This window comes from Hirundo rustica, chromosome 31 (genome assembly GCF_015227805.2).
Source record: "Hirundo rustica isolate bHirRus1 chromosome 31, bHirRus1.pri.v3, whole genome shotgun sequence".
In the NCBI taxonomy this organism is placed as follows: domain Eukaryota; kingdom Metazoa; phylum Chordata; class Aves; order Passeriformes; family Hirundinidae; genus Hirundo; species Hirundo rustica.
In genome coordinates, this window is record NC_053480.1 from 449392 (window position 1) to 560316 (window position 110925).

Consider the following 110925-nt stretch of genomic DNA (forward strand, 5'->3'; position numbering starts at 1 on the left):
GAATTCAGCACTCATTTACCCTGCCAGGACCCCGCATTTACCCCCCCAGGAACCCAATTTACCATTCCAGGCCCATAAATTATCCCCTTAGGACCCCATTGACCCTGTGATGGGTTGGTTTCCATGGAAATGGGGGGTGCTGGCAGAGTAAATGGGTCTCTGAGGGGCATTTCCCTTACCCCAAGTGTCCCCAGTGATGTCATCCCAGGAATTCCCATCTGGATTTGGGACAATTTTAATGAAAATTCCCAGAAAATTCCCCAAATTTGTCCCAAATCCTGTGTGGGGAGTGAGGAGGGGACAAGTGACACCAGCGGTGTCCACCGGTGACGTCACCACCCTCCATGACATCATGGCGGTGACATCACTGTCCCCCCAGCAGCCTTGGGATGTCCTCAATGGCTTTTTGGCACCGCTCGGCCACCATGCAGCCACCGGGGCCACCAGGGCGACTCGAGAGGAGCCTTTGGATGTCCCATAGTGTCCCCAGCAGGTGACATGTGGCCAGGCGGGCGCTGGCTTCCCACAGCCGCTCGAACTCGTTCACTGTGGTCACCGAGGCCTGGGAGACATCGGTGGATGCCTCCTTTGTCCCTTCCAAGGCAGCCTCGATGTCCCTGAGCTGGCGCTGCAGCTCCTGGGGAAACGCCTTGGCTTTGTCACACGCAGCCACCAAGCTCTTCAGTGGCCCCTGGGCCACCTCCACCTGCAGTTCCCTGCTGGTGGCTACCCCTGCCTGGTTGGTGGCCACCACGGCCTCTTCCTTGGCCTTGGTGGCCGCCACCAACTCATCAGAGGCCGCTGCCATCCGGGCTTCGTGTGCGGCCAGTGCCGACTCCACCTTGTCCTTGCTCAGGGCCAGCGGCACCTGCCAGGCCACAGCCACCAGGTTGTCCCCAGCTGTCTCCCAGCTGGCAGCCTGGTCCTGCTGGTCCCTGGCCCGGGCAGTGGCGGTGGCTGCAGCGGTGGCCTCGGTGGTGGCCACGTCCCTGCAGGCATCGCAGAGCTCAGTGGCCTCCTTGGCCAGCTGGGCCCAGCTGTCCCCAAGCGCGGCCACCGAATTCCGCCAGGCGCTGGCCGCGGCTGTCACACGGGCCCAGGTGGCCCCCAGGGTGGCCCCGAGGGCAGCCAGGGCCTGGCCCAGGGAGGTGACACCAGGGTGGCCCAGGGTGCAATGGAGGTGACTGATGAATATCTCCAGGGCTGTGTGCAGGGATCTTGGGGACGTGGACAGCAGCACGTCCCCATCTGGCCCGGCCACGGTGGCCACCAGCTGGCCCAGGGTGGCCACCACGGCCACCAGTGCCTCCAGCAGCTGGGGAGGGGACAGAGGAGATGGCAGAGACCTCGTGGCACCCTGGGGTCCCCTTTGTCCCCTCCGGGAGGGCGCAGCTTGTCCCCTCTGTCCCTTTGTCACCCCCTGTCCCCTCTGCCACCCCCCACTGTATCCCTCTGCCACCCCCTGTCCCTCTGCCACCCCCCGTCCCCTCCTGCCACCCCTCTGGTCCCTCTTTGTCACCCCCCGTGTCCCTTCTGCCACTCCTGTGTCCCCTGTGTCCCCTCCCGCCACCCCGCGCCGGGATTGTCGCACCTCGCGGGGCTCCATGGCCGCTGGGGACACTCCAGGGACACTCGGGGAACAGGCAGGGGACACGCGGGAATGTGGCACGGGAAACGCGGCGTGGTCGGATGGGGGTGTGGCGCAGGAAGATGTGACGTCACGGCCCCGGCGCCACCCCCCCGCCCTCGGGGCCACCGCGAGGTCCCCAATGTCCCCCGAGTGTCCCCAAAATCCCCCTGAGTGTCCCCAATGCCGCCCCCCATGTCCCCAACAAGTCCCAAGGGTCCCTCTGATGTCCTGTTGGGGACACGCTGGGGTCCTGTTAGGGACACTGCGTGGTGACCCAAAACGCGACAGGGGACGTCAGGGTGTCTGCGGTGTCCCCGAGGGAAGGACACGGGGCTGTCCCCAAGGTCCCAAACGCCCCCCGGGATGTCCCCATGCCCCGGCGGTGACAGTGCCACCCCCGTGTCCCCACCCTGTCCCTACCCCTGCCCCGCCAGCGCCTCCTGGGCCACCTCCAGCCTCCGCGCCACCTCCTCGTGCCCCTCCCCCGATGTCCCCAAGGCCACCACGATGTCCCGGAGCGCCCGGACAGCGTTGGGGAACCCCCGTCCCCGCGTCCCCAACAGCGTCACCTCCCTGTCGCGTGTGACAGCGGCCACCAAGGTCTTGAGCGCCCGCGTCACCTCCTCCAACCGCCCCAGCACGGCCGCGGTGGCCTCGTTGGTGGCCGCGGTGGCCTCGGCGCTGGCCCTGGCGGCCGCCACCCGCCGGGCGCGGTGGCGCAGGCGCTGGGCCATGTCCCGCTGGTGGCCCGCGGCGATGGCCAGGTGACGCCGCGACGTCCCCAAGCCCCGCCGGGCCACCTCGCAGGACAAGGCCACCGCGGCCAGGGCCAGCAGCAGGTGACCGTCCTCAGCCACCCCCAGGGCGGCGCGGGCCGAGTCCAGGGACACTGCGGGGGACACGGGGACACCGCACAGGTGGCACCGGGGACAAGGCAGTGTCACCAGTTCCAGCCCAGTGCCCCTGGCCCAATTCCAGCCCAGTGTCACCAGTTCTGTCCCAGTGTCACCAACCCAGTGCCACCAGCCCAGTGTCCCCCGTGTCAGCCCATTGTCACCATAGCAATGTCACCAACTCAGTATCCCCAGTCCCCTCCCAGTGTCCCCCTCCCAGGCCAGGGGAAGGTCTGAACTGGTCTGAACTGGTCTGAACTGGTTCATACTGATCAGGGCAGGGGAAAGTCCCTGTTGGTCTGTATAAACTCATACTGGTCTGAACTGGTCAGAACTGGTCCCCACTGCTCTTAACTGGTTCATACTGCTCCATACTGCTCTATAGTGGCTCATACTGGTCTAAACTAGTCTAAACTGGTCTAAACTGGTCTCTACTGGTCTAAACTGGTCTATACTGGTCAGGGCAGATATATATACTGGTCTATACTGGTCTGAATGGGTTTATACTGGCTCATACTGGTCTGTACTGATCCATACTGGTTTATACTGGTTTATACTGGTTTATACTCACGCACAGCCGCACACAGAACCATCAGCACCATGGCCAGCCCGTGCCCGGCCTGCAGCCAATGCTGGCACCGCCGTGCCCATCGCTCCTTGCGCTCCAGCATCTCCGCTCTTGCCTTGGCTAAAGACCCGACCTGCCGCAGATGCTCTGGGTCCTCGTCCCCGAGGGTCCCCAGGGCCATCGCTGGGGTCACCGCGGCCTCCCAAGCCATCTCCAGATCCCTCAGGGCCAGCTGGGCCTGGTCCAGCGCGGCCTCAGCCTGAGCCAGCAACACAGGAACGCTGCCCGGTGTCCCCAAGGCCTCGGCCAGGGCCACCAGGGCCACCAGGGCCTTGTGGCATGCGGCCTCTGCCGGGGCAACCTCAGCGGGGAGGGCAGGGGGGGGACACCTGGGGACAGGAAAGGGGGGTCAGGGTGGGTAGGGAATGGTTCGGGGGGTCCTAGGTGAGGTTTGGCTGTAGAGGCTTGAAGAAGGGAGGGCCCCATGGCCTGATCCTCCCCCAAGGGGCAGAATTCACCCTGCCAGGACCTCAGTGGCCCTTGTGGGGCTGGGTTTAACCCCTCGGGGCCCGGATTGCTCCCCCAGGGCTCCATTTCCCCTGCCAGGACCCCACTGACCCCCTCAGGGCCCATTCGTCCCACCCAGGGCTCTGATTTACTCACCCAGGGCCCTGATTTTCCCCTATTCATCCTTTCAGGACCACACTTAACCCTTCAGGACCCCACTGACCCCTCAGGAGCCGCATTTATCCTTCCAGGACCCCACTGACCCACCCAGGGCCCATTCACTCGCCTCAGGGCTCTGATTTATCCTGCCAGGACCATGATTTGAAATTTTTGGGGGGGATTGTTTTGGGGATCCAGCAGCATTTGGGGTCCAGGATTTAGGACTGTTTTCAGATCCAGGATTGAGATCTTTGGGGATTATGTTTGGGGCACCCAGCTGCATTTGGGATCTGTGGGTTTTTGGGATCCAGGATCTGGGATTTGAGGTCATTTGGGTTCATTTATTGGGATCCAGCAGGATTTGGGATCATTTGGGATCCAGGATCTGGGATTTGGGATCATTTAGGATTGGGATTTGGGTATCCAGAAGCATTTGAGATCTGGAATTTAGGATTTTTGGGGATCCAGGGTCTGGGATTTGAGGTCATTTCGGATCATTCCTTTGGATGCAGCAGGATTTGGGATCTGGAACTTAAGATTGCTTAGGATCCAGGATTTGGGACTGTTCCTTGGGATCCAGCAGGATTTGGGATCATTCGGGACCCCTGGTGTCCCCAAATGCACCCCCGATGTCCCCAAAGGGTTCTTTTGTCTCCCCTTTCCCATTCCTTGCCCGCCCATTCCCGCGCTCCCCTTCCTGCCACTTCCAAGCCACGGCCCCTTCTCTTCCCATTGGTTGCTTCTCCCAAGGCTCCGCCCCCCTTTCCCTGCCCCCATTCCCACGCCCTTCCCAATCCCCGCCCCCTCTCTGCTCCGCCACTCCCCATTGCTCCCTCTGGAGCGCCCCACATCAGTGTCACCATCCCAGTGCTCCCAGTGCCACCGCCCCATTGTCCCCATACCAGTGTCACCATCCCAGTGCTTCCAGTGCTCCCAGTGCCACCGCCCCATTGTCCCCATACCAGTGTCACCATCCCAGTGCTCCCAGTGCCACCGCCCCATTGTCCCCATACCAGTGTCACCATCCCAGTGCTCCCAGTGCCACCGCCCCATTGTCCCCAGAGGAATGTCACCATCCCAGTGCTTCCCAGTGCCACCACCCCATTGTCCCCATACCAGTGTCACCATCCCAGTGCCACCACCCCATTGTCCCCATACCAGTGTCACCATCCCAGTGCTTCCCAGTGCCACCACCCCATTGTCCCCATCCCAGTGTCACCATCCCAGTGCTCCCAGTGCTCCCAGTGCCACCACCCCATTGTCGCCAGAGGAATGTCACCATCCCAGTGCTTCCAGTGCTCCCAGTGCCACCGCCCCATTGTCCCCATACCAGTGTCACCATCCCAGTGCTCCCAGTGCCACCGCCCCATTGTCCCCATACCAGTGTCACCATCCCAGTGCTCCCAGTGCCACCGCCCCATTGTCCCCAGAGGAATGTCACCATCCCAGTGCTTCCCAGTGCCACCACCCCATTGTCCCCATACCAGTGTCACCGTCCCAGTGCCACCGCCCTATTGTCCCCATACCAGCGTCACCATCCCAGTGCTCCCAGTGCCACCGCCCCATTGTCCCCATACCAATGTCACCATCCCAGTGCCACTGCCCCATTGCTCCCATACAGTGTCACCATCCCAGTGTTCCCAGTGCCACCGCCCCATTGTCCCCAGAGGAATGTCACCATCCCAGTGCTCCCAGCGCCACCGCCCCATTGTCCCCATACCAATGTCACCATCCCAGTGTCCCCCCTCCTATCCCTATGTTCCCAGTTCCAGCCCAGTGTCCCTGGTCCCATGACAGTGTCACCAGCCCCCTCCCAGTGTCCCCAGTTCCATCCCAGTCTCCTCAGTCCTCTCCCAGAGCCACCAGCCCAACGTCCCCAGGGCTGCCTCAGTGTCACCACTGCAGTGCCACCAGTTCCATCCCCGTTTCTCCTCCCAGTGCCACCAGTTCCATTCCACTGTCACCAGTGTTTGGAGAGGTTCCAGGTGAGAATTCCCAAGGATTTGGGGGTTCCCAGCTGCCCAGGTGAGGATTTGGGGTTTCCCAGGTGTCCCATGTGAGGCCCCAGGGAGGTTTCAGGTTCCCAGGTACCCAGGTGAGATTTTGAGGAGTTCCACATGAATCTCCCCAGGAATCTCGGTGCTCCCATCCCCCGTTGTCCCCCTCCCCCCCCACCCTCCACAAACTTCATGGACTCCAGAACTTTCCACCTCCCTATTCCCTCCCAGATGCACCCACAGCCCTGGGGGTTCCCAAACTTCACCAAAACACCCAAAAATGCCACAAAAATACCGCCCCCCCCAGATCCCCTCGGGTGCCCACTGGGGGTGACCCCAGGGGTTTTGGGGTTCCCACCTTAGGTTCCATCCCTGTCCCCATCCTGGAACTCTGAGCACCAAGAGCGTCAAGGCTCGGAGGAGGGAGGGCCCCACGCCCTGATCCTCCCCCAAGGGGCAGAATTCACCCTGCCAGGACCTCAGTGACCCTTGCGAGGCTGGGTTTAACCCCTCGGGGCCTGGATTGATCCCCCAGGGCTCCATTTCCCCTGCCAGGACCCCACTGACCCCCTCAGGTACCTGATACCCCCTGCCAGGACCCTGATTTACCCCCATTCATCCTTTCAGGACCACATTTAACCCCTCGGGGCAATCATTTATCATACCAGGACCCATTTTACCCCATCAGGACCCCATTTAACCCATCAGGATCTCATTTATCCTTCTAGGGACCCATTCAGCTCTTTCAGGACTGTGTTTATTACCCCACAACCCTGATTTACCCCCAAGGGGCGGAATTTGCCCTGCCAGGACCTCAGGGACCCTTTTGGGGCCTGGATTGATCCTGTAGGGCTCCATTTCCCCTGCCAGGACCCCACTCCCCCCCTCAGAGGCCATTCACACCATCCAGGGCTCTGATCTCCCCTGCCAGGACCCTGATTTACCCACATGCATCTTTTCAGGACCTCATTCAACCCCTCAAAGTCTTCATTTGTCCTACCAGGACCCACTTAGTCCCTCAGGACCCCACTGACCCCTCAGGGCCCCATTTATCCTTCCAGGACCCCACAGACCACCCCAGGACCCATTCACCGCTCTGATTTACCCTGCCAGGACCCTGATTTGGAATTGGATTTTTGGGATTGTTTTTTGGGATCCAGCAGCATTTGAGGACGGGGATTTGGAATTGTTCGGGGATCCAGGATTGGAGATCTTTGAGGACTGGTTTTGGGGTACCCAGTAATATTTGGGATCTGGGGTTTTTTGGGATCCAGGATCTGGGGTTTGAGGTCATTTGGGATCATTTCTTGGGATCCGGCAGGATTTGGGATCATTCGGGATCCAGGATTTGGGGTCATTTTTGGGATTGTTCGGGATGCAGGATTTGAGGTCATTTGGGATCATTCCTCGTGATCCAGCAGGAGTTGTGATCTGGAATTTCAGATTGCTTGGGATCCAGGATTTGGGACCATTCCTCGGGATCCGGCAGGACTTGGGATCATTTGGAACCCCCGAAGTCCCCAAACCTCTCCCGAGGTCCCCAAAGCGTCCCTTCGTCCCCCCTCCCCACACCCCGTTGATGGCCCCGCCCCTTTCCCACGCCCCATTAATTCCCTGCCCATTCCCCTGCTCTCCCAGGCCCCGCCCCTTCCTGCGCCCCATTAATTCCCCGCCCCCCCACGCTGCCAGGTCGTGCCCCCTCCTCTTCCCATTGGCTGCTGCTCCTAAAGCTCCGCCCCCTGTGTGAATGGGTGGGGTCTGGGGGGTTCAATCAATTGGGGGGTGGTTTCGGGTGGGGGGGGTGGTAGGGGGGGTCCCATGGATTGGGGGGGTCCTGGTGAGTGGGGGGATCCCATGGATTGGGGGGATCCTGGTGAGTGTGGGGGGTCCCATGGATTGGGGTGCTGTGGTGAGTGTGGGGGTCCCATGGATTGGGGGGGTCCTGGTGAGTGTGGGGGTCCCGGGTGGGGGGGTCGTGGTGAGTAGGGGTCCCATGGATTGGGGGGGGGTTCCTGGTGAGTGTGGGGGTCCCATGGATTGGGGGCTGTGGTGAATGTGGGGGTCCCATGGATTGGGGGGGGGTCCCAGCGCTTTGGGGGGGTCGGTGAAGGGGGGGCAGTGAATGGGGTGGTCCCGGTGCTTAGCGGGGGCCCGGTCAATTGGGGAGGGGTCCTGGTGATAACGGGGGGGGGCAGACAGGACCGAGCCCCAAGGGATCCCCCCAGTGCCCCCCCAGTCCCGGCGCTGTTCCCGGGGATGACCCCACCTCACTGGGGTTTGGTTTGTTCTTCCCTACCCTGGGAAAAAACGACTTTGGGAGTTTTCTGTGGGAGTTCTCGCCTCTTCTCCACTCAGCCGAAGGGCGTTGGGGGTTTTCCCTTTCTGGGGACAATCAAAGCCATTGCACTGCTGCTCCTAATTCGGGGTAGGAGAACTGACGGCTTTCCTCTGAGCCGGAGGCAGCGAACACGCAGGGCTGGGAAAGGCGGGCCGGGAGCTGCGGAGAACTTTGTTTGTGTTTTCAGATCAATGCCGCCTCGGGCCCGGGCCCATCCCAGGGCTGTTCCTCATCTCCGCCTTTCCCCTCACGCAGCCCGGGGGGCCCGGAGAGCGCGGGCCGAGGCTGGGCCCTGTGCACAGCCCGCCCCTGGCTGCGATTGGGCGATTGTGCCGTCACTCGTGGTTCTGGCGCGCTGATTGGGCAGAGCGGGGCCAAGCCCGGCCCCGGGGCCGCCCCCTCCCCGGGCGCCGCTGGCGCAGCAGAGCCGCCCTTGGCGGAGCGTCTGTGCGGGCCCGGGAGCGGCGGCAGCGGCCGGAGCCCGGTGAGGCGGCGGCGGAGCTCGGAGGCGGCCCCGGCGCAGGTGGGAGCCGCGCTGGGTTCTGCCGGGGCTCGGGGCTGGCTGCGGGCCGAGGGGGCGTCCGGGGGCTCTGGCGGGTTCCTTGTGCCATGTCCGCCCCGTGTTGCCCGTGGCCTGAGGGCGCTGCGGGAGCGGCTGCCCGCGGTCTCCTTGCCGCTGGGGCCTCGGCAGGAGCCGGTGCCGGAGCAGCGCTGCCTCGTCCCGCTTCCTGTGGGGAGCACGGAGGTGGCTGCTCTGTCCCCGGGAGTGTGCAGGAAAATTGGCGTCTCCAGATGTTTCTGTCCCCAAAGGAGACAGAGGAGTTCTGTAAAAGTGACTTTCTTCCTGAACAAAGGGAGAGGCCATGCGGCATTTGCCATGGGGTCTCTTTGATCGTTGTAGTACGCTGCCTCCTTTTTATCCTAATAGATAATCTGATCCCATCCCGTGGTGAAACGTCTCGTTCTTCATTTGAGTGGATTGATCGGCCAAACTCAGGAGCTGGAACTGTCTGGTTGGTTATTATTTCGAGGATATCTTGTCATCTAATTGTGGCATTGAAATGATAAATGGGTTCTCTGGCTCGTGATATGAATTCATTAGGGTTTCCATGGGTTGCTCCTTGGTGTTGTAGGATTTGTTCTGGTGGCCGTTCATCTTTTCCCCATTTTTTGTTGCTCCCTCCAGCCAGGGCTGCATCAGTTGATCTCTTTTCTCTAATTAAATCATCACATACTTGGATTCCCAACTGAGTTCTCTGAACTTGTGGTAGCAGGAGCACCCCAGTGGTCTCATGCTCCCTGTGTGACACAGGCAGGGACAGCACATGTTGGAGTGGGGAGAGGGATGATTCCCCCCCAGTTCTTTTAGGGAAGTTTTCACAACATTCTCCATTTGCTGTTTTCCTTTGCAGCTGTACCAGTTTCTGTTGCAGAGTCAGATATCCTGAGTGTGGGCTCTGCCTTTGACTGTGCAAATTCCATCTGTGCAAGCGGGCAGAGCTTGGGGTGAGGGGCAGAGGGAATCAGCCCAATTCCTGCCCCAGGCAAGAAGACCCTGCTGCATTGTCCACACTTTTCGCCAGAAGTGTTAATTTACATTTCTAAAGCTCTTCCTGGATGCCTGGAGCTATGCTTCCCTTCCAGAGCAAGCCTTGAATGACTCACGGATGGTCCCCCCACAATCTGCTTTTTTTTAGTTTTTGTTGTTCTTTAACAATATTTAGTAAGTGTTTATTTCTTAAAGGGTCACTTTTAAAGCTCTTCTAGTTTTGCAAAATGCAACCTAAATGTGAACATCGAAAAACTCATATCAAAATTCTGCCATCACTAAAAGCCACGATTCTGGAGTGTTTCTCCCAAGATTCAGGTGGTTGTAAAGTCCTTTGCCTTCTGCAAAGCCCTGAGCCAGGCACAAGAAAGCGATGGAGTCTTCAGGTTCTGATTTCTCAAGATTGCACACTTTGTTTATTATTTCTTGTCTTACAATTCCTTCTGTGCCCAGCCAAGATCTCTGCAGGTGCTCTGGCATCTGATGACTCCCCCTGAGCTGGGAGGTCGTTGTCTCTTATATGAATTATTACTTGTTCTTTATTTACAGTTACTTGCCAACACCTACTACCTACACTAAACGGGTCATCTCTGCTCTGACCCAATCTCCTTAAATTACTTTGTGCCACCGTCACCACAGAAAGTGGAGTGCGTGAAGAAGAGAGAAGAAGCAAGAGACAATGCCCCAAATCCTCCATCTTGCTCCCTCTACTTCTGTACTCGAGAACCTAAAACTGTGATTTTTCACCCTGTGATAAGCTAAACTCCAGTCTTTCACACTCTTGTGGCCTGTAATTCATCTGTCAGTGTTGGAAGCCTTTCCCATGGACTGAGGTCAAAGCCAGTGTCTTCCTGGGCTCTGTGCCAGGGTCTCAGACCCCCCCTGTCCAGGTCCCTGACCTTCCAGGGCAACCAAAGGAATGCCCTGGACGCCAATGCGCACACAGACGTACACAGAAACACTCCAAAGCAATCAAGTTTCTTCTACTTCTTTTCCTAGGTGAAAAAATTGATTCTCACATCCCTGGCCCTGACCTAACTGACAATATAAAAGCCGAATTTTTACGAAAAACAAAAATTCTAATGTTGTATTCTTATCCCTGAAACTGTGGGAAAAACAAAAAATCCCCAAGCCATGTTTTTTTAGTGTTAGAGAGTCAAGGCATTACTTGATTCTGGCCAGGATGTGCAACAGAAATCATTTCATCCACACATAGCCCAGGTGTGAAGAGAAACTCATTCCATGACATGTGAGTTTTACTAGATTTTTCCTAAAATTTATGCAGTCTGAACCCAGAGAAATCTATTTGTTTAATGTCCGTTGCTTCCTAGTTGTGAAGTTCTTAGTATTTGGTTTCCAGTTGGGGTTGGATTTCTTTGCCTGTGATGTTAATTAGGTCTGCACTCCTGGATTTCCTTATCATCCTTTTCCAGACCAGGTGTCTCCAACTATTCCAGGGGCAGGGTCTGGGGCAGATGTTCCTTGGTGTTTGCTGATGGGCTTTGATGTTTTGTTGATGGTCGTTATCTTTGTGGGTATCTTTTGTGCTCTTCCCAGTCTGTTGAGATGTCAAACTCATCTCTGTAGAGTGGTGTAACATCCCTTAAAATGAAACCTTTAAAATTCCTTTTCCCAGGGCAAAGGCAAATCAAGCCTGAGTAGAGAAATAAAATAAAAAATACTTTTAAAGTTGGAATATTTTTCAGCAGTTTAATGGCAGCCAGCCCAGTGTGTGTGTGCTTGAGCCCCAGAGTGGAATTGTCACGTTGTCTTCCCCAGCAGCTGTGGCGAGTGCAGGCACAGAAAGCACTGAAGCTCCAGCAGTGGCAGCAAGGATTGGGCCGCAGTGGCTGGAGATGCCAAAGGAGGGTGCCCAGGCAGACTATTCCAGCAGAGGATGTGTGGGCAGGCACAGGGGCTTCCCCTGCTGTGGAGCCCTGGCTGCTGCTGCCTTGCCTTCAGTGCAGGGTCAGTCGTGGCCTCCCATCCTCCTCCTGCAGCCGGGATGTCCAAATCTCCGGGGCTTCAGAGACCTTGAGCCGAGGGTGAGGGGTCCCCCCGTGTTCAGCTGTGCTGGGGCTGTTTCTGTGCTCAGGGACACTTGGAATGGGCCACGCCACTTGGCCACCAGTGCTGCTTCTTCCCAGTCCTTAGGCAGGACCCGATGTCCTGGTTGGATGTTGTGAACAGCAAAGTCCCAAGGCAGGGGCTGTGCCAGCCGAGCTTCCTGTTGGAGAGATTTCACCAGAGACAGGATTCTGGCCACAGACTGCTTTAAATACACATCCCTTATGTCCGATGCCCCACTTGGTGGAGAATTAGCAAGGTAAGGAATTCCAAAGCTCAGTTACTGGGGGGTAATTGCATATCTGCCCTGGATCTGGCTCCTGTTCTTGCTAAAGTCAATGGCAAAAGCCATACCCATGGCATCTTGGTTTCTATCACCAGCTTCAGAAAGTGTTTCTTCATTTCCCCATTCATTCTTTCTACCTGGCCTGAGCTCCGGGGGTGCCAGCGGTTGTGGAGGTCCCATTGTATTCCTAAAGCTGCCATAACCCCCTAAAGGATCTTTCCTGGAAAATGGGTTCCCCTATCTGAATCTATTGCTTCCACAATCCCTTCTCTTGGAATGATTTATTTTAGAATTACCTTACTAAGTGATCCAGTGATTACTGAAGAAGTCAGAATTGCTTTTGGCACCCTGTTAGGTGACATGGTGTCAGCAGAAGATATTTGAGCCTTCCTGCTCAGGGCATTTCAGTCCCAGGCTCTCACAAGCACACACTGCTCTGCCGGTTGAGCTGACCATGTGGGCAGTAACCTGAGCTTTGTCTAATTCCCTTTCCTAAATAACAGCCTGTCTTGTAACTCTTTTCCCTTCTCCTGCCCTTGAAGACCCATCCATAACCATATTTTCTCCCTCAGGCCAGGGAATGTCTCATAAATCTCTCCTAGGCTGGGTCTGGAGCTCTGTCACTTGGATGCAGTCCTGGGTTTCTTGCCAGCCCCCTGTCCAGGCTGTTGAAACAGGAGGCTGGGTTCAACCCTTCCCCTGTCCTCAATTCTGCATCCTCCTGTGCCACTGAACAAGTTTCATACTGTAATAACCGAGCACAGCTCTTTTGGTTATCAAAGCTTGAACTTGATGCCAGACTTGAACAACAGGAGCTCCTTGTGCTGTCAGTGTTCAGGCCTCAGGTCCCCTTAGAGCTGTGGCTGCACAATTGTGCAGACAATGAGGGGGCCACTCTGGCCAGTGGGTTAAATATTGTAGCACAAGGATTCCTTTGGCATGGCCCTGTTTAACATTCACATACAATTCCAATTTCTTTTCTGAGTCTGGAAGAGCCATGGCTGGGGCATCAATCAGTTTGGGTTTTTTTAATTTTCTCAAGTTTAGTTCTCTTTCTCATGTCCATACCATAACATTGAGGCTGTCTGGGGTTAGAAAGTCATACAATGTTCTGTCTAGAAGAGACAATCCTCAATCCATGTCCTGCAATTTCCTATTGATCCTCAGAATTGTCTCAGCTCCTTCGTAGTCCTCGGTAATGTTACTTTTGAGATTCCCTCAGCCCTTTCTGGGTCAATACACCACAAACCTTCAGTCAAAATATGTTCCAAATATTTAACCTTTTTCTCCACCATTTGTGCTTTTTTTTTTCCCCAAATACTCCAAGATGCTTTTTAGTCTGAAAATAGAGCCATTTCACATGCTTCTCCTTCCTCTAATTGTCCTCCTGATTGAAGCAAGTCATCCACATCCTGCATTAACCCAATCCCTGGGGGTGAGGTGAATTCTTTTGATATTTTCTGCAAGGCTGGCCCGAATAAGGCTGGTGCTACTGTGCAACCCTGCAGTGGAACCATCCATGTCTTTATCATATTCTCCTTTTCCTCTTGTTCCCATTCAAAGGCCAACTCCTGTTCAGCATCCTGTGTAAGTGGGCATCCCCAGAAAGCATCTTTTCCATCAAGTACTGAATGGTAGCAGTGTGAGGAGGGAACCTGGTTGCAGCTGGTGTAAGGATCTGAGACTGTGGGGTGCCTCGGTTTAATAATCTCATTTCTTATTCTTAGGTCCTGCAGCATTCCATAGATTCCATCTGATTTCTTGATTGGCAGCACTGGAGCATTCCAGGGAGAGATGCCAGGCTCCAAAAGCCCTGCCTTTAAGAGGGGCTCAATGACAGGCTGTGAGCCCTTCCTTCCCTCCCTTGGAAGAGGGTATTGCTTTTAGACACCACTTGTCCTGGTTGCTTGAGAGTAATTTGGAGAGGCTGGGTGTCTGATTTTCCCGATTTCCCTGGGGCTGCCCACACTTCTGGGTTCACTTCAGCATCGGCCTTGTCAGACATTTGACACAAAGGTACCCCAGAACTAGCAGTGGCAATGCCTCTGCCAGGTGCTTGTGGCCGAGCCCGTCCCCTGGGTGCTGGGGCCCCCTTGGGCCCTGGGGTTCATCCCTCAGGGGCTGTAGAAACTCTGCCATGGCCTTTGGCTTCACCTTGGCCTTTTCCTCACCCCTTCTTGCATTCACCTGCTGTGCCTTTGTGACCAACTGCTCCAGGGGCTTCTTGTGCCACTGCTGCAGCCCCCCTGACTGCCTGTGGGTGCTCATCCTCTGACAGCTGCTGAGCTCTCTGCAAGGGCATTCCTTTCTGCAGTGACCCAAACAAAATCCTTCAAAGATGATCTTGATCCTTGCATGAATAACCCACATTTCCCAGCTGTTCCTTCCTGCTCCTGGTCCTTGTGCTCGCGCTGCCCTCCCCAGCCCGTATCCCAGAGGCGGTGCCTGTCCTGCCGCAGTGTCCCAAGGCGGCTCCCCCGGCGGGCAGGGCCGGCAGCTCCACGGGGCCGGGCAGCGGCCGGGGCGTCCCGCAGCCTCCTGGGGGCCGGGGGCCACTGCCGGCCTTGCCCGGGGGGTGGTGGGGTCAGGCAGCGCCCGGCGCTGAGCCCCGGCTGCCCCACAGCCCCGGCCCGGCCCCGCAGCTCCCCACAGGCCCCCAGCCCGTGCTCCCGGTGCCGCACCTCTGCGCCCGCTCCTGCTGCTGCCCAGCACAGAGAAACCCCCTGAAATCCTGACCTCCTTGTTTCCCTGTCCTGGAAACCGGGGATACAAAGGATCTGGGTCAGCTGACAAATTTAGAGGATAAGACCCTGATGAAAAACATCCCAGTCCCTAGTATTTTTCTCTTCCTCCTCTTTTCCATCATCCTTTTTCCTACCACAGAGATTCCTCCTGCTGCTTCTTGCTTTAACCGTATTCCTGTACACTTGCCTTCACCCTAACCCTTCCCAGCACACCAACACCATCCATCCCCAGTTGTCTAAATCCCTTCTTGACTTCCCTTATTGCCCCTCTGGTTGTCCATGTCCTTAAATTGCCTCTGGGAGAATGTGCAAACTGCCTCAAGATTCTCCCAAGGGACCCTTTAGAGATATTTTGGGATCATCATCCCTTTGGCCAGGACGCTTTCCTGGCTTTCCCTTTTCCACCCTGCATGGGTGTCCTGCCATGTTTGCTCCCTGAAGATGCCAGTGTCCTCACTGATGAGATTTTCAGTGCTCTCTCCCTGGTGACTTGCCGGGGGCTCCTTTGCAGGAGTTTAAATTCCCCAGCATTTAGGTGGTTCTGAAGTCCCGGCCTCTGCAAAGCTCTGTGCCAAACGGAGGAAAAGACGGAGTCTTCAAGGTTGCATGCTTCGTTTATTAGTTCTTATCTTACAATTTTCTCAGTGTCCGAAACATGTTTGCCATGGCTTGGACATCTGGCGACTCCCCCTGCCCCAGGGCTGCCCTTTATCTTTTATACTAATTGCTACGTATTTCATATTTTCTATTTCTTACCGGTGTTTATTCACTATTACTAAAAAGGTCATCTTTACTTTGACCCAATCCTCACTAACTACTTTGTGCCATGTCACTGCAGAAATGGAGTGAGGGAAGAAGAAAGAAGAAGAAGGAGACAACGCCCCAAATTCTCCATCTTGCCTCCATTCACTTCAATACAAGAAATCCAAACCCATTGTTTTTTCACCCTGTGATATACTAAACTTCTATTTTTCATACTCTTGTGGCCTGTAAACCTTCTTACAGTGCAAGAAGCCTTTCCCATGGACTGAAATCAAATCCAGTGTCTCTCTGAGCTCTGGGCTGGGGTCCCAGACCCCCCTGTCCAGGTCTCTGACCCTCCAGGGCAGCCAAAGGAATGCCCTGGACTCCAACAGTGACTCTTCACAGCCCTCCTGATCTCTCACTCGTCTGTCTCCTGGACACTCTCGGGTACCCAGTCAATCCCTGGTGCCGCTGCCACCCAAGGGAGCCGATCACCCAAACTGGGTGAGGCACCTTCAGCTCCACTCACTGCCTGCTGTCCCAGATGGTGGAAGGAATTCCAGCGGCGCCCCAAGGTGTGTGGAAAACTTGACATCACCAGAGGTTTGTGTCCACAAGTAAGAGAGGAGTCCTGTAAAAGTAATTTTATTCATAAAAAAATGGAGAGGCCATGGGACATTTCCCATGGGGTCTCTCCAATTGTTGGAGGATGCAGCCTCCTTCTCCTCCTGATTTTCCCAGCTACATCTCTCTCTCCCTTTCCCCATTGGCTGAAGTATTTGAGAGGTACAGACTTCCCAATCCCCCTACTACATACCCCCCTTATGATGCACCCCACTTCTGCACAGGTAACGATATTCACAGCTCTGTGAAGTCTTTATTTTTCTTCTTGAAGCTCATGAATTTATCAGGCCCTTGACTGAGCAGCAGTCTGTGTCGTCAGTTCATAGCATTTTCTGGAGCTGATGGCTTCTTCTGTGCCTTCCTTATGTACAAGTGCCTGGCCCTATCCCCAAGCAGATTAACAGCGTGTGTTTGTAAAGACACTTTGCTCTCCTTCCTTTCCTGGGGGTGCCCCGTTTGCGGGACATTGCTCCTAGAGCATGGGGCACCGCCGTGAGGGGAATTTGGGGAGGTGGGAGGGGGGAGCGCCAAGGCCGGGCCCCCCCGCGCTGTCCTGGCGGGAGCGGCTGCAGCGGGGACCGAGTGCGGGCGGGAGCGGCCGAGAGCCCAGCGCTGCCCCAGCCCGACCTGCCCCAGCTCCATCCCTGCCCCTGCGGTGGGATGCTGTGGGTTTGGGGGGAAGAGGGAGCCGGCAGTGGGTGCTGGGCCTGGGGGCAGGAGGAGAAGGGAAGGAGAAGCAGGGTTGAAGAACAAAATGTTGATGCACATGGGAGGAGAGGGTGGGATTGTGCAGGAGAAAGAGGAATAGTGGGAGGAAGAGGATTGTGAGGAAGAGTAGGGACACAGTAGGAGGAGGAGCAGGAAGAGGAGGCACCACAAGGTTCCAGCCCTCCCTGTATCTGCAGCCTCCCCCGAGCCCCAGGAGTGTTTCCCTCCCCACATGCAGCAGGTGACCCGGGAGGGGAATCCATGATTTTCATGGGAGTGAATCTTGGTGTTTCTGAGCTTGATTGAGCTAAATGTTGATGCTTTGGCATTTTGCAAGCGGCTGAATCTTTTAGAAGAGGTTTTGGCTGAGTCTTGATGTTTGGTGACTTTTGGGATGAATCTTCTTTTGAAGGTTCTTACAGACCAGTGTGGCAATTCTTACATAGCCAATGCCTTCCTGAGATAAATTTGTGCAAGGAGGAGCCTCCAGCCTAAGGCACTCTCCTCTTGTTTTGTCCCCATACCAGGATTTTTCATTCCCAAGGAGTGGCTGAATGGAGGAGGAGGAAAAGCCCCGGAGATGCCGCACGAGGAGAGGCTGCAAACCCAGCGCAGGGAGCTGTGAGGAGCAAAGACCCCCCCTGTGCCAGGAGGGCGGCCAGAGATCCAGCCAGAGCTCAGAGCTGGTGGAGAAGCCTCATGGAGGGGAGAAGCCCCACAAGTGCTTGGAATGTGGGAAGGGTTTCAGCTGGAGATGCAGTCTGATCCGGCACCAGGTGATCCACACTGGGGAACAGCCCTATGAGTGTGGGGAATGTGGCAAGAGCTTTGGAAGGAGCTCCCATCTGAGGGAGCACCAGAGGATCCACAGTGGGGAGAAGCCGTATGAGTGTGGGTAAATGTGGGAAGAGCTTCAGAGACAGCTACAGCCTGATCCAGCACCAGATGATCCACACTGGGGAAGGGCTCTACACCTGCTTGGAATGTGGGAAGAGCTTTGGGTATAGCTCCAACCTGAGGAATCATCAGCGCACACCGGGGAGAGGCCCTACGAGTGTCCCGAGTGTGGGAAGAGGTTTCACACCAGCTCCAATCTCCTCATACATCAGCGGAGTCACACAGCAGCAGAAGGGCCTCTCCTCTTCGACTGCGGGAAGGGCTTCAAGCAAAACTCAAACCTCACTGTCCACCAGCGCATCCACACTGGGGAGAGGCCCTACAAGTGTCCTGAGTGTGGGAAGGTGTTGAGGGTTAAGTCTCCTGTAGAATTTTTTCCCCCCTCCCAAGTTGCTAGGAGACTAAGTGCTGAGTGCTTAACCTGGACAAAAGAACTGATAACTTAGTTTTGGGGGAGGGAGAAAAGCTCCCGGAGAGAGATGAGGGTGGGCGGATCGCGCGGCTCTTTTCTTCCGGGGGGGAGCACCGATCGGGCCACGGCTGGCTGCTGGAGTCCACGGTTAACGAAGGAGTCTGGTCCTGGGAATTCTACCATCTGTTGGAGTACCCAGGAATTTGGAGTTTCTCCGCTGTCCTGCTGGATTTTGGGTGAGCCCGAGTCCCGCCGCTGCGGCTTCTCTGGCACTGCCACCTCTGCCTGCCGAGGACACCCACCCCCTGCCTGCGGAGGGCAGTCCACCGCGCCTGGCTTCCAGCCATCAGCGCCGGAGCTTCCACCGTGTGCCCTCGGGGTTCTTGGTTCTGTTCTACTATTGTTATAATTGCTGTTGGTTTTTTGTCTGTCCTGTTATATTTACTAGTAAAGGACTGTTATTCCTTTTCCCCATAGCTCTGACTGAAAAGTTTATTTTTAATCTTCCAAATTATAATAACACGGAGGGAAGGATTCAAATTCCTCATTTCCTAGAGAGGCCTGCCTCTCCATAGCAGACACCTGTCTTTTCAAAACAGAGACAGAAGGGCTTCTCCAGGGGCTCTCACTTGACCGTACACCAATGGAGACACCACTGAGGGAAGCCCTGCGAGTGCCCCAAGAGTGGGAAGAGCTTCGTGCGCTGCTCCAGCTCCATCCCCTGTGGGAGGATCGGCACTGGATGATTCCCAGTGATCCCCTTTGGGCAGAGCCCTGGTGATCCGTGATCCTGGTGATCAGTGTTGGGAAGACACCTGGCTGGGAGTGCTCCACATCTCCCTGGCTCCCCGTGGGCACCTGGATCAGTGCAGGGGCAGGAACATCCATGAGGACACAAGACTCACATTGGGAATTCCTTGGGCAGATCAGATTTGTTGACTTTCCACCCCAGAAAATCTTTTGTGTTCAATCCTATCATCTGGGGGCATCAAGGAATACTGGATGGTCTTGGAGATCTTTGTGAACCTCAGGGATTCCACGATTTTTATTTCCTATTGCCCAAGGGTGTCTTCCACAGCCAAATTATGATGGATTGGGGCCAAGACTAAGATTTTGGAGACAGTGGGGTGGAAACCCCTCCAAAAAAGGTTCTTCCCTCCCACCCAAGCACGTGGATCCTCAGCTGGCACTGACACAGCAATCCTTTTCTTTTGGTCTCGATTTGCTTTTCATTTCTCTTCATCCCTTCAAAATATCCAACACTGGGGTAACAATAAAGACATTGAACTGGGACATGGGTGAGGACATGGGGGACATAGACATGGTGGGACATAGACATGGAGAGTGACATGGGGACACATGGACATGGACAGGGATGTGGCCGTTCATGGGGACATGAGGGGAAATGGCCACAGGTGGAGATGTGGGGGACAATGACAGGGATGGATTTGTGGTGGGGAGACAGCCATGGGTGAGGACATGGTGGGACATGGCCAGTGACATGTGGGGACATGGCCGTGGCCGGTGCCATGGGGGGAACTTGCAGGGGCTGTGGGGGATGCTGGGTTTGAGGGAGTTGAGGGTTCCTGGGAGGGACTTGGGGCTTGCTGAGGGCTTTGGGAGACCCTGGCAGAGGTTGTGGGGCAGCTGCTCAATGACCCCTGAGCTGGACCCCCAGCTGGGCATTGGGCTCCTGGAAGGGAATGAAGGTCCTTGTCCCCAGGAGGGAAATCCCAGCAGCCCCAGGGTATTGGGGGCAGCTGAGAGGCCACAACAAGGAGGGGAAAGCCAGACAGAGCTGTCCCCCTGCAGAACTGCACCCCAAAAATCCCAAACTCAGGGATTCCTCTCAGGACAACACTGCGAGGAGGTGCCTGAACTATGGGAAAGGGGGAATGGGACCCCCAGACTGAGCAGGAGGGGTCTGGAACCCCCAAAACCAAGCATGGGGTGGAGTGGAGAAGAGGTGGAAGAGCAGGGGAAAAGAGGGACCCTGAAAGAGTAGTTGAGGGGGCTAGGACCCTCAAAGTGCATTGGGAGGGGTCCCACTCCTCCTTTCTAATCCCTGGGTTGGAGCTGGGGCTGGTTGGGCTGGGACAGCACTGGCCTGGGGTCCCCCCATGCGCCGTCTCCTCGAATTTCCCTGGTGGCTTTGAGGGGTCCTCATTCCTTTTGGGGTTTTTTGGGTGCTGTGCTGGGGTTCAGGTTCCACTTCAAGGAGTCCCCAGAGCGGGGTGACACAGGGGGGACACACGGGGGTCCCCATTCCCGATCCATCCTGGGGCCCGTTCTGTCCCCTCCCGAATCATGGTCCCCCCGCAGGGTCCCCCCAAGTCCCTCCCCACTGCCCCCAGTAAACAGGACTGGGGTGAACTGGGAAGCTTTATTGGGAACACTGGGAGCAGCCGGGCAGGGACAGAGTGACAGCAGGGCTGGGGGGCACGATCTCGCCCCAAAATCAGCGCAGGGATGGAGCAGGGGGTCCCGGCCAGGTCCAAGGCCACAGGGAGGGGCTGCAGCCGCCGGCGGCTCAGGAGCTCTGTGAGCAAAGTGTGGATGACACCGGGCTGGAGAGCCCCAGGGGGAGCACACGTGCTCTTGGGGAGGGGAGACATGACTACCTAGACCCCCTCCACCCACCATCTTGCACAGGTAGAAGCCGAGTCCCAGTGTCAGGGAGATGAAGCCCAACACGGAGCCACTGATCCCTCTCAACATCTTGCTGTGGGTGGTGTCTGGCGGCATCTCTGGGGGGTCCGCAGGGTTCAGGACCCCCAAAACCTCTCACAGACACCCCAAGCCCCTCCAAGCTCCCTCCCAGTCTCCCTCAGCCCACCCAGTACCCCCTGTAACCTCCTCCCAATCCCTTCCCAGCCTCCCCAGGACCCACCAAAGCCCCTCCTGTCCCTCTCAGTATCCCACAACCTCCTCAATTGCCCCCCACCTCCCCAGGACAACTATCCTTCTCTCAGTCCCTTCTCAGCACAACCCACCTTGTTCCAACCCCGGCGTTCCAATCCCCAACCTCTTTTCACACCCTCCAGGCTCACTCAAATCCTTCCCAGCTACTCCCAGCACACCCCAATTCCTCTCCCAGCTCTGCCAGTGCCTCCCCCGTGCCCCAGTGCCAGCTCAGGGGCTGTTCCAGGTTGACGTGCTCCACCTGGCAGCTGGAGGTGACCCCATGCCAGGGGGTTGGTTTCTAGTAGCAGCAGGAGCTGGTGGGTGCAGTCCCCATTGAGGACCATGCCAGTGGCTACCACGTGCCCTGAGGGCTCTTGCTGGCCCTGGAACTGAGACATGACTTTAAAGAGTTAAGATTTTAGCTAAGGGTTAGAAGCAATTTATATTGATCAAGATGTAAGTTAGATTAGGAAATGGTAGGTTAATGATTATTAGATGCCCAAGCTAGAGCTAACTGTTATGAGTTTGTTTATAGAAAAAGTGGAGTAAGTGAAGCGTCATAAGAACAGATTGAAACCAGTAAGAACAATGGCCAGCACCTGGACTTGGTATCAATCAGTCACGAAGCAGGGGACCTTGGACAGTGCCAGAGGGTCACAGAGACCTGATGAAGACTCTCCTGACTTCATCCTTGGAGACCACTGACCCAATTCGAGACCACCGACCCAATTCAAGAGTAGAACTGCGCACGCGTGAAGGACTAATAGCCTCATTTTAATAGAGAGCAGGGATGGGAGGTGCTGGGGTTATGCATATGTATTGTATGTAAGAACTTGGAAAATAAATAGAGAGCAAAGAGCCTTGTTCGGCGTGGCCATGCCTTTCGGAGATGACTCCCGTGCCGCCCGCCGGTGTATAAACATACCACTTTCTAACTTTAACTAGTTAGAGGGTCCTTGTCCGTGACTATATCAGTTTTCAGTGACTCAGTTTGGCAAGCCAGGCAGGAGAAGGTTCTGCTCGGCTGTGGGACCAGCTCAGGTGGAGGACCCCCTCAGGGCGCCCCCGCGATATTCCTGGAAGAGTGGGCTCCGCTGCCCTACCTGTTCATCCAGCAGCAGACAAGAACTCCTGACTACTAAAACTCCGGACAAAAAGGTATGTTTATACTTGAAAAATAGGTACCTTTTTGGTATAGGCAGTTGGTAAGGCACTGAGAGACGTCTCGTGCACAATGCATGCCTCGGTTGCTCTGCAGAGCCTGGTTTGGCTTGGTTTGGTTTGGTAACCCGTGTCCCATGGTGGGGAGCGGCAACCGGTTTTTGTTGTGCCTTGATAATCTGTGTCCCTTGGTGGGGGCAACAGTGGCAGTAGGACAACCGGTTTTGTTGTCAGTTTGTGGTTTAAAGGTACCTTGGTCATCCATAATTCGAGCGGCTAGCCTGAGTTTTAGGATGCAAAGGGTCCCGTCGTGGGTCGCAGAAAATCCTGATTGCGGCTCCGCGAGCGCTGGGTGTGTGTGTAGTGTGCACAGATTTGTGTTTTGTGGGTTTGCGTGTCTAGGCTGTGGAAGAATTATTGGTGCACCGTGTGTGTTGTGTTTTGTAAGAGTTTGTGTCGTAAGTGATTTGACCTGGAAGGCGTAGGCATGGTCAGGAAAGGCTGTTGGTAAGTCGTGGGAGATGTGCCACACACAACTTGTGCCTCTGTAGTGTGCTTGCAAGCTTGATTGGTATCTGGGCAGTTGTACTTGGTTGCCAGCAGAGAAAGCTGTTAAGCTGTTGTACCGGGCTGTGGAGAGCTCAGATTGTTGTTGCTGGCAGAAGGGGATTTTGCCATTTGCTGTGCCATAGAGGGCTCAGTTTGCTAGAATCTGGGACTAGCAATTGTAAGGGGAAATCCTGATTTGTGGTTGTTACACTGTGTGAATGCGTCCTGACTGTGAGAACAATTGTGAGAGAGTTTGTTGAGACGTGCTACCAGCACGAAGTGATTGAGGAGTTTGGACCCGCGGTTCCATTTTCGGGCAACTGAAATGGCCGGGGAAAAACGAAGCGAGTGAGGTGTATGAAAACCCTTAAAGCCCCCTCCCTGCTGTGACTGTGGTGTGTGTGTTTTGGTTATTCGCTGTAGCTGTATTTTTGAGGCAACATTCATCTTGGGTCAAAAGTTGTAAGTGCAGTAAGTGCTGAGGTTAAAGAGTTGAGTAGCCTCTGAGAGCTGAGACGTGAATGTTTTTGAAGTAGACTGAGGACAGACAAAGGACAGGACCAGTTTGGCAAGAAGGAATAGAAACCCTTGACAAGAGCTTAGTTGTGATTTTAGGTACGGAGGTTGTGTTTGTAGATTGTTGGAATTAAAATAAGGGTGGCTTTGGTCTGAGAACTCAGTCTGGCCAGATGAATAAAAGGAATTCCTTTACCTAAGTGGTTTAGGCTTGACTCGTAGGAGTTTGTGAATTCAGCAAACTGGTGAATAGACAGAGAAAATAAGAGAATGTATCTAGAAGGTTTATATCAGATGTCTGTTGGGAGACTAGTGGCTCTGGATTAGGAGCAATGGGCTGTGGAGAATTTAGAAAGTCAAAAAGAAGTGAATGGAATAGCTTGTATTTTTGGGAATTTTCCTGCAGCTTTTGGTATATCTAGAGGTTGTCACTGTGCCTGTGTGCTTTTGCAGTGTAAAATTTGTGCAGGATGTTACTATTATTCTTCTGCTAACCGGTACAGAGAATGTGTCCAGTGTAAACAACAGCTCCTTGATCAAGCTGATTTAGAGCAACAATTTCTGTTTCAACTCCAGCTCCACCTTTAACTCCAACTGCATCTTTAACCAAAGCAATTTCTACTTCAACTCTGTCTCTAGCTCTAAGCACAGCTGAATAAACTCTGATTTCTACTTCAAGTTCAGCTTCATCTTCTATTTTATCCCCTAGTCCGACTACTCCACTTACTCCTAAATCTCTCCCACTGCCCAGCAGTGACAGTGAGGAAGAGTAGTCCGCTCCAAGGGTTCCTACAGCATAACGGACTCAGAAACAAACCAAAGAAGAGAACATCACAACAGGGAGGCAGTGTTTGCTCATGTTAATAAAAACTGAGATGGACCGGAGGATCTCACCCTGGGAGACCCTCTGGTTATAATGAAACTAGGGAACAAAGAAAAAAAAAATGAAGTTTTGATAAACACAAGGGCAACATATTCAGTGTTAAATAAAGCTTTAATACCAATAACAGATGATTATGTTATGGTAAAAGGGGTAACTGGCCAATCTGAAAAAGCTTATTTTTGTAGACCATTGAAATATAAACTTGAGAAACAATTGGGAATTCACAGGTTTTTGTATATGCCCAATGCTCCATTAGCACTTTTGAGCAGGGATCTATTGGAACTATTAGAGGTTAAAAAAACCCAAAAAACCAAAAAAATACCCCAAAAAACAAACAAACCAAAAAAAAAAAAAAAAAAACAACAAAAAACAACAAAAAAAACAAAAACAAAAAACACAAAAAGAAAAATAACCAACACAAAAAAAACCCACCCCCCCCAAAAAAAAACAAAAACAAAAAAACCAAAAAAACCCACCAACCCAAAAACACACCCCTAGTTAGAGTTAAGTAATACCCCCTGAAGAAAACTTAAGGGATTAGCCTAGTGATTGAATTTTTTTTTCCTGTTAAAAAGCCTGATGGATCATAGCTGTTTATAGGATAACTGAGGATTTATACCCAGTGGTTCCCAACCCTTACACTTTGTTAACTTGTTTAACACCTGAACTAACATGGTTTATTGTTTTAGATTTAAAGGATGCTTTCTGTTGCCTTCCTCTCCATGAAGCCAGACAGAAATTTTTTGTATTAGAATAAAAAACTCAGCTCACATGGACAGTGCTTCTGCAGGAGTTCAAAAAAATTGCCCACCTTGTTTGGAGAACAACTAGCAAAAGATCTGGAATCCTGGGAAGCTCCATCAGGAAGACAACTGTTACAGTATGTGGACGACCTCCTGATAGCTACCAAAACTCAAGAGGCGTGTCTGGAGTGGATGGTAAGCCTCCTAAACTTTTTGGGCCTACAGGGGTATCGCATATCCCAGAAGAAAGCCCAGATGGTGAAGCAAACAGTTATTTACTTGGGCTACAAGGTTAGTACTGGATAAAGAACCTTCAGACAGGATCACAAGGAAGCAATATGCCAGACCCCAAAACTCCAGACAGTAAAAGAACTGAGAACTTTTCTAGTCATGACAGGGTGGTGCAGACTGTGGATTTCTAACTATGGGTTGTTTGTTAAACCTCTGTATGCCCTGATCACAGAAGGGAGCAGGGATCTCCAAAAGAAGCAACTCGAGCCTTTGACCAGCTAAAGAGGGCCCTCATGTCAGCTCCAGCCCTGGGACTTCCAGACGTGAGTAAATCATCCTTTTTGTTTTCACATGAGAAGCAGGGGATTGCCTTGGGAATACTAGCACAAAACCTGGGCCCGTATCGCAGGGCAGTTGCTTAAGCAGCTGCATGCAGCAGCTAAGGGATGGCCAGGGTGCCTCAGAGCCATTGCAGCAGTGGCAGTGAACATCCAAGAAGCACGCAAGTTCACCCTAGGCCAGAAGATGACCGTGGCAGTATCCCACACAGTGTCTGCAGGCCTAGAAGTGAAAGGGTGACATTAGCTCTCCCCACAGAGATTCCTGAAGTACCAAGATGTTGAGATTGTGGTAACTAACATTTTGAATCCATCTTCTTCCCTCAGCAGGAGTGTGGGAGAACCAGTGATCCATGAGTGCCTGGAGGCCATCGAAGCCACCTACTCCAGTTGCCCAGATTTGAAGAATACCCTGCTAGAGAATACTGAGACCTGGTCCACCGATGGAAGCAGCTGTGTCATCAGTGGAAGGCATGCTGGGTATGCAGTTACCATGAGCAGAGAGGTAATAGAATCTGGACCGTTACCAACCAACACCTCAGCACAGAAGGCTGAAATAACTGCCTTAACTTGGGCTTTAGAGCTGGCAAAAAGAAAGTTAATATCTACACAGACTTAAGGTATGCATTTGGGGTAGTTCATGCACTTGGAGCCGTCTGGAAAGAAAGAGGACTGTTGAATTGACAAGCAAAAAAGTATTAAACATGCACAAGAGATAATAAAACTTGGAGGCAGTCCAGCTACCTGAAAAGGTAGCCATCATGCATATCAAGGCACACCAAAAAGTGAGCTCTGAATTGGATGAAGAAAACAAGCTGGAGGGCAGAAAGGCAAAAGAAGCAGCTAAAGGTGAGATAGGCAGTCTTAATTCCAGACGGGCAAATTTCCGTTGAAGGTAAGCCAAAGCACAGTAAAAAGGACAAGAGGGGTGGGCTATTACAGATAAAAGGAAAGGAAGACTTATGTTCCCCCTCTTACATGCTATAGTCATTAGTGAAAGAGGAACATGAAAAAAACCACATTGGGGAATAAATTAATTATTTGAAAGATAGAATCATAGCTAGAAATTTGTAAAATATAGTAATTTAGGTGACTTGCCAAAGTAGCCTTTGCCTCCAAACTAATCCCAAAAATATTTTTAAACCAGAGCTTGGGCAAATTGGGAAAAGATATGTACTGGGCAGCAATAGCAAATTGATTTTTCAGAACTACCCAGGAAAGGAGGGTACCAAACCCTACTGGTATTAACAGATACCTTTTCAGGGTCCCAGAAGCTTTCCCTACCAGAACTGCCAAAGTGCAAGAGGGAACCAAAGCAGCATTATCAGAAATAATACCATGCTTTGGAGTCCCAGCCACAATGTTTTTAGATAGGAGGCCATATTTTATTTCAAAATTGTGTAGCAAATTAAGCAGCAAATTATAAAACTGGGGCTCAAACCAGAGAACTAGATGGACCAGTACATGATGTATAGCCTGGGGATTATGTATACATTAAGTCTTTTGCAGAAAAAGCTTTGGAACCACAGTGGGAGAGACCATTCCAAGTGCTCCTCATCATCTTTAATACAATCAAGATCAAGGAACAAAGCACCTGGATCCATCACTCACGAGTGAAGAAAGCTCCTGAGAAACTCTGGAAAGTTATATTGGGTGACAATGAACTAAAATGAAAACTTTCTTGGGAAAATAAATGATAAGTATAATATAATAACTTTTTGAAAAATAGGAAAGCTTGTAATTGTAATGGGTAATCAAATAGGTATAGCCTGGAGAGTTGTGGCATTTATGACCATCGCTATAGCCACAGCTAATGCAGCACCACTGCATTAGAATGTGACTGGTAAATAGAAGTGCCAAGGGAAAGCTTATGATTTTATCTCCTGTAAGTCTCTGATTCAGATGCTAAAAATTACAAATGCAACTGTGTAAGAAAACTTAATTTAACTTGTGCATTTGTAACTTTGTCAAAATTGAAGAATGTGATTTTTCCTATTAGGCACATGTTGTATCCCACCAACATACAAAGGCAAACTTGACTACTGTTCAAGAAATATTGTCTGTGCCTATAGAGATGAACTTAACTTTAATTGCACAATTATTGAAACACCATGGATTAAAGAAAAGAAGAAAAAATTAAAAAGAAAGAGAATTTTGATTGCAATGCATCATGACACAGAGACTATATGGAGAGTATTTAAAAGTTAGTAGAAGGCCCATCCCATCATTGGTGGGTTGTGCTTTCTGGGTAGTCACCAGCTGCAACTGGTTTGCTCAATACCTTGGTTTATTTGATTATTGTTTTGTTTAATTTTGTTGGTATAAGTTTGATTTTGTTTGTTATAGTATTTTTTTTAGAATTTGAGAATGCTGAAGCGACTAGCAGATTTAACTTTAATATTAAGAGCATAGTACAGTTTAAAGGACCCCCTATCACACAGTTTTGCTAGATGAAGAGTAATTTACGTATTAGTAAAAGAATTTACTAACTTTGAAGAAGGAGTGGGGAAATGAGACTTTAAAGAGTTAAGATTTTAGCTAAGGGTTAGAAGCAATTTATATTGATCAAGATGTAAGTTAGATTAGGAAATGGTAGGTTAATGATTATTAGATGCCCAAGCTAGAGCTAACTGTTATATTATGAGTTTGTTTATAGAAAAAGTGGAGTAAGTGAAGTGTCATAAGAACAGATTGAAACCAGTAAGAACAATGGCCAGCACCTGGACTTGGTATCAATCAATCACGAAGCAGGGGACCTTGGATTGTGCCAGAGGGTCGCAGAGACTTGATGAAGACTCTCCTGACTTCATCCTTGGAGACCACTGACCCAATTCGAGACCACCGACTCAATTCAAGAGAAGAACTGCGCACACATGAAGGACTAATAGCCTCATTTTAATAGAGAGCAGGGATGGGAGGTGCTGGGGTTATGCATATGTATTGTATGTAAGAACTTGGAAAATAAATAGAGAGCAAAGAGCCTTGTTTGGGGCGGCCACGCCTTTTGGAGATGACTCCCGTGCCACCCGCCTGTGAATAAACATACCACTTTCTAACTTTAACTAGTTAGAGCGTCTTTGTCCGTGACTATATCGGTTTTCAGTGACTCAGAACCACCTCAGCTGGATCTGGGCAGAAATCCATCATGGGACAGTGCAGGTGGCCTGAGCTGGGCTGGGAGTTTGAGGGCCTCAGCAAGATGGAAATGCTGAGCAGCACTAGGAGAGAGTGGGGACACTGGGATCAGCTGGGGTGAATTGGGAGAGACAGGAGAGGGTTGGTGTAGCATTGAGAGGTGTGGTGGGTTTTTAATAAGTTTTGATGAGTTCTTGTTAAGTTTTTGTTAAGGTATTATCCCAATGGTTTGTTCCTGTTGCCCCCCCTTGATGGTTTAGTTCTACTTCAAGTTTTCCCCTCCCTTGCCAAGCTGTCATTCACCTCAGACACACCTGTTGCTTTATCCACCCGATGTCAATACTCCCAAACCACTGCCCTTACTTCCAGAGGTTTCTCTGTCAATCCTAAACTCTGCCTGGGATTTCCCCTTTTCCATGACACTCTGTTGATGTTGTCCATTCCCCTTACCTTCCTGACTGGCTGTCAGACCGAGGGTCCCTCCTCTCACCCCTCCCCATTGTATCCCTGATTGATTGAAAAAATGTAACCTCCCCTTGAACCTCTTCCAGTTAAAAGAGACTGTAAAGGCAGGCTTTTTCAGGTTTTGGCCGTGGAACCCCTTGGGGAATAAACCTCTGAAAAGCACATGGAAAAATACTCTCTGTCCTTTGCTCCAATCCAAGACGTACCACACTGAGAGCCACAGGGAGTACGTAGTTCTGCTCAGCACCACTATCCAAGCTCAAGGAACAGCGAGCACAGAGGTGGCCACTCCAGGCACAAGGGGCCAGGGTGTGTGAGCTAGCCAGGCAAATCTGGCCCGTACTGCCAACTGGTGCCCAACATGAGGGATTTTTAAAGAGCCCAGCAGTCCAGGCTGTTTGTTCCAGCTTCTTTGGATGTCCTGGAATTTGTAGCTTTTGGCATGCCAGAGCTCTGGTTCGAGCCATCACTTTTTGGTTGGCGGAGCTCACCAGAGAGGAAAAGGTTGCTTCCTAGCACTGGGAGGTTTTTCCAGGATCGGGGACCTGCTTGTAGCTTTTTTTTTGCTTCAGGAGATGCCAGGAGCTGGTGAGTAGGAGCTGCCCAGTGCACGGGCTGGGGCAGTTTGGGTCAGAGTAGGTGCAGGCGGCATCAGAACTTGTTCTGGTGGTGTGCCAGCCTTGGTGAGTGCAGGCAGGACTCAGCGCAAGTTGCCGTCCTGGCGCATGGGCTTGGGTGGTTTAGGGTGCGCAGCGCAAGTGGTCAGGTATCCCCGCAGCAGTGCAGGCTCAGTGTGAGTGGCCACTGTCGCAGGATGAGCTGGCAGGAAGCTGCATGACCCGTCAGAGCGACTGCAGTTTGCAGTCTGCAGTTTTGTGTTGGGCTGTGGTGAGGAGCCGCATGGCGCAGCTCCAGTACCTCAGCAGATGTGGTGGGTGCAGTGGGACTTGGCAGGAAGCAGTGGGAGGGTTTCATGGTGGCAGGCGGTGCCTTGGCACAGGCAGTGGGAAGCCAGCCCGGCTCGGCGGGAGCCTGGCGCAATGTAGCAGCAGGCAGCGGGCTGTCCCTGGGAGCGCCTGGGTTGACAGTGACCATGTGGCAACGGCAGCAGCTGTGTGGCACGGTCATGTGGCAGGCAGCAAGACAGTGAAAAACCTGCAAGGATGCAGGCATAGTGAGGTGTCCCGGTATCCTGGGTGGTCTCTGGGCTTCCTTTTTCTCTTTTGATTCTCCTTTTTACTGTAAGGGTTGGACTCTTGCCATGGACAGGAATGGGTGCTCACGTGTCCTCATGGCAGAGAGACATATACCTCCAAGCTGGGGAAATCCTGGTGGGAAGATGGGGCTTTCAAGGGGTTTGATGAAGAGGTTTGTCTGGTGGTTGTTTCTCCATTTCCCAAGAATGGATTGCAAAGATATTAGAACTGTGATTTTTTTGGGATGCTTTGGGAACTATTTTAACAAATTTGACTCAGAAAGGGGATTCTTCTGGAGATGACTTCTATCCTTTGTTTCTGAAAATTCAATTGGTGATTAGAAACCAGGAAAGAGAGAAAGGGAGAGGGAAAGAAACAGCCATTGCGGCCATCCCCAGTTTTACCTGAAGCCCGTGTTCACCAAACTCTTTATCCTGGTCCCTCTTCCCCTACCCCGGGTGGATTGGAGAAAGCAACCAGCAGAGATATAAAAGTGCAAGATAGCTACCGTCTTCCTGGCTTCCTACAATCCTCTCGGGACCTTAGCTCTGCCAGCATGGTGGCAGCTGACAGTGACCCTTCTCTGAACCCTAATTCCAATCCTTTTTTCCTAGTTGAAAATCCTCATGTTGTTTCTTTGTTCCAAAATCTACAAAATGGCCCCCAGGGGGCACAAGATGGTGGAGGACACATGGCACGGTCTCAACCATGTGCTTCTTCCCACAATCCCTTTCTCCTTGTCTCCTTCCTTCCTTCCTTCCTCCCAACCTCTTCCTGTCACCTCACCCTTCCCTGCCCCCAGGTACCACCCCTTCCTTTGCATCAGTGCCTTTGGCTGCTCCCCGTATGCCAGTCAACCTGACTCCTCCCCATGGCTTCACCCATTGTTCTACCCTGATGATATAACTGGGAATCTCTGCCCCCTTTGGTAACTCCGCCCAGGTTTCCACCCCTTGTTTGTGTAGCCCAGCCCACCCTCTTCTGACTTAACGCTTCCCATGGCCCCACATCCATTTCCCATAGTCCAGAACTTGGAAGTGGCTGGCCTTGGGGCCAGAACCCAGAACTAAAGGTCATTCCTTTTGCTGCTCCTGTTTCCTATAATTGCAGGGGTACCTATCCTAAATGGGAACCCTTTTCTTATCAAAATAAAAAGGAGCTTTGCAGAGCTCAGAAAGAATTTGGTAGGAAAGGTGAATTTTTGAAGGCTTATTAAAGGCCACCTTCTCATCAAATGTGCTGGTCCCTAGTGACCTAAAGGATTTGTTTTCCTGTTTACTTACCCCCACAGAATATGTTCTGTGGGAAAGGACTTGGAAAAGGTTACTCGGAGATCTGTTTCCTGAACTTTTGCAAAGCCTTGACTGTGCAGTTGATGCACAAAATAATCCTATTACAATTGAACATATGAGTGGTGAAGGTGAATGGTCTGAGGCAGGCAAGCAGGCAGGGGAGATCCCTTGGCCCGTGCTTGATCATATGAAGGATGCTGCTGAAGAAGGCTTTTCAAATTATGCCTACTAAAGATCCTAGGCAAAGTTATATCCCTATTAAACAATCCCCTTGTTGAGGATTAGATTTGTTCCTTTTTGTCTTAAAGAATTTTTCCCCATAAGTTACTAGGAAACAAAGTGCTGATACTCAGAGAGTATTTGACTAACACAAAAAGATGTGGCCTGGAGAAAGAGGATCACACGAATTTTGGGGGAGGGAAAAAGGACAGGGCTGGGGAGAGCTGGGTTTCTTTTTTTTTCTGTTCGGGGCATCGGAGAGGCACAGTCGAATGGCTGCTTACTGTGTGAAGTGTCCACTGTTAACGGAGGGTCCGGTCCTGGGAATTCTACCACCATCCATCATCTGCTGGAGTGCCCAGGAATTCGGAGCCCCCTTCGCCTGCCCTGCTGGAGCTGGGCCAGCCTCATCCAGCCATCGCGGCTTCTTCGGCGCTGCTCACTTTGCCGGGACACCCCCTTTTTGCCCGCCAGGACACCCCCCATTGCCTGCTGGGGATAACCCACCGTTTCCAGCCATCAGCCTGGGAGTTGCCACCGTTCCAGCTTGGTGCTCTTGGGGAGGGACCCAAGAGATCAGACTGCCCTGGGCTTGTGAAACAAAGCCCCTTGATGTTCTTAGTTCTATTTATTATTATTATTGCTGTAGTTGTTGTTGTTTGTTTGCCTTGTTATACTTACTAGTAAAGAACAGTTATTCCTTTCCCCACAGCTCTGCCCGAAAAAACTCCTTTAATTTTCTAAATTATAGTAACTCGGAGGGAGGGGATTGGAATTCCCCATTCCTAGAGAGGCCTGCCTCTCCCTAGCAGATACCTTTCTTTCAAACCAAGACAGAATTTGGCACCCAAATCATGGGCACGAGGGCATTGAGAGAAAAAGGAATAACAGTTCTTAAGTGCCTACATTGTTGTGTACTGGATATCATGTGGTCTGGCTCAACCTGGTGCGGATGGCATGTGGTGGCCACCATATTCCTCCCATTTGCAGGCCCTTTTCTAAACATGGGCCCTGTAACTAAGGCTACTGTGGCTGTCATCCAGTTTGCTATATGGGTTAACAAGGTGTGGAATGTGTGGATTTTTAATTTCCTCTGGAAGGCAGGCACATGGATTCGGGGTTATCATACACTAACAGTGTGGTTTTGGGGTTACTTTAACAATGGTACCTACTGTGAAGAAATGACACCAGGGGAAATTTTTCCCAACCCTTCACCCAGCTCTTTGGGCCTACCCCACCAGTCTTTGACGGGTTCAAATCTCTGAATGTTAGTGATATCATACAGTGGCTGGTGTTGCTGGTATGCCTGTTCTGTTTAGCATTTAAAGATAAGGGGAGACTGACCTGGATAACCACCCTGATACCTACCCTAGAGAATAAGGATACTGCCCCACAGCCTGACCCTCAGAAATAAACTACCTAGATTAGGTGAAGGAGATCCATGAGATGGGCCAGATGCTGAGGGAGTACCTTCCCCCTGTAGTAGCCTCATTAGCCCCAGCTGCTGGGAAACCCTCCCCCTGCCCCGACAAAGGAGAGTCTGATGGTGCAGCAGTGGAACCCACAGATGTTACAAGCGTCCAGGTTCCAGCTGAACCACAGGGGCAGCCACAGCCAGCAGCAGTGGCCCCTGTGGAAACAAAGAAGTATAAGGTGAAATCAGAGCACCCAGGCAGCAAGGATAAGAAAGGAGGGCCCTCACAACCTGCTGGGGAGTCAGAAGTTGAGGTCATCACTGAGTCCCTGACATATGAAAGTCTCCGTAATCTGCAAAAAGGTCTTGCATGGCGGGGACATGAGGCTTATACAGCCTGGTTACTTCGGGTCTGGGACCTTATAGGTACAGGTGTGCAACTAGATAGTAGTGAGGCAAGGAATTTGGGACCCTTGACCCAGGACTCAGGTGTGAATCAGGTATTCGTAAGGGAGCCAGGGCCCCTTTCCCTTTGGGAGCGGCTTTTAATGAGTGTATGGGAGAGGTTTGTCCACAGAGACAGAATGCAGGAGCACCATCATAGAATGCGCTGGAAGACCCTTGAGGAGAGGATCCAAAAGCTGAGAGAAGTGGCAGTATTGGAAGTAGTCTGGGAGGTGTGGACAGCATGATAATGACCCCGACAAAGTCAGGTGCACAGGGCAAATGCTGTGGAATCTGGCAACTCTAGGACCATCTCAATACGCCACATTCATTGCAACCTTTAATGCCAATAACAACCGAGAGACGGTGGGTTCTGTAGCCAACAAGCTCAGAAATTATGAGAGTATGATCAGTGGCCCAATGCAGGCTCAGGTCTCTGCCCTGGCTAAGGAACTCAGAGAGGAGATAAGGGAAGTGTGGGAGGAGATGAGGAGGAACAGTTCGCATGTGGCACCGGTGCGAGTTACAGGCCCCAGAGTCAGAGCTCAACAGCCCCCAGCTAGGGAGAGAGGGTACACCCCACGAGCTGACCTGTGGTACTTTCTGAGTGACCATGGGGAAGACATGGGAAGGTGGGATGGGAAACCCACTTCTGCCCTGGCAGCATGGGTGCGTGAGCTCAAGGAGAGAAACACTAACCGAGGGGGTTCCACTAAGATGAAGGTAGCCTCAACATCGCATGACCAAGCTCCCAGGTATTTTAGAAGTGAGGATGATATGTCAGATCACTGTGAAGGAACCTCTACCATGTGTGGCCAGGAAAGGAATAATGACCAGTGCTAGAGGGATCCTGCCTCTAGCCAGGGAAAAGCACAGGAAAATCGAGTCTTTTGGATGGTGCGGATCCGATGGCCTGGCACATCAGAGCCACAGAAATATTGTAGTGGTGCAAGAGTTGTTTTATTGAGTTATTAAGTTATTTTTGTAAGATTTATAAGTTATTTTTGTAATGGTTCAGTCCACTGTATCCCCCTGTGTTCTGTAATAATTTCCCCCTTATGAGTTAGTTATGTAACCAGATGTTTTATGCCAATCATTCCTTCCCTGCACCTGTCCCTGTCAATCCCCCCCTCACTCCTCTTGGTCGCCCTGTCGGTCACTTCAAGACCCTTCCCTGGATTCTGGAGAGATCCAGGAGAGGCGTCGAGTGATAAGCTGGTGCCCCGGGAATCCCCTCCTCCCCTCTTGTGATTTGTTAATGGTTCAGGAGTTGACACCCCATGTTACACCCCTGTGTTCCCTGGTTGGCTGACCCATTGTCACCACCCCTGGATCCTACCCCATTTATAAGTGGCCGCAAGGCTTTGATTTGGGCTCTCTCTGGGCAGCAGTGGTCTGAGGCAGAGCTCCTTGCCGGACTCCCCTTGATAAACTACCTTCTACTCTGCTCAAGAGAGTTGACCCTTTTCCGTCGCCGCAGTCGTAACGCCATCAGGTCCACTCACCTTTGTGGGAACCAAGAACCCACCGGGAGGAGGTTACTCGCCCTGCCTGTAACTCCGACCGATCCATGTTGCCGCAGTGCAGAACTGAGCTAGCTTATGGTCAACGCCTGCTAGGCGTGAGGGACACAGTGACAAAATATGAAGCTTTGGTTGATGCAGGTTCGCAGTGTATACTGATACCATCAGGACATATGGGGACAGAACCTATTTCCATTGCTGGGGTGACGGGCGGATCACAGGAATTGACTCTGCTGGAAGCTGAGGTGAGCCTGACCGGGAAGGAGTGGCAGAAACATCCAATTGTGACTGGCTCAGGGGCACCGCGTATTTTAGGCATAGACTTCTTCCAGAACGGCTGTTACAAAGACTCTAAGGGACTCAGGTGGGCTTTTGGAATAGCAGCTGTGGAGGCAGAGGGCATTAAGAAATTGAATAGCTTGCCTGGACTGTCGGAGAACCCATCTGCAGTAGGACTCCTAAAGGTAGAAGAGCAACGAGTTCCAGTTGCCACCTCGACGGGGCACCGCCAACAGTATAGGATAAATCGAATTGCCGTGATTCCCATCCACAAGATAATCCGTGAGCTGAAAACCCAAGGTGTGGTCAGCAAAGCCCACTCACCCTTCAACAGCCCGCACTGGCCTGTGTGCAAGTCTGACGGAGAATGGAGATTGACTGTGGACTATCGTGCCTTGAACGAAGTGACTCCACCATTGAGTGCTGCTGTGCCGGACATGCTGGAACTCCAGTACGAGCTGGAGTCCAAGGCAGCAAAGTGGTACGCCACAATTGACATTGCTAACGCATTTTTCTCCATTCCTCTGGCTGCAGAATGCAGGCCTCAGTTTGCTTTCACCTGGAGGGGCGTGCAGTACACCTGGAACCGACTGCCCCAGGGGTGGAAACACAGCCCCACCATCTGCCATGGACTGATTCAGGCTGCACTGGAAAAGGGTGAGGCTCCGGAACATCTACAGTACATCAATGACATCATTGTGTGGGGAAACACAGCAATGGAAGCGTTTGAGAAAGGAGAGAAGATCAGCCAGATTCTCCTGAAAGCTGGTTTTGCCATCAAGCAGAGCAAGGTCAAGGGACCTGACCGAGAGATCCAGTTCCTGGGAGTAAAGTGGCAAGATGGACAGCGGCAGATTCACACTGAGGTCATCAATAAGATCACAGTGATGTCTCCACCGACCAGCAAGAAGGCAACACAAGCTTTTCTAGGCACTATAGGATTCTGGAGGATGCACATTCCTGAGTACAGCCAGATTGTGAGCCCTCTCTACCTGGTCACCTGCAAGAAGAATGATTTCTACTGGGGCCCTGAACAGCAACAAGCCTTTGCCCAGATCAAGCAGGAGATCGCTCATGCAGTAGCCTTTGGCCCAGTCAGGACGGGACCAGAGGTGAAGAACGTGCTCTACTCAGCAGCTGGGAACAATGGCCTGTCCTGGAGTCTTTGGCAGAAGGGGCCTGGGGAGACTCGGGGCCGACCACTGGGATTCTGGAGCTGAAGCTACAGAGGGTCCGAAGCCAACTACACTCCAACAGAGAAGGAAATCTTGGCTACTTATGAAGGAGTTCAAGCTGCTTCAGAGGTGACTGGCACAGAAGCACAACTCCTCCTGGCACCTCGACTACCGGTGCTGGGGTGGATGTTCAAAGGAAAGGTTCCCTCCACCCATCACGACACTGACGCCACATGGAGCAAATGGATTGCCCTCATCACTCAGCGCGCCCGCATTGGAAACCCAAATCACCCTGGGATTTTGGAGATAATTACAAACTGGCTGAAAAGTGAAAACTTTGGTCTCACAGATGGAGAGGAGCAGGAACAAGTGACACGTGCCGAAGAGGGTCCACCTTCCAACCAACTGCCAGCAGAAGAAACACGCTATGCTCTTTTCACTGATGGTTCCTGCCGCATCGTAGGGATGAATCAGAAGTGGAAAGCAGCTGTATGGAGCCCCACACGACAGGTTGCACAACCCACTGAAGGAGAAGGTGGGTCAAGCCAACTTGCTGAGCTCAAAGCTGTTCAACTGGCCCTGGACATTGCTGAAAGAGAGACCTGGCCAAAGCTCTGCCTCTACACTGATTCGTGGATGGTGGCCAATGCTCTGTGGGGTTGGCTGGGCAGGTGGAAAAAAGCCAATTAGCAGCGTAGGGGAAAGCCAATCTGGGCTGCAGATGAGTGGAAGGACATTGCCACTCGGGTAGAGAAGCTACCTGTCAAAGTCCGCCATGTAGATGCCCATGTCCCCAAGAGTCGGGCTAATGAGGAGCACCAAAACAACGAGCAGGTAGATCAAGCTGCAAAGATAGAGGTGTCAAAGATAGACTTAGATTGGCAACACAAGGGAGAGTTGTTCCTAGCTCGATGGGCCCATGATGCCTCAGGCCATCAGGGCAGAGATGCCACCTGTAAGTGGGCACGAGACTGAGAGGTGGATCTAACCATGGACAGTATTTCTTATGTTATCCATGACTGTGAGACGTGTGCTGCCATCAAACAGGCCAAGCGGGTGAAGCCCCTGTGGTATGGCGGGCGATGGTCCAAGTATAAGTACAGGGAAGCCTGGCAGATTGACTACATCACCCTTCCCCAAACCCGCCAAGGCAAGCGCTATGTGCTGACCATGGTGGAAGCCACCACTGGATGGTTGGAGACCTACCCTGTGCCCCATGCTACTGCCCGGAACACCATCCTGGGCCTTGAAAAGCAAATCCTGTGGAGACATGGTACCCCCGACAGAATTGAGTCTGACAACGGGACTCATTTCAAGAACAGCCTTATAAACACCTGTGTTATAAATAAGATATATTCAAATAATCTATGTTTTAATTACTTAATTGTTAAGTAATTCCATTAAGATTGGTAATGCTAGTTCTGTATAAAGAATTTGCCTTATTCCTGTTTTAATATTGATTAATCACCTTATTTACTTGTTTGTTAATTAAGAAGTCACCTTATTACCTGTATCTCTGCTCCCATTCGTTGGATAGAGTCTGAATATGCAAATAAAAAGAACACTGGAATTCTGGGAACAACTCAAGAACGAGAGACTCTGAAAAGCAGGGAACCAAAGTAAAATCCAGGACTGAAGTCGCACTTCAGACTAGTGCAAAAGGTACGGGGGTCCACCGAAGGAACTTTATTTAGTCGCCGTGACCTGAGAAGGAGTCCCCCATTGCTGGATGACCCCTGATCAGCAAAGCGGAACGGACTCCCCGGCAAGGGGAAAAAGCCCATGAGGGTTGTGGGAGTCCCCAGCTTTGCTGTGGAGCGAAGCTGTGTGTACCTCCTCCTCCGCGTTGCCAAGGGAGCAAGCAAGCTCTCCCGCAAGGCCATGCTTGATAATAAAGAAACATACAAAAGAGCAAGTCTCTGACTCTCTCTTTTTTTTTCCAGAACACCTGTGCTAGAGAACATGGCATTGAGTGGGTGTACCATATTCCTTATCATGCGCCAGCAGCCGGGAAAGTTGAACGATGCAATGGCCTGCTTAAACCACTTTGAAGGCAATGGATGGGGGGACTTTCAAGAACTGGGAGATTAATTTAGCAAAGGCCACCTGGTTAGTGAACACTCAAGGTTCTACCAACCGAGCAGGCCCCGCCCAATCTGAGCCCCTGAGAACAAGAGATGGAGATAAGGTTCCAGTGGTACACATGAGAGGAATGCTGGGAAAAACTGTTTGGATTAATTCTGCCTCCAGCAAAGACAATCCCGCTCCTGGGGTTGTTTTTGCTCAGGGACCTGGCTGCACATGGTGGGTGATGCCAAAGGATGGAGAGACCCGCTGCATACCTCAAGGGGACCTTGTTTTAGGGTGACCACTGTGACTGTGTCTGTATCCATGTCGGCATGTATATATGTAAATAATTTAAAGGTTTAAATTCAATATAATATGTTGGTATGGGAAAAAATTCAGGGTGGATAATCTTAGGAGTTAGGCTTGTTCCTTTTTTTTTTCCTTATAGAATTTTTCCCCATAAGTTGCTAAGAGACTAAGTGCTGGTGCTTAGATGGTGCTTGACCAACAGAAAGGAGGTGGCTGAAAGTCAGGAGGGGGAAGATCACACTAGTTTTTGGGGCAAGAATAGGACAGAGCTGGGGGAGCTGGAGGCTCTTCTCACTCTGAGCATTGGAGAGGACAGCCAGGGTGCTGCTTGCTGTGGGAGGAATCCACTGTCAACAGAAAGTCCGGTCCTGGGAAATCTACCATCATCTGCTCGTGTGCCCAGGAATTCTGAGCTCCTTTGCCTGCCCTGCTGGAGCTGGGCCAGCCCTGCCCCGGAGTCGTGGCTTCTCCAGCGCTGCTCTTTTTGCTACGCTGCAGCCCCGCACTGCCCTGCACTGCCGGGACACCCCCTGCCTGCCGGGACATCCTGCCCTTCCAGCCACCAGCCCCGGAGTTTCCACTGCTCCAGCTTGGTGCTCTCGGAGTCCCAAGGGATCAGACTGCCCCAGACTTTGTAAAACAAAGCCCCTCGAGGTTTCCGGTTCTGTTTATTATTAATGCTGTAGTTGTTGTTTGTTTGCCTTGTTATACATACTAGTTGTCCTGGGGTGACTGTGTATCCCCAATCGTCTGTTGGGTGCAGGGGGGAGGGCAAGTGCGGTTTGTTTTTGCCCAGGAAAACTCTGCTCATTGGAGTGACCTTGAAGCGGGGGAGTTGGAACACGGCAAGACGAAAGAAGCTCTGTTTTTTTTTTCCCCGGCTGTTAGTTAGTGCTAGCGTAGTTAGACGCTGTAGAATAGCTGAAGCTTTTTGCTTTTTTTTTTCTTTTTTTCTTTTTTTTCCTTTTTTCCCCTTTTTTTTTTCTCTTCCTTTTTCCTTTTTTTTGCCCTCTCCTCGGAACTGTTCCAACCTCTCCAGACTAAGGACCTGGAGGAAGCACCGGGGGCCTCCACAGGGGACCCACCCCACCAAGACCAGCCCTGCACATCTCCTTTTCTCCCAACGTCAGCGGAGACGGAGCGGTGGAGCACAGTGACAATCCTCAAGAGGAGACTTTCTTTAAGTTTGTTATCCCTCCGTAAGCGGCACGAAGCTCTTGTCATCGGGTATTGTGCTGGGAGTGCTTTGCCTGTTAATTAAACAGGTTTTTTCCACTTCTCCCTGAGGAATTCTTTTTTCCCGAACCGATTGGGGGAGGGGAGGGGGGCCCCTTGGGAGGATTTCTCCCAAAATCTGCCTGAAACCACCACACTAGTAAAGAACTGTTATTCCTTTCCCCATACCTCTGCCCGAAAAGACCCTTTAATTGTCTAAATTATAGTAACTTGGAGGGAGGGGATTGGAATTCCCTACTCCTAGAGAGGCCTCACCCCTCCCTAGCAGATACCTGTCTTTTAAACCAAGATACCTTGGAATCTGACGGGGCTGAGAGCAGGAGAATCCCTCCTCCGGCTGTGGGAGGGCAGAGAGCTCTGCCCCGGCTGCTGCTCTGGGGTGGTGTCATGTCCACACATGCTGCCTGTGCCCTGTGCCCTGTGCCCTGTGCCCTGTGCCCTGTGCCCTGTCCCTGTCCCTGTCCCTGTGCCCTGTGCCCCATGTCCTGGGCCCTGTCCCCTGTGCCCCGTGCCTTGTGCCCTGTGCCTGTCCCCTGTCCCCTGTCCCTTGTCCCTGTCCCCTGTCCCCTGTGTCCTGTCCTGTGTCCCCTGTGCCATGTGCCCTGAGCCTTGTCCCCTGTCCCTGTGCCCTGTGTCCTGTGCCTTGTGCCCTGTGCCCTGTGCCCTATGCCCTGTCCCTTGTTCTCTGTCCCCTGTCCGCTGTCCCTGTCCCCTGTCCCCTGTCTGCTGTCCCTGTGCCCTGTGCCCTGTGCCCTGTGCCCTGTTCCTGTGCCCTGTGCCGTGTCCCCTCCCTGGCTCTGGGGCATTGCTGTGCCTGCACACACTCTCTGTCCCCTGTCCCCTGTCCCTGCCAAGGGATGGGGCTGCCGGCACCAAGGGAACACGAGGGACACTGGGGCACTTCACAAGCATTTAGTGCAAAAGATAAAATCATGTGGAAGAAAAAAGCAACAGCAACTGTGGCACCATAGCACAGGGCCACACAAGGACATGTCCCACTGTAGTGGGGTGACACTGGCCCAAGGACAAGGCACCCACCAAAGCCGCTCTCACTGCCCTCCACAGCCACACAGGGGAGAGAAAATTTAACCAAGGGTTCCTGAGTTAAGGACCAGGAGAGATCCCTGATCAAACACCATCATGGGAACAACAAGTTCATGGAGATATGAATTGGATTTATTGCTAATAAACTCAGAGCAGGATAATGAGAAGAAAAAGAAAACCCTTCATAACACCTTTCCCCACCCCTCCCTCCTTCCACCTCTGCCTCCTACCCGGCATTTCAGGGAGACAGGGAATGGGGTCAGGGTCAGTTCATCCCCCGTGGGTTCTCCCTCTGCTCAGGGACAGGAGTCGTTCCCCTGCTGCACCCTGGGGTCTCTCCCACCAGAGAGTTCTCCAGGAACTTCTCTAACCTGAGTCCATCCCATGGGGAACAGCCCCCCTCAGACTGCTGCAGCGTGGGTCACTCTGCCATGGGGTCAGACCTTCAAGGACAGGCTGCTCCAGCGGGGGCCCCTCTGTCCATGGGGTCACAGCCTCCTCTCAGGCATCCCCGTGCTCCAGCGTGGCTCCTCCAGGGGTTGCGGGGGGATCTCTGCATCCTCATGGATCTCTGCAACCAATACCTCCATCTTTGGAGCCACCAGAGACTGGATCTGCCAGACAGAGGAAACTTGCAGAACCTTCTCTCAGAACCCAGCCCTGTAAAAAATCCAGCTACTAAAATGAGGTAATGCAAATCCAATACAGCTCCAAAAATGGGGTCCCAGATGCCTAGCAGCTCAGGTGCACCCCAAAATGGCCATCCAAGATGTCCAGGGGCTCAGGTGTACCCAAAAATGAGGCCCCAGCTGAGGGCATTCTCTGCTTGGCTGAGCGCTGCCTGAGGGCTGGGGCTGCAGCAAGGGGGGACACCCTCCTACAGCAGGGATGTCCCACAAACAGGGAATCCCCAGAAGCCCCCTGGAACCCTGGGGCTGGGCTGGCCCTGCCTGCATGCTGAGACACCAAAACTGCTCCTGTCCCTGCCCTCTGCAAGTGCACAGGGACAGGAAGTACAAAGAAAGGCCCAGGAGCTGAGAGAAGGATGGGGAGGGATCCTGGTCCCAGCACTGTCACGGGCACAACAGACCCAGCCTGGGCACAGGGAGTGAATTTATTCACAGCAGAACCAAAAGAGAAATCTCTCCAACACTTTCCTCCCACCCAGTGGGGATCTGGGGGATGAGGTCTGCAATGAGACAGCCACACTTTGGGATGAAGAACTTGGGGCAAGCCAGTTACTGAGGAGGTTTTGGGGCACCCTCCAGTCCTGAGGGATGAGTTGCTGGGAGGGGGAAGACACCTGCCTCTGACATTGGAGTGGGATCCATATTAGGAAGGATGTGGGAAGCCCCTATTAAGGAAGATCCTGCTGCTTTCCGCCAGTTTAGGGGGGTTATAAACGGCTTGGGGGGATTTCCTGGCCAGTTTATAGGTGAAGGTGACCCCATCTATTGGAGAATCTTGATGCTTTCTGCCAGTTTCGGGCATTCTACGTGGCTTGTGGTGGACTCGCATTCGTGGGTTCTGATGCCACTCGCCCACGCTTTGAACTGGTCCGGACTGGTGCTCCCAGCGCCGCCCGGGGCGGGGCCGCGGGGACCCCCCCAGCACAGCGCGGCTGCTTTGGGGCCGGCGGCACCGCCCGGCGCTGGGGATGGGGCGTGTCGGGGGAGCTGGGGCCGTACTGGTGGTGCTGGTGGTGCTGGGAGCTCACCTGTCTGGGGGCCAGCGGGACTCGGGTGAACGTGTGCGCTCCCCCTGGGGACCCCCAGCCCGGTGTCACCCCCTTTTGTCTGCCCACAGAGCTCCTGAGCCCGCAGCGGCCGCAGCCCCTCCCCGTGGCCTCGGGCCCGGCCAGGACCCCCCGCTCCATCCCCTGTGGAAGATCAGACAGCTGCAGAAGCTGAGCTGGGTAACACTGCCGACCTTTTGGCCCTGGGACAGCGGAAGCTGTGGGAGAGAGAAACTCAAGGCAAGAACAAAAGCAACGACTTCATGTCTGGTCACTCTGACCACTCTGACCAGAGAAGATGTAACAAGGACATTGCTGGCAAAAGAATACAACGAGGACTTGATATCTGAAAAGATTGTGTTAGTAAAGGAACAGAGGCAAAGGGGTCTGCGTGGAAAATTCTGTATGGAACTTAGAGAACTATAACTACGAGTGTTTAGTGTAATAAACTGGCTTTGCTTGTGCAGCACAGTGTGTCCTCTCAATTCCTGCAGTCCCTGCGCTGATTTTGGGAGGGGTCAGGTGCTCCCCCCAGCCCCACTGTCACTCTGCCCCCGCCCGCCTGCTCCCAGTGTTCCCAAAAAAGCTTCCCAGTTCACGCCGGTGCCGTTTATTGGGAGGGTCTTGGGGGCACCCCCGGGGGAGCCGCGATGGGGCGGGGAGAAGAGTCCAGGAGGGGAACACTGGGCACTGCGGGTCTGCCCGGCAACTGGTGAGTCATCAGATCTGCTGGCTCTAATTGGCTGAACCCTGTTCAACGCCTTCTCTGATTGGCTGAGGAGAGGTCCGGGAGTTGAGAGAAGGACCGAGAGATCCCGCCCTGAGCGCCAGCGCTGGCACAGACCCAGCCTGGGCACAGGGAGGGAATTTATTACCAACCACATCGCACCCGGAGAAGGAGAGAAAATAATTAGGAGCAGGAATGACGGTTGACACTAGAAAAACAATACTTTAATAACAGAAAGAAGAAAATAGGGACAGTACCCAAAAACTGTGCACAGTACCCAGGAGAACTCCGTGGGGGTAACCCAGGGAAGACACGGAACTGAGGAAAACATGACAATATACAGGGTAGGTCTGAGGGTAAGGGTCCAGTCAGACACTCACTCTGGGAAGATAACCATATTTGTACAAGATAACTGACCAATCATAAAAACGTAAATGGAACAACTTCATTGACATGTAAATTCCCAAGAACCTTTACTACTTGCCATCACTAGTAAGGGGTTTCCCTCGGCCTTAAGTTTATAGATGTTTCGGCTTGGCCAAGTCCCACAGGAGAAGGGAAAGAAATCTCTTCAACACCTTCCCCCCACCCAAAGGAGATCACCAGGATCACAGACCACCAGGGCTCTGCCCAACGGGGGTCACTGGGGATCATCCAAAGCCGATCCTCCCATGAGGGATGGAGCTGGAGCAGCGCACAAAGCTCTTCCCACTCTTGGGGCACTCGCAGGGCTTCCCTTAGTGGTGCCGCCGTCGGTGTTTACTCAAGATAGAACTGTTTGAGAAGCTCTTCCCACACTCAGGACACTTGTAGGGCCTCTCCCCGGTGTGGATGTGCCGGTGGACAGTGAGGTGTGAGTTGAGCTTGAAGCCCTTCCCGCAGTCGAGGCAGCGGAAGGGCCTCTCCTCTCTGTGAATCCGCTGATGCACGAGAAGAGTGGACCTGACCCGAAACCTCTTCCCACACTTGGGACACTCGTAGGGCTTCTCCCCAGTGTGGATGCGCTGGTGGTATTTCAGGCTGGAGCTCCATCCAAAGCTCTTCCCACATTCCAAGCAGGTGTAGAGCCCTTCCTCAGTATGGATCACCTGGTGCCGGATAAAGGCTGAGCTTCCTCTGAATCTCTTCCCACATTCCCCACACTTGTAGGGCTTTTCCCCAGTGTGGATCCTCTGGTGTTCCATCAGCTGGAATCTCTGGATGAAGCTCTTCCCACATTCCCCACACTCATAGGGCTTTTCCCCAGTGTGGACCACCTGGTGTTTCCTCAGGCCAGAGCTGTACCTGAAGCTCTTCCCACATTCCACACAGTCATAGGGCTTGTGCCCAGTGTGGATCCTCTGGTGTTGCGTAAGTGTGCTTTTCTGCCTGAAGCTCATCCCACATTCCTCACACTCATAGGGCCGTTCCCCAGTGTGGATCACCTGGTGTTGCATCAGGTTGCCCTTCCGGCTGAAGATTCTCCCACACTCCCCACACTCGTAGGGCTTTTCCCCACTATGGATCCTCTGGTGTAGCATCAGGTTGGAGCTGTGGCTGAAGCTGTTCCCACACTCCCCACACTTGTAGGGCCGTTCCCCGGTGTGGATCCTCTTGTGCCGGAGCAGACCAGAGCTGTGGTTGAAGCTCTTCCCACACTCCCCACACTCATAGGGCCGTTCCCCAGTGTGGATCACCTGGTGCTGGATCAGGTGCAGGCGCCGGCTGAAACCCTTCCCACATTCCAAGCACTTGTGGGGCTTCTCCCCTCCATGAGGCTTCTCCACCAGCTCGGAGCTCTGGCTGGATCTCCGGCCGCCCTCCTGGCACAGGACGGGTCTTTGCTCCTCGCAGCTCCCTGCGCTGGGTTTGCAGCCGCTCCTTGTGCGGCATCTCCGGGGCTTTTCCTCCTCCTCCATCCGGCCACTCCTTGGGAATGAAAAATCCTGGTTTGGGGAGAAAACAAGAGAGCGCCTTAGGCTGGGGGTTCTTCCTTGCACAAGTTCATATCAGTCATATCAGTCATTGGGCACCTTGTGCCTGTAAGAACCTCCAAAACATCAACATTCAGTCCAAAAGTCCTCCAAACATCAAGACACAGATCAAAATCTTCCCAAACATCAAGACTCAGCTAAAACCTCTTCTAAAATATTCAATCCCTTGCAAAAAAACCAAAGCAGTAACATTTAGCTCAATCAACATCAGAAACACCAAGATTCACCCCCGTGAAAATCGTGGATCACCCACCCTGATCACCTGCTGCATGGAGGGGGGGGAAACGCTCCTAGGCTGTGGGGAGGCTGCAGATACAGGGAGGGGTGGAACCGTGTGGTTCTGTTGGGGGTTAGGTTTGTTCCTTTTTGTCCTAAAGAATTTTTCCACATAAGTTACTAGGAAACAAAGTGCTGGTACTTAGAGGGTACTTGACTAACATAAAAGATGTGGCCAGGAGGGAGAAGATCAGACAAAGTTGGAGGGAGGAAAAAGGACAGGGATGGGTGGATGTTGAGGGTTAAGCTTCCTGTAGAATTCACCCCCCCCCCCCCGCTCCATAAGTTGATAGGAGACTAAATACTGATAGTTAAAGGGTGCTCACCCGAACAAAGGAAAGTTGATCACTTAGTTCTGGGGGAGGGAAAAAAGCTCCGGGGAGCTGAGGGTGGTGGGCTCACTGCTCTCGGTTTTCTGGGGAGGACGGTCAGGCGACTGAGAGCTGCGTGGAGTCCACGGTTAACGGAGGAGTCTGGTCCTGGGAATTCGATCATCTGTTGGAGCACCCAGGAATTCGGAGTTTCTTTGCTGCCCTGCTGGATTTTGGGTCAGCCTGGGTCCAGCCGCTGCGGCTTCTCTGGCACTGCCCACTTTGCCTGCCAGGACACACCCCTGCCTGCCAAGGACAATCCTCCACTTCCAGCTTCCAGCCATCAGCGCCGGAGCTTCCACCGTTTGCCCCTCGGGGTTCTTGGTTCTGTTTTACTATTATTATAATTGCTGTTGTTGTTTGTCTGTCCTGTTACATTTACTAGTAAAGGACTGTCATTCCTTTTCCCCATAGCTCTGACTGAAAAGTTGTTTTGTTTTTTTTTTTAATCTTCCAAATTATAATAACACGGAGGGAAGGATTTGCATCCCTCATTCCTAGAGAGGCCGGCCTCTCCCTAGCAGACACCTGTCTTTTTCAAACCAAGACAGAATTTGGTACCCAAATTGTGGGCACGAGGGCATTGAGAGAAAAAGGAATAACAGTTCTTAAGTGCCTACATTCTTGTGTACTGGATATCATGTGGTCTGGCTTAACCTGGTTCGGGTGGCATGTGGTGGCCACCATATTCCTCCCATTTGCAGGCCCTTTTCTAAACATGGGCCCTGTAACTAAGGCTACTGTGGCTGTCATCCAGTTTGCTATATGGGTTAACAAAGTGAGGAATTTGTGGATTTTTAATTTCCTCTGGAAGGCAGGCACATGGATTCAGGGCTATCATACACTAACTGTGTGTTTCTGTGGTTACTTTAACAACAGTACCTACTGTGAAGAAATGACACCGGGGGAAATTTTTCCACAACCCTTCACCCAGCTCTTCGGGTCTACCCCACCAGTCTTTGAAGGGTTCAAATCTCTGAATGTTACTGACATCATACAGTGGCTGGTGTTGCTGGTATGCCTGTTCTGTTTAGCATTTAGAGATAAGGGGAGACTGACCTGGATAACCACCCTGATACCTACCCTAGAGAATAAGGATACTGCCCCACAGCCTGACCCCGTCCCAAAGCTTGACCCTGCCCCACAGCCTGAACCTGCCCCACAGCCTGACCCCGTCCCACAGCCTGACACTGCCCCACAGCCTGACCCTGCCCCACAGCCTGCCTCAGAAATAAACCACCCAGATTGGTTGAAGGAGATCTGTGAGATGGGCCAGATGCTGAGGGAGTACCTTTCCCCTGTAGTAGCCTCATTAGCCCCAGCTGCTGGGAAACCCTCCCCCTGCCCCGACAAAGGAGAGTCTGATGGTGCAGCAGTGGAACCCACAGATGTTACAAGCGTCCAGGTTCCAGCTGAACCACAGGGGCAGCCACAGCCAGCAGCAGTTGCCCCTGTGGAAACAAAGAAGTATAAGGTGAAATCAGAGCACCCAGGCAACAAGGATAAGAAAGGAGGGCCCTCACAAACCGCAGGGGAGTCAGAGGTTGAGATCATCACTGAGTCCCTGACATATGAAAGTCTCCATAATCTGCAAAAAGACCTTGCACGGCGGGGACGTGAGGCTTATACAGCCTGGTTACTTCGGGTCTGGGACCTTATAGGTACAGGCGTGCAACTAGATAATAGTGAGGCAAGGAATTTGGGACCCTTGGCCCAGGACTCAGGTGTGAATCAGGTATTCGTAAGGGAGCCAGGGCCCCTTTCCCTTTGGGAGCGGCTTTTAATGAGTGTACGGGAGAGGTTTGTCCACAGAGACAGAATGCAGGAGCACCATCATAGAATGCGCTGGAAGACCCTTGAGGAAGGGATCCAACAGCTGAGAGAAGTGGCAGTATTGGAGGTACTCTTTGGGAGGGGTGGACAGCATGATAATGACCCTGACAAGGTCAGGGGCACAGGGCAAATGCTGTGGAATCTGGCAACTCTAGGACCATCTCAATACGCCACATACATTGCAACAATTCATCCTGATAACAACCGAGAGACAGTGGGTTCTGTAGCCAACAAGCTCAAAAATTACAAGAGTATGATCGGTGGCCCAATGCAGGCTCAGGTCTCTGCCATGACTAAGGAACTCAGAGAGGAGATAAGGGAGATGAGGGAGGAGGTGACAGAGAAGATGGAGGAGATGAGGAGGAACAGTTCCCATGTGGCACCGGTGCAAGTTACAGGCCCCAGAGTCAGAGCTCAACAGCCCCCAGCTAGAGAGAGAGGGTACACCCCACAAGCTGACCTGTGGTACTTTCTGCGTGACCATGGGGAAGACATGGGAAGGTGGTATGGGAAACCCACTTCTGCCCTGGCAGCATAGGTGCGTGAGCTCAAGGAGAGAAACACTAACCGAGGGAGTTCCACTAAGATGAAGGTAGCCTCGACATCGCATGACCAAGCTGCCAGGTATTATAGAAGTGAGGATATGTCAGATCCCTGTGAAGGAACCTCTATCATGTATGCCCAGGAAGGGAATAATGCCCGGTGCTAGAGGGGCCCTGCCTCTAGCCAGGGAGAGGCACGGGAAAACCGGGTCTATTGGACGGTGTGGATCCGATGGCCTGGCACATCAGAGCCACAGAAGTATGAAGCTTTAGTTGATACTGGTTCGCAGTGTACACTGATACCATCGAAATATGTGGGGACAGAACCTATTTCCATTGCCGGGGTGATGGGGGGATCACAGGAATTGACTGCTGGAAGCCGAGGTGAGCCTGACCGGGAAGGAGTGGCAGAAACATCCAATTGTGACTGGACCAGGGGAACCGTGTATTTTGGGCATAGACTTCCTCCGGAATGGCTATTACAAAGACTCTAACGGACTGATGTGGGCTTTTGGAATAGCAGCTGCGTAGGCAGAGGGCATTAAGAAATTGAATAGCTTGCCTGGACTGTCAGAGAATCCATCTGCAGTAGGACTCCTAAAGGTAGAAGAGCAACGAGTTCCAGTTGCCACCTCGATGATGCACCGCCAACAGTATCGGACAAATCAAATTGCCGTGATTCCCATCCACAAGATGATTCGTGAGCTGAAAACCCAAGGGGTGGTCAGCAAAACCCACTCACCCTTCAACAGCCCCATCTGGCCTGTGCGCAAGTCTGACAGAGAATGGAGATTGACTGTGGACTACCGTGCCTTGAACGAAGTGACTCCACCATTGAGCGCTGCTGTGCCGGACATGCTGGAACTCCAGTACGAGCTGGAGTCCAAGTCAGCAAAATGGTACGCCACAATTGACATTGCTGATGCATTTTTCTCCATTCCTCTGGCTGCAGAATGCAGGCCTCAGTTTGCTTTCACTTGGAGGGGCATGCAGTACACCTGGAACCGACTGCCCCAGGGGTGGAAACACAGCCCCACCATCTGCCATGGACTGATTCAGGCTGCACTGGAAAAGGGTGAGGCTCCGGAGCACCTACAGTATATCGATGACATCATTGTGTGGGGGAACATGGCAATGGAAGTGTTTGAGAAAGGAGAGAAGATCAGCCAGATTCTCCTGAAAGCTGGTTTTGCCATCAAGCAGAGCAAGGTCAAGGGACCTGACCGAGAGATCCAGTTCCTGGGAGTAAAGTGGCAAGATGGACAGCGGCAGATTCACACTGAGGTCATCAATAAGATCACAGCAATGCCTCCACCGACCAGCAAGAAGGAAACACAAGCTTTTCTAGGCGCTATAGGATTCTGGAGGATGCACATTCCTGAGTACAGCCAGATTGTGAGCCCTCTCTACCTGGTCACCCGCAAGAAGAATGATTTCTACTGGGGCCCTGAACAGCAACAAGCCTTTGCCCAGATCAAGCAGGAGATCGCTCATGCAGTAGCCTTTGGCCCAGTGAGGACGGGACCAGATGTGAAGAACGTGCTCTACTCAGCAGCCGGGAACAATGGCCTGTCCTGGAGCCTTTGGCAGAAGGGGCCTGGGGAGACTCGGGGCCGACCACTGGGATTCTGGAGCTGAAGCTACAGAGGGTCCGAAGCCAACTACACTCCAACAGAGAAGGAAATCTTAGCAGCCTATGAAGGAGTTCAAGCTGCTTCAGAGGTGATTGGCACAGAAGCACAACTCCTCCTGGCACCCCGACTACCGGTGCTGGGGTGGATGTTTAAAGGAAAGGTTCCCTCCACCCATCACGACACTGACACCACATGGAGCAAATGGATTGCCCTCATCACTCAGCATGCCTGCACTGGAAACCCAAATCACCCTGGGATTTTGGAGGTAATTACAAACTGGCTGGAAAGTGAAAACTTTGGTCTCACAGATGAAGACCAGCAGGAACAAGTGACGCGTGCCAAAGAGGGTCCACCACACAACCAACTGCCAGTAGAAGAAACACGCTATGCTCTTTTCACTGACACTTCCTGCCGCATCGTAAGGATGAACCGGAAGCGGAAAGCAGCCATATGGAGCCCCACAGGACAGGCTGCACAAGCCACTGAAGGAGAAGGTGGGTCAAGCCAACTTGCTGAAGTCAAAGCTGTTCAACTGGTCCTGGACATTGCTGAAAGAGAGACCTGGCCAAAGCTCTACCTCTACACTGATTCGTGGATGGTGGCCAATGCTCTGTGGGGTTGGCTGGGCAGGTGGAAAAAAGCCAATTAGCAGCGTAGGGGAAATCTGGGCTGCAGATGAGTGGAAGGACATTGCCACTCGGGTAGAGAAGCTACCTGTCAAAGTCCGTCATGTAGATGCCCATGTCCCCAAGAGTCAGGCTAATGAGGAGCACCAAAACAACGAGCAGGTAGATCAAGCTGCAAAGATAGAGGTGTCAAAGATAGACTTAGATTGGCAACACAAGGGAGTTGTTCCTAGCTCGATGGGCCCATGATGCCTCAGGCCATCAGGGCAGAGATGCCACCTATAAGTGGGCACAAGACTGAGGGGTGGATCTAACCATGGACAGTATTTCTCATGTTATCCATGACTGTGAGACGTGTGCTGCCATCAAACAGGCCAAGCGGGTGAAGCCCCTGTGGTATGGCGGGCAATGGTCCAAGTATAAGTACGGGGAAGCCTGGCAGATTGACTACATCACCCTTCCCCAAACCCGCCAAGGCAAGCGCTATGTGCTGACCATGGTGGAAGCCACCACTGGATGGTTGGAGACCTACCCTGTGCCCCATGCTACTGCCCGGAACACCATCCTGGGCCTTGAAAAGCAAATCCTGTGGAGGCATGGTACCCCTGAGAGGATTGAGTCTGACAATGGGACCCATTTCAAGAACAGCCTTATAAACACCTGGGCTAGAGAACATGGCATTGAGTGGGTATTCCTTATCCATATTCCTTATCATGCGCCAGCAGCCGGGAAGGTTGAACGATGCAATGGCCTGCTTAAAACCACTTTGAAGGCACTGGCTGGGGGGACTTTCAAGAACTGGGAGATTCATTTAGCAAAGGCCACCTGGTTAGTGAACACTCGAGGTTCCACCAACCGAGCAGGCCCTGCCCAATCTGAGCCCCCGAGAACAAGAGATGGAGATAAGGTTCCAGTGGTACACATGAGAGGAATGCTGGGAAAAACTGTTTGGATTAATTCTGCCTCCAGCAAAGACAATCCCGCTCCTGGGGTTGTTTTTGCTCAGGGACGTGGTTGCACGTGGTGGGTGATGCAAAAGGATGGAGAGACCCGCTGCATACCTCAAGGGGACCTTGTTTTTCGGTGAACACTGTGACTGTGTCTGTATTTATATTCACATGTATATATATGTATATTATTTAAAGGTTTAAATTCAATATAATATGTTGGTATGGGAAAAAATTTGGGATAATGTTGAGGGTTAAGTTTCCTGTAGAATTTCACCCCCCGCCCATAAGTTGCTAGGAGACTAAGTACTGATAGTTAAAGGGTGCTCACCCGAACAAAGGAAAGTTGATCACTTAGTTCTGGGGGAGGGAAAAAAGCTCCGGGGAGCTGAGGGTGGTGGGCTCACTGCTCTCGGTTTTCTGGGGAGGACGGTCAGGCGACTGAGAGCTGCGTGGAGTCCATGGTTAACAGAAGAGTCTGGTCCTGGGAATTCTATCATCTGTTGGAGCACCCAGGAATTCGGAGTTTTTTTGCTGCCCTGCTGGATTTTGGGTCAGCCCGGGTCCAGCCGCTGCGGCTTCTCTGGCACTGCCCACTTTGCCTGCCAGGACACACCCGTGCCTGCCAAGGACAATCCTCCACTTCCAGCCATCAGCGCCGGAGCTTCCACCATTTGCCCCTCGGGGTTCTTGGTTCTGTTTTACTATTATTATAATTGCTGTTGTTGTTTGTATGTCCTGTTCTAGTTACTAGTAAATGACTGTTATTCCTTTCCCCATAGCTCTGACTGAAAAGTTTTTTTTTTTAATCTTCCAAATTATAATAACATGGAGGGAAGGATTTGCATCCCTCATTCCTAGAGAGGCCTGCCTCTCCATAGCAGACACCTGTCTTTTTCAAACCAAGACAGTGGAGCTGAGGGTTCTTCCAGCTCTTGGCATAGGAGAAGACAGCCAGGCTGCTGCTTGGTGTGAGAAGAGTCCACTGTCAACAGAAAGTCCGGTCCTGGGAAATCTACCACCATCCATCATCTGCTGGAGTGCCCAGGAATTCGGAGCCCACTTCACCTGCCCTGCTGGAGCTGGGCCAGCCCCATCCAGCTGTCACGGCTTCTTCAGCACTGCTCACTTTGCCGGGACACCCCCTGCCTGCCGGGACATCCTGCCATTCCAGTCACCAGCCCCAGAGTTTCCACCATTCCAGCTTGGTGCTCTCAGGGTCCCAAGAGATCAGACTGCCCCGGGGTTTGTGAAACAAAACCCCTCGAGGTTCCTGGTTCTGTTTATTATTAATACTTTAGTTGTTGTTGGTTTGTCCTGTTATATTTATTAGCAAAGAACTGTTATTCCTTTCCCCATAGCTCTGCCTGAAAAGGCTCTTTAATCTTCTAAATTATAATAACTTGGAGGGAAGGGATTGGAATTCCCGCATTCCTAGAGAGGCCCCGCCTCTCCCTAGCAGATACCTGTCTTTCAAACTGAGACAGATTCCTTGGCTTCAAGTGAGGACACACTGCTTCAGGTGTGTCAGAGCTCCCATCACACCAGGGATCCACCACACTGGAGCTCTTGAGAACATTCAGGATGGGTCTGGATCGAGAGGAGGTCTTTCCTCATAGACACAGGGGCCTCTCCATCCATTCTCAATCTTAGAACCAAAGAGGGAAAATGCGAAAAATGTTGAATTGGGATAAGTGAGAAACAAGAGCGGCTGTATTTTATTCAACCACTATTAGCAGATGTGGAGATAGAAGTGAAATGCATGAATTTCTGCTTCCTCCTAATTGTGATTATAAATTACAGGGAAGGGATTTGATGGCTAAATTAGGAATACAAATAAATATTGTAAAAGGTGACACAGAGGCCAGCTCTGTGGTACCTTTGTGTCAAATGTCTGACAAGGCCGATGCTAAAGTGAACCCAGAAGTGTGGGCAGCCCCAGGGAAATAGTGAAAATCAGACACCCAGCCTCTCCAAATTACTCTCAAGCAACCAGGACAAGTGGTGTCTAAAAGCAATACCCTCTTCCAAGGGAGGGAAGGAAGGGCTCACAGCCTGTCATTGAGCCCCTCTTAAAGGCAGGGCTTTTGGAGCCTGGCATCTCTCCCTGGAATGCTCCAGTGCTGCCAATCAAGAAACCAGATGGAATCTATAGAATGCTGCAGGACCTAAGAATAAGAAATGAGATTATTAAACCGAGGCACCCCACAGTCTCAGATCCTTACACCATCTGTAACCAGGCTCCCTCCTCACACTGCTACCATTCAGCACTTGATGGAAAAGATGCTTTCTGGGGATGCCCACTTACACAGGATGCTGAACAGGAGTTGGCCTTTGACTGGGAACAAGGGTTAGAAGGGAAAATGGGAAAGACATGGACAGCCCTTCTTCAGGGAGGCACAGAAGCTCCAGCCTTATTCGGGCCAGCCTTGCAGAAAATATCCAAAGAATTCACCCCAGCCCCAGGGATTGGGTTAATGCAGGATGTGGATGACTTGCTTCAGTCAGGAGGACAAGAAGAAGTGGCAGAAGAAGCCTCTGTGAAATGGCTCAATTTTCAGGCTAAAAAGCATCTTGGAGTATTTGGGAAAAAAAAGCACAAATAGTGGAGAAAAAGGTTAAATACTTGAGACATATTTTGACTGAAGGTTTGTGGTGTATTGACCCAGAAAGGGTCCAGGGACTCTCAGAAGTAACATTACCGAGGACTAAAAAGGAGCTATGACAATTCTGAGGATCAATAGGGAATTGCAGGACCTGGATTGAGGATTCTCTGTTCTAGCCAGAATGCTCTATGACTTTCTAACCTCAGACAGCCTCAGTGTTATAGTATGGACATGAGAAAGGCAACAAAACTTGAGAAAATTAAAAAAACCCCAAACTGATTGACGCCCCAGCCATGGCTCTTCCAGACTCAGGAAAGGAATTGGAATTGTATGTGAATGTTAAAACACGGAAACGCCAAAGGAATCCTTGTGCTACAATATTTAACCCACTGGCCAGAGTGGCCCCCTCATTGTCTGCACAATTGTGCAGCCACAGCTCTAAGGGGACCTGAGGCCTGAACACTGACAGCACAAGGAGCTCCTGTTGTTCAAGTCTGGCATCAAGTTCAAGCTTTGATAACCAAAAGAGCCGTGCTCGGTTATTACAGTATGAAACTTGTTCACTGGCACAGGAGGATGCAGAATTGAGGACAGGGGAAGGGTTTAACCCAGCCTCCTGTTTCAACAGCCTGGACAGGGGCTGGCAAGAAACCCAGAACTGCATTCAAGTGACAGAGCTCCAGACCCAGCCTAGGAGAGATTTATGAGACATTCCCTGGCCTGAGGGAGAAAATCTGGTTATGGATGGGTCTTCAAGGGCAGGAGAAGGGAAAAGAGTTACAAGACAGGCTGTTATTTAGGAAAGGGAATTAGACAAAGCTCAGGTTACCGCCCACGTGTTCAGCTCAACCGGCAGAGTTGTGTGTGCTTGTGAGAGCCTGGGACTGAAATGCCCTGAGCAGGAAGGCTCAAATATCTTCTGCTAACACCATGTCACCTAACAGGGTGCCAAAAGCAATTCTGACTTCTTCAGTAATCACTGGATCACTTAGTAAGGTATTTCTAAAATAAATAATTCCAAGAGAAAGGATTGTGGAAGCAATAGACTCAGATGGGGAACTCATTTTACAGGAAAGATCCTTCAGGGCCTTTTGGCAGCTTTAGGAATACAATGGGACCTCCACAACCCCTGGCAACCCCAGAGCTCAGGTCAGGTAGAAAGAATGAATGGGGAAATGAAGAAACACCTTTGGAAGCTGGTGATAGAAACCAAGGTACCGTGGGTATGGCTTTTGCCATTGACTTTAGCAAGAACAGGAGCCAGATCCAGGGCAGATATGCAATTATCTCCTCAGTAATTGAGCTTTGTGTTGGAGTCCAGGGCATTCCTTTGGTTGCCCTGGCGGGTCAGAAACCTGGGCAGGGGGGTCTGGGACCCCAGCCCAGAGCTCAGAGAGACACTGGCTTTGATCTCAGTCCATGGGGAAAGCTTCCTTCACTGCGAGAGGGTTTACAGGCCACAAGAGTGTGAAAAACAGTAGTTTAGCTTATCACAGGGTGAAAAACCAGTATATTTAGGTTTCTAGCTTTGAAGTGAAAGGGGGCAAGATGGAGAATTTGGGGTGTTGTCTCCTTCTTTCTTCTTCCCTCACTCCATTTCAGCAGTGACGTGGGCACAAAGTAATTCAAGAAGATTGGGTCAGAATAGAGATGACCTGTTTAGTATTAGGGATAGACATTGGTAGAGAAATGGTAAATAAGAAATACGTAGCAATTAGTATAAAAGATAAAGACAGCCCTGGGACAGGAGGAGTCGTGAGAAGTCCAGGCAGCTGCAAAGATTTAGGTGGACTGAGAAAATTGTAAGATAAGAAACAATAAACGAAGTATGCAACCTAGAAAAATCTAAACGTGAAGACTCCGTCTCTTTCATCGGTTTGGCACAGAGCTGTGCAAGAGGGCAAGGGACTCTAAAACCACCTGAATGTCGGGGAAAAGCCCCGACACTTTGGAATTCTTTACCCTGGTAATTCTCCACCAAGTGGGGTAGTGGACATAAGGGATGTGTATTTAAAGCAGTCTGTGGCCAGAATCCTGTCTCTGGTGAAATCTCTCCCACACGAAGCTCAGCTGGCACAGACCCTGCCTTGGGACTTTGCTGTTCACAACATCCAACCAGGACATCGGGTCCTGCCTAAGGACTGGGAAGAAGCAGCACTGGTGGCCAAGTGGCGTGGCCCATTCCAAGTGTCCCTGAGCACAGAAACAGCCCCAGCACAGCTGAACACGGGGGGACCCCTCACCCTTGGGCTCAAGGTCTCTGAAGCCCCAGAGATTTGGACATCCCGGCTACAGGAGGATGGGAGACTGCTGATATGGGAAACATATAGGCATATGAAATTCAGAATTTGAGAAACATATAATATGCTAAAACAAGTGAAGGTGAGAACAGAAATATATATAGCTTATTTAGCAGTTTTACAAAAGTAGAGAAGTAACTTGTACCAGAACACATAGGAGTGTAACTTGTTAGGCAGGACCAATTTACAGAACACACTGGAATTTATTTGTTAGGTAAAGGCCATAAAGGTAAGATGTTAAAACTTAGTAAAGCAGGACTTAGGTATTGTGGGAGCCCGATAAAGCAGAAGGAGTTCAGTAAGAAAGCAGCAAGAACCAGGCTCCTGGGTTTGGCCAGGACAAACTGACCTGGGAATTAGCATTACCTGATGGGGTGATATCACCCCCAAACTGTGTGCACCTGCTCAAGACAAGGTCCAGGTTTAAATACACATTGATCCCACACACCCACACCTCCCCATTCCCCCCTTCTCTCACTTCCTACACTAATGAGCTGTCAAACCTCCTGGTGGTTGTGACCTGGGGTCTTGGGAGGAAGGCCGACTTCTTCCTCAGGCTGATCTTCACTTCTGGGCAGGGGCAGTGGAGGTTTGGCCATTTTTACGTCACTTTGCTCTTGCCAAAGATTAGGAGCTTGTTTTTACTGGATTCATGCCACAAAGTTCTGCTTTATCGATTTTTGACAAAGAACCTAGGTGCCGCTTTGCTGAGTTTCAACATTATACATCTAACCTACATGAGTTCTACTTCATAACTACCTTACAACCAAGTTTAATATCTAATCTTTTATGTGTTCTCAGTACAAGCTGTTTCTCTACGACTACTAAATCACCAAAAGATGCTTCATAAATCCTGTATTTTCATATTCATAAATGTCATGCATATCAATTTTAAAAAGAAACCAAAAACAAACATATTGTGCGGGGACCACATGTGAGTCATTCAATGGCTGCTCTGGAAGAGAAGCTTGGCTCCAGGCAGCCAGGAGAGGAGCTTTAGAAATGCAAAGTAACACTGCTGGGCAAAAGTGTGGACAATGCACCAGGGTCTTCTTGGCTGGGGCAGGAATTGGGCTGGTTCCCTCTGCCCCTCACCCCAAGCTCTGCCTGCTTGCACAGATGGAATTTGCACAGCCAAAGGCAGAGCCCACACTCAGGATATCTGACTCTGCAACAGAAACTGGTGCAGCTGCAAAGGAAAACAGCAAATGGAGAATGCTGTGAAAACTTCACTAAAAGAACTGGGGGGGAATCATCCCTCTCCCCACTCCAACATGTGCTGTCACTGTCTAGGTCACACAGGGAGCATTAGAGCACTGGGGTGTTTTTGCTGCCACAAGTTCAGAGAAATCAGTTGGGAATCCAAGTATGTGATGATTTAATTAGAGAAAAGAGATCAATTGATGCAGACCTGGCTGGAGGGAGCAACCAAAACTGGGGAAAAGATGAACGGCCACCAGAACAAATCCTACAACACCATGGGGCAGCCCCTGGGAACCCTAATGAATTCATATCAGGAGCCAGAGAACCCACTTATCATTTCAATGCCATAATTAGACTACAAAATGTCCCCGAAATACTAACCAAACAGACAGATCCAGCTCCTGAGTCTGGCCGATCAATCCACTCAAATGAAGAATATGACATTTCACCTTAGGATGGGATCAGATTATCTATTAGCAGAAGGAGGAGCACAGTATGAAAAATTAAAAGACTTGAGATCCTGTTTGCAAGCAGATGAAAATCGGAAAGTGGTGAAACAGGTAACAAAGGAAATAAGAAAGCAGCCCATGTTCCAGTCCAAACGTGGAAAGGATGGGAATGCGACACAGGTTCGTGGCTCCCTGGCACACCATGGGTTAAACGAATGCTCTTTCTCCTCTTCTGTGCTACAGCAACTCTCATCTTTTGACCATGCACAGACACCTTGCTGAGCGCAGCTCATTCAGCAGGGGAGCAAGGGGATGCAGGTGGCAGCCAGGCCTCCTGAGCCACAAACGGCTCCAAAAGGACAGGGAAGGAGGTCACTGAGAATAATCCCAAATCCAAACAGGAACCAATAAGAAAGAACAGAGTCAAACAGTGAATCTGCCTGGAGAGAGGGTCAGGGACTTGGAGATAAGGAAGTAAAGGGAGAAACCATCAGTTTCAGAAAATGTTACTCATTGACACGGACTGCTGCTCAGCCAAGATCCTGCTAAACTCCTGAACATCGAGAAGAAGAACAAAGACTGAACAGAGCCATGAATATCGGATGTTATACAAAACGGGTAGTGCATATTAACGAGGACATGCAGTAGGCGGATCGGGAAATCTGAACGTTCCAAGTACCTTCGCCAGTGGGCAATGGGAGAGGGAGATGCAGAAGGCAAAATTGGGATAAAAAAAGGAGGCTGCGTACTACAACAACTGGAAAGACCCCATGGCAAATGCCGCATGGCCTCTCCCTTTGTTCAGGAATAAAGTCCCTTTTACAGAACTCCTCTGTCTCCTTTGGGGACAGAAACCTCTGGAGACGGGAATTTTCCCGCACACTCCCGGGGACAGGGCAGCCACCTCCGTGCTACCCACAGGAAGCGGGACGAGGCAGCGCTGCTCCGGCACCGGCTCCTGCCGAGGCCCCAGCGGCAAGAGACCGCGGGCAGCCGCTCCCGCAGCGTCCTCAGGCCACGGGCAACACGGGGCGGACACGGCACAAGGAACCCGCCAGAGCCCCCGGACGCCCCCTCGGCCCGCAGCCAGCCCCGAGCCCCGGCACAACCCAGCGCGGCTCCCACCTGCGCTGGGGCCGCCTCCCAGCTCCGCCGCCGCCTCACCGGGCTCCGGCCGCTGCCGCCGCTCCCGGGCCCGCACAGACGCTCCGCCAACGGCGGCTCTGCTGCGCCAGCGGCGCCCGGGGAGGGGGCGGCCCCGGGGCCGTGCTTGGCCCCGCTCTGCCCAATCAGCGCGCCAGAATGATGAGTGACGGCACAATCGCCCAATCGCAGCCAGCGGCGGGCTGTGCACACGGCCCAGCCTCGGCCCGCGCTCTCCGCGCCCCCCGGGCTGTGTGAGGGGAAAGGCGGAGATGAGGAACGGCCCTGGGACGGGCCCGGGCCCGAGGCGGCGTTGATCTGAAAACACAAACCAAGTTCTCCGCAGCTCCCGGCCCGCCTTTCCCAGCCCTGCGTGTTCACTGGCACCGGCTCAGAGGAAAGCCGTCAGTTCTCCTACCCCGAATTAGGAGCAGCAGTGCAATGGCTTTGATTGCCCCCGGAAAGGGAAAACCCCCAACACCCTTCGGCTGAGTGAAGGAGGGGGAGATTTCTGGTAGAAAACTCCCAAATCCGTTTTTCCCCAGAGCTGGGAAGAACGAACCAAACCCAAGTGCGGTGTCCCCCCCCAGCACCGCCTCTCTGCCGTCCCACCTGAAGCCCTCGCTGGCTGCTCCAGGCTGCATGGGCAGACTTGGAGCGCTGGGAAGGGGCCCCGGCTCGGGGCGCAGCCCCCGGGGCAGCCCCAGGGCCCCCAGGGCAGCTCCAAGGCTCCGGCAGCCGGGATGGAACGTGGGAAGGGAGCAGCCCTGTCCCCTGTCCCCCCCGGCTGTGACCCCGGCGGTGACAGCGGCGGGCGCGGGGGCCGGACCGGCGGGGGTTGAGGGACCGCACCCGGACCCGCCCGTTCCTCGAGTGTCACCCGGGCGTGTCCCCCCTGTCCCTCGGAGTGTCCCCAGCGGCCATGGAGCCTCGAAAGGTGCGACAATCCCGGCGAGGGCTGGGAGAGGGGACGGGGGGACACGGGTTTGGCAGGAGGGGTCAGGGGTTCCCAAAGGGACAGGAGGGCATGACAGGAACGATGAAGGTGACTGTTATGGAGGAATTTGGGCAACAAATAGGTCAGACACTGTTGCTCAAGTCAATCAGCAATTTTATTGATTACAGCAAGCGTAGCGATGAGGCAATGCAGCGCTGGGCGACAGGGGGGGGGGTTTTCACCGTCCCGCCAACTGCCGCGCTTTTCTGCTTCAGACCCTTCTTCTTATACGGTTCTGTTTCCGGGATCAAGGGTAGTACTCTGCGCATATCCTGTCTTGTTGCTGGGGCTTCTTTTGCTTCTGCTACGTCGGCGGCTTCAGGGTTCTGGAACATATTGCTTAACATATCTTTACATAGCATACATCCTGTTTCCGCATCCTACATTATAAACAAAATATGTTTATAACAATACATATCTTTACATAGCATACATCCTGTTTCCGCATCCTACATTATGAACAAAACATGTTTATAACAATTCCCCCCTTTTCCTCTTAGGTCAATTTGTTTTGTTCATTAAACCTTTCTAATTCCTTTCTGCTCCATTCCAGATCCTCTTCTTTTTCAGTATCCCCTAGGGCCTCATATTTGGCTTTGACTAACAGCAGATGTGCGGCCTCTAGTCTCCCCCTTACTATCTCGATAAGTTTGTTAAAGATACATGGCCCAAATGTTAATCCTAGAACTAACAGAATGACTGGTCCTGCTATTGTGGACAACAAGGTAGTAAGCCATGGTGAGTGATTGAACCAGTTCTCATACCAATTTTGGTAAGATTCTCTTTCTTTTTCCCTTCTCTCAATCTGCTTTCTTAGTTCTCCAAGAGTGTCAAACACTATGCCAGTCTTATCTACATATGTGCAACATTCTTCCTTAAGAGCTACACATAAACCACCTTGTTGCCAAAACAATAAATCTAACCCACGCCTATTCTGTAAGACCACTTCAGATAACGATCGTACTGAATTAGTAAGGGCGGTTATGGACTCATCAATTTTGCGGAGATCTTCATCCACAGAGCTTCTCAAGGCACTTAATTTTCCCGGTTGAGTGATCAAGGCCGCTGCTCCGGTTCCTACTCCGGTGCCTGCTAATGTTAATAGGACGGCTAAGGTTAGAGCTGTAAAGGGTTCTCGCTTAGCTAAGTGGTGGTTGGCGGTGTTCTGATGTTCGAGCACATATTCTTTTGGGTGATAAATCACTCGTGGGATTATTACTACTTGTACACAAAAGTCTTTAGTTTTGTTCAAGACGCTTGCAGACACACAAGGGGAGATTCCGGTTTTCATACAGACCCATTTGGCATTTCCAGCGGATATCAACCATTGAGATCCCTTAGGGGATACAGTTCTATTACATAGAGAACTCTTAGTAGGTGGGATGGTACCAATACAGGTACCGTTACCTGTAACCTTAGACATGGTGATACCGGGAGCTTCTTCAGTAATATTCCTACTGACCCATTGACACTCGGTGGGGTTAGAGCTATTAGATCTTCTTATTTTAGCACTTGATCCTATTGCTTCATAAAAAGGGGGTCGAATGTCGTAGCACAACCAACATTCTCGAGTGAGGTTAGGGTAGGTTCTATTAAGCACATCAAAGCTAGCTTGCATGATTTTCCAAAGGGCACTATAAGTGCGTAGGAATGGTACTTCCTGGTTAACAGGGGTTGGTAAGGAACTATTTTTGTTTGGTAGCGAGCTGTTTTTGAGACTCGGGCTACTACCATTAATGATGGGATCTATACCTTCCTCTTCTTCTTCTTTTGCTACCGGATTTGGTCCTATTCCATGGCCATGTACTGTGGGTAATTCCTTTTTAATTAGGAAGTGACCTCCTCTGTCTTTCCCCGTTTCCCACAGTCGTACTCCCCATGTCTTCCCTAGTAACCAGCCAGGATCTTGAGGACTACTAACATTGATAAGAATGCTTGTACATGCCCTTGGGTCTGGGTCTGCTCCACCAGCTTGCCACACCTGCGTGGGTTTGCAGTGGTTGGGCCACCCAAGTCTGATATATCTATCCGGCCCCCCTCCTGGGAGGAACCCATGTGATACAGTTTCACAACCCCAATACCCACAGTAATATTCTCCTGGGTAATTACAGTAACTCTTCCCTGGATTAGAGGCGGGGCAAAAATAAAAGCCCACTTTGTTAAGGCATGGCCATCCGGGAGCCCCAGGTAGGAGAGAACACAGATCGATTGGGAACGAGGGCATGCCCGGTGTTATTATGCTTTTTAAAATTTTCTGATCCTCCCACCTGATCAGGCTCCAATTGAAGGGCTGATGATGTGGGTTAGCTCTTGCATTTTTTACCCATATTAACAAAAATAGCAATAAAAGTCTAAGATAGGTAGCTTCCTCATTGTTTTTGGTCCTTGTGCAGATTCCAATTTTTCCCTCAATTTCATTCCCAGTCCCTGGGCATTTCCTGCTCCATAATTCCCTGGTCCCACCTATTCCCAGGGCTCGTCCTCCACTGTCTTTTTGCCCTCTGCCTCGCCCGTCGACTCGGTTGCTTCGAGCCACGGGGTGTCCCATCTTCTCGGCAGCAGGGATGATCTTCAGGAGGGGATAATCGCCCCTTCTTTATTGATCTTTGGATATAGGTGTTCCAGTTATGGTCTTTAATGTCAGGAGAGTCACACCTCAGGCTCTTTACCTGTTGGCGACACACTCCTTTTAGGATTTTTGCCACAAAGGGAGCTGGTTCGTTTAAGTGGTAGCAATATAGAGTAGGGTTAATTCCTTCTATAAAAATGTCCCACCACTCTTTTGATTCTAATTCCAAGGTCCCGTTTTCCACCCTTATTTTTAAGGCCAATTCAGTTGATTCTCTCTGGATCTCCCAACAGAGGTGACAGACACCTCTAGGGGGGATCCCTTTAACACAATGAGTCCACCACCTTTCTTTACACACTAAGCATTGATAACATACAAAAGGATAGCAATTATTCTGATTAACACAATGCAAGTTAGTGCATCTAATGTGTACGTCTTCTGCATATATGTTTCCCCTGGGATCAGTCTCTGCTTCTGGCAAAATTTCCACTCTGAATGTCACTTTATTCATTTAAATTAGCCTTTCGGCTCAGCTTAAGCTTCAGTTCTCCCGGGGTACTGACTATTTTCCACTCAGGCTTTTGGACTGGTCCTTTAATTCGGCTGGCATGTGTCCATCCTCGCTCAGCGGTTCTCACGGCGGTGTGGGTTGTGAGGAGAACTAAATATGGACCGTCCCAATGAGGTTGCAGTGTATTCTCCTTCCAGGTCCGGATTAAAACCCAGTCTCCTGGTTGCACCTGGTGTAAATTAATGTTTAAGGGAGGCCGTTGTACGGTTTGTCCTTTTTCCCATAGCTTATTCCTGAATGCCATCAACTCTGTTATATATAATTTCAATTCTCTATCTATAACTCCGGGGTGGTCTCGAGGTATGCCCGTGTCATATGGCATACCATAAAGCATCTCAAAAGGGGAGATTCCTAAATCCGCCCAGGGCAGTGTCCTCAGATTTAGTAGGGCTAACGGTAGGCATTTAACCCAATTCAATTTTGTTTCTAACATCAGTTTTGTCAATTGTCTTTTTAGCTCCCCATTCATCCTTTCTACTAACCCCGAGCTTTGGGGATGCCAAGGAGTGTGTTCTTCCCACCTTATTCCTAGGGCTTCTGATAGGGATTTTATAACTCTAGAGGTGAAGTGAGGCCCCTGATCCGAATCTATGCTCTCAGTCACTCCATACCTGGGTATGATATGTTCCATCAAAACTCTAGCGACTGTTTGAGCGGTTGCTCTTGCGGTTGAGAACGCTTCCACAAAATGTGTTAGGTGATCTACCAAAACTAAAACATACTTATATCTTCCTACCTTTGGAAGCTCAGTAAAATCAATTTGTATTTTAGAAAATGGTCTAATTGCTCCTGGACGTCCCCCTCTTGGTAACTTTCTCTGCACAGACCGGTTGACCCGCAAACAAATTTCACAATTATGAGTTATTGATTTTGCTAGATCATGCACCCCTATACTCATATACTTAAGAGCAAATTGATCTACCAAAGCCTGACTTCCCCAGTGAGTCCTCTGATGTATTCTAAACAATAATTGAAATGCCATTGCCTTCGGTAACACTTCCCTTCCATCGGGTAATTTCCACTTCCCTTGGGCGTCCTGTAAAATTCCCATTTCCTTTAGCTTCTGAGTTTCTTGCGGAGTAAAACAAATGGGGGATTTAGAAGGGTCTTCTGGTGACCCTATTTGTTTTATAGTTTTAATTTGGAGTGCTGCCCTTTTGGCTTCTATATCTGCCAGATTGTTTCCTCTAATTCTTAATTCTGTACCCGATTGGTGTCCTCTAATATGCACTACTGCAATCCTTGTCGGGCCTCTAAGAGCCTGTAATACTTCCTTAATTAGCTGCTGATGTATTAAATCCTTTCCTTGTGAGTTAATTAAGCCTCGCTCCTCCCAAATTTTTCCAAATGTGTGTATTACCCCATAGGCATACTTTGAATCGGTATAAATTGTTCCTGACTTCCCTTCTAGTCTTTTTAGGGCTTGTAGGATTGCATACAGTTCACATGCCTGTGCAGACCAAGTTGGGTTTAAAGGTCCAGATTCTAATACTTCCAGTGTTTTCCCAGAAACTACTGCATATCCTGATTTACGTTTCCCTTCTACTACTCGAGAGGACCCATCTACAAACATCACCTCCCCGTCTGTTAGTTCCTCCTCTTCTAAATCAGGTCTAATCTTCGTTTGTTCTTCTATAGTTTGTAAACAGTCATGTGCTAGATGTTCTGTCTGAGTGGGTTCCCCAAACAAAAATTGGGCGGGATTCTGTAGTGAAGTCGTCTCTAGTGTCAGATTGGGAGCTTCCAAGAGAATTCCTTCATATTTTAAAAGTCTAGCATCAGAGATCCACTTCTCAGCTTTTTGGTTTAGAACATTTCGCACATTGTGGGGAGATAATATTTTAAGCGTGCTGTTAAAAGTAATTTTCCTAGCTTCTTCTACCATCAAAGCACATCCCACAATTGCTTGTAAACAGGTAGGCCAACCCCTGCTTACAGGGTCTAATAGTTTTGACAAATACCCTATGGGTTTCTTTTTCCCAGCCCATTCTTGGGTCAATACCCCATACACTGTTCCATTATCAATGTTCACAAATAAATAAAAGGGTCTTTTTAAGTCTGGGAGACTTAATACTGGAGCAGTTGCTAAATCCTTTCGTATTACCTGTAACTGTTCCTCATCTTTGGGTTCCCAAATTACACGATTGGATGCTGTGAGTTTGGCATATAAAAATTTTACCTTACTACTGTAATTTTCTATCCACAATCTGCAATACCCTAATAATCCTAATAGTTGTCTAACTTGCTTCTTGCTTCCTGGGGTTGGTAATGACAAAATCCCTTGGACCCTTTCGGGGTCTATCATCTTTTCTCCTTTTTCAATGTAGTGTCCTAAATATTTTACTTTTTCCTCAGTAAACTGTAATTTGGATTTGGAGACCTTTAAGCCCTTAAGTCCTAAAAAGTTTAACAGTTTTATGCTCTCCTTTCTAACTTGCTCCTCCGTTTGCCCTGCGATTAAAAGATCATCAACATATTGTATTAAAGTTAATCCTGAAGCAGGGACAAAGTCCTGGAGGATTTGTTCCAATGCTTGACCAAATAAATTAGGGCTTTCTGTGAATCCCTGAGGGAGTACTGTCCACCTGAGTTGTTGCTTGCGTCCAGTATCCGGGTCTTCCCATTCAAATGCAAAATAATCCCGACAACTTTCATCTAAAGGGCAAGCCCAAAAGGCGTCTTTTAAATCTATTACACTGTACCACATATTTTCGGGTCCTAATTTGCTTAAGAGTGTGTACGGGTTGGCTACCACGGGGAATCTGGATACCGTACGCTTATTGATTTCCCTCAGGTCATGCACTAACCTATATGTTCCATTAGGTTTCTTTACAGGTAAAATTGGGGTATTAAAGGGAGACATACAAGATTCTAGTAATCCCTGGGATACTAGTCTCTCTACTTCTGGCTTAAGCCCTCTTCTTCCTTCTAAAGACATGGGGTATTGCCTAAGTCGAATGGGTTTGTCTGGGTCTTTGAGTGTTACGGTAAATGGCGGAATATCTAATCTTCCTACTGTTTCCGGGGTGTACCATACTTCAGGGTTAACCTCTTGTTCATCCTCTAGTGTAAGTTTAAATATTTTAATTCCTAGTTCTCCTTGCCTAACTTCTAGTCCTATTCCTAATTCTACCATCAAGTCCCTTCCTAGTAGGTTGAAGTCAGCCTCCGGAACCAGCAAAAAGTTACCCATTCCCATCTTGGATTCTGTTTCTATTAACACTTGTTGTATGACTCCTACTTTAAAAGGTTCCCCTTTAGCTCCTATTACTTGGGCAGTCTCCCTGGATAGTTTACATCCAGGGGGTACTTGTTGCAAAGTAGATCTCTCTGCCCCAGAGTCTACCAGAAATTCCACTTCATGTGCTTGGGGACCTAATTTCAGTTTTATCAAGGGCTCCTTGTTCGTACGGGTCCCCAACAGATAGAGCCCCTGACTTCCCTAATCTTCTTTAAACACTGCTTCATCTTTTATTCTCTGCCTGCAATCCCTTTTTAAATGCCCAGGCTTCCCGCAGTAGTAGCAGCTAGGTGTCTCCCTCGGACCTCCTTGTTTCTTTCTGGGTGGTGTTTTTGGAGGGGGTCTGCTGGGTTTTCTTCCTTCCTGCACCGCTGCCACCATAATTCTTGCCTGTTTACGATAACTCTCCTCCTCTCTCCGTACATACACTTTCTGTGCTTCCCTCAACAACTCATCCAATCCTCTGTCCTGCCAATTGTCTAACTTCTCTAGTTTCTTCCTAATGTCTTCCCATGACTTGGCTACAAACTGTGTTTTTAACAAAGCCTGACCAACGGGGGAATCAGGATCCACCCCAGAATATAGTTGTAAATTCTTTCTCAATCTTTCTAGCCATTCAGTTGGAGTTTCCTCTTTCTTCTGTCTCTCATTGAAGGCTTTGTTAATATTCTGTCCCCGTGGAACTGCCTCTCTTATTCCCTGTATAATGATGGTTCTCAGGTCCTGCATGTGGCCTCGATGTTCTCCATTTTGATGGTTCCAATTAGGGTTTTGTAGTGGCCATTTCAGATCTGCCTGTGGGCCCTGGACATGCTGGGCATCCCATATACGCATTCCTGCCCGCCTAATCATATTCTTCTCTTCTGAGGTGAATAGAATGCCAAGGATCGACTGCAACTCTTCCCAGGTATAAATATTTGGTCCCAGAAATTGATCTACTCTTTCGGCAACTCCTAGGGGGTCTTCTAATAAATTACCCATATCCTTTTTAAAATCCCTCACATCCCCTGAGTTAAGGGGGACTGATATAAATCCTATTCCAGGTTGTGGTCCTCCCATGGGCATTTCCCTTAGAGGGTAAAGGTTTTGTTGTCTTGCCCGCTGCCTAGTGACTGGCCCTCTAGGTACGTCCTCCGATATTTCGCCCACACGGTTTGGTTCAGGTTCCTCTAATGGAGGGGCTTGTGGAGGTATATAGGGAGGCGGTATCAGGGGTACCTCCTCCTCCTTCTTGTCCCTTCTCCTGTTCTGTTGACTGTCATTCCCCTCTTTCAATGCAAACACTGCGACCCCCAGGGTTTCTAACCAGATCGCAGCATAATCACTCTCTTCCGGGTTAAAGGGTGTTTTGGAATTCACCCACAAATTTAGCTTTTGCCTTACCCAATCCTCTGATGACCCAAACAGGGGCCAAGAAACATTTTTAGATATTTCCTTCCCACCCCATACCTCAACGCAATAATGTATCATTTTTACCTTATCTTTGTCTCCAGTCCCAGGATAGTGCTTCCATTCAGCTAGCATAAATCCCAGGGGACTATTCTTAGGTACATGGGGGGTTTTTATGGGTGGAGGGGGCTTGCTTTTCCCCTGTCCCATCTTCTGGAGCACCTTCTTTCGTATGTGTGTGCGTACACTCGCTTCCCCTTTTTCGTGGCCCAGTCCCTCGCAGGAGATGGGAACCGCACTACTCAAGGGTCCTCACTCACTTGGAGAATCTGGCTGCCAGTTCTCCTCTCAGACACACTCACACTCACCGTGCTCCAGGATTCCCGACCCAACCCGAACGGATCTCCCTGCGCAAAGGGCAGTTACTTACGCGTCCCAGCGTCTTCGTCCGGACCTCAAGTGCACTGAGCTTATAGGGTTCTTCCTTGCCTTATCGTTACAATTTAGGTTCGTCGGTGAGAGTAGGGTCTCGATTTCGGGGCTCGGGGCCACCTATAAGGGTGGGGCGCCTCCCCTGGCTCCTCGATCGGACTGTATTCTCATCCGAGTCACGGCACCAAATTGTTATGGAGGAATTTGGGCAACAAATAGGTCAGACACTGTTGCTCAAGTCAATCAGCAATTTTATTGATTACAGCAAGCGTAGCGATGAGGCAATGCAGCGCTGGGCGACAGGGGGGGGGGTTTTCACCGTCCCGCCAACTGCCGCGCTTTTCTGCTTCAGACCCTTCTTCTTATACGGTTCTGTTTCCGGGATCAAGGGTAGTACTCTGCGCATATCCTGTCTTGTTGCTGGGGCTTCTTTTGCTTCTGCTACGTCGGCGGCTTCAGGGTTCTGGAACATATTGCTTAACATATCTTTACATAGCATACATCCTGTTTCCGCATCCTACATTATGAACAAAACATGTTTATAACAGTGACAAAGCGGTGGAGGGGACCGAGGGTGGCAGAGGGGACAGTGGGGGGTGGCAGGGGGGCGGCAGAGGGGACAGCTGCGCCCCCCAAGGAGGGGGCAAAAGGGATCCCGGGAGGGCATAGGGGCCACCCCAGGAGGCCACAAGTGCCACGAGGTCCCCGCCACCTCCCCTGATCCCTCCCCAGCTGCTGGAGGCTCTATTGGCCGTGGTGGCCACCCTGGGCGAGCTGGCGGCTCCCGTGACCGCGCCACGCCAGGACCAAGTGGCCGCTCGTGTCCCCAAGGTCCCCGCACGCAGCCCTGAGCAGATTCACCGCGACCCGCGCGCGGAGAAGCCGAAAGTGGGCGGGGCCTGGAGGTGAGGAAATGGGGGCGGGGAAAGGGGCGGGGCCAGCAATGGGAGCGGCTGGAGGGGAGACAAAGGGGCCCTTCGGGGATATCGGGGGGTTCGGGGACCCTGGGGGTCTGAAATGATCCCAAGTCCTGCTGGATCCCAAGGAATGACCCAAATGCTTTCAAATCCCGGATCCTGGATCCTAAAAATTCCCAAACTCCAGATATCAAATGCTGCTGGATACCCAAACCCCAATGCTAAAATGATCCCAAATCCCAAATTCTGCATCCCAAAAGCCCTGAGATCCCAAATGCTGCCGGGTGTGAGGTATTAAATTTGAAGAATTAGGGATTTTAGGAAAGTTAAGATAATAGTTGCTGAAATAGCTAAAGTAGGTGGATAAGCTTTGCTTGCAGTTAACAGAGCCCAGATCATAGATAAGCTATCCCAGATTTAGTAACTCACTGCTTGTCAGCTTTATGTTTATGTAGCTGTGAGTATAACAAAAACCAAAATGCAGTAAATAAGATATAACTGCAGACTTCCTGCTTAAAGAACCCATTGAACACAGGAAACTATAAGTTCTACCAAGGATTCATTTGTCACAAATGCATTGAAAAAGTAGAAAGGTCAGAACGAGAAACTCATCTTACTTCCTCATGTTTAGTGACCCCTCCCCAGAATAGAACCCCGACTCATTGTAGGAAAAAAACTACGCATGCTTAATAGCCTCTTTGCCAATTAGCATATGAAGCGAAGAATAGGAGTTGACAAAGGTATGAATATGTACTTGTATTTTAAGTATTCAACACTTCTGTAAAAAAAAGGCTTTGTAATTACCTGTAAATTTTGCAGCGGGTATTAGGGCTCTATCCCGCGTGCAGCCCAGCCGTAATAAACATACACTTTCTAACTTGAAACTCTTAAGAGAGTTTTTGTCCGTCACAGTTAGGTATCAATACTAGATCAATACCCATATTTTTTTTAATAAATCACTCAACACAGCCGAAGAGGGTTGGGGGTTTTTCCTTTTTGGAGGCAGTCAAAGCCATTGCACTGCTGCTCCTAATTCGGGGTAGGAGAACTGACGGCTTTCCTCTGAGCCGGTGGCAGCGAACACGCAGGGCTGGGAAAGGCGGGCCGGGAGCTGCGGAGAACTTGGTTTGTGTTTTCAGATCAATGCCGCCTCGGGCCCGGGCCCGTCCCAGGGCTGTTGCTCATCTCCGCCTTTCCCCTCACACAGCCCGGGGGGCGCGGAGAGCGCGGGCCGAGGCTGGGCCGTGTGCACAGCCCGCCGCTGGCTGCGATTGGGCGATTGTGCCGTCACTCATCATTCTGGCGCGCTGATTGGGCAGAGCGGGGCCAAGCACGGCCCCGGGGCCGCCCCCTGCCCGGGCGCCCCTGGCGCAGCAGAGCCGCCCTTGGCGGAGCGTCTGTGCGGGCCCGGGAGCGGCGGCAGCGGCCGGAGCCCGGTGAGGCGGCGGCGGAGCTCGGAGGCGGCCCCAGCGCAGGTGGGAGCCGCGCTGGGTTCTGCCGGGGCTCGGGGCTGGCTGCGGGCCGAGGGGGCGTCCGGGGGCTCTGGCGGGTTCCTTGTGCCGTGTCCGCCCCGTGTTGCCCGTGGCCTGAGGGCGCTGCGGGAGCGGCTGCCCGCGGTCTCTTGCCGCTGGGGCCTCGGCAGGAGCCGGTGCCGGAGCAGCGCTGCCTCGTCCCGCTTCCTGTGGGTAGCACGGAGGTGGCTGCCCTGTCCCCGGGAGTGTGCGGGAAAATTCCCGTGTCCAGAGGTTTCTGTCCCCAAAGGAGACAGAGGAGTCCTGTAAAAGTGACTTTCTTCCTGAACAAAGGGAGAGGGCATGCGGCATTTGCCATGTGGTCTCTCCAGTTGTTGTATTACTCAGCCTCCTTTTTATCCTAATTTTGCCTTCTGCATCTCCCTCTCCCTTTGCCCAGTGGCGAAGGTACTTGGAAAGTTCACACTTCCCGATCTGCCTACTGCGTGTCCTCGTTAATATGCACTCCCCCTTTTATATTACATCCGATATTCATGGCGCTGTTCATCTTTGTTCTTCTTCTCGATGTTCAGGAATTTAGCAGGATCTTGGCTGAGCAGCAGTCTGTGTCAATGAGTAATATTTTCTGAAACTGATGGTTTCTCCCTTTACTTCCTTATCTCCAAGTCCCTGACCCTATCTCCAAGCAGATTCACTGTTTGACTCTGTTCTTTCTTATTGGTTCCTGTTTGGATTTGGGATTATTCTCAGTGACCTCCTTCCCTGTCCTTTTGGAGCCGTTTGTGGCTCAGGAGGCCTGGCTGCCACCTGCATCCCCTTGCTCCCCTGCTGAATGAGTTGCGCTCAGCAAGGTGTCTGTGCATGGTCAAAAGATGAGAGTTGCTGTAGCACAGAAGAGGAGAAAGAGCATTCGTTTAACCCATGGTGTGCCAGGGAACCACGAACCTGTGTCGCATTCCCATCCTTTCCACGTTTGGACTGGAACATGGGCTGCTTTCTTATTTCCTTTGTTACTGTTTCACCACTTTCCGGTTTTCATCTGCTTGCAAACAGGATCTCAAAATTGTCTCAGCTCCTTTTTAGTCCTGGTTAACGTTACTGCTGAGATTCCCCTGACCCTTTCTGGGTCAATACACCACAAACTTTCAGTCAAAATATATCCCAAGTATTTAACCTTTTTCTCCACCATTTGTGGTTTTTTGGTTTTTTTTTGTTTGTTTTTTTTTGTTTTTTTTTTGTTTTGGTTTTGGTTTTTTTTTTTGTTTGTTTGTTTTTTGTTGTTGTTGTTTGTTTGTTTGTTTGTTTTAATACTGAAAGATACTTTTTAGCCTGAAAATTGAGCCATTTCACAGAGGCTTCTTCTACCACTTCGTCTTGTCCTCCTTACTGGAGCAAGTCATCCACATCCTGTGTTAACCCAATCCCTGGGGGTGAGGTAAATTTTCCCTTCTAACCCTTGTTCCCACTCAAAGGCCAGCTACTATTCAGCATCCTGTGTAAGTGGGCATCCCCAGAAAGCATCTTTTACATCAAGTGCTCAATGGTAGCGGTGTGAGGAGGGATCCTGGTTGCAGATGGTGTAAGGATCTGAGACTGTGGGGTGCCTCGGTTTAATAATCTCATTTCTAATTCTTAGATGCTGCAGCATTCTGTAGATTCCATCTGATTTCTTGATTGGCAGCATTGGAGCATTCCAGGGAGAGATGCCAGGCTCCAAAAGCCCTGCCTTTAAGAGGGGCTCAATGCCAGGCTGTGAGCCCTTCCTTCCCTCCCTTGGAATAGGGTATTGCTTTTAGACACCACTTGTCCTGGTTGCTTGAGAGTAATTTGGAGAGGCTGGGTGTCTGATTTTCACTATTTCCCTGGGGCTGCCCACACTTCAGCATCGGCCTTGTCAGACATTTGACGCAAAATTACCCCAGAACTAGCAATGGCAATGTCTCTGCCAGGTGCTTGTGGCCGAGCCCATCCCCTGGGTGCTGGGGCCCGCTTGGGCCCTGGGGTTGATCCCTCAGGGGCTGTAGAAACTCTCTCATGGCCTTTGGCTTCACCTTGCCCTTTTCCTCACCTCTTCTTGCATTCACTTGCTGTGCCTTTGTGACCAGCTGCTCCAGGGGCTTCTTGTGCCACTGCTGCAGCCCCCCTGACTGCCTGTGGGTGCTCATCCTCTGACAGCAGCTGAGCTCTCTGCAAGGGCATTCCTTTCTCCAGTGACCCAAACAAAATCCTTCAAAGATGATCTTGATCCTTGCATGAATAACCCCCATTTCCCAGATGTTCCTTCCTGCTCCTGGTCCTTGTGCTCGCCCTGCCCTCCCCAGCCCCTATCCCAGAGGCGGTGCCTGTCCTGCTGCAGTGTCCCAAGGCGGCTCCCCCGGCGGGCAGGGCTGGCAGCTCCACGGGGCCGGGCAGCGGCCGGGGCGTCCCGCAGCCCCCTGGGGGCCGGGGGCCACTGCCGGCCCTGCCCGAGGGGTGGTGGGGTCAGGCAGCGCCCGGCGCTGAGCCCCGGCTGCCCCACAGCCCCGGCCCGGCCCCGCAGCTCCCCACAGGCCCCCAGCCCGTGCTCCCGGTGCCGCACCTCTGCGCTCACTCCTGCTGCTCCCCAGCACAGAGAAACCCCCTGAAATCCTGACCTCCTTGTTTCCCTGTCCTGGAAACCGGGGATACAAAGGATCTGGGTCAGTTGGCAAATTGAGAGGATAAGACCCTGATGAAAAACATCCCAGTGCTCACTATGTTTCTCTTCCTCCTCTTTTCCATCATCCTTTTTCCTACCACAGAGATTCCTCCTGCTGCTTCTTGCCTTAACCCTATTCCTGCACAGTCGCCTTCACCCTAACCCTTCCCAGCACACCAACACCATCCATCCCTGGTTGTCTAAATCCATTCTCAACTTCCCTTATTGCCCCTCTGGGTGTCCATGTCCTTTAAATTACCTCTGGGAGAATGTGCAAACTGCCTCAACATTCTCCCAAGGGACCCTTCAGAGATATTTTGAGATCATCATCCCTTTTGCTGTGAACCATTCCTGGCTTTCCCTTTTCCACCCTCCATGTGTTCCCTGCCATGTTTGCTCCCTGAAGGTGCCAGTGTCCTCACTGATGAGATTTTCAGTGCTCTCTCCCTGGTGACTCTTCACAGCCCCCCCTGATCTGTCACTCGTCTGTCTCCTGGACACTCTCGGGTACCCAATCAATCCCCGGTGCCGCCGCCACCCAAGGGAGCCCATCACCCAAACTGGGTGAGGCACCTTCAGCTCCACTCACTGCCCGCTGTCCCAGACTGTGGAAGGAGTTCCAGAGGAGCCCCAAGGTGTGTGGAAAACTTGACATCACCAGAGGTTTGTGTCCACAAAGAAGACAGAGGAGTCCTGTAAAAGTAATTTCATCCATTAAAAAAAGGGAGAAGCCATCCGATATTTCCCATGGGGCCTCTCCAATTGTTGGAGGATGCAGCCTCCTTTTCTTCCTAATTTTTCTGGTCACATCTCTCTCGTCCTTTCTGCATTCACTGACGTACTCGAGAGAAACAGACTTCCCAATTCCCCTACTACATATCCCCCTTATTATGCACCCCACTTCTGTATAGGTAACGATATCCACAGCTCTGTGAGGTCTTTGTTTTTCTCGAAGTTCATCAATTTATCAGGACCTTGGCTGAGCAGCAGTCTGTGTGGTCAGTTAGTAACATTTTCTGGAGCTGATGGCTTCTTCTGTGCCTTCCTTATGTACAAGTGCCTGGCCCTATCCCCAAGCAGATTAACAGCGTCTGTTTGTAAAGACACTTTGCTCTTCTTCCTTTCCTGGGGGTGCCCCGTTTGCGGGACATTCCCCCTAGAGCATGGGGCACCGCCGTGAGGGGAATTTGGGGAGGTGGGAGGGGGGAGCGCCAAGGCCGGGCCCCCCCGCGCTGTCCTGGCGGGAGCGGCTGCAGCGGGGACCGAGTGCGGGCGGGAGCGGCCGAGAGCCCAGCGCTGCCCCAGCCCGACCTGCCCCAGCTCCATCCCTGCCCCTGCGGTGGGATGCTGTGGGTTTGGGGGGAAGAGGGAGCCGGCAGTGGGTGCTGGGCCTGGGGGCAGGAGGAGAAGGGAAGGAGAAGCAGGGTTGAGGAACAAAATGTTGATGCACATGGGAGGAGAGGGTGGGATTGTGCAGGAGAAAGAGGAATAGTGGGAGGAAGAGGAGTGTGAGGAAGAGTAGGGACACAGGAGAAGTAAGAGCAGGAAGAGGAGGCACCACAAGGTTCCAGCCCTCCCTGTATCTGCAGCCTCCCCCCAGCCCCAGGAGTGTTTCCCTCCCCACATGCAGCAGGTGACCAGGGAGGGGAATCCATGATTTTCATGGGAGTGAATCTTGGTGTTTCTGAGCTTGATTGAGCTAAATGTTGATGCTTTGGGTTTTTGCAAGGGGCTGAATCTTTTAGAGGTTTGGGGATGTTTGGGGAGTTTTTGATCTGTGTCTTGATGTTTGGAGTACTTTTGGGATGAATCTTCTTCCTTTGGACGTTCTTACAGACCAGTGTGACAATTCTTACATGTCCTGGGGCGACTGTGTATCCCCAATCGTCTGTTGGGTGCAGGGGGGAGGGCAAGCGCGGTTTGTTTTTCCCAACAGGAAAACTCTGCTCATCGGAGTGACCTTGAAGCGGGGGAGCTGGAACACGGCAAGACGAAAGAAGCTCTGTTGTTTTTTCCCCGGCAGTTAGTTAGTTTCGTGCTAGCGTAGTTAGATGCTGGAGAATAGCTGAAGCTTTTTGCCTTTTTTTTCTTTTTCTTTTTTTGTCCTTTTTTCCTTCCTTTTTGCTTTTTTTGCCCTCTCCTCGGAACTGTCCTAACCTCTCCAGACTAAGGACCTGGGGGAAGCACCGGGGGCCTCCACAGGGGACCCACCCCACCAAGACCAGCCGTGCACATCTCCTTTTCTCGCAACGTCAGCGGAGACGGAGCGGTGGAGCACAGTGACAACCCTCAAGAGGAGACTTTCTTTAAGTTTGTTATCCCTCCGTAAGCGGCACGAAGCTCTTATCATCGGGTATTGTGCTGGGAGTGCTTTGCCTGTTTAATAAACAGGTTTTTTCCACTTCTCTCTGAGGAAATCTTTTTTCCCAAACCGGTTGGAGGAGGGGAGGGGGGCCCCGTGGGAGGGTTTCTCCCAAAATCTGCCTGAAACCACCACATTACATTACCAATGACTTCCTGAGATAACTTGTGCAAGGAAGAGCCTCCAGCCTAAGGCACTCTCCTCTTATTCTTTTCCCCAAAGCAGGATTTTTCATTCCCAAGGAGTGGCCGGATGGAGGAGGAGGAAAAGCCCCGGAGATGCCGCACGAGGAGCGGCTGCAAACCCAGCGCAGGGAGCTGCGAGGAGGAAAGACCCCCCCTGTGCCAGGAGGGCGGCCGGAGATCCAGCCAGAGCTCAGAGCTGGTGGAGAAGCCTCATGGAGGGGAGAAGCCCCACAAGTGCTTGGAATGTGGGAAGGGTTTCAGCTGGAGATCCAGTCTGATCGAGCACCAGGTGATCCACACTGGGGAACGGCCCTATGAGTGTGGGGAATGTGGGAACAGCTTCAGGTATAGCTCCAGCCTGAGGAAACACCAGAGGATACACACTGGGGAGAAGCCCTACGAGTGTGGGGAATGTGGGAAGAGCTTCAGAGGCAGCTACAGCCTCATCCAGCACCAGGTGATCCACACTGGGGAAGGGCTCTACACCTGCTTGGAATGTGGGAAGAGCTTTGGATATAGCTCCAACCTGAGGAATCACCAGCGGATCCACACTGGGGAGAGGCCCTACGAGTGTCCTGAATGTGGGAAGAGATGTCAGACCAGCTCCAGTCTCCTTGTACATCAGCGGATTCACACAGAGGAGAGGCCCTTCCGCTGCCCCGACTGCGGGAAGGGCTTCAAGCACAACTCTGCCCTCACTGTCCACCAGCGCATCCACACCGGGGAGAGGCCCTACGAGTGTCCCGAGTGTGGGAAGAGCTTCTTACAGAGCTCTACCATGACCCGACACCAACGGAGGCACCGCTAAGGGAAGCCCTGTGAGTGCCCCGAGAGCGGGAAGAGCTTCGTGCGCTGCTCCAGCTCCATCCCCCGTGGGAGGATCGGCCTTGGATGATTCCCAGTGATCCCCTTTGGGCAGAGCCCTGCTGATCCGTGGTCCTGGTGATCCGTGTTGGGAAGACAACTGGCTGGGATATTCCACATCTCCCTGGCTCCCCATGGGCACCTGGATCAATGCAGGGGCAGGAACATCCATCAGGACACAGACTGACGTTGGGAATTCCTTGGGCAGAGCAGATTTGTTGACTTTCAACCCCAGAAAATCTTTTGCATTCAATCCTATCATCTGGGGGCATCAAGGAATACTGCATGGTCTTGGAGATCTTTACGAACCTCAGGGATTCCATGATTTTTATTTCCTATTGCCCAAGGCTGTCTTGCACAGCCAAATACTGATGGACTGGGGCCAGGACCGAGGTTTTGGAGACAGTGGGGTGGAAACCCCTCCAAAAATGGTTCTTCCATCCCAGCCAAACACATGGATCCTCAGCTGGCAGAGACACAACAATCCTTTTTTTCTGACCTTGATTTGTTTTTCATTTCTCTTCATCACTTTAAATGTCCAACATTGTGGTAAAAATAAAGAGATTGAACTGGGACATGGGTGAGGACATGGGGGACATAGACATGGTGGGACATAGACATGGAGAGTGACATGGAGCACATGGACGTGGACAGGGATGTGGCCATTCATGGGGACATGAGGGGAAATGGGCACAGATGGAGATGTGGGGGACAATGACAGGGATGGATTTGTGGTGGGGAGACAGCCATGGGTGAGGACATGGTGGGACATGGCCAGTGACATGTGGGGACATGGCCATGGCTGGTGCCATGGGGGGAACTTGCAGGGGCTGTGGGGGATGCTGGGTTTGAGGGAGTTGAGGGTTCCTGGGTGGGACTTGGGGCTTGCTGAGGGCTTTGGGGAGCCCAGAGCTGGGAGACCCTGGCAGAGGTTGTGGGGCAGCTGCTCAAGGACCCCCTGAGCTGGACCCCCAGCTGGGCATTGGGCTCCTGGAAGGGAATGAAGGTCCTTGTCCCCAGGAGGGAAATCCCAGCAGCCCCAGGGTATTGGGGGCAGCTGAGAGGCCACAACATGGAGGGGAAAGCCAGACAGAGCTGTCCCCCTCCAAAACTGCACCCCAAAAATCCCAAGCTCAGGGACTCCTCCCAGGAAAAAGCTGTCAGGAGGTGCCTGAATTGAGGGAAAGGGAGATGGGACCTCAGAGTGAGCAGGAGGGGCCTGGAACCTCCAAAACCAAGCATGATGGACAGGGCTGGTGGAATGGGGGGCAGAGGGGAAGGGGTGGAAGAGCAGGGAAGAGGAGGGGGCTAAAACCCCCAAATTGCTTTGGGAAGGGTCCCACTCCTCCTCCTTTCTAATCCCCAAGATGGCGCTGGGGCAGTGCTGGACTCTGGGCCTGGCGGTGCCCCCCCTGCCGCGAGAGCTCCTGCTGGCCCTGGAAGCAGCTCAGCTGGCTGTGGGCAGGGTAGAAATCCATCACGGAGCAGAGCAGGCGGCCGGGACCGGTCTGGGAGCTCGAGGGCAGCAGCGAGATGGAATCGCTGAGGGGAACTGGGAGAGAGCGGGGAGCGGTGGTGTGGCATTGAGAGGGACTGGGAATGGACTGGGACTGGGCTGAGAGGAAGTGGGAGGGACTGGGAGGAACTGGGAATGAAGCGCGCGGCACTGGGAGGCCGAATCCAGCGCGGGGCACTCGGCGCTGCTGGTCTGCCTAGCAACTGATGAGTCATCAGAGAGGCGCGCTCTGATTGGCTAATAGGCGTCAGCTCCACGCACGACCTGGATAGACACGCGAGGAAGAACTGGGAGAGACTGGGACGGACTGGAATGGACTGGGAGAGCCACGGGTGTCTCTGAGAAGGGCAGGAGGCCCCGGGGATGGACACAAGGAGGGCTGAGGGCTCTGGGCTGATTCCCAGGCAGGTTTTGAGGCGCTCCAGGGTCATTGCCAGGGCAGTGCCCCACGGGACACGCTCTGCCCCACGCTCACCTCCGCGCTCCACGAGGAACGGGCTGGACAACTCGTAGTTGTGCCGGCAGTGCCTGTCCGCCGCAGCCCGTCTGTACTCCCTCCATCGCGGGTCGCTGTTCCAGGACCTGGCAACTTCTCCCCACAGGAGGTGTCCCCCACCTACAGCCCCACATCGCTGCCCAAGGGCAGGAGCTGCTCCCGGTTGTCGCTGTTCCTGTCCACGACCCTCCCCCGCTCGGTGCCGTTCATGCAGTGCCAGCCGCACTTCAGCATCTCCTGGAACAGCCCTGTGTGTGCAGGACACAGGTGCGGGGGTGCCCGCAGCAGCCCAGAGTAGCCAAGAGCTCCGGGGCAGCCCCGACTCCGCAGCCCCAGGGGAGTCCGGCTGAGGAGCTCGGGGCGCTGTGGGGCTGGCTGGCACCTGGGGAGTCATCAGCGCCCTGCGCTCTGATGGGGTCAATTATTTTAGTGCCTTCTCTGATGGGCTGAGGAGAGGCCCGGCAGTGGAGAGAAGGATCGGGACAGATCCCGCCCCGAGCAGCGGCGCGGCCACAACAGAGCCAGCCTGGGCACAGGGAGGGAATTTATTACCAACCAAATCACAGCAGCACCAGGAGAAGGGCAAGAAATGTCTCCAACACCTTCCCCACAGCCAGCGGGGATCAGCAGGAGCACGGATCAGCAGGGTTCTGCCCAACGGGGCTCACTGGGGATCATCCAAGGCCGATCCTCCCACGGGGGATGGAGCTGGAGCAGCGCATGAAGCTCTTCCCGCTCTCGGGGCACTCGCAGCGCTTCCCTTAGCGGTGCCTCCGTTGGTGTCGGGTCGAGTGAGAGCTCTGGGAGAAGCCCTTCCCACACTGCCCACACTCGCAGGGCCTCTCCCCGCTGTGGATCCTGTGGTCCTTGATGCGCTGCGAGTTCTTGCTGAAGCTCTTCCCACATTCCAAGCACCAGCAGCGATGTCCCTTAATTTGGATCTCCTGGTGCTGGATCAGGTGGGAGCTCAGGCTCGAGCTCATTTCACATTCCAAGCACTTCTAGGCTGTCTCAGTTTGAGAGATGATTTAAAAGAGGAAACTCTGGAGTGATGATAATAATAATCACATGTATCTCTCTATCTATAAAAGCACGTACTGAACTCTGGATACAGCAATGTGCACGTAGGAGAGCAGTGGAGAGGCTGAACGGACACCAGGGGAGATGTGGAATGTACGGACAGAGCAAACCCTCCAAGGGCTTTAACCTGATTCCCAGCTTTTCTGTGTTTCAAGGGCTTTGACTGCTGGATTTGAAAGATATGAGATCTCACAGTGAAAAGCAGAGCAGTCTGGAATCAGGCCCTGCTGTTGGAGTCAATGTGGACTTGTCATATCTCATTTTTGAAAATACATTGAATTAAAAACTCCATTACCCATAACCTTTCCCAGCCCATCCCTCCTCACACATAACAAAATACAATGGAATTCTTTCCAAAGGATAAAATATAAAGTTAAATGAACATTGAAAATCTTCCCTCATAAAAGCCACCCTGAGAAACTCCAGAATAATGGTGTGTGTCTAGAAAAACTTGCTTTGGGTGAGAACAAGAGGATACAGCGCCAGCTCCCTCAGCTACCCCTCACAGGATTTGTGCTCCAGACCCTTCACCAGCCTTGCTGTCCTTCTCTGGACATGCTCAAGCATCTCAAGATCCTTCCTAAATTGGGGGCCCAGAACTGGACACAGCACTCGAGGTGCTGCCTCACCAGTGCTGAGCACAGGGGAAGAATCACTGCCCTGCTCCTGCTGGCCACACTCCTGCTGATCCAGGCCAGGTGTCTTTGGCCTTCTTGGCCACCTGGGCACACTGCTGGCTCGTGTCCATAATATTATATTCCAGAGAAGCAAAAGATGACTGGGCTGAGTAAAAACAGAATTTTCTTTTGAATAGTAATAAATGGGATAATTTAATAAGAGACTAGTGGTTAAACTGTACTTTTTATGGAACTTTTTCATTCTACGATCTAAGATCGTGGAGTGCCTGTGTTTAATAGTTTCACCTACTATTCTCAGGTCCTGCACTGTAAGTGACAGGATAGCAGTGTTATAGGGGGACACAGACGATTCCAAAAGACTCACCTTGAGTTCAGCAACAGGCTGCAAGCCCTTCCTTTCTTCCCTTGAAAGAGGCAATTGCCTTTTAGACACCAATTGTCCAGATCACTTCAAAGTCATATGGAGACCCTCTGTATCCCGTTTTCCATCTTTCCCTGGGACTGCCACACCTCTGGGTTCACTCCAGCATTTGCAGCACAGTTAGCCTCCCCATTACCCCTGACAACACTCACTTGAGTTCTCAACTCCAGTCATCAAATTCCTTCCCAGCCAACCACAATCACAACTAGGAATAATCAGGAACTCACGCTTTTCAAACCCACCTCACACATTCAGCAAACTCTCAGGGGTGTCCCGGTGTTACTTTTATTTGCTGGAAAACTCAAATTAGCACACACATCTTTAACCACGTATGAAAACAACATTTAAACAATTGTTCTCCCTTTGGCATGAAATTCAAATTACAGTAAAAGATCCTGACACAAGGAACAACCCATTCCTAATGTTTCATTCTTTCCCAGTTGCTGTCCTGGTGGCCATCCCCTTCCCTGTGGTCCTGGTGCTCCCTGCACTTTTTCCTGTCAAGTGTTGTAAAAATTGCCATTATAATTGCCTCTATCTTTACCTTTTCCTCATCCCTTCTTTCATATCTGTCTATCCAATTGATCCAGGCACTTATTCTGCCCTTCTTCCAGCCCACCTGCTGCTGCCTGTGGGTGCTCATTCTCCCACAGCTCAAAATCCCTGGTTTCCTAGTGATTTCCTTGTGACCCAAACAAAGTGTTTGTGTATCAGACCAAGCTCTGAGGACACATTATCTCTCCTATTGTAATAGCAGAACAACTTGCTGTACCTTACAGTGCATGTCAGAGCCGCTCCCCGTGCAGTGGCGGTGTCCAGAGCTGCCCCCAGCACACCCGTCCGCCCCTGGGCCACTCTCCTGGCACCACAAGCTCTGTAAAGCACCAGGGGCTGGCTCGGCTCAGCTCAGCCGACGGGGCACAGCCAACGATGCCAGAGGGACGGGCAGGTGGCCGGCGCTTACTGCTCCCTCCTGGAGCCGGGGGCCGCTGCAGCCCCTGCCCGCCGAGGTTGTGGCCTTGGGCACCTCCTGGAGCTGAGCTCCGGCTGTCCCACAGCCTCAGGTCACTCCTGCACCCCTCCCACAGGTCCCCAGCCCATGCTGCCGGTGCCAGGCTCTTGTTCCCAGCCTCGGCACTCCTCACTAGAGAGGAACCCCCTTACAACACCCAAATCCTCCACCCTCCTTCTATGATGACCTGGGGAGGGGTTGGGGTGTAAGAGGAATACTTCCCTGTTTTCCCTGTCCTGGAAGCTGGGAACACAAAAGGCTTGCAGCTGGCCGTGTATTAGACTGCAGATTTTGAAGATAAGGCAGAGAACTTCCCAGTCTTTCCTTATGGCATAGCCTCCCGCTGCTATTTGCCTTAACCCTATTTCTCCACACTCCCCTTTGACCAATCCTTTCCCAAAACAACACCATATTTCTCCCTTTGGGCACCGCTTGCCAAAACCCTTTCTCAGTGCCTCTTATTGCCCACTCTGGATGCCCATGTCCTTTTAACTAACTCTGGGAGAACGTGCAAACCATCTCAACATTCTCCTAAAGGACCCTTTTGAGGTATTTTGGGATCGTCATCCCTAGAGTGGAGACCCCTTTCTTGAGTTTCCTTTGTTGCCCACCCTGGGGGTCCTGCCATGTTTTCTTCCCCAAAGCTGAGATTTGCTGAGACCCTTCTCAACTTTCCCTCGCGGTTCCCTCTGTGCATCCATGTCCAGTGGTGCTTTCCTGTGGATGCTCCACAGACCCCTGCTCCACCTCTCATCTGTCTCCTGGACAGTCTCGGGTACCCCATCAATTGCCCGGTGCCAGCCAGCGCCAAAGGGAGTTGGTCACCAAAACTGGGTGAGGCACCTTCAGCTCCTCTTGCCGTGTGTCATCCCCAGATGGTGGAAAGATCCTGGACTGGGTCCCCAGTTGTCAGGAAAATCCACAAACACCAGATGGTAATGTCCAAAAAGGAGACAGAGGAGTCCCTTCCACTTTATTAGAATAAAGGGAGAGAATCCACTGGGGCACATGCCCACAAGGTTTTCCCTCTTGAGGTTTCCAAAGATGCACCCTCCTTTTATCCTAAATTCTGGCACACAGTGAGCACTGTGCAATGCAGCTCTGAGCTGCTGGCAGAGAGGGAACCAGGGCTGTGCCTGAGGGTTGTGCTTGAGCAGTGAACTGCTTTGGAAGGGTGCAGAAGGGGTTTGGTAGACAATCTGTGTTTTCTTTATCAATTTCTGAAAGAAAGACGCAATGTAGCTTCACTCAGCAAGAGCACATGCAGGACTTATTGATAAAACGCTTGTGTTTGATTCCAAGGAAAGGAAGGCGAGGCACTGGGAAAATGTTCAAATGTCACAAATAGGGCTTAATCTTACAAATTCCTGTAGCTTGAACAGACAGTGCTGAACCCTGTATTCTCCCATTGCAGTGATTCATGTGTGCAAGTGTCTATCTTAGCCCTGAGAATAAAGAGAGAGGTTCTGTTAAGAAGGTAGCTGGAATGCATTCAAGGCAAGAAAGGGGTTTTAGAAGGCACTTGAGCAGCAAAGGAGAATTTGAGGAATGGGAATGTCCCCCAAACAACCGTGTCAGGGACCAGAGCTGTGTCCGAGGCCCTGCCGTATTTGATCCATGTGTGGTGTTTTCAGGTAGATTTTGGGAGAAACCCTCCCACAGGGCCCCCTCCCCTCCCCCAACTGGTTCAGGAAAAGACTTCCTCAGAGAGAAGTGGAAAAAACCTGTTTAATTAACAGGCAAAGCACTCCCAGCACAATACCCGATGACAAGAGCTTCGTGGCGCTTACGGAGGGATAACAAACTTAAAGAAAGTCTCCTCTTGAGGGTCGTCACTGTGCTCCACCGCTCCATCTCCGCTGACGTTGGGAGAAAAGGAGATGTGCAGGGCTGGTCTTGGTGGGGTGGGTCCCCTGTGGAGGCCCCCGGTGCTTCCCCAGGTCCTTAGTCCGGAGAGGTTGGAACAGTTCCGAGAAGAGGGCAAAAAAGAAAAAAAGGAAGGAAAGAAAAACAGGGAAAAAAAAAAAAAAAAAAAAAGGCAAAAAAGCTTCAGCTATTCTCCAGTGTCTAACTACGCTAGCACGAAACTAACTAACTGCCGGGGAAAAAACAACAGAGCTTCTTTCATCTTGCCGTGTTCCAACTCCCCCGTTTCAAGGTCACTCCGATGAGCAGAGTTTTCCTGGGGAAAACAAATGGCGCATCCCTTCCCCCTGCACCCAACAGACGACTGGGGATACACAGTCACCCCAGGACATCTTCCACCCCTTATCCCCATGTTGTCGACTTACAGACAGAAGCAATGTATATTACACATAAAACTTCCATCCATTCTCCCCACAAAAAAGAATACAAGCAATACCCATCATGCTCCTGTCATGTTCCACACTGAGCCACTGAATCCAGGCCCCAGGCTGCAGGGCAGCAGGATTCCTCTCTCACTTACTCATACCTTCAACACTTGCTCATACTTTCAACACTTAACACATACCCTCTCACTTATGTATTTCCTTCTATTTCATTCTGCGTGGTTTAATGTACAGACAATGGCAATAGCATTTAGCAGACAGTGATGTTTATAAATGATTCTCACTCAACAATCAGATCTCCCTGAGGTACACATCGTGTTGTTTTATCTTTCTGCATTATCCACCATGTGCAACCTGGTCCCTGAGCAAAGACAACCCCACGAATGGGTTTGTCTGAACTTGAGGCAGACTTGATCCACACTGTCTTCCCTAACAGACTTCTGACATGCACCACTGGGACTTTATCTCCATCTATTGTATGCAGAGGCTCAGCCTGGGCAGGGCCTGCTCGGTTGGTGGAGCCTCGGGTGTTGACCAACCAGGTGGCCTTTGCCAAATGTTGCTCCCAATTCTTGAAAGATCCCCCCCCCAATGCTTTCAACTGGGTTTTTAACAATGCATTGTGCCTCTCCACTTTGTCTGCAGCGGGTGCATGGTAGGGAATATGGTACACCCACTCAATGCCATGTTCCCTAGCCCAGGTGTTTATAAGGCTGTTCTTGAAATGAGTCCCATTGTCTGACTCAATTCTCTTGGGGGTACCATGCTTCCACAGGACTTGCTTTTCAAGGCCCAGGATGGTGTTTCAGGCAGTAGCATGGGGCACAGGGTAGGTCTCCAACCATCCAGTGGTGGCTTCCACCATGGTCAGCACACAGCGCTTGCCTTGGCGGGTTTGGGGAAGGGTGATGTAGTCAATCTGCCAGGCTTCCCCGTACTTATTCTTGGACCATCGCCCGCCATACCATAGGGGCTTCACCCGCTTGGCCTGCTTGATGGCAGCACACGTCTCACAGTCGTGGATAACCTGAGAAATACTGTCCATGGTTAGATCCACCCCTCGGTCTCGGGCCCACTTATAGGTGGCATCTCTGCCCTGATGGCCTGAGGCATCATGGGCCCATTGAGCTAAAAACAACTCTCCCTTGTGTTCCCAATCTAAATCAATCTTTGACACTTCTGTTTTTGCTGCCCGATCTACCTGCTCGTTGTTTCGATGCTCCTCATTAGCTCTACTCTTGGGGATGTGGGCATCTATGTGGCGGACTTTCACAGGTAGTCTCCCTACCCTGGTAGCAATGTCTTTCCACTCCTTAGCAGCCCAAATTGGTTTCCCTCCACGCTGCCAATTAGCCTCTTTCCACCTCTTCAGCCATCCCCACAGAGCATTGGCTACCATCCATGAATCGGTATAGAGGTAGAGCCTCGGCCACCCCTCTCTTTCAGCAATATCCAAGGCCAATTGAACAGCCTTGAGTTCTGCAAGTTGACTTGATCCACCCTCTCCTTCAGTGGCCTCAGCAACCTGTCATGTGGGGCTCCACACGGCTGCTTTCCACTTCCGGTTCATCCCTACAATACGACAGGAACCGTCAGTGAAAAGGGCATAATGCGTCTCCTCTGCTGGCAATTGGTTGTATGGTGGATCCTCTTCAGCCCGTGTCACTTGCTCTTGTTCTTCATCTGTGAGGCCAAAATTTTCACCCTCAGGTCAATTGGTAATTATTTCCAAAATCCCAGGGCGATTCAGTTTACCCATACGGGCGCGCTGCGTAATAAGAGCAATCCACTTGCTCCATGTGGCATCAGCGGCATGATGGGTGGAGGGAACCTCCCCTTTGAACATCCACCCTAGCACAGGCAGTCGGGGTGCCAGGAGGAGTTGTGCCTCTGTACCAATCACCTCCGAGGTGGCTTGAACTCCTTCATAGGCTGCTAAGATTTCCTTCTCTGTTGGGGTGTAATTGGCTTCAGACCCTCTGTAGCTTCGGCTCCAGAATCCCAGTGGCCGGCCTCGAGTCTCCCCAGGCACCTTCTGCCAAAGGCTCCAGGACAGGCCATTGTTCCCAGCTGCTGACTAGAGCACGTTCTTCACATCTGGTCCCGTCCTCACTGGGCCAAGGGCCACTGCATGAGCGATCTCCTGCTTGATCTGGGCAAAGGCTTGTTGCTGCTCAGGGCCCCAGTGGAAATCATTCTTTTTGCGGGTGACCAGGTAAAGAGGGCTCACAATCTGACTATACTCGGGAATATGCATCCTCCAGAAACCTATAGCACCTAGGAAAGCTTGTGTCTCCTTTTTTTTTGGTTGGTGGAGACATCGCTGTAATCTTGTTGATGACCTCAGTGGGAATCTGCCATCGTCCATCTCGCCACTTTACTCCCAGGAACCGGATCTCATGAGCTCGTCCTTTAACTTTACTCTTCTTGATAGCGAAACCGGCTTCTGGGAGGATCTGGATGATTTCCTTTCCCTTCTCAAACACTTCTGCTGCTGTGTTCCCCCACACAATGATGTCATCGATATACTGTAGATGTTCTGGAGCCTCACCCTTTTCTAGCGCAGTCTGGATCAGTCTATGGCAGATGGTGGGGCTGTGTTTCCACCCCTGGGGCAGTCGGTTCCAGGTGTACTGCACTCCCCTCCATGTGAATGCAAACTGAGGCCTGCATTCTGCAGCCAGAGGAATGGAGAAAAATGCATTGGCAATATCAATCGTGGCATACCATTTTGCTGCCTTGGACTCCAGCTCGTACTGGAGCTCCAACATGTCTGGCACGGCAGCGCTCAGTGGCGGTGTCACCTCATTCAATGCACGGTACTCCACAGTCATTCTCCATTCTCCTTCAGATTTATGCACAGGCCAAATGGGGCTGTTGAAGGGTGAGTGGGTTTTACTAACTACCTCTTGGCTCTCCAGCTCTTGAATCATCTTATGGATGGGAATCACAGCATCTCGAGTTGTCTTATACTGTTGGCGGTGCACTATAGAAGTGGCAATTGGTACCTGTTGCTCTTGTACTTTCAGAGTCCTACTGCAGATGGATTCTCAGACAGTCCAGGCAAGGTGTTCAATTGCTGGATGCCCTCTGTCACTACAGCCGCTATCCCGAATGCCCACCTGAGTCCTTTCGGGCCTTTGAAATACCCACTTCGGAGGTAATCTATACCCAAAATGCATGGGGCCTCTGGCCCAGTCACAATAGGGTGTTTCTCCCACTCCTTTCCAGGCAGGCTCACATCTGCTTCCAGCAAAGTAAAATCTTGTGATCCCCCTGTCACGCCAGCGATAGAGACAGATTCTGCCCCTACATGTCTTGATGGCATTAATGTGCACTGCGCACCAGTATCGACCAAGGCCTCATATTTTTGTGGTTCTGATGTGCCAGGCCAACGAATCCACACAGTCCAAAATACACGGTTTTCCTTAGCCTCTACCTGGCTAGAGGCAGGGCCCCTCTAAGCCTGGTTATCCTTCTTTCCTTGAGCATATGTCTTAGAGGTTCCTTCAAGGGGGTCGGACACGTCATCATCGTCATACCTGGCAGTTCGGCTACGGGCAACTGGAGCCGCTTCCCTTTTGGTGGAACTCCCTCTTTGAGTCTTGACTTCCTTTAGTTCACGCACCCGTTGTGCCAGGGCTGCCGTAGATTTTCCATCCCATCTGTTCCTATTTTCTCCGCAATCCTGCAGGAAGAACCACAGCTCAGCACGTGGAGTGTATCCTCTCTCCCTAGCCGGGGAGCGTCTACGCTGGGTACCAGAACCTCTGATCTGTACTGCTGAGATTTGGAGAAGGTCCTCTCTAATCTCCTCCCTGAGCTTCTTATGATTCTCATCTATCTTATCCTCTAGTTTCTGTAGACGTGTTTCTACAGCTGCGATTCTGGCGTGCGTTGGGCCATGCACAGCATCTGCATATGCTCGGAGCTTCTTTGCCATATCAAGCACTGTTTCCTCCATGTCCTCCCACTTCATTACTGCTAAAGCAGAAGCATATTCTAATGGCCCGAGTCGTATAAGTTTTCGCCACATCACAGATGTACATGATACCAAGTCTGGGTTCCTAGTGTTTATATCATCTGAGAAAACCATTTCTGCCACTGCCATTTCTCTCAAGCGTTGAATCCCTTGTTCTATGGTCTTCCATGGGGTTTGCTGCATATAGAGATCATCTGCACACAAGTATCTTTCTGCCACACTTCCTAGGACCCGTATCCAGAGACTGCAAGGACTAGCCTCTCTCATCATCTCTTGGTCGATGACTGGATCATGTGACAGGGATCCCAGATGCCTCGCTTCAGTGCCGTCCAGAATTGTAGCCTCGCCTGCAGCATCCCAAAGACGGACTAACCAACTAATTATAGATTCATCAGGTTGTCGCCGGTAATCCTTTCTTAGGCCCCGAAGGTCCTTCAGGGAAAAGGAATCAATATTTGCTTCTGATCCTGTGCTAGAAGCTTTGGCTTCTGATTTTGGTGAAGGTCCTTCTCTTGGGTCATCATCGTCCACTGGTCGATCGGTTTTGACTGTGTGCTTCTTTGCCGGAGCAACTGCCAGGGGCTTAGGCTTACTGTCTGCTTTAGCTGCCAACTCAGGCTCAGGTTCTAGTCTAGCTGCTGGCTTCATAACTGGGGTGTTGGCTGCAGCCTGAGTGACTGGGGTAGCTGTTGATTTGTGTTCTTTCTCCCTTGCCTCTGTCTGCTGCCCTACAGTCTCTAGCAATGTGCGATAAGCATTTGCCAGGGCCCAGCTTACTGCAGCCACCTTTTCTCCCTTAGAGCCATCATGGTACCTCTCTTTCAGGTATTTCCCCAGCTCCACTGGATTCTGAATTTGTTCCCGTGGAAAATCCCAGACTACAGGGTCAGAGAATTCCTTGAGGAGTTGGCCCATATCCTCCCATTCTCCACACCGCTCAGGATTTCCTCTGCCTGGGTCAGGAGTTTCATCAGTCCCTCTAGAAATCTCAGCCCATATTCTAGAGAAGCTGCAGACTGTATAGAGGAGGCTTACCATATGACATACCAGAAAGATGGTCTCTTTAACACTCAGGGGAAACTCAGCATTCTCCAGCAATGATTTAACTGATTCAGAGGAGAAGAAGGAAATGAAAGACTGCAACACTTCATCCTCTGCTCCTCCTCCCACAAACTGGGTGAATAACCATAACCATGACCCATACATAGTAGGAAAAGATCTCAGCACCTTTATAAGCTTCTTACAAATTATTATCATTAAACCAAGGCCAATAGCTACTCTAATCCGTGTCCCTCTACTGTAAAAACTGCGTATTAATGACAATATTGGGGCTATCTCTGGATATGCAAATAAACCTAAGGACCACAAAGGTGTTAAGACCTCAAAGAAGCCTAAGGATCCCAAACACATCAAGGCCCCCACCCCAAGAGACATGAGTTCAAGCAGCATAGTTACTGACTGCTAAATACCAATCTGTACAGGGTTTTTCCACTCTCTTGAGCCCCACGTTGGGCACCAATAAGTTTGTGGTGGTTTCAGGTAGATTTTGGGAGAAATCCTCCCAAGGGGCCCCCCTCCCCTCCCCCAACCAGTTCGGGAAAAAAGATTTCCTCAGAGAGAAGTGGAAAAAACCTGTTTATTAAACAGGCAAAGCACTCCCAGCACAATACCCGATGACAAGAGCTTCGTGCCGCTTACGGAGGGATAACAAACTTAAAGAAAGTCTCTCCTCTTGAAGATAGTCACTGTGCTCCACTGCTCTGTCCCCACTGACGTTGGAAGAAGGGAGATGTGCAGGGCTGGTCTTGGTGGGGTGGGTCCCCGGTGGAGGCCCCCAATGCTTCCCCCAGGTCCTTAGTCCGGAGAGGTTGGAACAGTTCCAAGAAGAGGGCAAAAAAGAAAAAAAGGAAGGAAAAAAAAAAAAGGAAAAAAAAAAGAAAAAAAAAAAAAAAAGAAAAAAAAAGGCAAAAAAGCTTCAGCTATTCTCCAGCATCTAACTACGCTAGCACTAAACTAACTAACTGCCGGGGAAAAAACAACAGAGCTTCTTTCGTCTTGCTGTGTTCCAACTCCCCCCTTTCAAGGTCACTCCGATGAGCAGAGTTTTCCTGGGGAAAACAAACGGTGCATCCCTCCCCCCTGCACCCAACAGATGATTGGGGGATACACAGTCACCCCAGGACACCATGTTTGGGCAGGTTGACAAGACAATGAAGAAAACTGTATTGTTTAAGGGATGGGAACTTGACCCCTGAAAGAGGAACAATGTATTAGTCAGGCAGTGGGCAGCTAACCTTTGAAACAGGAGCAATGCATAATGGAGCCATTGCTGCCATGGGGTGGGTGTGGTGAGCCATCGTGGCCTCATCTCATGCACCCAGCACGTGTGAGCTGATGCTGGAACTGGGAAAATTTCACTCCTGAGCAGGAGATGTAAGGCCTGGCTCTGGGGTGGAGGGATGACAAGGATGAGATGCACACCGCTTGGATCCAGGGGATGTCCTGAAAGTGCATTGCCTACCTGCCCCTCCCACCGAGCACCACGCTTCATCTCCTTCTCCTGCTCCACAGACTTTTAGGAATCCAGAGCTTGGGATGTATTATTTGCTACTGCAACTAATAGAATAAATTTGCTTTGCAACCCCAGTTGCGTCTTAGGGTTTTTGTGCATGGCTCTCCTCCTGAACCTGTGAGAACAACCACCGGGGACCTTCAGGACACTTCTTCTCTCGTGTCAATAGATTCTGAGAAGTGATTTAAATATGTCCAATAATTTGGGAGAATGTTTAGCCTGTGAGTTTCAGCAAAGTAAGGAATTTGTCTCAGTTCCATGGATACAAACTAGGAGGTGAGATTGCTGGGTATGCACATGTTAGGGATGAGATTACCCACTCACCCAGCACTGAAATAAAGTAATGCCTCCTTTCCAAGCCTGAGCTGGCAGTGGGGATCGAGCCCTGCTTGGAAACTTTCATCTTGGCCATTTCTGTTGAGCAGGTAAGAAAGGTGAAAATGAAACCAATTCCAGCTCTTTCCCTCTGGTTTCCCTTTTTGGGGACCAAAGCTCTGTGCTGCAGGTGGCCCAGGTGTGTGCAGAGCAATGCAGCCTCCACAAACCCCTTGGTTTTCAGCCCAAGTGGTCATGATTTGTTGGCAGCTGTGCCCAGCTGTGGCAGCAGAAGGAGCCCGCAGTGCAGTGGGCGCCGTGCCCTGCCCAGCCAGGGCTCTCTGGCACAGAGCAGCAGCAGCGCCAGCACCTTTCAACCCGCTCCTGCCTTGGCTTCACCTGGCACACTGAAGCCTCTGGAAATCAGCACTGCCAGGCGCCTGCCCAGCTTGGAGCAGCTGCTGCTGCTGCTGCTGGGCAGATCCTCCCAGTTCAACTGCTTCCAAAGGGCAATCAAGGCACAGGTGTCCATGCACAGGAGCCCTGGGCATGTCCAAGAAATGTGCAGATACGTGGGGAGGTTTGTTAGGAATTTTGTCAGCTCTCATGCCAAGAGTGCTTTCTCTGCTGGTTCTGGGCAATGCTTTGGGCCGTGTTCTTGCTCTGCTTTCCTTTGCTTTGGTCCCATCTGAGTGCTCAGCTGGGCTCCAGGCTGGAGGTGCTCTGGGCAGTCCAGGAATTCCTCTTGGATCCCTTGAAAAGCAGAGTTTGGCCCACCAGGGGCTTTGTGCTTCTTTGTGACACAGGAGAACTTCCCAGGCTATTTTGTGTTTGCTGTAGGCAAGGTTGGGTTGCTTTGCATCACTTCACAGACCAACACAGAGCATTGGCTTTGTGATGTCAGGGCTTGGTTGCCATGTGGTTGTGCTGACATCACAAGGTTGCCTTGGTGCACGGAAGGCCTCAGTGGTGTCAGAGCAGCTCTTGGGCTTGCTCAGTGCAGGAGCATCCTCCTGCTTGAGGCGTTTGTCAGCGGGCAGCTGCACACTGACAGGAGCCTTGTTTGTTCCTGTGTTCCAGCACACTCTGCAAACTTGCACAGCAGTGCCACAATGATTGGGCAACTCACTGCTGCAGTTTGCTCTGTCTATGGCATTACTTATTCCGGCTATTACCTGACTCACCTGGCACGTAAGTGGAGGTTTCCTCTGAGCAGAAGCTAATTCGGCTTTTGTATGTCTTCCTGTTTTTTCTTAGTGACAGGGTGGATTTTGAAACAGAAAGACAATTAGGATGCCAAAGGTTTGGTAAAGCTGCTGTCAACACATTCAGCTCAAAAGGGGGTATCTGTAGCCACAGGGGCAGCGTTTGCAAGGGAACCTGCAGGGCTTCTGTTCCCTCCACGGGACAGTCTGTGGCAGCAGAGTCTGTCCTTCCCTCAGTTTGCAGGGTCAAGCAGGACAACTTTGAAAAGGTGGACTGGGAGATCTCAGAAGGCCTCCTAAAAGGCTCTTCCCAGAATTCAGAGAAAGCTTCTTTTTTATAAATTTTGTCATGAAATGATTTGACTGTCTAACTTCACCTTTGACTGAATGCTAAAATAGTGATTCCCTTTGCAATGAAGAGCAAACTCCAAAGCAGTGTCTGCTCCTGAACCCAGGAGCTGCTGCTCTGCTGTTTCACAATAGAACTGCCACAGCTCACAGGGATTTTGGGGAAGCTTTTGTGGGCAACTCTTTTCAGCAAGTTAATGAGAATTAGTGCATGCAACAGATTTTGAAAAAAAAGTACCTGAAGGAGAGGATTAAAAAAGCTGTTTTATGTATTTGGTAGAACAGGAGCACTGTGTGTTAAAGAACAGTTTGCATTATCGTGATCAAATTTGTATTCCTTTGCTGGCAAAACAAGCCAAACTGTAGACACAGACAAGAATATTGTCCTGTTGTCTTGCTGGCTGTGGGAAAGAATTGTGTTTCTTGGAGGGATGTGGTGAAATGGAAAATACTCCATTTGTGTTGACTTCTTCTGAGGGATTCACCAGCCCAGGCAGTTTTCTCAAGAATTTGCTTCATTTTCCTTACCCACTGCAGGTCACCTGACCTGTGTACTCAGAGGTGCTGATCCTGAGGTGAGTGGGAAATGAACCTTTGATGTTCCCAGTGTTTCAGAATTGTGGAGCAAGCTGTGAGCTTGGCCAGGGGCAGTAGAGTGTGGAGGGCAAGTTGGATAGGCTGAAAGAAAATCCATTTCCATGTCTGCAGGAGCAAAGGCGTTGCTGGCTATTTCCGACTTTTCCATTTGGGAGCTTTAAAGAACTAAAAAGCTCAGTTTGGCAGAGACAACATTGCTTGCTGATTGTAGCCAGGGAGGAATACTGAATTCAGAGCCATGTGCAGTTCTGTTGAATCAGCCCATTTGAATTTAGTTGGAGTGACTTAGAATCCCATTGCTATCAGAGCTTCTGATTTCTCCTTAGTCGAGCTGGTTGTAGATGGGAAAGGAAAGAAGGTTCTAAAGGATAGGTCGAGGGCTGTCCCTCATGTTTCTCTCTTTCCACAGAGCACAGAAGCAACAGCACTCTCTGCCCTGGCTCCCTCTGCTCCTGGAGAAGAGGCCAAAGAGGAGCCAAAGGAGGGAAATTACTGCCTCATTCCAGCTGTGGTCACAGCACAGCTGGAATATTCCAAGCCAGTAAGTGCCACTTCTGGTGGCTGCTGTCTTGAGTGCAAGGCAGAGCTGCAAGTTTGGCACTTGCTGCTGGTGACTGAGGATGCTGAGTGCTGGAGTCCTGCCAGCACCTAGCAATTGCCCCAGCCAGTGACAGCTGGAAAATGGGCTTGGATCTGCAGTGTTGAGGCACCAAAGAGCTGGTGCCTGGGCAGGAGCATCTGGCTGCTTGGCTCACTGAAGCTCCATCTCTTGGCTTCTGCAGCACTATGGCCAAGGGCACATGGGGTCCTTCTGGAGCACACAAGGCTTTGTTGCTTTGTTTTCCCTTTTGGGAAACCTGTGTTTGGCTTCGGGAACTGTTCTGCAGTTTTCCAGAGGAATTCTTCCCTTCTCCGAAGAGTCTTTTGGCCCAGCTGTCTTTTGGTTTTCCAGAAGCTGCAAGGAGCTGATTGTGTTGTCCATGAAGCTCTGGGGGGGGGTCATTCTTGTCCCGTGTGGCAAAAGAAACCAACCGTGTAGTTCTGAACCCTTCTTCTGAGGCAAAACCCAGAAGCAGCAGGTTTCTGTTGATCCATTTTGGGTGAAGTTTGCAGCTTTGAAAACTGCACTGGAGCCTCGAGTGGAGTGAAGCTGCAAGTCCTTGACTGCTGTCTTGTGTTGCTGAGAACAGCAAGGACATCTTGAAATGCTGGATGCTGTAGCTGAAGTGCAATGTGCACCTCTGTGCCTGGGGAGCTGCCTGGGACAAAAGGAGCCAGGGGTGCGGGTCAGGAGCAGCTGAACAGGAGCCAGCGTGTGCCCAGGTGGCCAAGAAGGCCAAGGGCATCCTGGCCTGGGGCAGCAAGAGTGGGGCAGCAGGAGCAGGGCAGTGACCGTCCCCCTGTGCTGGGCACTCTTCCTCAGAGTTGAACTTCTCACCCTGCTCTCTTGTGCATGTCTGCTGATCCTTTGGGCACAGTCCAAGCCATAAGGCCGCTCTCATCTACTTCCAGGCACCCAAGGAGCCTCGTTATCTCAGTGTCCTTGGGAGTTTAGCAAACCTGCATCCTGTTCCACTGAACATCCTTCTCCTTATCAGCTCTCCTTGCATTCCTTCATGCTGTTTTCGTGTGCACATCCTGTCTTTTCCTTCACAGGCCTATTTCTAATCAATGCCTTCTAATTTCTACTCCCCTATTTCAATCCAGGGATCCTTCCAGCACCTTGTGGAACAGCAGGACGTGGAACACAGTGGGGATGTGTCACCAGCAGTGACACCCACTTCAGCAGGGACAGAGAGTGGTGCACACGAGAGCCTCAGCCCCTCAGCTGATGAGCCGCTCTTCTTGAATGCAGCTGAGCACATGCACACTGAGGTGGTTAAGGAGGCCGTGCTTGTGGCCCGGAGAGCCTTGGAGGAGCCAGAAGATCCCTGCGAGCAGAAACAAAGTGGGGATGAAGAGATGGGAGCAAAAGCCAGAGCAGAAGAGGCAGAGAGCCCTGCCTATGTCCCACACAGCCCCAGAGCTGATGGTCTGGTTCTCCTGGACACAGCCCAGTCCATGCCAGCCTCAGCAGAAGGGGCAGAGAGCCCAGGACATACTGTGCACAGTCAAACTGCTGACGCTCCGCTATTCCTGGACCACAGGGACTTCCTCCAGACTGAGGGGCTTAAGAGGGCTGTGCTGATGGTCCAGGAACCATTGGAACAGCCAAAAGAAGTGCAGAAGCAGGAAGGAAGCATGCAGGAGGCAGGAGCAGGCAGAGACAGAGAGCCTGGCACATGCCCCACACAGCCCCACAGTCCATCACCCACCTCTGCTGGAAACAGCAGAGGATGACAGGAGGGGCTTTCCCCTCTTTTTTTGTCTTCATATTTTGTAGGGTTTGAATGGATAAAAACCAATCCATCTATCCCCCTATAAATGTACCTATAGATCCATTTATATAGACACCTCTATTTATATAGACACAAATATGTACACATATGTATATATTTATAAATGCATACACATATATTCCTCTATCTATATCCATGTCTATATCTGTATCCACATGTGTAATGCACCCCTAGGAGTTAGTTACTTACACCTCGTTGATTATTTAGGGATCATTTGTCAATATGGTACTGCTATGGCAGGTTTCTCTACCCTGCCTACAAATCTCTCTAGTGCAAAAACCGTATTCTGACATAGGTAAAACTCACTTCCTCACCCCCACTCAGCTTCAAAAATGTCCCCCATAGCAGGAACAGAACAATAAATGCATGTTTTCTGAATGTTCTGCAGTCTGCAGGAACTTTCTTCACACCAGTGTACAAGAACCTGGGTATTTGCTCAGATGACACAGACAAGAGTGTTTGTACTGTCACTGTCCATTGCCTCCAGGAGGAAGCCTCGCTACTGCTCCCTTTCCTTTTCTCAATCAAGCCTCCTCAGTGTTTGATGCAATTCTGATGTAGAGCAAGGGAAAGGATTTTTCTGGTAAATTTGTAGGGCCAGGATAACAAACCAAGACTACCACCTCACATCGCCACATATTTCAACAGAAGAAAGAACTGGTTTGAACATCCTGAATGAATTACTGAACACCTACTTCAATTCATTATTGACATTGTTTTCCAACCCTTAGAGTAATTGACAATCCTTAATCTTCATCTAGAAATGTGTTTCTTCCCTCTCCCTTACCTGGCAAAGGCAGTTCCAATCTCCCTCCTACTCAAATGTGTTTTTCTTTTCTATTCCACACAAAAATAAGATGAGAATGGAAACATGAACACCACCAACCCAGTATTTTACAAGCACTGAGATGGCTTCTTTCATTAATAAATACCATTACCTTCTTGGTCTTGATTTGCGTTGGGTCTTTTTCTTGGCTTCTTTGTAGGTTTGTTAGTTGGTTTGATGGTGTGGGCTTCTTTTTCCTCTGCAGTGGCTTAGCACCAAAGAGGAGATTTCCTGTCTTTGGGCCACCCCAGTAAAACCCCATCCAGATTAGTTGGACACCAAGTTTAGAAACAATTTCAACCTACAGAAAATTCCATCTGGAATCACCATGGCATTAAACTAGGAATATAATGTAAACAATGAACTGAGCCTCACTGTTACATTTCTTGGAGGCTGGGGAAGGAAACTTAACCAAAGACATGACAGGTTTCAAGGCTCAGACTCTCTGATGCTGAAAAAACCCCACAATAAATGGTCCTTTGGAAGATGTTTCATTTTTGAAAGCCATACCTACAAATGGTAGTAATAGTGTGGATAGGAAGGTAGTGCAGAGAACACTGGGAGAGCATTTAGCTAAACAGATGTCAGAATCCAATGCTCTCTCAGCACATTCTATGAAGCATTCCACACATGGAAGGTGCCAGCACTAATATCAACTTGACTCATTTGAAGGTGCTTGATACTACATGGGATTTCTGATGTTACATAATGGTACAAAAAAGCACAATCAAAGTAGAAACTACTGTTAGCAAAATACAGCAATTGCAAGACCCAGTTGAGATACCAGTGGGACTCCCATGACTTTTCTCTGTAGCCTACTCAGCAGCACAACTCCGAGGCACTTCTGTCTCTGCGAAGACAGGCCAGCTGAAGCAATGGCTGAAAGCAGCTGAAGGCCTTTGCTCTCTTCCAAATTCTTTCCTAGTTTTCTGGATTTGATGCTCTGCATTCAGCTGAGTCACACATTCCCTCCTCCTGTGCTGGGCTGGCTGATGAGTGAGACACTTATGCTCATTTAATGACCTCAGTGGGAATCCTTTACACCACTGATCCCCTCAGCTGTAGTAGAGAGAGTTGATGCTACACTCAGGAAATCTGACTTACCACTCCTGACTTAGTGGAACAATACAAAAAGTGTAACACATAAGACAACACAGATCTAAGTTAGACAAAATTCTTCCCTTGAAATCAAGGTCAGGTTTTGGTCCCATTTTCTTTTGAGATAAAATGAGGGATTTTTTTGTTGTGCAACAGCTGAGTTGCCACAGCCTGCATTTTCACTGAGCTTAAAGATCATCTCTTCAGCCTGCCACTCATGGGAGCCTAGCACACGAAAATTGTTATAAACGACTCAAAATCAGGGCAGGAATGAGTAAGTAAAATTTAATCTGAAGGCATGAGAAGTTACAAAGCAAAGGGGGGAACAGCACTGGGAGCTCGATGGGACTCCTGCCCATCAGAGGCTCCACTCACAAAGTGGTATCTCTGCCTTTTATAGCCTGAGATTGCATCAGCCTCATTAATATTCATGAGCAGTCCTTATCTCTCCTCCTCATTGCTGGAGCCCTTCTCATCTCTTGATGGCTGCTGTGATGTTCCTCTGCCAGGTCTCCCAGCAACAAGTGCCCCCCACCCCCTGCTGCCTCTTACAAGGGGCATCAAAACCATACTGGCACAACAGAAATACACATCAAAAGAACTGCAAACCCCAACACAACTTCTCCCCACCACACTCAACAACCCTTCCTCATTTGCATGAGCCAATCACCACACCTTATTCATAACAAAGTTAAAATGATGCTCAGTGTTGCTAAGCTTTTGGGCCGTGTTCCTTTTAATCCTGGCCCGCTCTGTCTTTTGTCCCATGCACCCAAACACAACACACCCACCCACACCCCCCTGGAGAGTTCTTAGTTCATTGCTGGTTTGGTTGCCTGGATTTTGTTTGCTTTGGTTGTTGCTGGTTTTCCCTTGTTGTGCCTTAGCTGTCCTGTAGGCACTAGAGTGAATCGTGCCAACCAAGTTGTTGTGCTTTGTGGCTAAATCTTAAACCTGACTTTTGCTCATGCCCCTGCCACTGATTTTGAAGCAATCTCAAAGACTGTCACTCATGACAGCAGCACCATGGCCTGCATCAATCCCAGCCCCTTCCAGTCCATTCCCAGGCCCTCTCAATGCCACACCACCCCTCCACTCTCTCTCACAGTACCCCCCAGCGTTTCCATCTCGCTGCTGCCCTCCAGCTCCCAGCCCGGCCCCGGCCGCCTGCTCTGCTCCATGATGGATTTCTACCCTGCCCACAGCCAGCTGAGCTGCTTCCAGGGCCAGCAGCAGCTCTCAGTGGTCCCCAACAGGGACTGGAGCCAGCAGCTGCTGGTGCTGCTGGAAACCTCCCCGCGGCGCGGGGTCACCTCCAGCTGCCAGGTGGAGCACGTCAGCCTGGAGCAGCCCCTGAGCCGGCACTGGGGCACAGGGGAGGCACTGGGATGTGCTGGGAGGAACTGGGAGGGAGTTGGAGAGAGCCTGGTTTCAACTAGGGGAGGGGCTCGGGTGTCTGGAAGGGCTGAGAAGGAGTTTGGAGGATGCTGGGTAGGGTGGGATGGGGTTCTGGGGGTGCTGGTGGGCACTGGGAAGGAGTTTGGGGGTGCTGGGTGTAACTGGGAGGGATTGGAGTGAGCCTGGAGGGGCTGGAAGGAGATCGGGAATTGGAAAGCAGGGATTGGGATGAGGTTGGTTGTGCTGGGAAGAGACCGGGAGGAATCTTGGTGAGTCCTGGTGACGCTCGGAAAGGACTGGGAGAGGGTTTGGGGGTCCTGGGGAGGTGGGGGGCAATTGAGGAGGTTGTGGGATCCTGAGAGGGACAGGAGGGGCTTTGGTGGGTCCTGGGGAGGGCGCAAAGGGATTGGAAGGAGGTTTCAGGTGGTCCTGGGGCAGCTGGGTGAGACTGGGAGAGAGCTTGGAGGGGCTTGGGGTGTCTGTGAGAGGTTTTGGGGGGCCCTGAGCCCTGCAGACCCCCAGAGATGCTGCTGGACGCCGCCCACAGCAAGATGCTGATAGGGATTGGAGGCTTTGTGTTGGGCTTTGTCTTCCTGCTGCTGGGGCTCATCTTCTACCTGTGCAAGAAGGTGAGGTGGGGTCCCGGGGGTCGTGCCCCCCTCCCCCAGAGCGTGTGTGCTCCCCCAGGGCCCCCCAGCCCAGTGTCACCCTCTTTTCTCTGCCCACAGAGCTCCTGAGCTGGCGGCGGTCGCAGCCCCTCCCCGTGGCCTCGGACTTGGCCGGGACCCCCTGCTCTGTCCCTGAGATGATTTTGGGGGGATCGTGTGTCTCCCCAGCCCTGCTGTCACTCTGTCCCCATCCAGCTGCTCCCAGTGTTCCCAACAAAGCTTCCCAGTTCACCCCAGTCCTGTTTACTGGGGACAGTGGAGAGGGACTTGGGGGGACCCTGTGGGGGGACCATGATTCGGGAGGGGACAGAACGGGCCCCAGGATGGATTGGGAATGGGGACCCCCATGTGTCCCCCCTGTGTCACCCTGCTCTGGGGACTCCTTGGGAGGCATCTGAACCCCAGCACAGCACCCAGCCAACACCAAAAGGCGCCTGGGCGCCCTGAAGCTGCCAGGGGAATTTGGGGAGGGGGATCATGGGGGGGTGCCCAAGCCAGGCCCAGAGTCCAGCGCTGCCCCAGCACCATCTTGGGGATTAGAAAGGAGGAGGAGTGGGACCCTTCCCAAAGCAATTTGGGGGTTCTAGCCCACTCTTCTTCCCTGCTCTTCCATCCCTTCCCCTCTGTCCCCCAGTCCACCAGCCCTGTCCATCATGCTTGGTTTTGGAGGTTCCAGGCCCCTCCTGCTCACTCTGAGGTCCCATCTCCCTTTCCCTCAATTCAGGCACCTCCTGGCAGCTTTTTCCTGGGAGGACTCCCCGAGTTTGGGATTTTTGGGGTGCAGTTTTGGAGGGGGACAGCTCTGTCTGGCTTTCCCCTCCTTGTTGTGGCCTCTCAGCTGCCCCCAATACCCTGGGGCTGCTGGGATTTCATTTCCCTCCTGGGGACAAGGACCTTCATTCCCTTCCAGGAGCCCAATGCCCAGCTGGGGGTCCAGCTCAGGAGGTCCTTGAGCAGCTGCCCCACAACCTCTACCAGGATCTTCCAGCTTTGGGGTCCCCAAAGCCCTCAGCAAGCCCCAAGTCCCTCCCAGGAACCCTCAGCTTCCTCAAACCCAGCATCCCCCACAGCCCCTGCAAGTTCCCCCCATGGCACCAGCCATGGCCATGTCCCCACATGTCACTGGCCATGTCCCACCATGTCCTCACCCATGGCTGTCTCCCACCACAAATCCATCCTTGTCATTGTCCCCCACATCTCCATCTGTGCCCATTTCCCCTCATGTCCCCATGAATGGCCACATCCCTGTCCATGTCCATGTGTCCCCATGTCACTCTCCATGTCTATGTCCCACCATGTCTATGTCCCCCATGTCCTCAACCATGTCCCAGTTCAATCTCTTTATTTTTGCCGCAATGTTGGACATTTAAAGTGATGAAGAGAAACGAAAAACAAATCAAGGTCAAACAAAAAGGATTGTTGTGTCTGTACCACCTGAGGAGCCATGTGTTTAGTTGGGAGGGAAGAACCATTTTTGGAGGTGTTTCCACCCCACTGTCTCCAAAATCTTGGTTCCTGCACTTGATCTTCCCTATTTGGCTGTGCAAGACAGCCTTGGGCAATAGGAAATCAAAATCGTGGAATCCCGGAGATTGGAAAAGATCTCCAAGACCATCCTGTATTCCTTCATGCCCCCAGATGATAGGATTGAACGCAAAAGATTTTCTGGGGTTGAAAGTCAACAAATCCCTTCTGCCCAAGGAATTCCCAATGTCGGTCTGTGTCCCCATGGATGTTCCTGCCCTTGTGTTCATCCAGGTGCCCACGGGGAGCCAGGGAGATGTGGAGCATCCCAGCCAGGTGTCTTCCCAACACGGATCACCAGGACCACGGACCAGCAGGGCTCTGCCCAACGGGGGTCACTGGGGATCATCCAAGGCCAATCCTCCCACGGGGGATGGAGCTGGAACAGTGCATGAAGCTCTTCCCGCTCTCGGGGCACTCACAGGGCTTCCCTTAGCGGTGCGTCCGTTGGTGTCGGGTCAAGTGAGAACCCCTGGAGAAGCTCTTCCCACACTCAGGACACTCGTAGGGCCTCTCCCCGGTGTGGATGCGCTGGTGGACAGTGAGGGCAGAGTTGAGCTTGAAGCCCTTCCCGCAGTCGGGGCAGCGGAAGGGCCTCTCCTCTCTGTGAAACCGCTGATGCACAAGGAGATCAGAGCTGGTCTGAAACCTCTTCCCACACTCAGGACACTCGTAGGGCCTCTCCCCGGTGTGGATGCGCTGGTGTTTCCTCAGGTTGGAGCTGCATCCAAAGCTCTTCCCACATTGCAAGCAGCTGTAGAGCCCTTCCCCAGTGTGGAATCTCTGGTGGTGGATCAAGGCAGAACGACCTCTGAAGCTCTTCCCACACTCCCCACACTCATAGGGCTTTTCCCCAGTGTGGATCACACGGTGTACCATCAGGCTGCAGAGGCGGCTGAAGCTCTTCCCACACTCCCCACACTCAAAGGGCCGTTCCCCAGTGTGGACCATCTTGTGCCGGTTTAGACTGGAGCTCTGGCTGAAGCTCTTCCCACATTCCCCACACTCATAGGGCCGTTCCCCAGTGTGGATCACCTGGTGCTCGATCAGATTGGATCTCCAGCTGAAACCCTTCCCACATTCCAAGCACTTGTGGGGCTTCTCCCCTCCATGAGGCTTCTCCACCAGCTCGGAGCTCTGGCTGGATCTCCGGCCGCCCTCCTGGCACAGGGCGGGTCTTTGCTCCTCGCAGCTCCCTGCGCTGGGTTTGCAGCCCCTCCTCATGCGGCATCTCCGGGGCTTTTCCTCCTCCTCCATCCGGCCACTCCTTGGGAATGAAAAATCCTAGTTTGGGGAGAAAACAAGAGGAGAGTGCCTTAGGCTGGGGGTTCTTCCTTGCACAAGTACATCTCAGGAAGTCATTGGCAGTGTAAGAATTGCCACATTGGTCTGTAAGAACCTCCAAAAGAAGATTCATCCCAAAAGTCCTCCAAACATCAAGACACAGATCAAAAACTCCCCAAACATCAAGACTCAACCACAACCTCTTCTAAAAGATTCAGCTCCTTGCAAAAACCCAAAGCATCAACATTTAGCTCAATCAGCTCAGAAACACCAGGATTCACTCCCATGAAAATCATGGATTCCCCTCCCCGGTCACCTGCTGCATGTGGGGAGGGAAACACTCCTGGGGCTGGGGGGAGGCTGCAGATACAGGGAGGGCTGGAACCTTGTGGTGCCTCCTCTTCCTGCTCCTCCTCCTCCTGTGCCCCTACTCTTCCTCACACTCCTCTTCCTCCCACTATTCCTCTTTCTCCTGCACAATCCCACCTTCTCCTCCCACGTGCATCAACATTTTGTTCTTCAACCCTGCTTCTCCTTCCCTTCTCCTCCTGCCCCCAGGCCCAGCACCCACTGCCGGCTCCCTCTTCCCCCCAAACCCACAGCATCCCACCGCAGGGGCAGGGATGGAGCTGGGGCAGGTCGGGCTGGGGCAGCGCTGGGCTCTCGGCCGCTCCCGCCCGCACTCGGTCCCCGCTGCAGCCGCTCCCGCCAGGACAGCGCGGGGGGGCCCGGCCTTGGCGCTCCCCCCTCCCACCTCCCCAAATTCCCCTCACGGGGGTGCCCCATGCTCCAGGGGGAATGTCCCGCAAACGGGGCACCCCCAGGAAAGGAAGGAGAGCAAAGTGTCTTTACAAACAGACGCTGTCAATCTGCTTGGGGATAGGGCCAGGCACTTGTACATAAGGAAGGCACAGAAGAAGCCATCAGCTCCAGTTATTAACTGACCACACAGACTGCTGCTCAGCGAAGATCCTGAAAAACTCATGAACTTCAAGAAAAACAAAGATTTCACAGAGCTGTGGATATCGTTACCTATACAGAAGTGGGGTGCATAATAAGGGGGGTATGTAGTAGGGGGATTGGGAAGTCTGTTTCTCTCAAGTACATCAGTGAATGCGGAAAGGAAGAGAGATATGTGACCAGGAAAATTAGGAAGAAAAGGAGGCTGCATCCTCCAACAATTGGAGAGGCCCCATGGGAAATATCTAAGGCCTTCTCCCTTTTCTTAATGAATGAAATTACTTTTACAGGACTCCTCTGTCTTCTTTGTGGACACAAACCTCTGGTGATATCAAGTTTTCCACACACCTTGGGGCTCCTCTGGAATTCCTTCCACCGTCTGGGACAGTGGGCAGTGAGTGGAGCTGAAGGTACCTCACCCAGTTTGGGTGATCGGCTCCCTTGGGTGGCAGCGGCACCGGGGATTGATTGGGTACCCGAGAGTGTCCAGGAGACAGACGAGTGACAGATCAGGGGGGGCTGGGAAGAGTCACCAGAGAGAGAGCACTGAAAATCTCATCAGTGAGGACACTGGCATCTTCAGGGAGCAAACGAGGCAGGGCACCCATGCAGGGTGGAAAAGGGAAAGCCAGGAGAGTGTCCTGGCCAAAGGGATGATGATCCCAAAATATCTCTGAAGGGTCCCTTGGGAGAATGTTGAGGCAGTTTGCACATTCTCCCAGAGGTAATTTAAAGGACATGGACACCCAGAGGGGCAATAAGGGAAGCTGAGAAGGGATTTAGACAATCAGGGATGGATGGTGTTGTGCTACCCTGTTTTTTCTGAGTTTCTTTATTAGCCTTTTGATTTTCATAAATGGAGTCAGATCTTTTAGTTACTGTAGAATATTAGAGCAGTTTTTCTACCTTTCCCACAGAAGTAAGATAAACAAATCCTTTGTTTTTCATTCTTTGTCCTTTGTTTGCATATTTCTAACCTGAAAACAATTGTAACTGACAATTCGTCTGGCCACTGAGGCTGAGGGGTGGAAACCCCAAAAAGCCAATCTTCTGCTAGACCCACAAATGTATAAAAGTAAAAGAATAAACAAAGGGGTCTCTTCTCTCCGCTCTTTCAGCTGGAAGCTGGATCAGAGGAACCTCTGAGAAAATCTCTTGTCTGCGTGTGATTTCTTTGTGTGTCTCGGTGACATCTGGTGACCCCGAGTGTGGGTGAACAGTTTGGTGAGGTTTTCCTTTCCTCTTTTTCCCTGTTTTGCATTTATCATGGAGGATTCTTTAGTTTTGGAACTTTGGGGAGATCTCTTGGAGCGGAAGGATGCTCAGATATCCCAGGAGGGACTACAGGATCTGTTTGCATGGGGCAGGCGGCATGGGTTCTTTCCCATGCCAAGGTCTGTGCTTAGTTGATGGGAGTGGCGCCTCCTGGGGGACTGTATGTTAGATTCCCTTGATATAGAATACGATGAAGACATTGCGGAACTCTTATTGCAGTTGAAATTATTTGAGAGAGCTGTATTTAAGTCGACTCCTTACAGTTCAAAGGCTGAGAGCCCCAGTCCGAAGCGGGACGGAGAGCTGGGAGGGGGCGGGGTCGTTATGTCAGACCCGGAATCTGAATTTCAGCTGCTTTGTGATGTGGATTCTTCCCCTTCCCCGCCCTCGGGTTCTGGCGCTGGTCTCGGGCAGAGGGGGGCAGAGCCCTGCCGAGCCTGGGGCCGGCCCTGCCGGTCCCGCCAAGCCCCGCGCAGCGGAGCCGCCGGAGCGGGGCGGGGCCGCCTCCTCTCCAAGCCTTTTCGGCGTTGGTGGGTGAGGGCGCCCCGGAAAAGCGGGCCGCCCTGTCTTTCGACCGTGATTCGGTCACGGTGCATTGTCTGTTCTGCCGCACGACCGTTACGTATCCGATGGGGTCGGGCGGTGTGGAGTTCCCCGCTCTGCCGCCTGGGCCGAGCCCGGAGGCGGCTGCGTTGGCTGCCTCTGCCCCTGCGCCGCCGGCAGCGCGGGGCGGGGATGCGGCCGAAGGCAGAGCCTCGGTCAGTCCCTCGGCGGGCGCCGCCTCCCTGCATGGGCGGACAGCTTCACCCCGCTCCGGATGGGGGGGGCCGCGAGCTCCCAGGCCCCCGCAGGACCCCTTCTCGGGGGGGTTCCGGATACTCCGCCTCCCGCGCCAGCCACATGGGCTGCAGGCGGTGCTGGCGGGGCGGGGAGAGGCTCTGATGCAGCTAGTTCTAATGAGCTGCCAGCAGGGACTGACGCGGCACCCCCAGTCACGAGGCGCGGTCGCCGCCTCCTCCTGAACGCAGCACAGGCTCCTCAGGCGCGCAGGGATGCGTGTCCGCCGCGGAGGCATCGGACCGATCTCCAGCAGCTGGTGCGGGCTCCAGCGCCGCTGAGGATGCGGCAGGGCCGGCGCCAGTGGCTGGTCCGACCCCGCCTCCGCTTCCTGCTGCTAGCGTTGCGCCAGCTGCAGGCGCCGAGGTGTTTAAGTTCAGCGCGAACGGGGACACAGCCGAAATGCGGCCGGTCTTTGACAAGGGCAGAAATTCTCGCGCTGTTGGCTCTTCATCAACAGTTTGGACGCTACCCCCTTGTCAGGTGACCGTAAGGCCGAGAGACCGTGGCCAGTTCTGGGACGAAGTAAGGGCTAAGGTTGAAGGACTAAGTGGAGATGCTGATGCTGGTGCTAGACCTGCTGTGTCTGATGTTCAGCCAGTTCCCAGTCGAGTGCCTGCCTCTGACCCTGTGGGGTCCACAGGGCAGGATAGGGTGGGTGCTGCTGCTTCATCTGAGGGTCTTCAGGCCTTCCCTGTCCTTCAGGGTGCTACTCATAACACCTATCAACCCTTGGCTTGGCAGGCCTTGTCAGAACTGCGTGATGTAGTCGGGAAATATGGTTTGGGCTCAGCCGAGGTGATGCAGGTTCTCCGTTCTTTTAATGCCAGTCTTTTGATGCCCTTTGACATTCGGAGCTTGGCTCGGGCCCTTTTCCCACCGGTTGAATATGACTTCTTTGAGAATAGATGGACTCAGTTGGCAGTCAGAGCAGTGGAACGGAATACGACACTGGGTCCAGGAGATCCTAGGCGTATGGTAAATATTGATATGCTAATGGGAACAGGCAATTATACCAGGGCCAAAGGGCAGGCTGGTTATGAGCCCTTGGTCCAGGAGCAGTGCCAGCAGACAGGCATGGCAGCCCTGGTTCAGACCTTACAGCTGGCTACTCCACAGCAGCCCTTTGCGACTATCGTCCAGGGTATTGATGAGCCCTTCCTGTGCTTTGCAGGGAGGTTAACTGCTGCGGTTGAGAAGCAGGTGAGTGATCCGGCAGCAAGGAAGCTCATGCTTCAGTCCGTTGCTCAGGGCAACTGTAATGCTGCTTGCAAGAGGATAATTGAGGTGCTTCCCGGGGAACCACCCATGTCAGAGATGGCTGAGGCCTGTGCAAAGATATCCCCTTCCAGCCAACAGGTGCTTGCCGTGCATACAGCTGTGCAGCCAGCTGTGGCTACGATTGTCCAACCGACAGTGACTACAGCGGTCCAGCCGGCCGTGCCTGCAGCCGTGCAACCAGCTGTGGCTGCTGCTGTGCAGCCTGCTTGGGTCGTTCCCCAGGGGATGCAACAGCAGCAGTGGGGTGTTCAGGCCAGGAAGAAACAGAGGAAGGCACAGAAGCCTACGGCTGTCTTGTTTTATTGTGCACGATGTGGAAGGCCGAATCACGCTGCGAATGCATGTAAGGCAGTGGTGCATGTGAATGGTCATTTGTTGGGCAGTTCGGGAAACGCGACGCAGAGCGTGAAGGTGAGACGCGTGCAGACACAAACGTCTCTGCCTCAGCCCCAACCAATGGAGATCTGCTCAGCAGGCTTGCAGCCAGCACCCGCGGTTCAGCAGGTGTTGATGTCTGCACAACCGAGTCTGTCGTGATTGATTCGAAAAAAATACACAAGGTTCCCCTGGATGCCTTTGGTCCCTTGGGTGATGGCATGAGTGCTTTCCTGATGGGGAGGTCCAGTGCCACCATTCAGGGCATCATAGTGCACCTGGGACTGATTGATGCAGATTTTTCAGGGCAGATTCATGCAATGGTCTCCACACCCACCCCCCCTTGACTATCCCAAAAGGCACACGAATTGCTCAACTTGTTCCTTTTAAGTCTTCTGTTTCCAGGACCGAGGACCGGTCACGGGGAGACGGTGGCTTCGGCTCTACGGGGCCACCTCAAGTGCGCTGGACTGCTGTCCTGACCAAAGACCGTCCTGAGACGCTGTGTACCGTGTCCATGGTTGGTGCCACGCCATCGGAGATTCACCTTCGTGGCCTCCTATATACGGGGGCTGACGTGAGCATTCTCTCCTGGCTGCTTGGCCCCCGCAGTGGCCTTTGACCCTGGCAAAGACATCGATTGCAGGCTTAGGAGGAACGAAGCAATGCTACGTGAGCCAGAATCCCGTGGCCATCACAAACCCGGAGGGACAGATGGCAATAATTTGGCCTCATGTTACTGAGATTCCTCAGAACCTCTGGGGGAGGGATGTTTTGGCCGCGTGGGGGGTGCGATTGGGGACGGATTTTTGATTGGGGCCACTGTGACGAAGGGCACAGAGTGTCCCACGCCTCCCTCCTTTACGGTGGCTGGTGGACAGACCCATCTGGGAGAACCAGTGGCCCCTCCCTCATGACAAGCTAATCGCCCTTCGTGAGCTTGTACAGGAGCAGTTGGATCAGGGGCATTTGGAACCATCTACCAGTCCCTGGAATACTCCTGTCTTTTGTATCAAAAAGAAGTCTGGGAAATGGAGGTTGCTACAAGACCTCCGAAAGATCAATGCCGTGATGGAAGGCATGGGGACACTGCAGGCTGGCATGCCATCGCCTACCATGCTTCCTGCGGACTGGCCGGTCCTCATCGTGGATCTGAAGGATTGTTTTTTACGATCCCTCTGCATCCCGATGACAGACCAAAATTTTGCCTTCATGGTGCCAACAATAAATAATGCTGAGCCCGCACAGCGGTATCAATGGAGAATTTTGCCTCAAGGAATGCGGAATTCGCCAATGTTATGCCAATGGTATGTAGCCCGTGCCTTGTCTGGAGTTCGCAAGCGGTTTCCTGATGCTCACGTCTATCATTATATGGACGACATTTTGGTGGCTACGCCCACTCAGGAAGAGCTGCTGAGGCTACAGCCTCAGTTGTTGAATGCTCTGCATTCACATGGACTGCAGGTGGCTCCAGAAAAGGTACAACAACAACCTCCCTGGAAATATTTGGGAGTCAAAATTCTGGAACGGACAATCCGTCACCAGGAGGTGCAATTTGTGCAATCGGTGAAGACACTGAATGATGCTCAGAAGCTGGTAGGTGTTATCACTTGGTTACGTCCTTACTTGGGACTGACCACAGCCCAACTGTCTCCCTTGTTGAATTGTTGAAAGGGGACACTGATTTAAAGTCACCTTGTGAATTGACCCCTGAGGCACGAAAAGTGCTGGAGGAGGTTCAGCAGCTGTTTCGGCTTGCCAGGTGTACCGCATTGAACCTTCCATTGATGTCACTGTGTTCATCACCACTCCTGATTTACATCCTACAGGTATCATCGCCAATGGAATGATGATTGGACTGATCCTCTGCACATCTTGGAATGGGTCTTCCTGCCTCATCAGCTGCATAAGACGGTGACAGCGCTGCTTGAATTGATTGCGCGCTTGATAATCAAGTGCCGGCAACGCTGTTTGCAACTGATGGGTGCAGATCCCTCAAAGATCATACACCCGGTTCAGAGGGAGGAATTTGATTGGAGCTATGCGAACAATGTTTTGCTGCAAAGTGCTCTCGAGGGTTTTTCAGGGCAGATCACTTATCATCTGCCTAGCCACAAGCTATGCAAGTGGCCAAAAATACTCAATTTTCTCTACGACCCAAAGTAGCCAAGAGCCAGTGCAAGGACCCACCGTCTTCACTGACGGTTCGGGCAAAACAGGAAAAACCATTGTTACCTAGCAGGATGGATCTGAGTGGCAGGTTTTGGAAGGCCATGAGGATGGGTCAGCCCAGCTGGTTGAACTAAAGGATGCTGTCATGGCATTTGAGAAATTTTCCCAAGAACCTTTCAATTTGATCACGGACTCCGCCTATGTTGCCGACATCGCACAGTGATTGGGTTGTTCAGTTTGAAGGAGGTCAGTAACCCTGCCTTGTTTGATTTACTGAAAGCCCTGTGGTGTTGCCCCTGGCAATTCAGGCCAGAGTTCATCCATATTACGTTCTGCATGTACAGAGTCACACTAATTTGCCAGGATTTGTAGCGGAAGGTAAGGCAAGGGCTGACAAGTTGGCTACCCAGCGGTGGGTAGCCCGTCAGCCTGACGTGCTCACGCCAGCCAAGACATCGCATGGGTTTTTCCACCAAAATGCGCATACGCTGCAGAAGCAGTTCCAACTGACGGCCACTGAGGCTCGTGAAATTGTCGAGTCATGTGATGACTGTCACGCCCTTGGTGCACCATTGGCGGCAGGGGTTAACCCCAGAGGCCTTAAGCCTTGGAGCTTTGGCAGACCGATGTTACCCAGGTCGCCGAGTTTGGCCGGCTCAAGTATGTGCATGTCACGGTGGACACGTTCTCCTCTGTGATGTGGGCTTCTGCTCACACTGGAGAGAAGCCCATGATGTCATTGCCCACTGGAGGCAGGCCTTTGCTGTTCTTGGCATACCTTCTGCTGTGAAAACCGACAATGGTCCTGCTTACGCCTCGCAGCAGGTACGGCAGTTCCTACAGTCATGGGGGTGTCACATAACTTTGGCATCCCTCATTCTCCGATGGGACAGGCGATTGTAGAACGCAATCACGGTACACTCAAGCATGTTCTTCAGAAGCAGAAACGGGGGAATGCAGGGTGAAACCCCACACAGTCGTTGGCAAAGGCTTTGTACACTATCAATCATTACGGTGCCGCAGAACTCAAATAATCCCGTCATTTTGAAC

The 110925-nt window shown here is 51.9% G+C and overlaps 3 protein-coding genes and 2 pseudogenes across 3 annotated transcripts in view; 2 read left to right on the forward strand and 3 right to left on the reverse strand.

Annotated features, from left to right (window-relative positions):
• Positions 1-11852: 11852 nt before the first annotated feature.
• Positions 11853-18550, forward strand: LOC120764575 (zinc finger protein 239-like; annotated as a pseudogene).
• Positions 18551-19774: 1224 nt separating this feature from the next.
• On the reverse strand, positions 19775-80282 carry LOC120764531 (class II histocompatibility antigen, B-L beta chain-like; annotated as a pseudogene).
• On the reverse strand, positions 43926-47418 carry LOC120764552 (zinc finger protein 239-like). Its single transcript, XM_058423828.1, has 2 exons — positions 46284-47418; positions 43926-45633 (listed from the first exon to the last, which is right to left on the reverse strand). The coding sequence occupies exon 2, from the start codon at positions 45604-45606 to the stop codon at positions 44446-44448; it is 1161 nt and encodes a 386-aa protein (XP_058279811.1). The 5' UTR covers positions 45607-45633; positions 46284-47418; the 3' UTR covers positions 43926-44445.
• Positions 75320-78058, forward strand: LOC120764576 (zinc finger protein 239-like). The gene is made up of 2 exons (XM_058423833.1): positions 75320-76201; positions 76464-78058. The coding sequence occupies exon 2, from the start codon at positions 76491-76493 to the stop codon at positions 77229-77231; it is 741 nt and encodes a 246-aa protein (XP_058279816.1). The 5' UTR covers positions 75320-76201; positions 76464-76490; the 3' UTR covers positions 77232-78058.
• A 21210-nt stretch (positions 80283-101492) lies between the features above and the next one.
• The window catches only part of LOC120764571 (zinc finger protein 239-like), a 17166-nt gene continuing 7733 nt past the window's right edge, over positions 101493-110925 (reverse strand). The window contains exon 2 of the mRNA XM_040088566.2: positions 101493-102975. Within this exon, the coding sequence (XP_039944500.1) occupies positions 102124-102948 (825 nt within the window). The 5' untranslated portion in view covers positions 102949-102975 and the 3' untranslated portion in view covers positions 101493-102123. The remainder of the gene's footprint in view (positions 102976-110925) is intronic.

Bases quoted from the DNA above. Each gene is read 5' to 3' on its own strand.
- LOC120764576 (XM_058423833.1), top strand. From the start codon at position 76,491: ATGGAGGAGGAGGAAAAGCCCCGGAGATGCCGCACGAGGAGCGGCTGC.
- LOC120764552 (XM_058423828.1), bottom strand. From the start codon at position 45,606: ATGGAGGAGGAGGAAAAGCCCCGGAGATGCCGCACAAGGAGCGGCTGC.